Source organism: Melanotaenia boesemani, chromosome 12 (assembly GCF_017639745.1).
Source record: "Melanotaenia boesemani isolate fMelBoe1 chromosome 12, fMelBoe1.pri, whole genome shotgun sequence".
Classification (NCBI taxonomy): Eukaryota; Metazoa; Chordata; class Actinopteri; order Atheriniformes; family Melanotaeniidae; genus Melanotaenia; species Melanotaenia boesemani.
The window spans coordinates 27,377,920-27,483,961 of record NC_055693.1 but is presented as its reverse complement, the minus strand read 5'-3'; the positions used below and the strand labels follow the sequence as shown (position 1 = coordinate 27,483,961).

The following is a 106,042-nucleotide window of genomic DNA, read 5'->3' as shown; positions in this document are numbered from 1 at the left end:
GCCGGGATGACCCACAAGATGTACTGCAGCAGAACCACTGGGACACGGAACAGACCAGGGCTGGATCTCAGGAGAACGAGCAGACCAGGGCCAGGTCTCAGGAGGACGACCCGGACGGCGAGAAGACCAGGGCCGGGTCATGGAAGGAGGACCCAGAGGACGAGCAGACCTGGACCGGATCTCTGGAGGAGGACTCGGAGGACGAGCAGACCTGGACCGGATCTCTGGAGGAGGACCAGAGGGCTGCGCAGAGTGGAGCTGGATCTCTGGCGGACGGCCAGAGGGCTGCGCTGACAGCGTCCGACTCTACAGCGTCCGGCTCTACAGAGTCCGAAGCCACAGCAACGGTCGATTGCGGCTCTACAGCGTCCGACACCACAGCCATGGTCAGTGACTGTCCTGCAGCCTCTGTTTCTTCTTCTGTCGAGTTGTAGTCCATCTTTCTCTGAGATACAAAGAGGTGGTCAACTTCATATATCACTTTTTTGGAGAAGGTATTAAGAGTGTGAATACATTTGGTGTAAAGGTAGACTTGTGCTTAAATAATGTTCTTGGTATATCTTGCTGCATGTAGGAACAAGAGGCAGCTTGGTTGGAAATGTTGTGGACCAAATTTTCAACTGGAAGTTATGATGAAACTTAGATTACATTTTTTTATTCACAGGCTGAATTCTTGGGGCAATTGTGAGACCTTTAGAAGAACAGAGATAAGGCTGGTTGAAAGAGGAATATCTGAGGTATTATTTATGTCATCTTGATCTTGCTTCAGCTCCTGGTGTGCAGGAAGTGGCTTATCTCTAGAACAGGGGTAGCCAACGTCGGTCCTCGAGGGCCCCAATCCGGCAGGTTTTCCAGATTTCTGTGCTCCAACACACCTGACTTAAACTAACGAGTCATTGTGGAGATCCTTATAGGCTGTTGGATCCATTTAATTTGAGTCAGGTGTGCTGGAGCAGGGAAATGTGGAAAACCTGCCGGATTGGTGCCCTCGAAGAAAGACGTTGGCTACCCCTGCTCTAGAATGACCTGCCTCTGCTTCTTTTGGTCTTGCGCTTTGTTGTCCTTTTGAGCTGTTGTATGTTATGGGTCTGGTGCTTTAAAAAATGGATGAGGAGGGCTCCTCTTTCTCAGAATGATCTTCATCACTGTTAGAAGGAAACTGTTCTCCATTGAAACTGGGGTTTTAAGCTTTTTTTTCTTCTTCTTCTTTCTTTCATCAATCAATCAATCAATCAAACTTTATTTATAAAGCCCTTTTCATGCCAAAGGCAATACAAAGTGCTTTACAAGATAAAAATGACCCCCCCCCCCCTTCTGCCATCAGTGTGTGAATGTGTGTGTAAATGGGTGAATGTGATGTATGATGTAAAGCGCTTTGGGCATCATTTCGCACACTATATAAATGCGGACCATTTACCATTTTTGATTTCTTATTCTCTATTTCTGTCTTTTTGTATTTCCTTTCCCCCTTTCTATCAAGGAAATATGGACAACAAAGTCCGAGTAGGGACCAACTCCCCAAGAACTAAGGAAGAGGAGATGGGGAACTCGTGCCTGAACGGAAAGCCGAGCCAGGAGAAGATATAGACCTGTTCTCCCTTTGATTGTTATGGGGAACATGAGATTGCTTCCGTGTAAAGGCCCATTTATGCTCCCTTTCAAAGGTTGTCATATGTTGCCGTCCTCATACTTTCATGAGGAAGCGTTGCCATGGTTGTTAATTCAAATTCTCCACTAGTGGACAGTGCCAGTGTAACCTCGGGGTGGGTGTACAGCGATACATGTAGCACATAGGGGCTCCAATTATGAGGCCACAACGGTCAGTGTGGGTCAGACACATGCCATTTTATTAAACATAACTTAAACCTTAAAACACAGCGATGAAAGACAAGATGATAGACAGTAGAGCTCCGGCCGAGAACCCAGACACTCACCGCGGCGGGACTGGGGTTATACTACAAACAAAACATAAATCCAATTACTTCCAAACAAAAACACCATGCTATAAACTGCGTGCACCACAAACCAAATCACCATCTAAGTGAACTGCCAGTCCCAGACGACACCAGTGAGAGAAGCTTCTTGTCACAGCTTATGGCAGACCCACAATTAAAAATCATAAAACAGTACAATAAACACACAACAAAAAGTCCATCTCACCAGCTGGCCAAGGAATCAATGCTCATAGTAGAGCTTGCCGCTGGGTTTAAGTAGTCGCACTCTTCAGTCACACCTGCCATCAATCAGTCCCTCCTGATTGCTACCCAGCTCCGTGAATCCCTTCCGGCCGCTGCAGCCCTCTAGAGGCCAACTTCTACAATCTGCCCCCAGGAAATTAAATCGACGTCGATGCCTATGGAGCCCCTGGTCGAGGCATGCAGATTTCTGTGCTGTCCAGCTGTAGTCCTATGGGTGCGCCGCTGTGCTTGTTCTGCTTCCAGCCTCCTCCCGATATCAGGCGGTGATGTTATTAAGTTGCCCCGCTCCACCACATCGGGTACCAGTGCTTGGGAAAACTCGACAACAAATGGTGGTTGGGTATGAGGCCAGATCAGTCTCAATAGGAATGAACTCACGCCAGGTTTTTCACAAATGCACATGCTCTGGTTTGCATTTGTATTTCAGAATCGGAAATGCACACTTGCTGTTTCACAAATGCACATGCTCTGGTTTGCATTTGTATTTCAGAATCGGAAATGCACACTTGCTGTTTCACAAATGCACATGCTCTGGTTTGCATTTGTATTTCAGAATCGGAAATGCACACTTGCTGTTTCACAAATGCACATGCTCTGATTCACAAATATAATTTTGAGGCACACTTGTAAGATTATACGAATTGCTGAACGTGCATTTACGAACTGCTTCTCATTTGTGAACATCTCTGCATTCGTGAGAGCATTCTCTGCGGTGGATTTTGAGACTCCCCTGACGTCGCAGGGTAACGAATGTCACCATTGGTTGACTAATCTGTCAATCAAATTTCCGAGTGTGATTGACAGATTCATCAGTCAATCAGGTGTGTTTGCATTCAGCCAATCATACTGCTCCTTACATTTTCTCCATACTTTTAAACCTCATGATTTACAACGAGGGAATGTAAGATAAATGTGTTACTTACAGGTTGTGATTGTTGCTTCTCCTCCATGTCTGCCCGCTAGTTGGACTTGAACTACCATGCTCAAATAGCTCTGCGACAGGTTTAAAAGTATGGAGAAAATGTAAGGAGCAGTATGATTGGCTGAATGCAAACACACCTGATTGACTGATGAATCTGTCAATCACACTCGGAAATTTGATTGACAGATTAGTCAACCAATGGTGACATTCGTTACCCTGCGACGTCAGGGGAGTCTCAAAATCCACCTCAGAGAATTCTCTCACGAATGCAGAGATGTTCACAAATGAGAAGCAGTTCGTAAATGCACGTTCAGCAATTCGTATAATCTTACAAGTGTGCCTCAAAATTATATTTGTGAATCAGAGCATGTGCATTTGTGAAACAGCAAGTGTGCATTTCCGATTCTGAAATACAAATGCAAACCAGAGCATGTGCATTTGTGAAACAGCAAGTGTGCATTTCCGATTCTGAAATACAAATGCAAACCAGAGCATGTGCATTTGTGAAACAGCAAGTGTGCATTTCCGATTCTGAAATACAAATGCAAACCAGAGCATGTGCATTTGTGAAAAACCTGGCGTGAGTTCATTCCTATTGAGACTGATCTGGCCTCATAGTTGGGGGGTATCATCGTGGTCAACCACGAGCAAATCCTAGGGAGACCTAGGTCATCCACTAGTAAATCTGTGTCGTTACCTGCAGCTGGTCGCAACTCTGACCGATGTATCTGCTTCAGGGGCTCCTCTGTCTCTGCTGTAGTGATGGTGTACACCGGCCCTCAATCTCGCTGACACCACACCACTTTATACAGCACAGGGCTCCTGTGGTCCTGTATTTTGTGACGTCCTCTGTGGCTGTGGTCCCTACAGAAGACTAGTTGTCCCTGTTGCAAAATATCTGATTTGACCTTGCTGTTGTGCTGTTTCGCTCGTCGGTCAGCTGCTGCTTAGAGTCGCTGCCTTGCTCCCATATAGATGCAGGCTAGATTATCCTGGTGGTTGATGACCCACTCCTCCACTGTTCGAGACTCTGGCTGACCTGTGGCTCCCAACACACAGTCAATGGGGAACCGTGGCTCCTGTCCAAACATTAACATATGGGGTGAGTATCCTGTGGATTGGTGTTTTGTAGTATTATAAGCAAATAATACTTGCAGCAGGTGCACTGTCCACTGTTCTTTTTTCTCACGCAGCAGGGTACGTAACAGGTCATGGAGGGTTCTACTAAATTGTTCGCACTGGCCATTACCTTGAGGTCTATAGGGGTCGTCCTCGTCTTATTAATGTTGTACAGGTGGCACAACTCCTTTATGACTCTAGCCTCAAAGCATCGTCCTTGGTCAGAATGAATCTGACGAGGGACCCCAAAAATGCAGAACCAGTGTTTGACCAAAACCTCCGCCACTGTTACGGCCGTTTGGTTCCTGGTGGGGATGGCCTGCACGTATTTTGAGAATACGTCCGTCATAACCAAAACATTTTCCCGTCCATCAGCTGCGGGTTTTAAGACCGTAAAGTCTATGGCCAGGATCTCGTTGGGTTTAGCGGCCGTTAAGTGGCCCATGAAGCTCTTTGGATGAGTGTGAACGTCTTTGGCCAACATACTCCCTGCAGTACTTCTCAATTATATTGTTCATACCTGGCCAGTAACATCTCTTCCTGATGAGGTCTATTGTCCATTCCACCCCCTGGTGGCCATGGTTATCATGCAGACTGAGGAGGACTTCCCCTTGAAGTTGTTGTGGCAACAAAAGTTGGTTCCAAGGCGGTCTGCCCTCGGGCGACTCCACCTGTCGAAAGAGGACACCATTCTTTTCCACCACCCGGTCCCACTGCTTCAAACAGCTTCAGGAACATCGGGGATGCCTTCCTCCTCTCCTCCTTAGTTGGTTTCTGCCATCTGTCCCAGAAGAGGCGGAACTCCCGGATCAGCAGGTCCCCAGCCTGTAACATAGCAAGGTTAGCTCCAGCTTTGCCAGGGGACACCCACACAGCATGAGACACGCAGTCTTTAGGGGTCATTGCAGCGCATGCTGCCTTTGTATTGCACACCTCAACTCCTCCGAGAAGGCAGATGTAGGGGTAAGAGTTAACATGTGCTCCAGCTACATATTTTGCCTGGACAGAGCATCGGCATTTGCATTCGCCCTCCCTGGCTTATATTTGACCTTGAGGTCAAAACTTGCAGACTCTGACGCCCACCTCTGTTCGACCGCTCCCAGCTTGGCTGTTTGGAGATGACTCAAAAGGTTATTGTACATGTAAACCGTACACTTCTGTCTCACCAGGTATTCGCGGAACTTTTCTTCCATGGCCCATTTAAGGGCTAAAAATTCCAGTTTCATGGAACTATAGTTCTGCATGTTCTTTTAACTTTTCCTCAGACTGCAGCTAGCAAACGCAATCGGTCGGACTTTGCCCTCCCACTCCTGCGACAGAACTGCTCCCAACCCAGCATTACTAGTGTCTACCTCCAGAATAAATGGTTTATTAAAATCTGCATAGGCCAGCACCGGAGTTTTGGTCAGCTTCTTTTTGGGTGTCTGAAAGGCTGCCTGGCATGTCTCTGTCCATTGAAGTTTAACCGAATCCTTCACTCTATTATTTTTGCCAGTCAGTTCCCGAGACAAACCTCCGATAGTAACTAGCGAAGCCCAGGAACGATTTCAATTCCTTCACACTTTCTGGGCATTTCCACTGGGATCTTGTCTGGGTCGGTTGCTACCCCATTCTCAGACACCACATGACCCAGGTACTTAACTTGTTTCTTAGAAAAACAACATTTACTCAACTTGACCTTTAGGTTCTCTCTTTGTAACCCCTGTAACACCAGCTCCAGCCTTTGCAAATGTTGCTGTACCGAGGCTGAAAAAAACACCACATAATCCAAATACAACAGGAGGGACTGGAAGCTTTGATCCCCAAATATCCTCTCCATTAACCATTGAAAGGTGCTGGGCGCATTACACAGCCCAAAAGCTATTTGGTTGAACTTGAACAGGCCGAACGGTGTGCAAAAAGCCCTTTTATGCCTATCCGCTTCAGCTACCGGAACCTGATTGTATCCACTAGCCAGATCTAGCGTGGAGAACCATTTAGCACCTGCTAGTTCATCGAAGGATTCCTCTATTCTGGGTAATGAATAGGCGTCTCTCCGTGTTTTAGCATTAAGCTGCCTGTAGTCCACACACATCTGCCGGGAGCCATCCTTTTTCTGGACTAAAACCAGAGGCACAGCATAGGGACTGCAACTCTCTTATAATCTGGGCTTGTAACAGCTGCTTAATGTGGGCCTATTTCAAATTGAGATGGAGGAATATGCCAGTAACGTTGCCTAGTTGGGATATTATCAGTGAGGGGAATCTCGTGCTCGATGAGTGTTGTACATCCCAGATCTCTATCCCCCACCGAAAATACCTCCCTGTACTTTCCGAGCAACTCTCTCACTCTCAACTGCTCCTGATAGCTCAAATTACCCAGGTCAACTTATTCCAGGTCCAACCCCTAAAGGGGCTCCCAGAGGCTTGGGAACACATTACAGTCACCTTACCCTGAGCATCAAACCCCTCACTAAACACGATCGCCAGGCTATTACTCTCCAGCACCTGGACAGAATGCAGCAGACATAAAGTAGTGCGTGGCTGAACATAAGTTACTTCCTTATTTACATTTGTAACTGCCACATGCGCCAGCCCATCCTTCAGTTCAATCAGGGCTGTGGACACCAGAAGACCTGCAGACATATAACTAGAACTATTATCAGGTTCCAAGCGAGTTATATTGCTCACCTTTTGGGCCTGTGGCAGGAACCTTCACTGTGGTGCCTGCAGGAATCTGGACCAGGCTTTGCGCGTGCACTCGCAATTTACCCAGCCCCTCTTCACTCTGCTCGCTCTCTCCACTAAATGACACATTTGTAGTGCTTCTCTCCAACCGGGGTGGACTGGACGACCTGAGGAATGGGGAACATAGAAGGGCCATATTCACTGTCAGTATAGAGCCGACGTATAATGTTCATTCCCAATAGCCCAGGTACCACCTCCTTCTGCTTAAATAAGGATGTGGATCTGGGTGGGTCTTCCACAATCAGGACACCACAGTCATGAAGCATTCGACCTAAAACAGTAATTTCCACCTCTACATACCCCAAATATGGAATAGCGAGCCCATTCACAGCAGACAGACTGAGGCACCTGCAGTTGTTAATTTGCACACGCTCCACAAATTGGTCCCTCAGCGCAGTCTCTGAGTTGGGGATTGCATCTGGGTCTTTATCGAGAATAGCATCCATTAATGATATTAGGGCATGAGAAAATTGTCTCAGTGACTCCCCCTCTTGCTGCTACACTTTTTCCCCTCATACTCTTTTTAAAAAGATTCAAGATTCAAGATTCAAAGCGTTTATTGTCACATGCACAGTAAGGAAACAGGTTTCCCTGTACAGTGAAATTCTTACTTTGCCGTCCACACTGAATGCCATAAATATTCAAAGTATATAGAAAAAACTAGTTTAAGAAGAGCATGCGAAAGAGTAAACATAAATATAAACTATAGGTAAAATATAAGTAAATAAAGTCATCTATGTACATAATGTACAGCGTGCTACATAAACTGTGCAACATTCAGCACTGAATGAGTAATTGTGCAAAAAAAGAACTGTCATGAGGTAGACGGTATGATACATGTGCAAATACTGAATAATAATAATAAGGTGCATTGATAATGTAAACAGTCAGTATGTGTAAATGTACAGTCCATTGTTACAGACTCCAGTCTGCTGTTAACTGTTAAGGAGTCTGATGGCTGAGGGAAAGAAAGAGTTTCTGAGTCTGCTAGTCCTGCATTTCACACTCCTGTACCTCCGGCCTGAGGGGAGGAGAGTGAACAGTCCATGTTGAGGGTGGGTGGGGTCTTTGATGATGGAGGCAGCTCTCCTGAGGACTCTGCGATGGTAGATGCTCTGCAGAGAGGGAAGGGGAGTCCTGGTGATCTTAGATGCAGTCTTCACCACTCTCTGCAGGCGTTTGCTGTCCGTGACAGTAGAGCTGCCGTACCACACAGTGATGCAGCTGGTCAGCATTGACTCAACGAGGCAGCTGTAGAAGTTGCTGAGGATCTTCGGTGACATGCCGAACTTCCTCAGCCTCCTCAGGAAGTACAGCCACTGCTGAGCCTTCTTCACCAGCTGTGTGGTGTTAAGTGTCCAGGTGAGGTCCTCACTGATGTGGACCCCCAGATATTTGAAGCTGCTCACCCTCTCCACTTCCAGCCCGCGGATAAGCAGTGGATGATGAGGGTTCCTCTCCTTCCTCATGTCCACTATCGTCTCCTTGGTCTTGTCTGTGTTGAGGGTAAGATTGTTGTCCTCACACCACGTCACCAGAGAGGCCACCTCCCTCCTGTAGGCTGCTTCGTCCCCACCTGTGATGCGTCCTATCACAGCGGTGTCGTCTACAAACTTCAGGATGATGTTGTCCTTGAGGGAGGCTGCACAGTCGTGGGTGAACAGGGTGTAGAGGATGGGACTGAGAACACACCCCTGTGGTGTGCCAACGTTTGTGATGATACTGGCTGAGGTTCTGTTCCCTATCCTGATAGACTGAGGCCTGCCAGTCAGAAAGTCCAGAAGCCAGTCACAGAGGATGGGGTGTAGTCCGAGGGAGAACAGTTTGTGGGTGAGCTTGTGAGGGATGACCGTATTGAATGCAGAGCTGTAGTCAATAAAGATCATCCTGATGTAGGAGTCTTTATTCTCCAGGTGTGAGAGGGAGATGTGCAGTGCAGCGGCAATGGCATCTGAGGTGGACCTGTTGGGCCGGTAGGTGTACTGCAGGGGGTCCAGTGTGACCGGTAGGCAGTTTTGAATGTGGGTCAGCATCACTCTCTCGAAGCACTTCATAATGATTGGAGTGAGTGCTACTGGCCTGTAGTCATTCAGGCAGGTGGGGGGGCACTTCTTGGGAAGAGGGACAATGGTGGTGGTCTTGAAGCAGGAGGGAACAGTTCTCTGGGTAAGAGAGAGGTTGAATATGGAAGTGAGAATGTCTGTCAGCTCGTTGGCAGCTCAAGACCTACCTTTTTAGCTTAGCTTTTAGCTGAATTTTATTTGATCTTAATTTCATTAATTCTCTCTACCACTTGGTCCAGTTACGGGTAAGCTGGAGCCTATCCCAGCATTTTAACAGTTGAGAGGCAGGGTACACCCTGGACCGGTCACCAGTCCATCACAGGGCCAACACATAGGGGACAAACAACCTTTCACACTCGCACACACTCCTGGGGAGAAGAGTAATCAATTAACCTACCATGCATGTCTTTGGACGGTTCAAACCTCCCCACAGCTGAGTTTTGAACCAGCAACCTTCTAGCTGTGAGGCTGCTGTGCTAACCACCACACCACCGTGCAGCCCTTGATCTTAATTCAATTTACATAATAAATTATTTAATTTGATTTGATTTCTTTTTTTTTACCACATTATTTTATGCGTCTTACTTTTTTATTCATTTAGTTGGCTTTTAACTAAATTAATAAAACTGTTTTCCTCATTGGGGATCCTTTGCACCGGGAGCTAACCTGCTGGGTCTGAGGGTTGTTGCCACAGAGATCGCCCTTGACCGCCCTTGATTCTGGAGCATTATGAGCGGCAAATTAAGTTAAAAAAATCCATTGCAACTCTGGAGGAATTTATTTAAACACATCATTTTAAAAATGGATCCATGCAAACCATTTCTGTATTTAAAACCCAGAAATGCTTTGTATATGGCCTGAAGTAATTAATATATCATAGATAGGACCACAGATTTAAGGAATGGACCTTCTTAGATCTTTTAATAGACCACGCGGGTGGCTGGGGATCCTGCACTGCTGACCTACGGCTGTGGTGTGGACTCTGGCCTGGCCTTGTCTGGATGGTTGTGGTGGTGGGTATCTGTGGACATAGGTGGGCTGGCTTGGATCCCCAAGACATTGTTTCCTCACACCAGCGTCAAACGTCAAGCCATATTTAGATTTATTTATTTAAATTTATTATTTTGAATTTATATATATACACACACACACACACACACATGTGGACAAAATTGTTGGTACCCTTCGGTTAATGAAAGAAAAACTTACAATGGTCACAGAAATAACTTGAATCTGACAAAAGTAATAATATATAAAAATTCTATTAAATTTGACCAATGAAAGTCAGACATTGCTTTTTAACCATGCTTCAGCAGAATTATTTTTAAAAAATAAACTCATGAAACAGGCCTGGACAAAAATGATGGTACCCTTAACTTAATATTTTGTTGCACAATCTTTTGAGGCAATCACTGTAATCAAATGATTCCTGTAACTGTCAATGAGATTTCTGCACCTCTGAGCAGGTATTTTGGCCACTCCTCATAAGCAAACTGCTCCAGTTGTCTCAGGTTTGAAGGTTGCCTTTTCCACACAGCATGTTTCAGCTCCCGACACTGATGTTCTTTGAGCTTGAAGTTCACCTTTAATCTCTTTAGAAGTTTTTCTGGGCTCTTTTGTTACCATTCGTATTATCAGTCTCTTTGGTTTGTCATCAATTTTCCTCCAGCTGCCGCGTCCAGGGAGGTTGGCTACAGTCCCATGGATCTTAAATTTCTGAATAATATGTGCAGCTGTAGTCACAGGAACACCAAGCTGCTTGGAGATGGTCTTATAGCCTTTACCTTTAACATGCTTGTCTATAATTTTCTTTCTAATCTCCTGAGACAACTCTTTCCTTTGCTTCCTCTGGTCCATGTTGAGTGTGGTACACACACCATGTCACCAAACAGCACAGTGACTACCTGTAGCCCTATATATAGGCCCACTGACTGATTACAAGATTGTAGACACCTAAGAAATAATCATTTGAAATATGTCAGTCTGTAAGGAATGAATGTCTACATTATACAAGTTTCACTTTTTAAAATGGAATTATTGAAATATATCTACTTTTTCATGATATTCTAATTTAATGATGAGCACCTGTACGCTACTCAAAAAAAAGTTAGGCATATTCGACTTTTGTGTTTTAGAATGAACCTAAAACGAACTATAACCTGTACAAATAAACTTTTATATGATTTTTTTTAAGTCGAATACACATGTCCAACTGTTTAATGTTTATTTTATAACGTCATTCTCTAACAAAATAAAAAAAAGAAAAAAGTGTGCCTCAATGGCAGACTTAGATGTGCTTCCTATATGCAGATAAAGTAACCTTACATCTAAGGACTATACTTATTTCTCCTCCCCGCACACATCATTGTCAAGAATCCATTATTTCCTGATGTTTCAGATACATGAGCACTGGGTAAATAGATGTCATATAAGACAGCTGGATGTTTCAGATTATTGTCTTGTATCTGTGCCTGTAAAAGTAAAAACTAAACCTTAAGAAATGCTGTGGAGGTTTTAACTCAAGTATCCTAAACAAAAATGACTTAACACTTAACAAAATAAAAAATAGAATATCTAAAGTATAATGATAATGGAGAGGTCTCACCAACTGTGCTTTCAGATGGATGCGAGTCATTATGAGCGGCAAATTAAGTTAAAAAAAATCCATTGCAACTCTGGAGCAATTTATTTAAACAGATCATTTTAAAAATGGATCCATGCAAACCATTTCTGTATTTAAAACCCAGAAATGCTTTGTATATGGCCTGAAGTAATTAATATATCATAGATAGGACCACAGATTTAAGGAATGGACCTTCTTAGATCTTTTAATAGACCACACATTCATAAGTCAAGGTACAGTTTTATAAAGCATTTTTAAGATCAGAGATAAATTAGGTCAACAAACCCACTTCGGGACCACTTCAGAATAATAATGTTAGCTTCATAACATAAACTTGATTAATTTCATCAAGTCAAACGATCCTCAGTGTGCTGAGGAAAACACAGATAATCCTCTGCTCTGAGAGCAGTGACTGCGCTTTACAGAAAATGTGCCAAGTGTTCCCTAAAGTAAAACAAGAAAGCCTTTGAGGTTAAACAAGCACATTGCTGGGATGTTCAAGGAATTAAAGGTTTGATTCTTTTGCTGACAATAAATCTGAGGAGGTGATGTCCAGGTCTGATGATCAAACAAGGTGCTGCTTTTCATCCAGGGAAATTATGTTCTGCACACACACACTTCTAGTATCTTTAAGCTGAAAAGCAAGCCACACATACGTTTTGCAGGAAATATAATTCCTAAAAAAAGAATATTTATTTGAAACTTTATTGTTGTTGCTGTTATTGTATTGTTTTGCTAATCAGCACTTTGTGAAAGTTATGAGCAAAATGTGCTTGTTTAACATTTTATCCACTCTTTAATTAAATTTTCAATTAAATCTTAAATTATATTGGGAAAGACTAGATTCCCTTTTAAGTTCATAAATGGCCAATCTGCTCAAACATCATGAAACCTGTAATTAATGTAGGAGTCTGCAAATTTATAACATATAGTTCAAATATCATTTAACTTAGTGTAAAACTAATAAGTTTAAGAATCCTTTTCCGAACTTTGGTCAACTTGAAACCATAAATGAGAGGATTCATGATGGGAGGTATGACAAGAAATTCTATTGCAATAAAGTTTTGGAGGGATTGAGGAAATTCTTTGGAACTAAATCGTATTGTCATGATGTCAAAAAGGATGGTCACAGCAAAAGTTAATAAAGACATTAAATGTGGTACACATGTTTGCATGAACTTAGCTCTGTTTTCTATAGAATTAGCGCACGTTTTAATGAGATACACGTAGGACCAAATTATCAAAAAAACATGAAAAACATAAATGGTTATAGTGATGTTTGCAACTATCCCATTAATAATAGTTTGTGAGGGAAAGCAGGCAAGTGCCACAACACTCGAATTCACACAGAAAACTCTGGGAATAAATGAGTTGCACAACTTCAGTCTAGATGTCAGAAAACTATTTGTTCCTACAATACAGAAAGGTGTTAACCAAGAAAAACACAATAACTTAACAACCCTTTGCTTTGACATGACAGAGTTGTACTCCAGAGGGCGACAAATAGCCACATACCTGTCATATGCCATGACTGCAAGGATTGACAGATCACTGCAGGCAAAGGAATACATTACTTGTACCTGAATGAGGCATCCAGAGTAAGAGATGATATGAACAGGAGAGAGCAGATCCCACAGAAATTTGGGGTAGAAACCTGCTGTCCCATAAAGTCCATTCATGCAAAAAGCACACAACATAATGTACATTGGTTCATGGAGGCTGTTAACAAAAATGATAATCAGAATAAGAGACACGTTTACCAGGATAATTATGCAGTAACACAACAAACTGAGGAAAAAGAGAGCTGATCTGATGTGTCTTGTTTCATTCAAACCTGAAAGGAAAAAGACTGAAATTACAGAGGAATTATTCATTGCTTGCTTGGAGATGTTGGGCTTAAATTTTTTTTCTTTAGAAAATGAAGCTGCTCTATAACAGTGTCTGGTCTCTCCTCTCTTTTTTTATCCATTTTAGTCTAAAGAACCACCTGAGCTGAGATTTCAAACCAGCCAATCAACGTTCTTCCTGCCAGTTCAGCTCAGAGATTGGCTGGAAGCTCAATGCTTTGGAAAATTATTGTTGATGTCCTCTGTATGTTTGTTGTAATACATTGTGGTATATTCTGAAAATTAAACACTGGTAAATAAAATCTGAAGGTGCATGAAAAATATCAAATAATGCATTTTTTTTTGTTATCGTACCCTGGTGGTTCAAGCCAACACTAAACCATTCATCACATTGTCTTAGTTCAGTCACCTTAGTTTTATTTACCAATAGCACCCTCTTATGAAGCTTTTTTTTTATTCACAATTAAATAAATAAATATAATGAAATTAATAAATATTTGATTAAATAAACAGAAAGTGATTTAAGATTTCCATTTTTCAATTGTTTTTTTTACTTTTTAACTTGTCCTGTCCAGCATCATTGCAAGCAAAGTGATAATCTGGTTGCTGTATCGTGCTGAAAAAATTTGCTCTGCCAAGGGGAGGTCTATGGGTAAGGCTCCTCTTGATAATGTGATTAATTTATTTATTTACTTTGAATCACCAAATCTATGTAATCTTGCTGGACCTGACCGGAGGGGACAGAAAAAAATGGAAAATAGCAAAAAAATGCTAAAGGAAAAGAAGAAAGAAGACAAAAACATCACAGACAGAAGGAAATAACCCTTCAATCCACACCATCACCAGATAACAAACTGTTACACCTGTACATGAACACACCAGAAAATTTCCTACAACTTTTACAAAAACAAAAACAGAAACACACATATATACACACACACACACACACACACAAAAAACCAGAACTGCTAGTCATTAAGAGTTTTTAAATAATAACCAAATCAAAAAGACATATCATGAAAGTAGCATAACAGCGACCAGATACTAACTCACAGGAAAAAAAAAAAAAAAAAAAAAGAATTATCTTTTAGTATATAAACCCACTGGACAACTCAGTGACTGTGTCAGCATGCAGAGCATGAGGAATAAGTAGTGATCAGTGATGAAGAGTCGTGAGTGAGATCGTGCAAATGTGACCACGCCTCTACGGAGCTCAGAGGCAGACCAGGACCAGAGACCCGGGCCCTCAGCAGCAGCCCCGGAGCATTATTTTTCACCATTTTTCAATTTTTAAATTTTTTTAAGGACACTCCCGAACAGGAGCAGACTTAGCTTTTCAATCTGTTAATACTTCAAAGTAGGAGAGAGAAGATTTTGTTAGCGATAATTTATTTTAATTTTGAAAGTATCACATTAGAATTTAGATACAATAATATATTAAAATTATATAATCGCACTAATAAGTATAGATGTAGATCACAAAATTGTGTTGCACAGGCTGGAAAACTGGGTTGGACTTTCTGGAGCAGTCCTTAACTGGTTCAGGTCCTATTTAGAAGGCCGGAGTTATTTTGTTACGATCGGCAGCTTTGAATCTGTGCAAGTGGCCATGACTTGTGGAGTCCCCCAGGGGTCAGTCCTTGGACCTCTCCTGTTCAACTTGTATATGCTCCCTTTGGGTCAAATATTACAGAACTATAGCATTAGTTATCAAAGTTATGCAGATGATACCCAACTTTATGTGTCTCTGTCACCAGATGACTGCAGTCCAATAGACTTATTGTGTCAGTGTCTGGAACAAATAAACACCTGGATGAAAGAGAATTTTCTAAAATTAAATGAAGACAAAACTGAGATTATTCTGTTTGGTAGCAAAGAGAAGAGGGTCAGCATTGGCAAACACCTGGAGACTCGGGCTCTTAAAATCACCGACCAAGTTCGTAACCTTGGAGTGTTGATAGACTCAGACCTGACTTTCAGCAGCCACATCAAAGCTGTCACTAAAAAGCTTTTTACCAGCTCAGAAACATCAACAGAATTAAAAGTTTAGTCTCCCAGAAAGACCAAGAGAAACTCATCCATGCATTCATTTCCAGTAGGCTGGATTACTGTAATGGTCTTTTAACAGGACTTCCTAAAAAGAGCATTAAACATCTGCAGCTCATCCAAAATGTTGCTGCTAGAGTTTTGACCAGGACTAAGAGATCTGAACACATCACACCAGTTTTGAAATCTTTACACTGGCTTCCAGTCAGACACAGAATAGATTTTAAAACCCTTCTGATTGTTTACAAATCCCAGAATGGTTTAGGCCCAGAATACATCTGTGATATGTTCAGAGAATATAAACCTAGCAGAGCTCTTAGATCCAAAGACTCTGGTCAACTAGTCCAGACCAGAGTCCAGACTAAACATGGAGAAGCAGCATTTAGCTGTTATGCTGCAAACAAGTGGAACAAACTGCCAGTGGAGATTAAACTTTCCCCAAATGTAGACATTTTTAAATCCAGGTTAAAAACATTTCTTTTCTCATGAGCCTATGCATGAAATCTGCACAGAAACTTTTTAACTTATCTTGCTTTTAATCATTTTAATGTAATTTATTATTTTATTGTGATTATGTGTTGATGCCTTTAACTATTTCTAAATATCTGTAATGCCTTTGTTTTATGTAAAGCACTTTGAATTGTCCTGTACATGAAATGTGCTATACAAATAAACTGCCTTGCCTTGCCCTATAGAGAGTGAGAGATGGGCTGAAGTACGCTGCCTGACCAAACAAAAGGTTGCCACCTAAAAAAGGGCCAAACACTGGACCTCTTTGGACAAAGTTTGAACAAAGATCTTGTGTTGATGATGGTAGAGTCCGACTACTGCACAAAGCCTTCTGTAACAAAGACCAGCCTTCTCTAGCACATCCCAAAGATCCTTACTGGGTTTCAGGTCTGGATTCTGTGGTGAAAATATGTGAAAATGATGTTTCATGCTCCCTGAAACACTCTTTCACATTCTGAGCGTGATGAATCCTGGAACTGTCATCTTAGAAAATGCCATCAGGGAAGAAAAAAATCCATTGAGTGAATAGCCTGGTCATTCAGTATATTCAGGTAGTCAGCTGACCTCATTCTTTGGACACATAATGTTGGTGAACATAGACCTGACTGACTGGAGCAACCTCAAATCATAACACTCCCCTGTACAGTAGACACTTGGCAAGATTGCTACATTACTTCATCTGCCTCTCTTCTTACCCTGATGCTCCCATCACTCCAGAACAGAATTAATCTGGACTCATCAGACCACATGACATTTTTCCATTGTTCCAGAGTCCAATCTCTATACTCCCTAGCAAACTGAAGCCTTTTTCTTCAGTTAGCCTCACTGATTAGCTGTTCAGTCCCAATCCCTTGAGTTCCCTTTGCACTGTGTGTGTCGAAATGTTCTTACTGTCACTATTAAACATAGCCTTGAGTTCCAATGTTATTTTTCTTTAATTTGATTTCACCAAACTTTTGAGGGATCACTAATCACTGTTTTTTATTTATTTTTTTTATTTTATTTTTTATCACATTTCTTCCTGGAAGCCAACGGTTCCCCTCCTTCCAGTTTTTAATAATGTGTTGAACAGTCCTCTTCAGTTTTAGTTGTTTCTGCAATCTCCTTAGATGTTTTTTAAGTGTTTGAAAGTTTTTCTCATCCGTCTACGTCAAAATACATGTACAATCGACAGGCTCTGTCGGACATCTGCAAAAGCAAGATTTGCAATGTTTTGGACTACGAAACAACAGAGACGCCAAGGGAGCTCAGACTACTCTGTAAGCTAGCAACCACACCAGACTCGTCTGCTATTCCACCCCTGGAAAGCAGGCGTCAGAAGCGGTGTTCGAGGAAACAGAAGAGGGGTAAACGTGAAGGTATCTGGCCTGCTTTATCTAGATGATGGTGGATGAAGCTGCTGGTGAGTCTGGTGGTACGGGAATCCTACACCTCCTTCCATAGGGCAAGAGGTTAAACAGGTTGTGTGCAGGGTGACTTGCATCGCTCACAATTGTGATCGCTTTGTGGGTGAGGCGGGTGATGTATATGTTCTTCAGGGAGGGAAGTGGTGCATCAGTGATCCTTCCAGCTGTGTTCACTATGCGCTGCAGGGCTTTCCTGTTGTAGTCAGTGTAGCTCCTGCCCCACACAGTGATGCAACGGGAAAGGATGCTCTAAATGGTTTCTCTGTAGAATGTGGTCATGATAGGTAGTGGGGCTCTTGCCTACTTGTGTGTCCTCTTCATGCTGGTGGCAGACAGGCATAGAATCTGGTCGTGCGGAGAGGGTGGGGTTTTTTGTGGGCGTGTGTTGTTTTGTGCTTCAAAGCATGCAAAGAAGTTGTTCAGGTTGTTGAGCAGAGAGGTGTTGCTCTCGCAGCTCTGTGGTGCAGGCTTGTAGTCTGTGAAGGCCTGAATGCCCTGCCATAGGCTCTGTCTCTGCTGTCTTTGAAGTGGGAGGTTATCTTGTGTGTGTACTCCTGTTTTGCTTTCCTGATGCCCCGGGACAGGTTGGCTCTAGCTGTTCTCAGGCTAGATTCACTGAAAGTGCTGTCTCTGGCCCTCAGCAGACTGTGCACATCCCCCGTCAGCCATGGCTTCCGGTTAGCCTGTGTGATGATGCTCTTTGTGTAGGTCACATCATCGATACACTTGGTGATGTAGGCAGTCATAGTGTCTGTTCACTTCTCAATGTCTGTGTGGTTGTTGTAAGTGGCTGCCTGCTTAAACATTTCCCAGTCTGTTGTGTCAAAGCAGTCTTGAAGAACAGAGGAGGCCCCTCTCTGGCCACTCTTTATATGCTTCTGAACTGGTTTGGTGACTTTCACTCTCTGTCTGTAGGTTGGCATTAGCATAACAGTGAGGTGATCAGAGAGTCTGATGTGGGGGAGGATTTCATGAGTTTATTTTTTAAAATAATTCTGTTAAAGCATGGTTGAAAAGCAATGTCTGACTTTCATTGGTTAAATTTCATAGAATTTTCATTTATTATTACTCGTGTCAGATTCAACTTATTTCTGTGACCATTGTGAGTTTTTCTTTCATTAAACGAAAGTTACCAACAATTTTGTCCACATGTGTTCATGTTCATGCATGCAAGCATGTGAATATATATATTGTAGAATGAGGGTTGACTGCTCTGTCTATGCATGTGTGTGGATGTCTGTGTGATTACGTGTGAGAGAAATAACATGAATGTTTTGTTGTTGTTTTTTTAATTGCTATGCTACTTTGAGGTGTGACGTGTGAAGGTTTGTTTCATTTTAACATGCATACATTGTTTATATCATGTAAAGCACTTTGTGTTGCCTTTATAAATAAAATTGATTTGATTTGATTTTGCATGCTGACACAGTCACTGTGTTGGCCTGTGAGTTTATATATTAAAAGCTACTTTTGGTTCATTTTTGTGTGTATCTGTGTGGGTATGTGTGTGTGTCCGTGTTTCTGGTACATTGTAGTTTATTTTTTTGCCAATGATTGTGGACATTTTTTTTAGTTAGGATTAATTTTGCCATTAAAGATTCTATCTTCCCATGGTAAAGAATATTTAAAAAAAATCCTGGATCCAGGTGAAGATTCAGATCACCTCCAAAATCTAATCCCTCATTTCTCATTCCATTTTGGAGATTTTCTAAAAATTTAATCAAAATCCATCCACAACTTGTGGAGTTATGTTGCTGACAGACAGACCAATGCAGCTGAAACATTACCAGCACCTTGGCAGAGGTAATTAACAGAAGCAGAAGAAATAATGCAGAATAAGCTTCGGCTATACTGCAACAAATGAATGAGTAAGACTGAGATAGAGGAGGAATGATCAGCTCCTCTTACTACAGTAGGACCAAGTTAGGAGGAGACATCCTTGGCAAAATCCCGAGGCTGTATTTATCTTGAGCTGCAACTAGAAGATGGCCTGTTATTGTGTTTTATAATGTTTTGGACATCACTGCACTACATGCAGGGGTCCTCTACTGGTGCTACATCAATGCAAAAATGACCTGGCGTGCATTCATTATCGTTGACCTCTGCAAGCAGCTGCGCAGTGTACACATCCCAGACCCATCACCACCACTAAGTGGATTGAGCATGCCAATAATGCTGAGCCAGGGAAAGGGGGCAAACTGTGTTATCAAATGCAAGTGTGGAAAAAAAAAAAAAACCCACAAGAATATGCATGAAGTGCCAGCACTCAGCCTTAGTACAGTGTGTGTGCTGAATATGAGAAGTTTGTTACTGCAAGTGTGTTCCTTATTCCTTAGAATTATTTTGTGAACCCTTTGTATAACTATTTGTAACTCGTTTTAGTCTTTAATCCAATGTTCCAGTAAATATTTCGGATGTAAAATACTTATCTTTAAACAATCAATTCTTTTTAACCCCTTTGTGGCCGTTATTGGAATGTTAGCAGGTGGTGTGTTAATAAATTCCTGGGTCCAGACCGTGATCTATATCACCACCAAAATCTAATTACTTGTTCCTTATTCCGTTTGAGAGATTTTCTGAAAATTTCATTAAAACCTGTCCATTACTCTTTGACGCCACTTAGAACATAACCTCCACCTTGTCAGAGGTAACAATGTACACCACACCAAGGATGTGATCAATAACTGTCAAATCGTTTGAAATGAAAAATATAAAAATGGGTTTTACCTAATGGTGGTGGTGTTGCTGGATGGAGAGAGAGAGAGAGAGAGAGAGAGAGCGAGAGAGAGAGAGAGAGAGCGAGAGAGAGAGAGAGAGAGAGAGAGAGAGAGAGAGAGAGAGAGAGAGATTCCCATGGAACCTTTATGGCAGGGGTGTCAAACTCCGGTCTCGAGGGCCGGTATCCCTCAGGTTTTTATTGTTTCCCTGATCTAACACACCTGACTGAAATTAATGGGCTATTGTGAAGAAACAATGCTTATATACTTCCCTTTGTTACTTGACGCTAAGATACTGATGGCTTTTCTTTGTATACAATATGTAAAGTGTGTGGAAAGGAGGGGTTGGTAGATGCAGTTTGTGGCTACCTATACACAGTACATATAACATGTTTGTTTGTTTCTTTATTGTGATTAAAACAAACGAGGTCTAGTCAAACCTTCTACAAAGGAGATCTGAGTCATCTTGTTCACTCTCCTTGTTATTTGGACTTTTCCTTGCTACCCTGCTGCCTATGACATCTCTGCTTTGGTCCAGTGGTCTTTCTGCTTTATTTCTCTTCTTCCCAGCCAATCAGTCTGTTTCTTATATTTTTTAAATCTTACTCCTACTGCCCCTACATTGAGCCTGATACTGATCATCCTCAACTCCTACTTCTAAAGTTTCTCCAGATCAGGGGACCAAAGTCAGTCCTTAAGGGGCCACTGTCCTGCAGGTTTTCAATGTTTCGCTCTTCCAACACATCTTACTTAAATAAATTGATCCAACTGCTTATGAGATTTTGCACAATGACTTATTACTTTGAGACAGGTGTTTTGGATCAAGGAAACATTGAAAACCTGCAGGATTGTGGCCCTCAAAGACCAGAGCTGGACTCCTCTGCCCTAGTTGAAGCCTCATTAGAAGTCTGCTTCATGGGCCTTTCCTATCATTGGCTGGTTTGATGGTTCAGGGTCGGGTTTGATGGTTCTTGTCTCATTCTTCAGATCTTAATGGTCAAACTTTGTTTCATTTATGTATACAGCAAAAATTATTTTTATTACCTGAACATTAAATTTTAAAATGAATATTGTACAGAAATAGAAATGCATCAACCTTTCATCTGGTCTCTCTTTACTGAAATCACAGTTTGACTGTAATACGTTGATAGAGCAAAATAGTCCACAAAAATCCAACTAATATTTCTGTTTCTTAATGTAAAGGTTTTACAATGTACATAATTGGAAGGTTTTTGTAGGACTTGCACTACAAAGCACAATCAGTAGCGTAGAGAAGTAACTTTAGGTTCAGCTCTGTAAAAGCATCTCCTCCTCACCAAGTGATTCTCTTAGAAAATAAAAAATAAAAACAGTGAGTGAGTCTCTGAAAAATATGAGTAGAAAAGAATAATTAATTAAAACTGTGCCTGATTACGCAAAATCCTTTCTGTCGACTTTTACAGCGGCTACACGGTGGTGTGGTGGTTAGCACTGTCGCCTTACAGCAATAAGGTGCCTGGTTTGGGCCTCGGCTGGGGCCTTTCTTCATGGCACGTGCATGTTTTAGTGCAGGTGTGGGTGCTGTTTGTCTCTCTGTGTATTGGCCTTGCAATGGACTGCCAACCCCCTCAGGGTGTATCCTGCCTCTTACACACACACACACACACACACACACACACACAGACACATTGGAATAAGTGGGCACAATACACAATAGACAGATGGAGTAAGTGTGCATCATATCAAACTGGTGTTTAGATCCACATCCATCTTATAAAATGCTTTAAAGCAGTGGTGTCAAATTCCGGTCCTCGAAGTCTGCTTTCCTACAGGTTTTTGTTGTCTTCACAAAACATGAATAAAATCAAACAGATCCAACAGCTTGTTGTCAAGTTCTTCACAATTTCAGTCAGGTGAGTTGGAGCAGGGAAACAACAAAAAACCAGCAGGATTTCAGCCTTCGAGGGTAGGAGTTTGACGCCTGTGTCTTAAAGCTAGGCTTAATAAATTAATCACCAGACAATTAAAACCCTTGTAATCATATAATTTCTGAGTCTGGATGACAATAAATCAACTTCAGTGATGCCACTAGCTGCTTTTAATCAGTTCTGTTTATTCTTAATTCAGTACAAAGAGCAACTACACATCCATCCAACACAAGTAGACTAAAATTTTAGCACAATTTAAACGTACACAAGCAGCACATTAATTGATAGAATATACAATAGTGCAATCATCCAGTCTGGGTCATCGTGCTTTAATGATGTACCAGTGATATAAGATTAGATCTGTTTTTTTTCTTTTCTTTTTTGGCATTTATCTTTCCAGCATTGGCTGCAGCAGGTGTGTTGCTTTTCATCCTGCTAGGAATATATGATCATAATTAATCATCTCATGCCAACTCTGTTTGTTTCACATAAACACACACATATCCAGAGTCAGGCTGACTTACTGAGTTAATGATCTGTGTCATTGCATGGCTTAGCGAGATCTCTATTGTTAGAGTCAATTAAACCAGATCACCTAAAAATAGCTTGGATACGTTAAACAGGCCTCTGGTTAATTCATCTTCAGCTACATTTCTGAATTTGATTTAAAAAAAGTAAATGTTTACATTAATCATCCCTTTAAATTTGACACAAATAATAGTAAAGTGATAAAGGAAATGAGTGGTAATGATGAAAATATTCAAGCCTTGTATGACCATTTGTTAATAGCAACCGTACATGTTGTTCATGTTTTCCTTTCCTTCTTAAGTTAAGCTGCTTACATCTACTTCAAACAAGACAACATTCTCAACATGAGTTTTCTAATTTCTGGTAATTTTAAGCCATATACAAGCGGATTCAAGATTGGAGGAATCACAACAAACTCAAGTGAAAGAACGATGGCTAGAAATGGATTAAGTTTCTCGTTGTCAATTCTGCTGAGCACAATATCACAAAAACCAGTGATAGAGTAAGTGATAAAAGTCACAATGTGTGGCAAACAGTTTTGTATGACTTTTCTCTTGAACTCTGAGGAGTGTCTCCTGCAAACAAAGAAAATTCGTAAATATGTATACAGGACAAAAGCCAGGGACAGAAAGACTGTAGTTGTGGTGAAAAGCATGCCAACTAAATTATTGAGCTCAGTGGAGATGCATGACAATTTCACAACAGGCCAGTTGGCACAGAATACCTTTGGTATCCTATTGCCACACAGTGGAAGTCTCGAGGAAAGATAAATACAGGCTGCAGTAGTAAAAGCTGGATAAATCCATGCCAAGGCAAGCAGTTTAGAGATCATCCGGGGGTTCATCTTGCTGTGATAATGCAGAGGCTGACACACAGCCACATACCGATCATACGCCATTATGCTTAAAATGGTAAGCTCGTACGAGGCATAGGTATATATGACATAAATCTGAGTGAAACAGCCCGACCGTGAGATCAAATGAGTGCCTGACAGCAGATCTCTAAGAAATCTAAGGAAAAATCCTGCAGATCCATACAGAGAATTAAGACAGAGACACATGATCAAAATATACATGGGCTCATGTAGACTTTTCTCTTGTGCTATTACCACAATGATGAAAAGATTAGAAGAGATAATAAAAGCATAAACCAAGAAACACAAAACAAAGGTTGGGTAACAATAATAACCGATGTTAAAGAACATGGTGAGGTTAAAATAAGGAGGATTGGTGATGTTTTCCATTTACTGCACACACAATATCACACCGTCTAATGAGTATCCTGACAACAGTTAGGGTGCAGCAGCAGGTGACGGTTTCCCGGTGGGTCACAGGTTGGTTCTGATGTCAACTGGCAGTCTTAGTACGACAATAACATAGAAAACATTTTTAAAGGGATGAATAGCATTAAACACAAGAAACAGAGTGACAGTGTCAGTGGTGTGGTCTCACCATCAACTCTCATCATCTATGTGTGAACTGTGGTGTGGTAGGTAACCACTGAGGACTCACAGCGACAGCTGAAGGTGGATTTAACCATTCACACACTCTGACGCAACCACTGCTTTTGCTCCACTGAGGACCAGAAACCATTTTGCTTGCCAACATAATTGTGATATTTACTTGCACATGGATTTTAATGGCAAAGATGCTAAGAAGATATTGATTAAAAGTCCCTATTGCCTACATTCTGGCCCCAAATTATTTCACCAAAATAATTTCACCACTGCTTTACCTTGTAGGAGACATACACAAATCAACAATGAAAACCATCACCAATAGTCCTTCAAATTAGACTGTGTCTAACCAGTCCAATAGAGTCTATTAGTTCCTGTAAATAACCATCCAAACAAGGTAAAGTTCAAAGTTTGTGTCCATATGGAACATATCTAAGGATCTTCATAATCTTGGTAATTGGTCTGTCCAAGTAGCTGTTCCACTTTTGGTGCTCCTGAAGACAAGGAAGATCTTCCTTCATCCATCGTTTCCAAAACAGATTGGAGTCGTATTGAGCTTGTTTCCAACCACGACGAGTGCAGACATCATCCTTTTTAATTACTCCCGGTGACAACGATGGCTGCAACCTCTGCTTTTTGTTGTCCAGTTTGTCATCCACCTCAGATGCCCAACCTGAATTTGAGTTCATGTCTTTGGCTGCTTTCAACTCCTCCACCAAATCTTTGATGGCAAAGAGAGTCTGGTCTATGATGGTGCTGAAAATGCTGGTACATGCTAACTGGGCTCTTTAGTGTTTACTGTTATTTTTATTTAAAAAATTTTGCTGTTTATATTCTATTGTATTTAGCTTATATTCTATTTATATTTAGCCTATATTTCTATTTCTTTTTCATGTCTTATTTTATTTCACTTATTGCCCTCCTTTTTATGGCTCAAACCGGGACCTCAGTTCTAATTTCGTACCATAAACATGTAAATGTGAGCTGGTATGACAATAAAGTTCCTTGAATCCTTGTACCCTTTAAATGGATCCAAATAGAGTCTGATTCTCTGTCTTGGCTCCTGTTCTGCAGAACGGCTCGATGAACATGAGGCTCTGATCTGCAGTGAGCTGTGCGGAACCCACAGATGCCAGTTTGGTCATGTAGATGTCGAGGGTGTGTAGCTGCAATCTGATGGGCACCTCAGCGCTGCTCTGCAGGAGATGGAAACTCATGAGCCTCAGAAACTTGCTGACAGCACTGCTCTCCCAGTCTTTCCTCTCCAGCATTGCAAACGTCTGTCTAAACATGAAGAAAACCATCTGGAAGAATTTGTCCATTTGCAGCCTGTTGATGTCAGTTCACGCTCTCTTGAAAGTGTGCAGGAAGCTCTCCAGGTACAGCAGCTGTTCAATGATTCCATGGAAGCTGTGGATCAGTGTAGAGATCCGGTTTGACCATTTCACCTGGAGCTGGGGTTTGTCCTGCATCCATGAGCAGTAGAAAAGACCTCTCCACAACTTCAGCAGTTCATCAGCTGTGAATTCACCTGCCTCTGCCTCTGAACACACATCAATGTGCTTCCAAAGTTTCTTTATGGCCCTGGTCTGGACAGACTGCTTGTTGGTAGCTAATCTCAGACCAGCTGGACCTCCGGCTCCCGAACTGACTCCATCTCACCAACTTCATGTGGATTCTTTTTCTGCTTCCTCCTCCTCTTCCATTTCTTGTACTTGTCCTCTTTGGTTCTGACTGGAGGCTGAGTTGGGTTGGCTGGTTCTTTCTTGTTCACAGATGATCTGGATATTTGAAGATGGATCTCCGCTCCTAAATCTTGTGTAGAATCAGTGTATCCCTGGTCCAGGTTCTCCTGGTTTCCCTTGGCTTTCTGAGACAAAATCCATGAAGCTATTGTCTTCCTTTGTTGGACCAATTTGTTCTTTGTGTAAAGTTTCTGGGAAATCTACCTTTGACTGCTGTTCCCAAAGCACATCAACCTTCAACACTGAAATTGGATTCACTGTGATGTCTGGCTGCAAACGCTGATCACTGATCTGGCCTTCCCCTTGGAGTGGACCATTGACCATCCAGCCAAAAAGGGTCCTGACTGCGTAAGGGCCACCATTCACAGAACGAACCACCTCACATGGTTCTAATGCTTGAGGTACATTGATGCCAATCAAAAGATCCACATCCGCATTCACTCCCAACAAACTTATGTGTTTCAGGTGTGGCCAGTTTTGAATGTCTTTTTGTTTGTGGAATGTTCCCTCAATGAACAGGCATGCTCTACTGCGTGAAAATCACAAGTCACAAAAGTTATCTGAATCACAGAAGTTACCTCTTCTCCCGGACTATACTAAACTCAACCCTAGTCTTCTGTGCGTACTAGCGGTGGGTATTTATGTACCCAAATTAGAACCAGAACTACGGCAGCCCTTCCAAGAGCGATGCTTCAGCAGCTTGACACACGAACAAAAACGGACACAAAATAATCCCAAAATAAACAAACCAGTACAATCACCTTATGTGAAAGTACTGCTCAGCCTAACGGAAAAAAAATCAACCTATATTTACAAACAACCATAAATGTTTATCAAACACTGTGTAGAATATACAAAGTAAAATCGAAACGCCTGCGACAGCAAATGAAAAGAGTATCAGCAAATTGTGAATGAACGGGTTTTACGAGACTAAATGCTCATTCACATCTATCGCTTACAACCTTAAAACAAACTCAAACATTCTGAGTTGTACCAATAATACGATTACATCTACACTTTCAACAAGTAATACCTTCTGTCAACAAAATAATCTCCACTGACAGATAAGTTATTATTAACAAATAATTTTCTAACAATTAAATTTCTATTAACAATTATTGCGGCGCACCAACTTCAAATCTAACCAAACGCTGGCTAAGACTTGAGGATTTATATCCAAAACGCGACACGCTAAACCAGTTCACTTGTCATGATGCTTTATTGTTTCACATCCATGTCACAATCTCATGAAACAGCCACTTACTGATGTTCCAGATATGCAAGGATATATAAAACAGTGCATTTAGATGGTGTTAATGGTATATACAATGACAGTGACAATGATAATAACGATAATAATGATAATATGTAAAGTGTGTGGAAAGGCGGGGTTGGTAGATGCAGTTTGTGGCTACCTATACACAGTACATATAACATGTTTGTTTGTTTCTTTATTGTGATTAAAACAAACAAGGTCTAGTCAAAACTTCTATAAAGGAGATCTGATTCATCTTGTTCACTCTCCTTGTTATTTGGACTTTTCCTTTGCTACCCTGCTGCCTATGACATCTCTGCTTTGGTCCAGTGGTCTTTCTGCTTTATTTCTCTTCTTCCCAGCCAATCAGTCTGTTTCTTATATTTTTAAAATCTTACTTCTACTGTCCCTACACTTAGCATGATACTAATCCTCCTCAACTCCGACTTCTAAAGTTTCTCCAGATCAGGAGACCAAAGTCAGTCCTTAAGGGGCCACTGTCCTGCAGGTTTTCAATGTTTGGCTCTTCCAGCACATCTTACTTAAATAAATTGATCCAACTGCTTATGAGATTTTGCACAATGACTTATTACTTTGAGACAGGTGTTTTGGATCAGGGAAACATCGAAAACCTGCAGCATTGTGGCCCTCAAAGACCAGAGCTGGACTCCCCTGCCCTAGTTGAAGCCTCATTAGAAGTCTGCTTCATGGGCCTTTCCTATCATTCGCTGGTTTGATGGTTCAGGGTCGGGTTTGATGGTTCTTGTCTCATTCTTCAGATCTTAACTTTCAAACTTTTTTTCATTTATGTATACAGCAAAAGTTATTTTTATTACCTGAACATTACATTGTAAAATGAATATTGTACAGAAATAGAAATGCATCGACCTTTCATCTGGTCTCTCTTTACTGAAATCACAGTTTGACTGTAATACGTTGATAGAGCAAAATAGTCCACAAAAATCCAACTAATATTTCTGTTTCTTAATGTAAAGGTTTTACAATGTACATAATTGGAAGGTTTTTTTGTAGGACTTGCACTACAAAGCACAATCAGTAGCGTAGAGAAGTAACTTTAGGTTCAGCTCTGTAAAAGCATCTCCTCCTCACCAAGTGATTCTCTTAGAAAATAAAAAATAAAAAACAGTGAGTGAGTTTTTGAAAAATATGAGTAGAAAAGAATAATAATTAAAACTGTGCCTGAATATGCTAAATCCTTTCTGTTGACTTTTACAGCGGCTACACGGTGGTGTGGTGGTTAGCACTGTCGCCTTACAGCAATAAGGTGCCTGGTTTGGGCCTCGGCTGGGGCCTTTCTTTATGGCATGTGCATGTTGTATATGTTCTAGTGCAGGTGTAGGTGCTTTACAGGTCCGGCTCCTTCCCACATCTGAAAACATGTATGTTAGGTTAATTGCTCACTCTAAATTCTCCCTTGGAGTGAGTGTAAAGGCCCATTTATGCTTGACACAGACAACAGATACGCAGACTGACGAACCGTTTTGTCCGTCTTCTGCGTTGGTTACGTCCATAATTTGGTCCGTTTTCGTGGAGCTTAGCTATCCGTCGCTTGATGCAGAAGACGGAGAAATATCACTGGAAAATGCGGGGGCAGTGCTGAGCTAACACGCAACCAGCAAAATGAACAAACCAGAGCAAAAAGAGGAACAGGAAGAAGATGACACAGAACCGCCAAATAAAAAGCACCCAAAGAAGAAGAAGAAGTTGAGAGAAACTGCTTCTTCTTCATGGGTTTCTTTTTCTTCTTCTTTTGGTGTTTTTGGATGGCTGTAATCAACTTTATGGCAGTGCATTACCACCATCAACCAGGGCCAAAACACGGAAGTGAACGCTGAACTCTTATTATCTATGGAAATGTAAGAGATACATGGAAGTATGAGGGCGGCGACATATGAAGAAACTGTCCGTCTTCTGCTTTGAGGATAAATGGGCCTTAATTGTGAGTGACTGTTTGTCTCTTTGTGTGTTGGCCCTGCGATAGACTGGCAACCCCCTCAGGGTGTATCCTGCCTCTTACACACACACAAACATACACACACAACCCTGGATTGGAATAAGTGGGCATACACAATGGACAGATGGCGTTTTACAGAAAGTAAGTGTGCATCATATCAAACTCGTGTTTAGATCCACATCCATCTTATAAAATGCTTCACAATTTCAGTCAGGTGAGTTGGAGCAGGGAAACAACAAAAAACCAGCAGGATTTCAGCCTTCGAGGGTAGGAGTTAGACGCCTGTGCCTTAAAGCTAGGCTTAATAAATTAATCTCCAGACAATTAAAACCCCTGTAATCATATAATTTCTGAGTCTGGATGACAATAAATCAACTTCAGTGATGCCACTAGCTGCTTTTAATCATTTCTGTTTATTCTTAATTCAGTACAACGAGCAACTACACATCCATCCAACACAAGTAGACTAAAATTTTAGCACGATTCAAAAGTACACAAGCAACACATTAATTTATAGAATATACAATTGTGCAATCATCCAGTCTGGGTCATCGTGCTTTAATGATGTACCAGTGATATAAGATTTGATCTGTTTTTTTTCTTTTCTTTTTTGGCATTTATCTTTCCAGCATTGGCTGCAGCAGGTGTGTTGCTTTTTATCCTGCTAAAAATATATGATCATAATTAATCATCTGATGCCAACTCTGTTTGTTTAACATAAACACACACATATCCAGAGTCAGGCTGACTTACTGAGTTAATGATCTATGTCATTGCATGGCTTAGCGAGATCTCTATTGTTAGAGTCAGTTAAACCAGATCACCTAAAGATAGCTTGGATACGTTAAACAGGCCTCTGGTTAATTCATCTTCAGCTACATTTCTGAATTTGATTTAAAAAAGTAAATGTTTACAGTAATCATCCCTTTAAATTTGACACAAATAATGGTAAAGTGATAAAGGAAATGAGTGGTAATGATGAAAATACTCAATCCTTGTATGACCACTTGTTAATAGCAACCGTACATGTTGTTTATGTTTTCCTTTTCTTCTTAAGTTAAGCTGTTTACATCTACTTCAAACAAGACAACATTCTCAACATGAGTTTTCTAATTTCTGGTAATTTTAAGCCATATACAAGCGGATTCAAGATTGGAGGAATCACAACAAACTCAAGTGAAAGAACGATGGCTAGAAATGGATTAAGCTCCTCTAGGTCAATTCTGCTGAGTACAATATCACAAAAAACAGTGATAGAGTAAGTGATAAAAGTCACAATGTGTGGCAAACAGTTTTGTATGACTTTTCTCTTGAACTCTGAGGAGTGTCTCCTGCAAACAAAGAAAATTCGTAAATATGTATACAGGATAAAAACCAGGGGCAGAAAGACTGTAGTTGTGGTGACAAGCATGCCAACTAAATTATTGAGCTGAGTGGAGATGCATGACAATTTCACAACAGGCCAGTTGGCACAGAATACCTTTGGTATCTTATTGCCACACAGCGGAAGTCTCGAGGAAAGATAAATACAGGCTGCAAGAGTAAAAGCTGGATAAATCCATGCCAAGGCAAGCAGTTTAGAGATCATCCGGGGGTTCATCTTGCTGTGATAATGCAGAGGCTGACACACAGCGACATACCGATCATACGCCATTATGCTTAAAATGGTGAGCTCGTACGAGGCATAGGTATATATGACATAAATCTGAGTGAAACAGCCCGACCGTGAGATCAAATGAGTGCCTGACAGCAGATCTCTAAGAAATCTAAGGAAAAATCCTGCAGACCCATACAGAGAATTAAGAGAGAGACACATGATCAAAATATACATGGGCTCATGTAGACTTTTCTCTTGTGCTATTACCACAATGATGAAAAGATTAGAAGAGATAATAAAAGCATAAACCAAGAAACACAAAACAAAGGTTGGGTAACAATAATAACCGATGTTAAAGAACATGGTGAGGTTAAAATAAGGAGGATTGGTGATGTTTTCCATTTACTGCACACACAATATCACACCGTCTAATGAGTATCCTGACAACAGTTAGGGTGCAGCAGCAGGTGACGGTTTCCCGGTGGGTCACAGGTTGGTTCTGATGTCAACTGGCAGTCTTAGTACGACAATAACATAGAAAACATTTTTAAAGGGATGAATAGCATTAAACACAAGAAACAGAGTGTAAGTTGTGTGGTCTCACCATCAGCTCTCATCATCTATGTGTGAACTGTGGTGTGGTAGGTAACCACTGAGGACTCACAGCGACAGCTGAAGGTGGATTTAACCATTCACACACTCTGACGCAACCACTGCTTTTGCTCCACTGAGGACCAGAAACCATTTTGCTTGCCAACATAATTGTGATATTTACTTGCACATGGATTTTAATGGCAAAGATGCTAAGAAGATATTGATTAAAAGTCCCTATTGTCTACATTCTGGCCCCAAATTATTTCACCAAAATAATTTCACCACCGCCTTACCTTGTAGGAGACATACACAAACCAACAATGAAAATCATCACCAATAGTCCTTCAAATTAGACTGTGTCAAACCAGTCCAATAGAGTCTATTAGTTCCTGTAAATAACCATCCAAACAAGGTAAAGTTCAAAGTTCGTGTCCATTTGGAACATATCCAAGGATCTTCATAATCTTGGTAATTGGTCTGTCCAAGTAGCTGTTCCACTTTTGGTGCTCCTGAAGACAAGGAAGATCTTCCTTCATCCATCGTTTCCAAAACAGATTGGAGTCGTATTGAGCTTGTTTCCAACCACGACGAGTGCAGACATCATCCTTTTTAATTACTCCCGGTGACAACGATGGCTGCAACCTCTGCTTTTTGTTGTCCAGTTTGTCATCCACCTCAGATGCCCAACCTGAATTTGAGTTCATGTCTTTGGCTGCTTTCAACTCCTCCACCAAATCTTTGATGGCAAAGAGAGTCTGGTCTATGATGGTGCTGAAAATGCTGGTACATGCTAACTGGGCTCTTTAGTGTTTACTGTTATTTTATTTAAAAAATTTTGCTGTTTATATTCTATTGTATTTAGCTTATATTCTATTTATATTTAGCCTATATTTCTATTTTTTTTTTCATGTCTTATTTTATGTCACTTATTGCCCTCCTTTTTATGGCTCAAACCGGAACCTCAGTTCTAATTTCGTACCATAAACATGTAAATGTGAGCTGGTATGACAATAAAGTTCCTTGAATCCTTGTATCCTTGAAATGGATCCAAAAAGAGTCTGATTCTTTGTCTTGGCTCCTGTTTTGCAGAACGGCTCGATGAACATGAGGCTCTGATCTGCAGTGAGCTGTGCGGAACCCACAGATGCCAGTTTGGTCATGTAGATGTCGAGGGTGTGTAGCTGCAATCTGATGGGCACCTCAGCGCTGCTCTGCAGGAGATGGAAACTCATGAGCCTCAGAAACTTGCTGACAGCACTGCTCTCCCAGTCTTTCCTCTCCAGCATTGTAAATGTCTGTCTAAACATGAAGAAAACCAGCTGGAAGAATTTGTCCATTTGCAGCCTGTTGATGTCAGTTCACGCTCTCTTGAAAGTGTGCAGGAAGCTCTCCAGGTACAGCAGCTGTTCAATGATTCCATGGAAGCTGTGGATCAGTGTAGAGATCCGGTTTGACCATTTCACCTGGAGCTGGGGTTTGTCCTGCATCCATGAGCAGTAGAAAAGACCTCTCCACAACTTCAGCAGTTCATCAGCTGTGAATTCACCTGCCTCTGAACACACATCAATGTGCTTCCAAAGTTTCTTTATGGCCCTGGTCCGGACAGATTGCTTGTTGGTAGCTAATCTCAGACCAGCTGGACCTCCGGCTCCCGAACTGACTCCATCTCACCAACTTCATGTGGATTCTTTTTCTGCTTCCTCCTCCTCTTCCATTTCTTGTACTTGTCCTCTTTGGTTCTGACTGGAGGCTGAGTTGGGTCGGCTGGTTCTTTCTTGTTCACAGATGATCTGGATATTTGAAGATGGATCTCCGCTCCTAAATCTTGTGTAGACTCAGTGTATCCCTGGTCCAGGTTCTCCTGGTTTCCCTTGGCTTTCTCTGAGACAAAATCCATGAAGCTATTGTCCTCCTTTGTTGGACCAATTTGTTCTTTGTGTAAAGTTTCTGGGAAATCTACCTTTGACTGCTGTTCCCAAAGCACATCAACCTTCAACACTGAAATTGGATTCACTGTGATGTCTGGCTGCAAACGCTGATCACTGATCTGGCCTTCTCCTTGGAGTGGACCATTGACCATCCAGCCAAAAAGGGTCCTGACTGCGTAAGGGCCACCATTCACAGAACGAACCACCTCACATGGTTCTAATGCTTGAGGTACATTGATGCCAATCAAAAGATCCACATCCGCATTCACTCCCGACAAACTTATGTGTTTCAGGTGTGGCCAGTTTTGAATGTCTTTTGTTTGTGGAATGTTCCCTCGATGAACAGGCATGCTCTACTGCGTGAAAATCACAAGTCACAAAAGTTATCTGAATCCAGTCCAGCTACAAATCAGACAGCATGTAGCAACACACCTTCTTCTCTTGTCCCATGGTTCTAAGGAGGATTTCCATCTTCCTTCCTGTTAGATTAAGTCGGTTCATGAGTCGCTCTGTACAAAATGAAGCCGTACTCCCTGGATCCAAGAACGCATAGGTCACCACACTCTCCTGTCCTCTCTTAGACTTCACCTGGACGGGGAGAATAGAAAGTGCACACTCCTGCTGACCGGCCCCAGTTAAACCACTGGTCTGAACGGACCCTACAGCACTTTCTCTGGCCACCAATGTGGGGTGTTCCCCTCTACCTCTTCTCCCGGACTATACTAAACTCAACCCTAGTCTTCTGTGCGTACTAGCGGTGGGTATTTATGTACCCAAATTATAACCAGAACTACGGCAGCCCTTCCAAGAGCGATGCTTCAGCAGCTTAACACACGAACAAAAACGGACACAAAATAATCCCAAAATAAACAAACCAGTACAATCACCTTATGTGAAAGTACTGCTCAGCCTAACAGGGAAAAAAAATCAACCTATATTTACAAACAACCATAAATGTTTATCAAACACTGTGTAGAATATACAAAGTAAAATCGAAACGCCTGCGACAGCAAATGAAAAGAGTATCAGCAAATTGTGAATGAACGGGTTTTACGAGACTAAATGCTCATTCACATCTATCGCTTACAACCTTAAAACAAACTCAAACATTCTGAGTTGTACCAATAATACGATTACATCTGCACTTTCAACAAGTAATACCTTCTGTCAACAAAATAATCTCCACTGACAGATAAATTATTAACAAATAATTTTCTAACAATTAAATTTCTATTAACAATTATTGCGGCGCACCAACTTCAAATCTAACCAAACGCTGGCTAAGACTTGAGGATTTATATCCAAAACGCGACACGCTAAACCAGATCACTTGTCATGATGCTTTATTGTTTCACATCCATGTCACAATCTCATGAAACAGCCACTTACTGATGTTCCAGATATGCAAGGATATATAAAACAGTGCATTTAGATGGTGTTAATGGTATATACAATGACAGTGACAATGATAATAACGATAATAATGATAATATGTAAAGTGTGTGGAAAGGCGGGGTTGGTAGATGCAGTTTGTGGCTACCTATACACAGTACATATAACATGTTTGTTTGTTTCTTTATTGTGATTAAAACAAACAAGGTCTAGTCAAAACTTCTATTAAGGAGATCTGATTCATCTTGTTCATTCTCCTTGTTATTTGGACTTTTTCTTTGCTACCCTGCTGCCTATGACATCTCTGCTTTGGTCCAGTGGTCTTTCTGCTTTATTTCTCTTCTTCCCAGCCAATCAGTCTGTTTCTTATATTTTTAAAATCTTACTTCTACTGTCCCTACACTGAGCATGATACTAATCCTCCTCAACTCTGACTTCTAAAGTTTCTCCAGATCAGGAGACCAAAGTCAGTCCTTAAGGGGCCACTGTCCTGCAGGTTTTCAATGTTTGGCTCTTCCAGCACATCTTACTTAAATAAATTGATCCAACTGCTTATGAGATTTTGCACAATGACTTATTACTTTGAGACAGGTGTTTTGGATCAGGGAAACATCGAAAACCTGCAGGATTGTGGCCCTCAAAGACCAGAGCTGGACTCCCCTGCCCTAGTTGAAGCCTCATTAGAAGTCTGCTCCATGGGCCTTTCCTAGCATTCGCTGGTTTGATGGTTCAGGGTCGGGTTTGATGGTTCTTGTCTCATTCTTCAGATCTTAATGGTCAAACTTTGTTTCATTTATGTATACAGCAAAAATTATTTTTATTACCTGAACATTACATTGTAAAATGAATATTGTACAGAAATAGAAATGCATCGACCTTTCATCTGGTCTCTCTTTACTGAAATCACAGTTTGACTGTAATACGTTGATAGAGCAAAATAGTCCACAAAAATCCAACTAATATTTCTGTTTCTTAATGTAAAGGTTTTACAATGTACATAATTGGAAGGTTTTTTGTAGGACTTGCACTACAAAGCACAATCAGTAGCGTAGAGAAGTAACTTTAGGTTCAGCTCTGTAAAAGCATCTCCTCCTCACCAAGTGATTCTCTTAGAAAATAAAAAATAAAAAACAGTGAGTGAGTTTTTGAAAAATATGAGTAGAAAAGAATAATAATTAAAACTGTGCCTGAATATGCTAAATCCTTTCTGTCGACTTTTACAGCGGCTACACGGTGGTGTGGTGGTTAGCACTGTCGCCTTACAGCAATAAGGTGCCTGGTTTGGGCCTCGGCTGGGGCCTTTCTTTATGGCATGTGCATGTTGTATATGTTCTAGTGCAGGTGTAGGTGCTTTACAGGTCCGGCTCCTTCCCACATCTGAAAACATGTATGTTAGGTTAATTGCTCACTCTAAATTCTCCCTTGGAGTGAGTGTAAAGGCCCATTTATGCTTGACACAGACAACAGATACGCAGACTGACGAACCGTTTTGTCCGTCTTCTGCGTTGGTTACGTCCATAATTTGGTCCGTTTTCGTGGAGCTTAGCTATCCGTCGCTTGATGCAGAAGACGGAGAAATATCACTGGAAAATGCGGGGGCAGTGCTGAGCTAACACGCAACCAGCAAAATGAACAAACCAGAGCAAAAAGAGGAACAGGAAGAAGATGACACAGAACCGCCAAATAAAAAGCACCCAAAGAAGAAGAAGAAGTTGAGAGAAACTGCTTCTTCTTCATGGGTTTCTTTTTCTTCTTCTTTTGGTGTTTTTGGATGGCTGTAATCAACTTTATGGCAGTGCATTACCACAATCAACCAGGGCCAAAACACGGAAGTGAACGCTGAACTCTTATTATCCATGGAAATGTAAGAGATACATGGAAGTATGAGGGCGGCGACATATGAAGAAACTGTCCGTCTTCTGCTTTGAGGATAAATGGGCCTTAATTGTGAGTGACTGTTTGTCTCTTTGTGTGTTGGCCCTGCGATAGACTGGCAACCCCCTCAGGGTGTATCCTGCCTCTTACACACACACAAACATACACACACAACCCTGGATTGGAATAAGTGGGCATACACAATGGACAGATGGCGTTTTACAGAAAGTAAGTGTGCATCATATCAAACTTGTGTTTAGATCCACATCCATCTTATAAAATGCTTCACAATTTCAGTCAGGTGAGTTGGAGCAGGGAAACAACAAAAAACCAGCAGGATTTCAGCCTTCGAGGGTAGGAGTTAGACGCCTGTGCCTTAAAGCTAGGCTTAATAAATTAATCTCCAAACGATTAAAACCCTTGTAATCATATAATTTCTGAGTCTGGATGACAATAAATGAACTTCAGTGATGCCACTAGCTGCTTTTAATCATTTCTGTTTATTCTTAATTCAGTACAAAGAGCAACTACACATCCATCCAACACAAGTAGACTAAAATTTTAGCACGATTCAAAAGTACACAAGCAACACATTAATTTATAGAATATACAATAGTGCAATCATCCAGTCTGGGTCATCGTGCTTTAATGATGTACCAGTGATATAAGATTTGATCTGTTTTTTTTCTTTTCTTTTTTGGCATTTATCTTTCCAGCATTGGCTGCAGCAGGTGTGTTGCTTTTTATCCTGCTAGAAATATATGATCATAATTAATCATCTGATGCCAACTCTGTCTGTTTCACATAAACACACACATATCCAGAGTCAGGCTGACTTACTGAGTTAATGATCTGTGTCATTGCATGGCTTAGCGAGATCTCTATTGTTAGAGTCAATTAAACCAGATCATCTAAAGACAGCTTGGAAACATTAAACAGGCCTCTGGTTAATTCATCTTCAGCTACATTTCTGAATTTGATTTAAAAAAAGTAAATGTTTACATTAATCATCCCTTTAAATTTGACACAAATAATAGTAAAGTGATAAAGGAAATGAGTGGTAATGATGAAAATACTCAATCCTTGTATGACCACTTGTTAATAGCAACCGTACATGTTGTTTATGTTTTCCTTTTCTTCTTAAGTTAAGCTGTTTACATCTACTTCAAACAAGACAACATTCTCAACATGAGTTTTCTAATTTCTGGTAATTTTAAGCCATATACAAGCGGATTCAAGATTGGAGGAATCACAACAAACTCAAGTGAAAGAACGATGGCTAGAAATGGATTAAGCTCCTCTAGGTCAATTCTGCTGAGCACAATATCACAAAAAACAGTGATAGAGTAAGTGATAAAAGTCACAATGTGTGGCAAACAGTTTTGTATGACTTTTCTCTTGAACTCTGAGGAGTGTCTCCTGCAAACAAAGAAAATTCGTAAATATGTATACAGGATAAAAACCAGGGGCAGAAAGACTGTAGTTGTGGTGGCAAGCATGCCAACTAAATTATTGAGCTGAGTGGAGATGCATGACAATTTCACAACAGGCCAGTTGGCACAGAATACCTTTGGTATCTTATTGCCACACAGTGGAAGTCTCAAGGAAAGATAAATACAGGCTGCAGTAGGAAAAGCTGGATAAATCCATGCCAAGGCAAGCAGTTTAGAGATCATCCGGGGGTTCATCTTGCTGTGATAATGCAGAGGCTGACACACAGCCACATACCGATCATACGCCATTATGCTTAAAATGGTAAGCTCGTACGAGGCATAGGTATATATGACATAAATCTGAGTGAAACAGCCCGACCGTGAGATCAAATGAGTGCCTGACAGCAGATCTCTAAGAAATCTAAGGAAAAATCCTGCAGACCCATACAGAGAATTAAGAGAGAGACACATGATAAAAATATACATGGGCTCATGTAGACTTTTCTCTTGTGCTATTACCACAATGATGAAAAGATTAGAAGAGATAATAAAAGCATAAACCAAGAAACACAAAACAAAGATTGGGTAACAATAATAACCTATTTTAAAGAACATGGTGAGGTTAAAATAAGGAGGATTGGTGATGTTTTCCATTTACTGCACACACAATATCACACCGTCTAATGAGTATCCTGACAACAGTTAGGGTGCAGCAGCAGGTGACGGTTTCCCGGTGGGTCACAGGTTGGTTCTGATGTGAACTGGCAGTCTTAGTACGACAATAACATAGAAAACATTTTTAAAGGGATGAATAGCATTAAACACAAGAAACAGAGTGACAGTGTCAGTGGTGTGGTCTTACCATCAACTCTCATCATCTATGTGTGAACTGTGGTGTGGTAGGTAACCACTGAAGACTCACAGCGACAGCTGAAGGTGGATTTAACCATTCACACACTCTGATGCAACCACTGCTTTTGCTCCACTGAGGACTGGAAACCATTTTGCTTGCCAACATAATTGTGATATTTACTTGCACATGGATTTTAATGGCAAAGATGCTAAGATATTGATTAAAAGTCCCTCTTGATAGGTCATTGAGAACACGCTTTTAAAAACATGCACTAGACAGGAAAAACCAACAGGATCATTACACTTTTTACACTTTTTACACTTTTACTGGCTTAATAGAAATTTGGAGAAAAGATGTACTGCAAGACTGAGAAAGCTGTAGCTGTACAATTAGTTGACTATTTGGAAGCCTACCAGCTCCTCCACCCACAGCAGTTTGGTTTTAGACCCGGGTATTCGACTGAAATAGCGAACTGCTGTTTTGTTGAGAATGTGAAAAAATCCCTGGACAGGGGTCAGGTGATATGGGCAGTATTTTTAGAGCTCAAAAAAGCTTTCAAAACGGTCAGTCACAGCCAGCTTTTATCTTAAATGTCATCTTTCAACATCTCTCTTGAGGCAGTGGGTTGGTTTGCATCATATCTTCAGGATAGAAAACAGTGCGTTAAAGTGGCCCAGGAGACGTCTCCACTTTTAAATGTTCAAATGGGCATTCCACAGGGCTCCATACTGGGACCCTTGCTGTTTAGTCTCTTTATAAATGGCATACCCCTAATCTGCCCTGATGCCAGTTGCCAGCTTTACGCGGACGATGCAGTTTTTTTTTTTTGCACCTGCTAAGTCCCTGAAGCAGGCAGTGAACGTTCTGTCCTCCTGTATGGCTGAGGTGGGTGGGTGGCTTATTCAAAAGAACCAGCTGGTCCTGAATCTAACCAAGACAGTAGCAATGTGTTTTTCTATTAGAAAACAAAATGTGGAACACAGTTTCCAAATACATTTGCAAAACAAAAACATAAAATCTGTAACAGAATTTACATATCTTGGGTTGGTCCTTGACCCCCAACTGAAATTTGATAAACACATAATAAAATCTCAAAAACAATAAAAACCTATTTAAATTGTTTTAAAATAATCGGGCACTATATCCCAGACCAGGCCACCCTCCTTTACATGCATGCTTTGATATTCTCACATATATCATATTGCATGACAGCATGGGGCCAGGCCCCTCCCTCAGCCATAAAGTGCATTGGTCATTGTACAATCAAGCAATAAAACTTATGGACAGAAAGCCAATCCGCTACCACCACTGCAAAATTCTAGAAAAGTATAAATTGCTAAGCTTTGCAAGTTTTAGTCACTTGTGCTTTCTTAAGCTAATATTCAAATGTATCAATAATTTAGCACCAGAGCCACTTAGCTCATTTGTTCAGAGACAAAACAGCAGTAGAGTCACCAGAGTTTCCACCAACCAGAACTGTAAGCTCCCGCACTGCAGAACTTTGTTTGGTCAGTCTGCCTTTTCTTATAAAGTGCAAAGCTGTGGAATACATTACCAACTGAACTTAAGACAATATCTGAGTTTAAAACCTTTACCGGTAGGCTTAAATTTTGGCTTAAAAAAAAACAAAACTATACACACTTGTAAATAGTACTGTATGTGTGTGTAAATGAATGTGTTTAGGTTAGTTTTATATAGGTTTTGTAAGACATACATGTATTTTAATGTATTTTAATGTATTGTAATGTAGTGTAGAAAGGCCCAACCAGGGATAAGAGTTGAGAACTAGCTTTGGCTAAAAACTCTGCATGGCATCAGCTACAATATTTTGTGACTATGTACAAATGCAATGTCCCTGTCAAATAACTCAAATAAATAAATAAAAAAAACAAATGCCGAGTTAGCCTTCATTACAGGGTGGCAAAGTGTGAAAATCTGATGAAGTTTAATGGTGAGGTTTAAGCTTAAAAGTCTGACCTTTCTAGAAAGGTGCTAAACCTTTGTCCATAAAATGTATTTTGCTCCATTAAGAAGTGGCACCAACATCTGCATACAGTACAGGCTACTTTCATTCATGTTCTTACAATAAAAGTTATCACGTTGTAACATGATAAGGTCCCCTTTTTCTTTTTTTTTTTTTGGTTGACAGCTCCACTCCGTACTGGATGAAAGAGTTCATTCTGCATAAAAATACTAAAGCATGTGTAAACATTTTTTTTTATCCTTTTTTGAGAAACCACAGGAAAATGTACCATCATCCTTTTAAGTAATTATTATTTGAAATGTCATTTTTGCATTTAATTGCTGTTTCCTTGGGTTTTTGCTTCCTGTTTAGTCAGTGGTTTTTTTTTACACATAAAAACAAGATGGTTGTCTTTTTCTATGGATGGATGACTAACTGAATGTAAAACTGCTTGTGTTATGGGGGACACTGTTATTAATCATATTAATCAATTTCCCATACAGCGCTGGATAACAACTGAGGATCTGATCTCAGTATGGCACCCAATACAAGATTGAATACAATGTCAAGAAAAGTAATATATTACTGTACGCCCTAAAGATGATTAGAAATAAGTTTTCCTTGATATATGTAATTTGGTAAAATACCTTGGCCACTGTATTTCTGATGTTCTATTGGATGTCAGTGATATTCATCAACAATGTTGTCAACTGTATGCACAGGCAAACATGCACAAGAGAAAATTTTATATGTGTTTCCCAGATGTTAAAGCCTGCTGTTCAGAGCATATTGCACCCTGCTGTATAATGCTCTAATGTGGGTCAGTTATCATGTAAAGTCTATGTATAGACTCAGTGTAGCATACAATGATGCTCTGCGGCTGCTTCTACCTGTACCTAGATAGCACAGTGACAGCCAATTTTTAGTCAGTCTAAGGTCACCTACTTTAACGTAATCTTATGTACAGGTTTATGTGTCGATTGACATGTCAATGAATACCGTCAGTGTAGCTTTAACAAACCCTGAGATAAGTTACACAAGATACAAATCAAGAATGTGGAGACACTGACACATGAGCCTTCCTTCTATGCTGTGTAACACTGTATTCAGGCGTTAGGCTAACCTTCTTTATGTTTTTATGTATTGTTTGTTATGTTCTGTTTTTATATGGGCATCCCATTATTGTCTGGAATAAAGCGTTATTATTATTATTAATATTATTATTATTATTATTATTGCTGTTGCTGTTGTTGTTGTTATTATTATTATTATTATTATTATTATTATTATTATTATTATTATTATTATTATTATTATTATTTCTAAGCACTCTCAATGATTGTCAGCTTTGTTTTTGTTGATGCTGGAGGTGATTTTTTCTTTCCTTACAGGTGTAGAGGCTGGTTGTCTAATTTTCTGTTTTGATTGAATAGCTAATGCTGTTGCTTTCTATCTGGTGTATTTGTTCTGCCTAAGCTAGGAATCTGATATGCAAACAAAAAGAAGGTTATCTGTTCAAATTGTGAAAATATGTTTAAAGCATACTTTCTAGAAAAAGCATTTCTAAGTTCAGTTTTGTATTACACAAACCAGAACAATGCTGCAGCCTACTGGCCTTTTTGGGTATAGCTTGAGTTTGCCTTGTCAGTTTGTATGAGCTTTATTGAGAAAAGGAAAGTTAACAGTAACTACGGAGAGTCTCGTTGTACATTAATGCCTGTCAGCAGTGCTTTCACTTGCCGTTTGCTTTACTGTTGCAGTCGGTACGTATTGCCATGATGTTTAGTTTGTTAGATTTTATGATATATATGTATATACTCTCAGCTGTTTTGTAAAATAAGCACTTTGTTAGTTTATTCCGCTTGTGATTCAATATTAGCTTTAGCCACATGATGTTCAAACTAGCTTCCCTCTGGCGTTGTATTGTGTGTTATGCAAACCCTTGTTCAAATTATTCACAAGCAGTATTGCATCTTGGACTGTGGCAAATGTCTGCAGTCTTGGTTTGAGAAAAGACTTTAGCTGACTGTCGGTCATGCACGCTGTCCCCTGGCAGAACTTGACAAGCTGTTGGATTCATTTGATTTGAATCAGGTGTGTTGGAGCAGGGAATTATGGAAAACTAGCAGGACTGCGGTCCTCAAGGACCAGGGTTCCCCATCACTGAAAGGGAACTCCGGCTAGTTGCAAAAATAAACCTAGTTTGATAAACATTTGCTTCAACTACAAAAACATGATATTATGAATACTCCACTGTCTTCAGTTTTTAATAAGTTTGAACAATTATTTTATTCGTACATTTAGTAAGTTCTCTGTAATATGTATAAGGGTTGTAGCGGTGTCGGTGCTATGTAGCAGTATACTGGCTCAAGGTTTTCTGTTCGGTCTTTTCAGTGTGAAACCGAGCTCAATGACAAGGAAAACAATGATGAAGAAATCAATGAAAGCACACTTAAAGGTGAGGACGATCGGATGGCTAAAGATGACGGGATCGACCAAAATATCTGTTTGTTTAGAGGCTGCTGGCCAATAATACACACAGATGTTTTCTGCAAAGATTTCTGCTTTCTGTCAGCTTCGGTTCACGGTAAGCTTCGGGATTAAATGTTTTCTTATACAGATTACTGTAGTGCCTTACACATTATAAAATAATCAGACAAACAAGTTGATATTGTTTAAGCTTTTGGTTCAGGGTCGGTCTGATGGTTCAGGGTCGCTCTGATGGTTCAGGGTCGCTCTGATGGTTCAGGGTCGGTCTGATGGTTCAGGGTTGCTCTGATGGTTCAGGGTCGCTCTGATGGTTCAGGGTAGGTCTGATGGTTCAGGGTCACTCTGATGGTTCAGGGTCGGTCTGATGGTTCAGGGTCACTCTGATGGTTCAGGGTCGGTTTGATGGTTCAGGGTTGCTCTGATGGTTCAGGGTCACTCTGATGGTTCAGGGTCGGTCTGATGGTTCAGGGTCACTCTGATGGTTCAGGGTCGGTCTGATGGTTCAGGGTCGGTTTAATGGTTCAGGGTTGCTCTGATGGTTCAGGGTAGGTCTGATGGTTCAGGGTCACTCTGATGGTTCAGGGTCGGTCTGATGGTTCAGGGTCACTCTGATGGTTCAGGGTCGGTTTGATGGTTCAGGGTTGCTCTGATGGTTCAGGGTTGCTCTGATGGTTCAGGGTCACTCTGATGGTTCAGGGTCGGTCTGATGGTTCAGGGTCACTCTGATGGTTCAGGGTCGGTCTGATGGTTCAGGGTCACTCTGATGGTTCAGGGTTGCTCTGATGGTTCAGGGTCGGTCTGACGGTTCAGGGTAGGTCTGATGGTTCAGGGTTTCTCTGATGGTTCAGGGTCGCTCTGATGGTTAAGGGTCGGTCTGACGGTTCAGGGTAGGTCTGATGGTTCAGGGTTTCTCTGATGGTTCAGGGTCGCTCTGATGGTTAAGGGTCGGTCTGATGGTTCAGGGTCGCTCTGATGGTTCAGGGTAGGTCTGATGGTTCAGGGTAGGTCTGACGGTTCAGGGTCGGTCTGATGGTTCAGGGTAGGTCTGACGGTTCAGGGTCAGGTTTGATGGTTCAGAGGCTGACAGCAGGACATCCAACATCTCTGACGGTTCTCTCCATGTTTTTCGCCGCCAGCCTGAACTGCGTCCTGCGTCTTGTTGTTCTGCTGTTGGTTTCAGACTTCGTTTTTACCCACCAGCCCTGTTAGCACTATTTGCATCTGTTGTCAATAAATTGACCCAACGGAGGAGGGAAGTGTGGAAAACATAAACGTGGGTCTTTGGGAAGATGTGCTCTGTCCACAGATCTTATTCAGCTGTCCACTTCTTATCGGTCAGAAAACAGCGAAGATTCATGTTGGTGTTTTATTTATTTATTTTTTCCTTTTAACAGAAAAACTGAAACCAAGAGCTGCTCAGTACAGCATTGTTTATGTAGATCCACGGTTTAAGAAGAAAAACTAGCCACAAACAAGTATCATTTGCCTTCACCTCTATGTATTCTAGTCTTGAGAGCAACCCTTATACGTAATCTCCCAGAATGCATTGCGCAAGTAAAATAATGGCGACTTCCATAGTTCAGAAACGTAGTAAATACATACTATTTTTAAAGTAATTAGGAATTTTCACATGTCAGAAACAATTCATTTTAGTAGAACAGGTCAATAACTACATGTTAAGGCCAAATTGTGCTAATAGCCGGGGTTCCTTTTAAATCCACAAAACTTTATCCACCAAGATCCTTTTGGCAAAACAACTGTTCATCACAGGCCAAGGGAAAAAAAGACATGACTGGAAGGAAGGAAGGAAGGTAGAAAGGAAAGAAAGAAAGAAAGAAAGAAAGAAAGAAAGAAAGAAAGAAAGAAAGAAAGAAAGAAAGAAAGAAAGAAAATAAATGGATATAACTGGACAGTACTAAACTTGTTTGTGCTAGTGACCTGTCCAGGGTGTACCCTGAATCTTCCTTTATAGCATCTGGGATAGACTTCAGTTCCCCCACGACTATGCGGATATAGATAAAAGATGGATGGATGAATGGGTGGGTGGACGGATGAATGGATTGTTAAGTGGGATAAACTTTGTTAAAATGCCTTGTGATGACTTCTATTGTAAATTGTTGCTGTACAAATCAACTTGGAATAATCTCTCCTGCTGTCCTGTTTTCCTGCTCAAACTCAACGGTAACTACTACTACTAATAATAATAATTATCTAATATTACCCCATTTCCCCCTTGCTCTTGTTGTATCACAAGAACAGTAGAAGGATTTGTAAACCTATGCAACAGGTGACTAGCAAGCTATTCAGGAGTATTAAATCACTAATACAAATAATATGTTTATCGCAGCTCTGAGAATTTACAATGATAATTGAAGAAATCAGTACTTTGAGATACACTGATGAGTGTTTATGTACACACAGTACAGTTGTGTGCAATGAATATTATAATAATTTACATAGATCAGATTATATAAAGTATTCAATAGAGTAGTAAAACTTTTAAGGTGTTTGAAGTTTCAAACAAAAGTAATGCTCAATGGATCTTCTAAAAACAACAGGTCACACACACACACACAGAGATTATGGATGATTTCATGTAGTGACTTTCATGAATCCCTCCGAGCCTTTCAATGTCCGCCACTGCTACGACCGTCTGAGTGCACCCCCTCCATGACAGAGCTTTGGGACTCAGTGTCTCTGTGTACCAACCTAAGTTTTAACCATAGAAAAAAAAACAGTGTTTGTCTAATTAAACTCCACCTGATGTAATGCTTAATGTTTTCAAACTTAATTAAAACCCATGGGATGGCATGTTGGATAATGCTTCCTGTGGAAATGGTCAACAGGTCATTATCATCATTATCCCTAAAGAGCAATTAAACACACTCTTCTCCCCCAGGAGGCCCATCCTGAGTAACTAAAACAACATCTTTCCTTTTGACAAATGGTCAAGAAAAAACTTTTAAAAACATACAATGAACAACTAACCAGAGTGGTAGTTTCAAACATGTCCTTTCATTTTCAGTGATGTTAAGTTTTCAATGTAGTGAGCCCCCGGGATCCACAGATGGCGATTTGACTGGGCCCTTGGGAAATTGAGTGGGTTTATTTATTTCTATTTCTTATAATTCTTCTATTTTCTAAATTGTAGTGTTAAACTCCTTTGATGGTGGTATGGTATGACATGGTTATAAATAACGGACATATTTAATGTATGTATATGAAATTAAAGAAAAAAAATTCCAAATCTGAAAAGGTCACATACCAATAACAAATAAAACTGTAACTGATGTTTTCTTATTAATACAGATTAATCAAACCATATACCAATTCTGAATATCACTCTTCCTGTGTGTCAACGGTTCTCAAACTAACTAATAAGACCACGGGCATTGCCACGTTCAACAACAGGAAGTGAGGTCACCACACACGTACGTACTTTGGAATAAATCCGACATGGACATTTAAGTCACATTTCCTCTAGAACTGGTTTACACTTCGTCCTTTTATCAAAAGGTAAACAGTCTGATGCTATTTATGTGATTTACATGACGGCATGTTGTGTCCATGGCAGTGAGCACACACATATAGACACATGTGCGCACACACAGGTTATCAGTGGACAGCGTGCACATGTCGGATAACACGTTACCAGCTGAAAATCAGACAAAATTATGAGAGTTTTCTAAATTCTCTCAGGCAGGTGAAGATGAAAGCATCTTGTTCCAGTGAGGAGCAGCTGGAGTATTTCTCCTGGTTCGGTGTTATGCCGATTGCATCACGGTCGTCATGGGAACGCACGCAGCTGAACAAGCTGAATCTACGTCATTGTAGGAATTTCTGAGTCGTATCGCGGCTTAAAATGGATTCAGTATTCTTTGTAGGTTTTATTAACATCAACACGTTATCTGAGATCTGAACTTTAAGAATATTTAGAGCGACTCCACTGAATGAAACAGTGTCATCAGGACATTTAAAAAGTTTTACTTTTTTCTGTCCTGAGTGGTTTTTGTTTCATCACAGCATTTCTGGCTGTGAATCGGGAGAAGACTGTATTGTTATGGTATTTCAGAAATTCATGTAGGTGCCTCAGATCAGATTATTACAGTAATCTGATTACTGGTTTTGATTGTCAAGTAAATGCAGTTAGTGTTTTATAAAAACAGAGTACAGAACGAGTGTTCATCACTCCATCAGCTGTGTGTTGAGACGCATTTAAGGAGGAGTGATGCGAACGCAGAGAGGAGGGGGAAAGTTAAAATGATGAATATTACTTTCTGTCTTCAGCAATTGTCATGATGTCCTGCCACTCTTAGTTTTACTTTGTCAGAAAATACTAGAAGGTGACTCAGACTGTAACAGCAACTCACAGTGCTGTTGTTGTGGAGTAACATAAGTGCCAGACTATTTTTTACCATTATATGTTTAAAATGCAACTCTCTTGACTAGGGCTGCAACCAGTAGTCGACAATAAAGTCATTCTTCCTTTTGTCATTATGTTTGTTATTTTTACTCAAAAACACACAACTCGTACATCATGACCTTTTTATGGGTGTTTTTAGGCGGCGTTTACCTATTTGATTTGAATGTTTAAAGCCTTGGGGGACCCCCTGTGCTGTTTGAGGGACTCCACTGGGGGGTCCCAGACCCCAGGTTGGGATCCACTGCAATAGAGCAATAGATGTGGTGGAATGAGAGATTCTCATCATGGATGTCCAGTCAACAAATCTGCTGCAACTGTGTGATGTTATCATGCCAATGTGGACCAAAATCTCTGAGGTGTGTTTCCACCACCTTAATGAATCTATCACACCAAGAATTAAGGCAGCTATGAAGGAAAAAAAAAGCCGGTTCTAGCAAAATGTAGCTCAAATGAATCTCTGCATTTTAACACAAGTGTAAACACTTTTCATATCCACTTAAGCAATGGACTAGATATTTTCCATTAAAGGGTTAAGTAAGAGGCTCCGCCTCTTTCTCTCTGGACAACTCCACAACTGCAGCTTTGCAGTCTTAACAGATTTCCTGACATCACCTGACAGCAGCTTTTAACCAGTAAGAAACATTGGATTGATTCTACTTGCTCTGCTCTCCAAATTTAAAACGTTCTTGCATCTTTGCAGCTTTACTCATTTTGTTCCTAATTGTTTAGTTTACTCATCGTTTCTCTGTCTGTTGTGTACTCATTTACAGGAAGCTTAGGAAGTCGCATGCCAGCAAGAGAGCAGAGACAAACAAGTGGCTGAAAGAGAAGGAAGACGAACTTTGCTCTAGAAAGAAGGCTGCTTTGGAGGCGAGGTCGGAGAAGTCACAGCTGGCTGCAGATCAGAGAGAAAACAGTGAAAATAAACCTCAATGGCATTCCAGCTTTTTGAAGGGAAGGAACATGCGTCTGTCTACCAAAAGTATCGTTTCATGCCTCCAACTGAGCTCAAGGACATCATCATTCAGTACTTAGACAAAAAGGTATGCCCTGCCTGGAAATAATGTGAGTATACACATTTCTGAACATAAAAAACCCTCCGCAGGGCACTCTGTGGCTCCTACTAACAGCACTTTACGTGTACAGAAAGGCCCGCCACATGTGCTGGCGGTGGATCTGGGATGTGGAACAGGTCAGAATACTCGACTGCTGGCGCCACATTTCAAACAGGTAGTCGGTCTCGACATCAGCGAGTGTCAACTGGAGGAGGCCAGAGCTGTGCCGGGGTACCCTAACATCACATACAGGTTGGCAGATATTATTGCTTTTATATATACTGTATGTAGATGGAAACACAGGGGTAATTATTATATTTTTTAAATATGCTGGTTAATTATTATTAATTATTATTATTCTATTCTAATCTAATTGCACAACTACAGATTGCAAGACTAAAAAAATCACTTAAAATTATATTGATAAATTATTTATTTTACTCATTTTTTCAATGTATCTGAAACCTTTCACAAGCAACGACATTTCTGTGATCATTTTAGGCCTTTTTTTTCTTCTCTTTTTTATGAGAATATGAGCAATTTAAGTTTTCCATTATGGGACCATGAAATAAAAATCTTTAACAGTAAGTTAACTCAGGTTAATGTGAAAGCTGGCTCTGTACAAAGGTGATTAAAACCTTAGACCACAACATATATCCAGGGAGTCATCATAAAAGAATAAAACCGCTGTTTTCAGTAAAATAGCTAAAACTGTTATATAATTACTAGTTTAAAGACCTCAGAGTTGTGTTTTGCCATAACTTTAATTACAGATAATAGCTTGTAATGGATACTGTTTTTAGTTCTACTTCAACTGAGGCTGGAAAAGGTGATATTATACTGTCATCATTAGTGAACATTTGCATTGGTGGTATGAATCTGTCACTCAAAGTACCACATGGCATTATGATGTGATGTATGAAGATCGATACTGTTTTCTTTAAGATTTCACTACTTGTGAAAATCAGCCTTACTAGAGTGAATTAATGCATAATCTCCTACATACTGGATTTACACGAGCAATCTGTCTGTTGCATTTGCAGAAAGGGGACAGCAGAGGAGCTTCCCTTTGCAGATGGCTCTGTAGACTTGCTGGCAGCAGCTTCAGCTGCCCATTGGTTTGATCAGTCCAAGTTCTTGGCTGAAGCAAATCGGGTTTTGAAACCTGGAGGCTGCATAGCTCTGCTGGGCTTCACCATTAATAACACCAGCTTCAGCTACAAGGACTGTGGAAACAGACTCAATCTCATCTTTGAAGAGGTAGGTGTAGACTTATGTTGCCCAATGGTCATGTTAAAGCTTTTCAGTAGTGACAGCTGTTGATTAACTAATGCAGCAGAATGATTCCCAACACTGAGCTAACGTTAGGCTGGAAGTAATTGTAAGAAGCCTCAGTTTTAACTTTTGTCTACACAGATTAACTCAGAAACTGGTAAATGTTTATGATGTAAGGTAAAAAAGATAAGTACCCATTTGACTTTGTAAATGATTTACTAAAACCAACCTGTCTTCTGTAAGAGTCAAGTCGCCACCTCTGCATTTCAAAAATGTCAAACGGAGGAGGCTTAGTTCCACACAATTATGTCCTTAAACAAATCAAGCTACCATCACAGACTCAGCACCAGAGTGACTATTCCGGCTTGATGTGTGGCTCGAGGTGGACCTGTTTCGCCTCTGTTACTACATCCTAGGGCTGGACGGTAATTTGTTAACAATATATATCAATCAATAGACGTAGGCGTGTCATGATAACAAATTTTGCTGTGCGATACATTTTCTCAGAAATTATCGTGATAAACGATAATATTGTGGAAAGTGATAATGTTGTCATTTTGTGACCATTTTCAACTAATATAATGACAATGCCATAATAATGCAAGTACACCCTTTCGAAGATCAATAAACTTTCATTTCTAAAGAACATTTTACACTGAAACTGGAGGAAATTTTAAATAATAAAACAAAAACAATAAATAGAATGGACTCTCAGTCTCATTAACAATGAAGGAAAACCAACAATAATAAGTATGATGGATAATAAAGTCTGTTCTGTAAACAAAATTGCCTTTCAAAAAATATATTTTAAAAAACTATTAAACATGAGACTCAGACAGGGAAAACTGGCAAAACTGCCAGTTTGTATCATTGTATTAAAAAAATTATATATGTATATATTTATATATATATATATATATATATATATATATATATTAGTGCTGGGCAACGATTAAAATTTTTAATCGCGATTAATCGCATGACATGCTGCGATTAATCACATCGTTACGCGCGAAATGTCTGTTTCCTTTTAAAAATGTCCTACAGCTATAAAAAGAAAATGCAGTAAGATTTGGTTTACAAACACTACATCAGGGGTCTCCAACCTGAAACTCTGGAGCTGTAAGTGTCTCTCTGGACCTTCCACAATGCCTCTAAATACGTGGCTAAAAGCAGGATGAGAATCTCACAGCTTCTAGATGGTGATGAGAGAGAAATATTCACAATATGCACAATAACTTCCATCAATGCACCTTCAGTGTTTCATTATCCAGGTTTCTGGCCTATAATTTCTCTAAACTTTAATTTTCATCCTCTGCTACCGGGAGTTAAGGGGTTAACATCTCGTTCCGGGTGTAACGTCAGGTCTGTAGATGTAGCCTATAACTCTAAACATGTGTGGTATCCACAGAAAGTCCAGAATCTCAGCTACCAGCTCAGTAAAACCATTTCTACCACCAACAAACACAGTTAAGACAACAAATTATTTAAAGAGCAGCTACACAAAGTCCGAAAAATATGTAAACACAAATTATGTCTCCCCGTGTCCACCCCAAGGCATGAACACGAACAAACAACTCCTCTACTGAAAGCTCACATCTCACAGATTCCACAGCTGGAAGTTTCATCTCGCTATGACCAAGATTCATCGAACCAGAGGTAGAAGAAGACCCGATTTATGCTTCACGTTTGTAAAAGTCAGAAAGCGTATCTTACCTTTGCTGTCTTGCATAAATTAAAACCGCATTTATTAAAAAAAAAATAATAATAAAAAAGTTTCCTGTCCAAAAATTACGATGCTCTGTCCATCTGCATGTATTTTGACAAAGAGAAACATCGGTTCTTTTTTTTCTTTTTCCTGTTCCAGACAGAAAACATCTCTTTATTTTAATAAACCCGCTCTCTCCCGATCACGTCAGACGCACCGCTGCAGCAGGGAAGGGAGACATGGACGCCATGTTTCTGTCATCAAAGCCAGCGGCCAGAAAGAAAATAAATAAGTTAACGCGTGATTAAAAAAATTTACGGCGTTAATTAAGCGATTAACGCGTTAACGTGCCCAGAACTTGCATATATATATATATATATATATATATATATATATATATATACTGCGCATCTTTTGTAAAGCTGAAATAACTTCCCTCATTGATGCGTGTCAGACTGATCTATGAACAGTGAGTGAACCACGCTGCTGCGACGCCAAGCTGTGAAACGCAGGGACACCGGCCGGTAGTATATAGGCTTTATGGTAGTATATAGGCTGACTCTATTTGTGTAATGTACCTGCGCATTGCAGGGGTTATTACAGTAGACGGTAGAAGTGGGGGCTTTGTACTGACGTCGTATGCTGCATGTGTGTGTTCTGCCTACATGTGAGGAGCAGCGAAACAATAAATGAGGAAGCGCTCGCAGCTATTATTCTCCATTCGACTTACTTACATATTTCAGCATGAGAATCTGAGGTTTTAGCGCAAGAGCGTGAGAAGCTACTTAAATGCACAAGTCTCACGGCCAATGAGTGTTGGCAGCCCTGCAAAACAAATGCAGCATACCGGCTCGCACAGGTGCTTCACCACTTTCTGGTGCTGCAACATGCTGCTGTCAAGTATGACACTTTAGATATCACGCCGCAAGAAACCAGAGCGTTCAGTCGAAGTACTCCATAGTGAAATCTATTGTTATACACAGTCTATGGTAAAGTAACATAGGGGGGGGACTAATAAAAAAATAAAAATTATCGCAGCCAGCAAACTTATCGCGCTCATTTTTTCTTACCGTGCAATTAATTGACTTATTTGCTTATCACGACAGGCCTAAATAGACGTGTGGTGCGATAGACAAAAGAGTTTGATAAAAAGTTCAGTTCAATAGAAAAACATAGTATCTCTTCCTTTTTCATTACAGCCTATCATAAATGGTAAATGGTCTGTATTTATATAGTGCTTTTCTGTACCTGGAATGATCCCCAAAGTGCTTTACATCGTACATCGCATTCACCCATTCACTGATGGTGGAAGCTGCCATGCAAGGCGCTCAACCACGACCCACCAGGAGCAATTTGGGGTTCGGCGTCTTCCTCAGGGACACCTCGACATGAGCTCGACAGGCCGAGGATCGAACTGGCAACCCTCAGGCTACAAGACCACTCTACCCATTTGAATGGGTATCATTCCAGGTACAGAAAAGCGTTATATAAATACAAATCATTTATCATTTTACCATTTAAAAAAAGTGGTTGAATGAAGGGTTGAATACCGAAATACTGAAAACCGGGGGGTGCACTTTTTAAAAATTTATTTGATAATTATTAATATTGATCAATTTTTTTTTTTTCTTTTTTTTTTATCGATTCTTTTTTTTTCTATAGTGTCCTACCCTACTACCTTCCTTGCCAGCTCAGAATATATCAGTATAACAGAAGCAGCTACTACAAACCACCCACCCCCCCAAGCTGACACATGATATAAAGTGCAATGACAGTCACTCAGTCTCCGCTTGAAAAGGCATTGTGAAAAGGGCTACTGATTACTCCCTCTTTGGTTCCAGTAACGATATCACTATTGGTTGACTTTACACTGACTTTAAACTGATGTGTACATGGGGCTGGGCAATATACTGAGATTTTCAAATATATCGAGATTTTATCACATGCGATGTAGAATGATGGAATATTGTTTATATCGAGATAGCTTGTTTTGAGTTAAAACTATATTTTCTTTTTGCAATTTTGCACAACTGTATTTTTGTTATGGTAATTGAAAAGTATTTTTCTTTAATTTTGTTTTAAAAGTATTTAATTTAATATACAGCTACTTTATTTCAGTTAACTGTTTAATTGTACATGTGAACACCTCAGGTCAAGCAGTTTCAGCACAGTTAAGATTGTGTACATGTCACGAGGAGTAGAAATTGACTAAAGTTATGATTTTTATAAGGTTAATCCTACACTTTAATCCATTTAAGCCCTTAAAATGTGTATATTAAGGTTTCCAGCATGCTCCTGATCTGTCATGATCTTTATTTTAGCCTTATGTAAGTACAATATGTAGCTGTCCAGCAAGAGAGTTCCAACGCTAATGACAGATGCTGCTTTATACTACAGAATGTAAATGTCCATCCATTCACCAACACAGCAAAAATGTTGACAGTACATGCCACTTAGAGGACAGTCATTAATATGTTGCAAGCAAAAAGCTGTGCACTTTGGGCACCATGTCCTGTTTCTTTTAAACTCTACCCTGCAACCACTCTGAAGTGTTTCCAGCTTTGATAAGAATTTTCTTTATAGACAATGATGTGTTGTGCACATAAACTAAGAGCAAAGTTCACACCCAATTATTTCTACAGTCTCTGGTGGTCATGGCTTACCAAATGATTTTGGTAAACCATTAATCAGATTATTTTAAATAAGTTATATCAGAGAAGACGGCAGCTTTCCTGGATCCTGTTTAACATATTGCTTCTTCTTTTGTAGGATAGAGCTTTAATGTGCATTTATGCATGACAAAATTAACTATGTTCACAGACAGGGACTTCTGGATGTGTTTCAGAGCCCAGGAAGTGAATTTCAGGGTTCAATCATGCCTGTTTGCAAAACAGATTCTTTCGATGGAATGTAGCATAGTCAGTATCCAGGCACAGACTTCCCTGGCCGAAATTATGACTGAATGGAAAAAAAAGGATTGAGCTTATCTTCTCATCCAAATTTATGACCTAACAAGACTGTCTTATCCAGTAAAATACCAGCCTAGAGAAGCTAGTTTTTAGCCTCTCCATGCTAACATACGTGACAACAGATGATGCAATAGCTGCTTTAGATGCAGAAATTGATGCTGCATTTTTTTATTGACCTGTCAAAAGCATTTGATACTGTGGACCATGTCGTTTTAAAGCATAGGCTTATTTGCTTGGGATTGTCAGATCATGTAGTTTCCTGGCTCACAAATTTTTTGAGTGACAAGACTCAGTGTGTTAAATATGATGGTCTGTGTTCTGAATTTGGGAGTGTCCACAAGGGGGTGCCACAGGGTTTGATATTAGGACCTCTGTTGTTCATTATGTACATTAATGATTTGGGACAGAATGTGTCCGATGCTAATATGCATTTTTATGCAGACGACACAGTTATTTACTGTTTTGGCTCAAATCCTGCCAGAGCTGTTGAATCTCTGCAGAAAGCTTTCGATGTGGTCTACTACACATTTTTACAGCTAAAACTATAGGCTTCACATTTTACAGGCAAAGGTTGCCGCTTGGTCCTGACCCATCAGTGTGAACTGTATTCTCGAGTAGGTAGGCCTTCTTTGTCCACCAGGAGGTTGAGACACTGGTACACTTTTATCTACAAGGCCATGCTTGGACTATTGCCCTTATATATTTGTATTTTAATCACACAGAGAAATGTTGTTGATTTATATGGTTTGTGATCAAATAATCATTTGTTGTTCTCTGTATCATTTGCCTGTACTGAACTGTGAAGAAGTGCCTTTGTCTTCTCTGTCCCTTCCACATGAAACATGATACAAAAGGACTGGAAATTAACAGAACTTATTTCATTTAATGGCTTTCATTTTTAAGTAATTTTAATTGTTCATTTTAATTGTTAATTGCTGTAATTGATACTTTTTGCTGCCTCTTGGCCAGGACTCCCTTGAAAAAGAGGTTTTTCAAATCTCAGTGGGATTTTCCTGGTTAAATAAAGGTTAAAAACAACAACAAAAAAAAAATCACACCCAGGTAGAGGCAGTAGTCATGCTCTCTTTAGCCATCACCAGCTTAGTTACCAGTGAAATTCATCGTTGATCAGATACGAGTACAAGTACGAGTATGTAGCTATAGCCCGGTGCTCAGCCATCTTATTCACCCTTTTACCATATAATGTGATATATAAGATTTTATATATTAATTCACTTTCAGGTTAAACTGGTGCTGCAGCCGTACACAACTGGGCCAGTTGCATTGTCTGAGAGTAAGCTGGAAGATCTGTACTCTGCCATCCCCTATCCAGACAAAGAGAGGTAATTGTATCCTAGCAGTTTTGTTTAAATTTCATTTTTTCAGTTTTTTGTTCAATGTTTTATTCACATTTAATTGTATCAGTTATGCATTTGTATGCATTTTCACAACATCCAGGGGAGCTGATAATTCTGACCATAACTAAAGAAAACGTAACAAAAACTGTAGGAAAATGACTGTAGTGTTAAATAAATCAGTCAAATTTAATGTCATTTTTTTCTTTAAGAATCACAGTCCTTTATGTCTGCGTTCTTATTAATTTTGCTTTGTCTTTATTCTCCCCCTCCTCCATTATAAAATTGATCCAATAGGATTGAGAGTTTTCAAGAAAAATCGTTCACCACTGTGAGGAACCTGGTTGGTTTAATTTCGAGTTGGTCAATGTTCCAAACTTTTAAGATGAAAGACCCCCAGAGGGCTGAAGATCTGCTGGTCAACACTCAAAAGAGGTCTCCCACACAAGCACACATACACTATCATATACAGAATTAGACTATATAACTGTATAGCTCTGTCTCTTCAGTCCCAGGTTTTTTTTTTGTGAAATAAATGATCATCTTTCAGGTTCCTGGATGAGATGGGCGTCACTTCTCCAGACACTGAAATGGAGCAGCGGTGGGAATATTTCTGTGTCCTGGCATCAAAACCACAATAACTAATGCTTCATCACTGGATATACTGTCTGAATAAACAATTTTTCCCTCACTGTGTTTTTATATTCACTATATTTAACAAAATGTCTTGGGGAAAAAACGTGTTTTCTTGTGTGGTAAATGATCTGATGATTGATGGTGTAAATGGTTAGAAGTTACCTGGAAAACATAAGTAGAAAAATCATCTTATTTAATATGCATGTAACAGTTTTAAATGACTTATTGCTTCATAGATAATGGAAACTTTTACATTGTTGATTTGCTCTCCTTTACTCGGGGCTTTCCATTTGCTTTATATAGCAAGCCACTGTTTTTGTTCCATTAATCTTTTAAGGATGAAAACAGTGTTTGGTGCATTTCTGGTATTTTTCCATCCAGACAAACCAGCATCAATAAGTTTTATGTACAAAATCGGGATAAGAATGAGAGCAAAAAGAAACAAAACATAAAAGGAGGAAAATTTGAATAACATAAGATATTATCAATGTAAAAGACTTGTGAGTAAACCACTGAGATGTAATTATTGGCTTGCAGGAGATGAGATTTCCTCTGTTAAATTCATTTAAATAGAAGTGAAATGAGTAATCACTTTAATTATGGTATCAAATAGAAAAATATAACATTTAGTTTTTCCAGGATTTTCCATTTGTGCATTTGGCAGGTTAAGTAATATGGTCATAAATATTTCATTACAGATATTTATCTTACCCTCCTGGGTCTACTTTGAGTGCAATATAATGTAACAGAGCTCTGTTAAGTGCCTTTGACATGTGTTTTAATACCATGTATGGTAGATGTAATCAAACAATCCATATGAACACGGTTTAAATGTGTGTGTTGGTTCTGCAGCTTCCTCTGTAACTTGTCAGACAGAAATTTCATCCTCTGCATCTGAGCAAAATAAACAGTCATAAAGTCTCCAGGTTTTAATATAAACTGTTAGTGGAACGAGTCAGGATTAAACTCCTGAAAGGTTTGGGCTGATGAGGCAATAGATTAGTAATTCACTTGAGTCCTGCTTCTTAAAGAGGAATCTGCAAAATATCACTCAAAATATTTCTATAATTTTACTGTCAACCTCCAAATCTAAAAAATTAGATCAATGCAAAGTTTGTTTGAGCCCAAGCTTGACTGAGTGATGCTTTGATTTACATCTGAGAGTAGGAACACAAGCAAGAAATCAAACTGGAAGAGGACATCATAATTACTGTAAGTGGTAATCAGACTGCTTTGAATCCAGTGGACACATATGCCTGAAGCAGTGCTTTTTTTCAACCCCCCTACAATAGTCCTTTGTTTAATTACGAGATCAGGATTTTATCACACAATATCATCTTTATATAAGTGCACGCGGCTTATTCAGTGCTGAGTTGTGCCAAAGAGCTGGACAAATCTTTCTAACTCATTCCGATGAGTAGAAAAGTTAAGCTAAGTGCGGAAATGCTCCTGAAACTGCTGAGTCTCTGGCTTCCTCTTAAAAGCAGGTAAGGCGTCTGTGGATCAGACAGAGTTCGGTAGATTGTTCCACCACCGAGGAGCAACAGAGGTTTTAGAGATTTTGTTCTGCTTTGGGCCCTTTAAAGGCCCTTCATTATGAAACATGTCACGTTTCTGGAGTCCTCCCCGTCCTCAAGCCTTTTGTACATGTGTATGTTCTCTACTAGCAGAAGGGAATTTTCTGTGTGAAGGTTTGTGCCTCTTAACAGACGAAGAAAAGAGATTGCTTGCTTTTACCCCATAGATATTTTTTTTATACAGCCATGACTTGCCGCCTGTTTGAAGGCAAAGAGCACGCTGCTTCCTACTGGAAGTACAGAGTTGCTCCATCAGATCATCTCATACAACAAGTGCTGGACTTCCTGGAAAAGCATGTGAGTACAAGTAGCAGGTGGACGGGCTGCTCCTAAGTTATAGGTTGCAGAATACAACTGTTGGGTTGCTCATGGGATGTTGATAAGCTAACTTTCACAGCAACTTGTTGATCATTTTCTCAGCAAGGTGGGCCGTTTGAGCTCGCGGTGGATGTGGGTTGTGGCTCCGGGCAGGGTACGCAGCTCCTGGCCAAACACTTTGCTTCTGTGGTGGGAACAGATGTGAGTCCTGCTCAGATACAAGTGGCTTTGCAGCATGTTAAAGAGCCAAACATAACATATAGGTAAGCTAGTGCCAAATAGGAGGCAGAATTTATTTATTTATTGGTATAATAGGTATACCTTTTCTTGTAGCTGAAAACTTCTCTTATGAAGAGCTCACTTACAATCATGTCCACTTGTTAAACCCTGCTTAGCTGCTGGACTGAAACTTTTCTCAGCCATTGTTTTGTTTCACAAAACAATGGCTACATTGTTCCTGCTGAAGCGTCTGTGCTATCAGAAGTTTTCCATAAACATTCTGCATGTTGACAGTATTAAAGAGGTTAAAAGTTCAATCTTTCTTCTCTCTCTCCCCCCTCCTGTTTCATCCACAGGCAGTGTGTGGCCGAAGAGCTGCCGTTTGCTGACAGCTCAGTGGACCTGGTGACGGCCATGTCTGCCTTCCACTGGTTTGACAGGCCGCACTTTCTCCAGGAGGCTCACAGGGTCCTGAAGCCTTGCGGCTGCTTGGCTTTGCTCAACTACACAGTGGACATGGAGCTCAGCTACGGTGACTGCTGCTCACACCAGCTAAACCAAGTCTGCAAAGAGGTGCTTGCTGAATATTTACCCGAGAGACGCAGTAATGAGCTCAGTTGATCACAGACTATAACAGACTGTGTCAGGCTATCCTGTTAAGTGGTTATAGTTAGCTTTATGCAAACCCTCATGTGATCAGCTAAATTGTGCTGGGAATGAGTCATTTAAATATCTATACACCTTCAGTCACACTGACAGGCATCCTGCACAAGATGTAGATTTTGGTCTCAATGCAGGGAGTGCATCATTAAAAAGCAAAAATGAATTTTTACTTACTTAGACTTATTTTATTTAACCAGGCAACTTCTTAAGAATTTTTTATTTACAACAATGGCCTTGCAAGAAGACATGGGCTTATGAGGCAACTAGGTTAGAAGAGAAGGATATAAAAGCACCAAAGACCTGCAAATGGAATAAAAATGACCCTCCACCTTTTTACACACATAACCAAAGTAAGATGTTAAAAGGAAGAATTAACACAGTGATAATAAACATAAATCTACATAAAACAAGAGCCAATTAATTATATTTTTATACAATTTTAACTAATAACTATTAAAGAAATTTTCCACAAAATTGTCTGTAATTAATTGATGAAGGAAATCATGCACATCAGATGCTGAAATAATTTTATCCATAAACTGAAGGTAATGTCTGTGAGTTGCATCCTGACATCAGTTCATTTATACAGTATTACCATCTGGTGGACGTTTGAGGTAAAACATCTCTTCGCTGAGCTGTTTCATCTTTTCTAAGTTACTGTACAGACCTCTTTGTTCTGTGAAGTGGGAAAAACTTTTAACTACATTAGTTAAAGTGAGACGTCATTGAAGTCTTCCATAGGAACTAACTGAAGCTCCTCTAGGTATAAAATCTGCTTTATATCTGCATAGATGGTTAATGCAACTTACCATGTCATTAATGGAGCTATGTTTTGTGATCAATCTAATTAGTTTTATGCAGCTTTGCAGCCATACCGCAGTCTCCACCTGGGTGTAAGCTCTATTCATTTGTACCAGGAGGCATATGAAACTATTCCTTACCCTGACAAGGAATGGTGAGTGACAACTTTTTATTTTCTTTTTGAATAATAATTTATTTAACACATGGTCTGATTTATGGGTGTTTAGGGGTTTCTTCGTTCCAATGCTGAGATGGTAAATTTTTCATTACTACTGGTTCTGATGAGGTGAAGTTGTGAAACCTGTAACCAGGTCTGCAGCAGTACTGGAGCCTGCATGTGTAACCCTGACCCAAGCAAAGCAGTAAAGGAGAAAAGTTGTTAGACAATATTGGGTTAGTTGAGACTTTACCAGGATTTTCCTAAACTAGACGTACTCTGCTCTCTTTCTACAAGCTTACACAATTTACTGAGGTCTTAATGAAATCTCTGACATGCCTTGGGTAAAATAACACAGCAGCTCCTTTGTCTTCCGCTCTTTTACACCTCTCTTTCATTCATTTAATCATTTTGGGAGGGAGATATTGTATCAAGTTAAGCCATCAAAAAAAAAATTACAAAGAGTTCAAGAATACCAAAAAGATGTTTGGTGTGAATGTAAAAAATATATAAATAAGATGATGTTTGGAATTCCCTATGTTTTGAAGAGTCATTGAATGCACCAGAGAAACAGTTGAAGATGTGCAGATTAAACATAGCTGAATAATGCGCTGTTTGGGTTTGAGAGCTGCGTGTTATTTTTCATTTTGCATAAAGACATTACAGTGACGTCATGTGTTGCAGGCAGGAGTGTGTGTGGGACAGACGATGCATGCCTCTGTCCAGCTACATGGGTTTGGTGGAGTCTTTCTCCAGTTATCAGGCTCTGCTGAGAGAAGACTCGCAGAGAGCAGCCGCGCTCTCCCAGGACATCTGTCGAAGGTAATCTGGGCCTTTTATAAAACACAGTTTTTTTTTTACATGATATTTGAATTTACACAGAGAAGAAGTTTCCTGGTTTGAATCACAGCTGCAGTGGGCTGCACACTGCAGCCTGAAAATGCTGTTTTATAAAAATGACATCATGAATCTTTAAAAGCAGCGAGGAACGATGTCCGATGCACCGTACTTCCTGTGCTTCTCTCCCCAGGCTGATGTCTGTAATGAAAGTGACCTCTGCAGAGACAGAGGTGGTCGTGGCTGTCAAATATTTCTACCTCTTGGCCTGCAAACCTCAGGAAGCTCAGGAATGACTCCATTTTTATGAACAAAGTCATAGAAGACGACGCGGCTCATCCTGCTCTCCAGGATCTTATCATCGTTTCCCTGTGAGAATATGTGACAACTGAAGTTCAGGAAGAGTTTGATGTTTTGCCTGCTAATCCCACTCATGTTAAATCCTTAGACACTTCAATAAATGTTCATATTTACTTTCTTACAGAGAGTTATTCTGTAGAGTATAATGAAGTGATGTTATAGCTGTTTTCATGCTAAACTGAGCTGCTGAGCTAAATTTCTACAGTGCATAAATCTTACTTGACATTCCTCAGAATATCTACCACCATTAAACTTGCAAAGAAGAGCAGCAGAAACATAATGAGCTAGTGGATCTTTACAGAAGATATTCACACATTAATGTTTACTTTGGACATCTGGATGCAGCTTTTTTCTTTCCTTTTAAGTAGTGAACTTACTGATTTAAATATTTTAAGTCAAATCACAGATTTGGTGTACACAGAAAAACATGAGTCTGAGCTGAATGTGATCCAGTACAGTTTTATGTTGGCGCTTTAAAAAACACTGAGGATCAAAGTGCTATAATAAAAAAATATAATTAAAAACAGAAGTAGTGTAACACATGACATATAAAATTAGACATAAGCTCTATCTTGAGCATACTTGTATTTCACCAGGGGGCACATTAGCAAACTCCGATTCGCTAGAGTTGCTGAATTTGTATGGTGTAAACAAAACAATAAACATAAAGTTTGAAAGTCAGATTGGGGCAGTTATTCAACTTAAAATCATTGTCCATTTTTACCCCCAGGTTTGTGATGCGGAGGGACAAGGAGCAAAGTGGGACAAAAAAATCTGTCCTGGCATTTTGGCCCAGACTGGCCAATATTTAATCATGCAAACCACCAATGTTTGAATTTAATTCCTTGAAGCATGAGAAATTATGAGATGAAAACTTTTGCTGGAGAAAAGTGTAGAAACTGTTTCTGTGTCTGCTGCTGTCTTTCCTCTTCTGGAGATGATGAACAACTGAAGGCTGAATGAACTCAGATGAAATGAATGAATCGGGCACAGAGACCACAGCAACAAGAAGTTGGTGTTAGAATGAGAATGACCAGCCCAGTGTTAGTTGGGCTGCCAATCTCCTGAGTTTTATAGAGCAGTTAGACTAATAAATACACTGTTGGCCCAAACAAACATGTTTGCCCACCAAGAAAATGCTTGTATGGCCAATGACCAGTCCGTCCCTGCAGTGCCCTGAACAAAGACTTAGACTTCATTTATAAAAAAGAAAATGTGTTTTTAGAGTTTCTTCATCAATATTGACTGTCAAAACTTTAATCATCACATCTGGTGCGGTTGATAAGGTGATGCTGGATGAATTCTGCATTATGGTCTACAACAGGGGTAGCCAACGTTGGTCCTCGAGGGCACCAATCCGGCAGGTTTTCCAGATTTCCCTGCTCCAGCACACCTGACTCAAATTAAATGGATCCAACAGCCTATAAGGATCTTCACAATGACTCGTTAGTTTAAGTCAGGTGTGTTGGGGCACGGAAATCTGGAAAACCTGCTGGATTGGTGCCCTCGAGGACCAACGTTGGCTACCCCTGGTCTACAACATGGTAGAGATGATGCAGATGATGCTGCATTTACTGACCCTTGGACATCTAATGTGTACCCAAGGGAATGTCAGTTAACAAAATATTTGTCAGCATTGTTTCGTTCTGTTGATATAATACCATAAAAACAGGCACATTTCAGGCATAGTGGTTACTGATGTCTGTACTTACAGAGCATGTATCCAGTCATGTTGACTATTTAAGGCACTTTACACCAGTGATCCCCAACTCTGGTCCTCAAGGCCCACTAACGTGCAGGTATTAGATGTCTCTCTGCTGCAACTCACCTGATTCATGAGGCAACTTGGGGTTCAGTGTCTTGCCCAAAGACACTTCGGGAGGGAATCTGGAGAAGCCTGGAATCGATCCACCAACTTTATGGTTGTTGGACGACTGCTCTTCCTTCCGAGCTATAGCTGCCCCAAAATTAGTCAGTTTATAAGAATCTACACTTCTGGTCTTTGTTTATTAAATTTCTTATTATCTAAATAATCTATATTATATGTTGTTTTGCTTTTATTCATTCATTTTCTATACTTCTTAGTCCAATTAAAACTGTCACTTGTCACCCCATTCCTTAAAGGGTTAACCTAACATGCATGTCTTTGGACATCCTGAAGCTGGATTCTCTCAGGGTATTTGCTCTTATTTATTCATATTTATGTACTTATTTTCTATTATTTATTTACTGTGTATCTTTATTTAATAATTGTTATTAAATGATTAAATATTTAATTGGATGTTATTTTATTTTTGGTTTTTTCCTTTTTTGCTTTTTTTAATATTTATTTTGCTTTTATATAAAAGTGTGGATCATGTACATCTGACAGTTGGCAGCATAAGGGTAAATGGGAGATAAAGCTACATCTGAAAAGTGGTCTTCTTGACACTCGGAGAGATTGTTCTGGAACATACCACTAGAGGGAGGCATTTAATCACCGGTCCTATTGATTACTGATACACATGCACTACACACAGGTACACTACCTGAAGCTATGTGACCTAGAGGAACATCAAAATCCCATCCTGAGTTTGCTGTGAGGTAGAAAGTGGAACATGTGCAGTTACTCTGAACTACCTTCAGAGAGCAGAAAGGCTTTATGTAAGGTTTAATGTATGTTTTTCCACTGGATGGATTTTTTTAAATCTATTTAAAAAGGTACATATTACATATTATTGAACATCAGTAAAAAAAAAAACAAAAAAACTGCAAATGTGCACAGAGTTAGCCTAGCGGCTAATTTGCATCTGTTGTATCTTGGCTTGGGGCAAAAGGATGTGTTCACGCTACACATCTGATCTTTACTTCATGACATGGAAAATAAATCATTTTAACTGAGAGGAGCTAATAAGAGTTCATTAAATTGTTCTTAATAATAATGTTTTCGTCATTCTCAACAAAAATCACAAAATGACCCACAATGTCTCTTCAAATGGAAATAGACTGAACTTTTGAAAATGAATAAAGAAAATGTGACAATGATAAAAGTGGAGGTAATGGCTAAAGTTTTCTACTCAAGTAAAAAGAAAATGGTCCCAACTTGGAAATTAATTTTCAGTTAAAAATAACAAGCATAAATGTCCAAATCACCTGTGACCTCCAGATCCACCTGCCGAATGTGGTCTTTAATAGTTAAAATGCACTACAACAGAGTCTTTTATTAAAATAATGTTTTATTAAGAAATCAAGGTTATTTCCTGGTTAATAACACCTGTCAGACTCATGTGGAGGATTAATAGGATGCACCACTCTCTCGGTAGGTGAACCGCATCTTAAAAAGATGCAACAGCAGGTGGAAATTTTATTTACAAACCGTTAAAGGTATGTAATTTTGTTCTACAGTGTACCACTTTCCCCTTTACTCACAGCACCGCAAGGATGTGCATCTTCACGCGCTCATGGGACCAGACTGCAGACTGGCACATTCGCATATGAAGCCGTTTTTATATGATTTAATGCTCACCATGTGATTATTTATAATAAAGAAAACACTTAAAAATTAAGATAATTGGGCTTCATTGCACATCTTTATTATTATTTTTGTTTTCATTCTTCCTTTTGTCATTATGTTTGTTATTTTTACTCGTCCGTCTCACTTCAGTCTGTCTGTTTGCACACAACTCGTACGTCATGACCTTTTTATGGGTGTATTTTTGTGGCGTTTACCTATGCAAAGTAGTGCTGGTTGGCCCGTCCTTTCAATGTACTAGAGATTAGCATTCAGCAATCCATGAAGAAAGACATAAACAATTCTATGGTTTACGAACATGTTCATAAATCTCACAGAGGGTTTTTGTTAAAAAAAAAAAAAAAAATTCTCAAGTAAATCTTAAGAACAAAAAAGACATTGGTGAAAGAGGCCTAATGTGTGGACATAACTACAACGGCTTTGAATGTTTAAAGCCTTGGGGGACCCCCTGTGCTGTTTGAGGGACTCCACTGGGGGGTCCCAGACCCCAGGTTGGGATCCACTGCAATAGAGCAATAGATGTGGTGGAATGAGAGATTCTCATCATGGATGTCCAGTCAACAAATCTGCTGCAACTGTGTGATGTTATCATGCCAATGTGGACCAAAATCTCTGAGGTGTGTTTCCAGCACCTTAATGCAGGGCTATTCAATTCGGTCCTACGAGGGCGGCAATCCAGCAGGTGTTCCATGTATCCCTGCTTCAACACATCTGACTCAAATTAAATGGATCTAACAGCCAATCAAGTTCTGAACAATGACTAATTAATTTGAGTCAGGTGTGTTGAAGCAGTAAGAAACATTGGATTGATTCTACTTGCTCTGCTCTCCAAATTTGAAATGTCCTTGCAGTAAGAAAAATTCACAATGCAAATATAAAATAAAACGTTTTTTATTTATTTATTTATTTTTAATTAATTGACTGATTAATTGGTTATTTGTGCTTTTTTCTGCCAAATATCAGAATCTGCCTCAAAAAATCCATATCGGTCGGGCGTTACCCCCCTACTCCACCCCGTGCTAAAACCATGGGTGGTGTTATGCTTTTAAAGTGAGATTCTTACCTTAAATAATGTATTCTGGCGGAGGCCTGTCCTGCAACTGTGTGATGTTATCATGCCAATATGGACCAAAATCTCTAAGGAGTGTTTCCAACACTTTAATGCATCTATCACACCAAGAATAAAGGCAGTTCTGAAGGGAAAAAAAGCCCGTTCTAGGAAAATGTATCTCAAAAACTTTTAACAAAGGTGTAAACACGTTTCATATCCACTTAAGCAATGGACTAGATATTTTCCATTAAAGGGTTAAGTAAGAGGCTCCGCCTCTTTCTCTCTGGACAACTCCACAACTGCAGCTTTGCAGTCTTAACAGGTTTCCTGACATCACCTGACAGCAGCTTTTAACCAGTAAGAAACATTGGATTGATTCTACTTGCTCTGCCCTCCAAATTTAAAACGATCTTGCGTCTTTGCAGCTTTACTCATTTTGTTCCTAATTGTTTAGTTTACTCATCGTTTCTCTGTCTGTTGTGTACTCATTTACAGGAAGCTTAGGAAGTCGCATGCCAGCAAGAGAGCAGAGACAAACAAGTGGCTGAAAGAGAAGGAAGACGAACTTTGCTCTAGAAAGAAGGCTGCTTTGGAGGCGAGGTCGGAGAAGTCACAGCTGGCTGCAGATCAGAGAGAAAACAGTGAAAATAAACCTCAATGGCATTCCAGCTTTTTGAAGGGAAGGAACATGCGTCTGTCTACCAAAAGTATCGTTTCATGCCTCCAACTGAGCTCAAGGACATCATCATTCAGTACTTAGACAATAAGGTATGCCCTGCCTGGAAATAATGTGAGTATACACATTTCTGAACATAAAAAACCCTCCGCAGGGCACTCTGTGGCTCCTACTAACAGCACTTTACGTGTACAGAAAGGCCCGCCACATGTGCTGGCGGTGGATCTGGGATGTGGAACAGGTCTGAATACTCGACTGCTGGCGCCACATTTCAAACAGGTTGTAGGCCTCGACGTCAGCGAGTGTCAACTGGAGGAGGCCAGAGCTGTGCCGGGGTACCCTAACATCACATACAGGTTGGCAGATATTATTGCTTTTATATATACTGTATGTAGATGGAAACACAGGGGTAATTATTATATTTTTTAAATATGCTGGTTAATTATTATTAATTAATATTATTCTATTCTAATTGCACAACTACAGATTGCAAGACTAAAAAAATCACTTAAAATTATATTGATAAATTAATTATTTGACTCATTTTTTTCAATGTATCTGAAACCTTTCACAAGCAACGACATTTCTGTGATCATTTTAGGCCTTTTTTTTCTTCTCTTTTTTATGAGAATATGAGCAATTTAAGTTTTCCATTATGGGACCATGAAATAAAAATCTTTAACAGTAAGTTAACTCAGGTTAATGTGAAAGCTGGCTCTGTACAAAGGTGATTAAAACCTCAGACCACAACATATATCCAGGGAGTCATCATAAAAGAATAAAACCGCTGTTTTAAGTAAAAATAGCAAAAACAATTATATAATTACTATTTTAAAGACCTCAGAGTTGTGTTTTGCCATAACTTTAATTACAGATAATAGCTTGTAATGGATACTGTTTTTAGTTCTACTTCAACTGAGGCTGGAAAAGGTGATATTATACTGTCATCATTAGTGAACATTTGCATTGGTGGTATGAATCTGTCACTCAAAGTACCACATGACATTATGATGTGATGTATGACGATCAATACTGTTTTCTTTAGGATTTTTACAGATACTAACTACTTGTGAAAATCAGCCTTACTAGAGTGAATTAATGCATAATCTCCTACATGCTGGATTTACACGAGCAATCTGTCTGTTGCATTTGCAGAAAGGGGACAGCAGAGGAGCTTCCCTTTGCAGATGGCTCTGTAGACTTGCTGGCAGCAGCTTCAGCTGCCCATTGGTTTGATCAGTCCAAGTTCTTGGCTGAAGCAAATCGGGTTTTGAAACCTGGAGGCTGCATAGCTCTGCTGGGCTTCGCCATTAATAACACCAGCTTCAGCTACAAGGACTGTGGAAACAAACTCAGCCTCATCTTTGAAGAGGTAGGTGTAGACTTATGTTGCCCAATGGTCATGTTAAAGCTTTTCAGTAGTGACAGCTGTTGATTAACTAATGCAGCAGAATGATTCCCAACACTGAGCTAACATTAGGCTGGAAGTAATTGTAAGAAGCCTCAGTTTTAACTTTTGTCTACACAGATTAACTCAGAAACTGGTAAATGTTTATGATGTAAAGTAAATGAGATAAGTACCCATTTGACTTTGTAAATGATTTACTAAAACCAACCTGTCTTCTGTAAGAGTCAAGTCACCACCTCTGCATTTCAAACATATCAAACGGAGGAGGCTTAGTTCCACACAATTATGTCCTTAAACAAATCAAGCTACCATCACAGAATCAGCACCAGAGTGACTATTCCGGCTTGATGTGTGGCTATATATATATATATATATATATATATATATATATATATATATATATATATATATATATATATATATATATATAAATAATACTGCACATCTTTTGTAAAGCTGAAATAACTTCCCTCATTGATGCGTGTCAGGCTGATCTATGAACAGTGAGTGAACCACGCTGCTGCGACGCTACAGCCGGTAGTATATAGGCTTTATGGTAGTATATAGGCTGACTCTATTTGTGTAATGTGCCTGCGTGTTGCAGGGGTTATTACAGTAGATGGTAGAAGTGGGGGCTTTGTACTGACGTCGTATGCTGCATGTGTGTGTTCTGCCTACATGTGAGGAGCAGCGAAACAATAAATGAGGAAGCGCTCGCAGCTATTATTCTCCATTCGACTTATTTACATATTTCAGCATGAGAATCGGAGGTTTTAGCGCAAGAGCATGAGAAGCTGCTTAAATGCACAAGTCTCACGGCCAATGAGTGTTGGCAGCCCTGCAAAACAAATGCAGCATACTGTAATGGAAAATTTCATACACATGCACTTTGTATTGTTACAAAACCTTGTCTTGTGTTTTACTGAGGAAGGAGGATGACTTGTACCCAGATAAGAATTGAGTGAGCTTCATTTACCTCCCCTTCCAATCTTCTGGTAACATTCCTTTGAAACAGAGGACTAATGATTTACCTTGATGTGATCAGCTCATGCTGGCTCTATATAAACCAAACCCAAATGCATCTGTTCAGACTCGTGCAGCCAAAAACTTCTTTGACTGTGTGACTCTCATTGCTGATCAGCTGTTATTAAAAATACTTTGTTTGATTCTCACTTAGTGTGTGATCTTTGATAAATAAAATTCCACAACAATACCGGCTCGCACAGGTGCTTCACCACTGTCTGGTGCTGCAACATGCTGCTGTCAAGTATGAAACTTTAGAGATCATGCCGCAAGAAACTAGAGTGTTCAGTCGAAGTACTCCATAGTGAAACCTATTGTCATACACAGTCTATGGTAAAGTAACATGGGGGGGGACTAATAAAAATTATCGCGGCCAGCATACTTATCGCGCTCATTTTTTCTTACCGTGCAATTAATTGACTTATTGCTTATCACGACAGGCCTAAATAGACGTGTGGTGCGATAGACAAAAGAGTTTGATAAAAAGTTCAGTTCAATAGAAAAACATAGTATCTCTTCCTTTTTCATTACAGCCTGTCATAAATGGTAATGGTCTGTATTTATATAGTGCTTTTCTGTACCTGGAATGATCCCCAAAGTGCTTTACATTGTACATCGCATTCACCCATTCACTGATGGTGGAAGCTGCCATGCAAGGCGCTCAACCACGACCCATCAGGAGAAATTTGGGGTTCAGCGTCTTCCTCAGGGACACCTCGACATGAGCTCGACAGGCCGAGGATCGAACTGGCAACCCTCAGGCTACAAGACCACTCTACCCATTTGATTGGGTATCATTCCAGGTACAGAAAAGCGTTACATAAATACAAATCATTTATCATTTTACCATTTAAAGAAGTGGTTGAATGAAGGGTTGAATATGAATTCAGTGTTTGTGTTTTTAATAAAAGTAGGTCATTAAGCAACAACATAAAGCCAGGGGTGCACTTATTAAAAATTTTATTTGATAATTATTAATATTGATCAATTTTTTTCTTTTTTTTATCGATTTGTTTGTTTTCTATATTGTCCCACCCTACTACCTTCCTTGCCAGCTCAGCGGTATAACAGAAGCAGATCAACTACAAACCACCCACCCCCCCAAACTGACACACAATATAAAGTGCAATGACAGTCACTCAGTCTCTGCTTGAAAAGGCATTGTGAAAAGGGCTACTGATTACTCCGTCTTTGGTTCCAGTAACGATATCACTATTGGTTGACTTTATACTGACTTTAAACTGATGTGTACATGGGGCTGGGCAATATACTGAGATTTTCAAATATATCGAGACTTTATCACATGCGATGTAGAATGATGGAATATTGTTTATATTGAAATAGCTTGTTTTGAGTTAAAACTATATTTTCTTTTTACATTTTTGCACAGCTGTATTTTGTTAAGGTAATTAAAAAGTATTTTTCTTTTGTTTTAAAAGTATTTAATTTAATATACAGCTACTTTTTTTAAATTTTATTTACTGTTTAATTGTACATGTGAACACCTCAGGTCAAGCAGTTTCAGCACAGTTAAGTTTGTGTACATGTCACAAGGAGTAGGAATTGACTAAAGTTATGATTTTTATAAGGGTAATCCTACACTTTAATCCATTTAAAATGAAAATGTGTATACTAAGGTTTCCAGCATGCTCCTGATCTGTCATGATCTTTATTTTAGCCTTATGTAAGTACAGTAAGTAGTTGTCCAGCAAGAGAGTTCCAACGCTAATGTCAGATACTGCTTTATACTACAGAATGTAAATGTCCATCCATTCACCAACACAGCAAAAATGTTGACAGTACATGCCGCTTAGAGGACAGTCATTAATATGTTGCAAGCAAAAAGCTGTGCACTTTGGGCACCATGTCCTGTTTCTTTTAAACTCGACCCTGCAACCACTCTGAAGTGTTTCCAGCTTTGATAAGAATTTTCTTTATAGTCAATGATGTCTTGTGCACATAAACTAAGAGCAAAGTTCACACCCAATTATTTCTACAGTCTCTGGTGGTCATGGCTTACCAAATGATTTTGGTAAACCATTAATCAGATTATTTTAAATAAGTTATATCAGAGAAGACAGCAGCTTTCCTGGATCCTGTTTCACATATTGCTTCTTCTTTTGTAGGATAGGGCTTTAATGTGCATTTATGCATGACAAAATGAACTATGTTCACAGACAGGGATGTCTGGCTGTGTTTCAGAGTCCAGGAAGTGAAATTTAGGGCTCAATCATGCCTGTTTGCAAAACAGATTCTTTAGATGAAATGTAGCATAGTCAGTATCCACTGTCAAGGACAGGCACAGACTTCCCTGGCAGAAATTATGACTGAATGGAAAAAAGGGATTGAACTTATCTTCTCATCCAAATTTATGACCTAACAAGACTGTCTTATCCAGTAAAACACCAGCCTAGAAAAGCTAGTTTTTAGCCTCTCCATGCTAACATACGTGACAACAGATGATGCAATAGCTGCTTTAGATGCAGAAATTGATGCTGCATTTTTTTTATTGACCTGTCAAAAGCATTTGATACTGTGGACCATGCCATTTTAAAGCATAGGCTTATTTGCTTGGGATTGTCAGATCATGTAGTTTCCTGGCTCACAAATTATTTAAGTGACAAGACCCAGTGTGTTAAATATGATGGTCTGTGTTCTGAATTTGGGAGTGTCCACAAGGGGGTGCCACAGGGTTTGATATTAGGACCTCTGTTGTTCATTATGTACATTAATGATTTGGGACAGAATGTGTCCGATGCTAATATGCATTTTTATGCAGACGACACAGTTATTTACTGTTTTGGCTCAAATCCTGCCAGAGCTGTTGAATCTCTGCAGAAAGCTTTCGATGTGGTCTACTACACATTTTTACAGCTAAAACTATAGGCTTCACATTTTTCAGACAAAGGTTGCCGCTTGGCCCTGACCCATCAGTGTGAACTGTATTCTCGAGTAGGTAGGCTTTCTTTGTCCACCAGGAGGTTGAGACACTGGTACACTTTTATCTACAAGGCCATGTTTGGACCGCTATCCTTATATATTTGTATTTTAATCACACGGAGAAATGTTGTTGATTTGTATGGTTTGTGATCAAATAATCATTTGTTGTTCTCTGTATCATTTGCCTGTACTGAACTGTGAAGAAGTGCCTTTGTCTTCTCTGCCCCTTCCAAATGTAACATGATGCAAAAGGACTGGAAATTAACAGAACTTATTTCATTTAATGACTTTAAATACAGACTGAGAGCACTTGACACAGCCTCTTTAACTTGTAACTGACTTAAAAATGAATAAAAACATTTTAATTGTTCATTTTAATTGTTAATTGTTGTAATTGATACTTTTTGCTCCCTTGCAAAAGAGGTTTTTTAAATCTCAATGGGACTTTCCTGGTTAAATAAAGGTTAAAAACAACAACAACAAAAAAAAAAAAAAATCACACCCAGGTAGAGGCAGTAGTCATGCTCTCTTTAGCCATCACCAGCTTAGTTACCAGTGAAACTCATCGTTGATCAGATCGGTAGCTGGTTTTAGAATGGATACGAGTATGTAGCTATAGCCGGGTGCTCAGCCATCTTATTCACCCTTTTACCATATAAGGTGCATTTTTTTCATTTTATATATGAATTCACTTTCAGGTTAGACAGGTACTGAAGCCGTACACAACCAAGCCAGTTGCATTGTGTGAGAGTAAGCTGGAAGATCTGTACTCTGCCATCCCCTATCCAGACAAAGAGAGGTAATTGTATCCTAGCAGTTTTGTTTAAATTTCATTATATGAAACGTTTTTTGTTCAATGTTTTATTCACATTTAATTGTATCAGTTGTGCATTTATATGTATTTTCACAACATCCAGGGGAGCTGATAATTCAGACCATAACTAAAGAAAACGTAACAAAAACTGTAGGAAAATGACTGTAATGTTAAATAAATCAGTCAAATTTAATGTCAGCTTTTTTTTTAAGAATCACAGTTTTTTATGTCTGCTTTCTTATTAATTTTGCTTTGTCTTTCTTCTCCCCCTCGTCCATTTGAAATTGATCCAATAGGATTGAGAGTTTTCAAGAAAAATCGTTCACCACTGTGAGGAACCTGGTTGGTTTCATTTCGAGTTGGTCAATGTTCCAAACTTTTAAGATGAAAGACCCCCAGAGGGCTGAAGATCTGCTGGTCAACACTCAGAAGAGGTCTCCCACACAAGCACACATACACTATCACATACAGAATTAGACTATATAACTGTATAGCTCTGTCTCTTCAGTCCCAGGTTTTTTTTTTGTGAAATAAATGATCATCTTTCAGGTTCCTGGATGAGATGGGCGTCACTTCTCCAGACACTGAAATGGAGCAGCAGTGGGCATATTTCTGTGTCCTGGCATCAAAACCACAATAACTAATGCTTCATCACTGGATATACTGTCTGAATAAACTATTTTTCCCTCACAGTGTTTTTATATTCACTCTATTTAACAAAATGTCTTGGGGAAAAAAACGTGTGTTTTCTTGTGTGGTAAATGATCTGATGATTGATGGTGTAAATGGTTAGAAGTTACCTGGAAAACATAGCTAGAAAAATCATCTTATTTAATATGCATGTAACAGTTTTATAATATGCTTCATAGATAATGGAAACTTTTACATTGTTGATTTGCTCTCCTTTACTCGGGGCTTTCCATTTGCTTTATATAGCAAGCCACTGTTTTTGTTCCATTAATCTTTTAAGGATGAAAACAGTGTTTGGTGCATTTCTGGTATTTTTCCATCCAGACAAACCAGCATCAATAAGTTTTATGTACAAAATCGGGATAAGAATGAGAGCAAAAAGAAACACAAAAACATAAAAGGAGGAAAATTTGAATAACATAAGATATTATCAATGTAAAAGAGAAAAAGGATATGTAAAAAGACTTGTGAGTAAACCACTGAGATGTAATAATTGGCTTGCAGGAGATGAGATTTCCGCTGTCAAATTCATTTAAATAGAAGTGAAATGAGTAATCACTTTAATTATGGTCTCATAAAAAAACAAAATATCAAAAAGAAAAATATAACATTTAGTTTTTCCAGGATTTTCCATTTGTGCATTTGGCAGGTTAAGTAATATGGTCATAAATATTTCATTACAGATATTTATCTCACCCTCCTGGGTCTACTTTGAGTGCAATATAATGTAACAGAGCTCTGTTAAGTGCCTTTGACATGTGTTTTAATACCATGTATGGTAGATGTAATCAAACAATCCATATGAACACAGTTTAAATGTGTGTGTTGGTTCTGCAGCTTCCTCTGTGTAACTTGGCAGACAGAAATTTTATCCTCTGCATTCAATTGTAAATATATGTATCTGCTTTTTAGTACTTACCATATTTATATTTACTTTAAGTATTTTATTTCTATTTATTTCCTCCCTTGCCTTCATTTTTAACATTTTTGAATATTCTTTTTATTTGATGCAAACACCATAAAGAGTAGCACCCCCTAATCTCATTGTATGCTCTGGTTTACAATGACAATAAAGGCTTTCTGATTCTGATCTGAGCAAAATAAACAGTCAAAGTCTCCAGGTTTTAATATAAACTGTTAGTGGAACGAGTCAGGATTAAACTCCTGAAAGGTTTGGGCTGATGAGGCAATAGATTAGTAATTCACTTGAGTCCTGCTTCTTAAAGAGGAATCTGCAAAATATCACTCAAAATATTTCTATAATTTTACTGTCAACCTCCAAATCTAAAAAATTAGATCAATGCAAAGTTTGTTTGAGCCCAAGCTTGACTGAGTGACGCTTTGACTTACATCTGAGAGTAGGAACACAAGCAAGAAATCAAACTGGAAGAGGACATCATAATTAAGTGGTAATCAGACTGCTTTGAATCCAGTGGACACATATGCCTGAAGCAGTGCTTTTTTTCAACCCCCCTACAATAGTCCTTTGTTTAATTACGAGATCAGGATTTTATCACACAATATCATCTTTATGTAAGTGCACGCGGCTTATTCAGTGCTGAGTTGCGCCAAACAGCTGGACAAATTTTTCTAACTCATTCCGATGAGTAGAAAAGTTAAGCTAAGTGCGGAAATGCTCCTGAAACTGCTGAGTCTCTTTTTTGAAGAACCACATTTTTATTTCCGTATTTAGGTTTCAAAATAAAGAAAAACATAAACTCTTTATAAAAAGAGGATAAAAGACTTTTCTTCTAAGGGATGTAGATATTTGTGGAAAATTTTAAAAGTTGCCCAGCAATAATATATATATTTACATATACATAAAAATATACATATGCATATAAATATAAATATACATATACATATTCATATTCATTCATTCATTCATTCTCTGTACCGCTTGGTCCATTACGGGTCACGGGTAAGCTGGAGTCTATCCCAGCATTGACAGGTGAGAGGCAGGTACACCCTGGACAGGTCACCAGTCCATCGCAGGGCCAACACATAGGAGACAAACAACCATTCACACTCACTAATACATATATATACATTTACAAAAAAATTGTCCCCTCGCCCTCCGTTGGCGGTCTCTCATCCCTCCAAGCTCAGGTCCTCTACCAGAGGCCTGGGAGCTTGAGGATTCTGCGCAGTATCTTGGCTGTTCCTAGGACTGCTCTCTTCTGGACCGAGATGTCTGAGGTTTGTCCTGGGATCTGTGGTAGCCACTCTTCCAGTTCGGGGGTTACTGCCCCGAGTGCTTCGATGACCATAGGCATAGGCAATCGCTTGGTATTGTGATGTCAACCACAACGGCTTTCCTCTGCTGTTTGTCCATCACTACAGTGTCCAGCTGGTTTGCCATTACCATTTTGTCGGTCTGGATCTGGACGTCCTACAGGATCTTAGCTCGGTTATTCTCAACCACCTTCGGAGGTGTTTCCCACCTTGACCTCGGTCTGTACTCCACACAAATGTTCCTGTACACTATACCAGCCACTTGGTTATGACGCTCCTTGTAAGCTTTCCCTGCCAGCATCTTACACCCTGCAGTTATGAGCTGGATTGTCTCAGGAGCCTCTTTGCACAGTCTACATCTGGGCTTCTATTGCTCTGGTGCTCAAGGCCTGCTCCTGTGCAGCGATGGTCAGTGCCTCTGTGCTGTCTTTCAGTCCAGCCAGGTAGGATTTCTCGATATCAGCCACTTCAATTATGTGTCGGTGATACATCCCATGGAGGGGCTTTTCCACCCATGATGGTTCCTCCATCACCACATGATCTGTTTTCCACTGCCTGAGACCGAGCACTTTGTCCGCCGAGGCCATCTTCCTGATGTATTCCAGGATGTTGGATGTTTCATCCTGGATACTGGTTCTGACACTCACTAGTCCTCTGCCTCCTTCCTTGCTCTTAGTGTACAGTCTCAGGGTGCTGGATTTGGGGTGGAACCCTCCATGCATGGTCAGGAGCTTTCGTGTTTTCACATCTGTGATCTGAATCTCTTCCTTTGTCCAGCTTATTATTCCCGCAGGGTATCTGATGACCGGCAGGGCATAGCTGTTAATTGCCTGAACCTTGTTTTTGCCATTGAGATGACTCCTTAGGACTTGCCTTACTTGTTGGAGGTATTTGTCTGTGGCTGCTTTTCTTGTGTGGTACTTGTAGCTGTCCTCAATGTCTGCTATTCTACCGTCTGGGAGTGAGACCCCTTCAGACTAAACATGGAGAAGCAGCATTTAGCTGTTATGCTGCAAACAAGTGGAACAAACTGCCAGTGGAGATTAAACTTTCACCAAATGTAGACATTTTTAAATCCAGGTTAAAAACATTTCTTTTCTCATGCGCCTATGCATGAAATCTGCATGATAACTTTTTTTAACTTATCTTGCTTTTAATCATTTTAATGTAATTTATTATTTTATTGTCTTTCCCCACACGGAAATTTTATTTCTTGCATTTTATCTGTTTTTATTTCATTAATTGCATTTCTTTTAATCTTTAAATCTTTTTTTTTTCATTATTATTGCTTTCTGCACCCTGCTGAAATGTTTTATGTAAAGCACTTTGAATTGTCTTGTACATGAAATGTGCTATACAAATAAATTTGCCTTGCCTTGCCTTGCCTTCTGTATGGACTACCTTCCCTCTCTTTGTCACCATCCGCCCACACTTCTCAAGTCCGAATGACATTCCGATGTCATTGCTGTAGATCCTGGTTGTGTGGATCAGTGAGTCAATGTCTCGCTCGCTCTTGACGTACAGCTTGATGTCATCCATGTAGAGGAGGTGACTGATGGTGGAAGCATTCTTGAGTCGGTATCCATAGCCAGTCTTGGTGATTATTTGGCTAAGGGGGTTCAGACATATATATATATATATATATATATGTGTGTGTGTGTGTGTGTGTGTGTGTGTGTGTGTGTGTGTGTGTGTGTGTGTATACAGTGGTCTCTTGCTATAATGCGGTTCACTTTTTGTGGCCTTGCAGCTTCGCAGATATTTTTTGTGCAATTTTGCATACTTTTTTAAATTTTTTTTTTAGTGCATTGTGGTCTGTGTCTATAATACTAGACTTATTTTTCTATGAAGGTTTGAACTTTGAGGGGGCTCAAACAAGAGAGAAAAGTGTGAAAATGTTAATGCCTGTCTGTGTTTCTTAGTAATCAATTTTGTCCTGTTGCTTTGGTTGGCTACCGTGCTGCTATATCTATTTTACATGATTTTACCCTCATAATTTGACAACTGAGGCTGTCCTTTAAAAATAATGTCTGGATGATGACTGGGATTAAAAAGGTTCAATTTCTACATGCAAATTTACTGTACGTAAAAAAAAACAAGGTCCACAACTAGATTAAGGAACCTGTGTTAGTCTGGTTTTCATCTAAACCAACAACTGTTTGTCTGATCTTCTTCAGACCTGGTGTTTGAGTCGGTAAAGTTTTAATTTTATGGCTACAAGAAATTTTCTGATGTGCTCCTATGATAAAAATCCTCAGCAGAACTTTGGCTACATACAGGCAGAGACTGAATTGCAGCCGTTGCCAGGCAACAGCTAACAGGTCTTCATATCTAATGGAATCTTCTGAGGGGTGGAGACCAGTTTGGTGTTGTCTAGCAACAGCTATAGAATGTAGTTAGCTGAAGGGCGGAGCCTAAGTTTGCTTTGATGATTGTGACATCATTGTGCCTATAAAACCCCCAGCTTTTGTCATCAAGTCAGTACACTTTGAGAACGCATCTCAGTACACATCTCGTTACGCATCCCGATTCCAGTTTTTGGAGAAAGGAAATACAAATCAATTGTTTTGAAAATGGCAGTAGATGGAAAAGATCAAGTCCACAGTGGACAACCTGAGACGGTCATGAGACCTACTTCTCTGAAGTCGAACTGTGATGTTCACAAAAGACACCAGAGTAACACTCAGGCTAAACCGTTCAACGTTTCAAAGAAACGTAAGGACGTCAAGAAAGTTACATTTGGACTGATTGTGGGAAACAGTTCTATGGAGCCTGTCCGCAATCTACAATCGCAACCCATGGACAAAAAACATCAGGATAATCCTAAGGAAGTCCCTCAGCCACAAAAGTTGGTTAAAAAGCCATCAAATGTCCAGGACAAAGTTAAGGTGAGTTACGCTGGTGCATTGGTGAAAAATCTGCAGACAAAAACGTCTGAAGATCACAAAAACAGATCTGAGACAGTTTCACCTGCAGAGCCTCCCGTCAGAGAAGCTGAACAAGATTTAGCTGCGACGGGAACTGAAAGTGTTGCTCCAACACCTGTTGCAGACCAGTTTCCACAAGATGGAGAAACTTCTTCTGAGCAAGAAGCTGGATCTAAAATATTCTTTGCAATCCCTGCAGAACTGTATTATGAGAGACCAGTTGCAACAGGAGATCAACAAAAAAAGAAACGGCGCAAGAAAAAGAAGTACTCATCTACGGAGGTTAACTGGACAGCGATGTATGAAACGATACATGAAACCTATGAAGACTATATCGAGGGATTTCCTCTCAATGCAAAGTTGCCTAAAGGCCCATCAACCTTACAGGAGAAAGCTGATGTTGGCAAGGAATCTGAGAATCTTGAGAATCTCCAGAAAACATTCGGAGGCCCAGGATGTGAAATCCCAGCTGAACGTCTTGCAAACATAAACCAGCCCCGTCTTCAGGCTGAGAAACAAACAACTGAAGATACCAAAGAAAAGATTCAGAGAGATGGCACAGATGTTTGCAAGAAATCTGAAAACACTGAGAATCTCCAGAAAATAACATTTGGAGGCCCAGGATCAGAAATCCCCACTGAACTCCTTACAAGCACAGATCAGCCCAGCAACTGTGAGAAACACCTTAAAATCAAAGGAGAACATCAAGGAGATCAAAGGAAAAATAAAAAAGGTAAAGTCAGGAGACGTAAACCTTTGGAACCAATCTTTGAGGTGCCCTCTCCTCAGGCACCAAAATTTGATGAAACTTCAGTGAAATCTGGAAGCCTGAACCCCCCAACAACATTTGGAGGCCCAGGATGTGAAATCCCAGCTGAACTCACTGCAGAACCTTTGGTTCTAATAAAACCAACACAAGTTCAGCTTGAGGAAATCTCCAGTCATCCACCATCAGAGACTAAAGTCACTGATGCTCTGCCTGAAAGCCTAAATCAGTCCTGTCATCAGGCAGAGAGTCAAACACCTGAACATCCAACAGACAGGAGACAGGAAGACAACACAAACACACTTGCTCCGATGCCTGCAGATCCGTCTGTACAGACTACCAAACATCTGTCTTACTCTGGTGCTTTGCTGAAGAATCTGCAGACAAAAAGGTCTGAAGATCACAAAAACAGATCTGAGACAGTTTCATCTGCAGAGCCTCCCGTCAGAGAAGCTGAACAAGATTTAGCTGCGACGGTAACTGAAAGTGTTGTTCTAACACCTGTTGCAGACCAAGTTCCACAAGATGGAGAAACTCTTTCTGAGCAAGAAGCTGGATCTAAAATATTCTTTGCAGTCCCTGCAGAACTGTATTATGAGAGACCAGTTGCAACAGGAGATCAACAAAAAAAGAAACGGCGCAAGAAAAAGAAGTACTCATCTACGGAGGTTAACTGGACAGCGATGTATGAAACAATACATGAAACCTATGAAGACTACATTGAGGGATTTCCTCTCAATGCAAAGTTGTCTAAAGGCCCATCAACCTTACAGGAGAAAGGTGAGTCTAACTCTGGCGTTTTGTTGAACAGTGAGGAATTCCCTGCACTGCAGACAAATACATCTGAAAATCCCGAGAGTAAGAGAGACGACACCACAGCTGATGTTGGCAAGGAATCTGAGAACCCGGAGAATCTCCAGAAAATAACATTTGAAGCCCCTGGATCAGAAATTCCAACTGAGGTCATTGCAAACACAGACAAGTCCTGTAAACAGGCCGAGGAACATCATGAAATCAAAGATGCAGAATCCAGTCATCCACCATCAGAGACTAAAGTTGCTGATGTTCTGCCTGAAAAACCAAATCAGTCCTGTCATCAGGCAGAGAGTCAAACATCTGAACATCCAATAGAGAGGTCGGAGAATGAAACATCCGTTCCACAAGAAATAAAGTCTGTCATTGAGGAGCCAAGGGCAGCAGAACAGCAAAGTCAAAGAAACCGACGTAAAAAAAGCAAGAAAAGTAGACCTGAGATAGTCTGGGATCTACCATCGGAATCCATGGACAAAAGCCATGACGAAAATCTTGAGGAAGTCCCTCAGCTACCACAGCTGGTTAAAGATCCATCAAATGTCCAGGACAAAGATGAGTCTTACTCTGGTGCTGTGATGAACACTGAGGCAGAGAGTCAAACATCTCACATTGACAAGACTCAGAAAGAACTCAAGATTCCTGAAAACCTGGAGAATCCCCCAACAACATCTGGAGGCCCAGGATCCGAAATCTCAGCTGAACTCATTGCAGAACCTTTGGTTCTAATACAACCAACAACAGTTCAGCTTGAGGAAATCTCCAGTCATCCACCATCAGAGACTGAAGTTGTTGATGCTCTGCCTGAAAACCTAAATCAGTCCTGTCATCAGGCAGAGAGTCAAACACCTGAACATCCAACAGACAGGAGACAGGGAGACAACACAAAGGCTGAGCTGGAAAGTCTTCAGGCGGTTTCATGTGCACAGCCTCCAGTCAGAGAACTTGAAAAAGATTCATCTGTAATGGAAACCATCAGTGTTGTCAGTAAGTCTGTTGCAGACCAGGTTCCCCAACCTGGAGCAAGTCTTTCTGAGCAAGCACCTGTATCCAACACGCTTGCTCCTATCCCTGCAGAACAGTCTGTACAGACTACCACCAAACCAGCGTCGGAGAACCAAACACCCGTTCCACAAGAAATAAAGTCTGTCATCGAAGAGCCAAAGGCAGCTGAACAACAAAGTAAAAGAAAACGACGCAAGAGGGGTAAGAAGAATATCATTTTGGCGCCTGTCTGGAATCAACCGTTAGAACCCCTGGACAAAAACCATCAGGATAATCTTGAGGAAGTCCCTCAGCTACAGGCAGAGAGTCAAACATGTGAACATCACATAGACAAGAACCAGGAAGGCCTCAAGATTCCTGAAAACCTGGAGAATACCCAAATAATATCTGGAAACCCAGGATCAGAAATCCCTGTTGGCGTCCCTTCAGAATCTGTGGTTCTTTTACCACCAACAGAACCAGAGCCTGAGCCAATCCCTTCACTGCCAGCACCTCCAGCCGCAGATCCACATCCGATCCTCAAACTTCTGCTGGTCAACAAACCAACAAACAGCCAGTCTGTCAACACGAACCATGTTGATGAACAGAACATCCCTCACAGCTCCGGTCTGCTGATGATCCCAGAGCTCCAGTTCCATCAGACCTTGGCTGTAAAGGATGAAAAGATCGCAGAACTACAGAAACAACATGAGGAGTTGCGGAATCAGCTAACGAAACTGCAAAATCAGGTCAACAACAGTAACACCATGCAGTCATTAGCGTCTAAGCAGGTGCAGAAACTGGAGGCAGAACTCCAGGAGGAGAAAAAGAAAAGAGAATTCGCTGAGACTTCGGTATCTGAGCTGCAACGTGAAACGGACAAAGCCAAAACCGAACTGAGCCAGATTCACATTCAGCTCCAGGATCAACAACGGGAGACCAGTGATGAGAAAACAGCTCTCATGACTGAGCTGGAGAGGCTGAAACAACAAATGGAATCTCAGAAATCCGTGTCTGAGAAGGAGAAAGCCATCCTGTATGCTGAACGGAAGAAAGAACATCAGCAGCATGCAGACGTCTCCAGCAGAGTGGTCCAGCTGGAAGCAGCTCTCACTGCTGAGAAGACCAGAGCATCAAGAGCTGAGACCTGCTTGGCCCAGGAGGTAGAGGAGAATGCTAGAATAAAGTCTGCTCTGGTGAAAACCCAGCAGGAACTGGATGAGCAGAAACACCAATGGGAGCAGCACAAGAACCTTCTCCTGGTTGAGCGGGAAGAAATTAAAACCTCCACAGAAAGAGCCGCGATGGAGTCGGAGAAAGAAGTGGAAGACCAGGGGCAGCAGCAAGGTCAGAAGTCAGAGCTTCTAGAAGAATTATCCTCTCTGATGAAGTATCAAGACAAGAATGCACGAGAGGGAAAATGCTTCAGAGAGAGCTTACTGAAAAGAGTTCAGAACTTAGAAGCTCTGATGTTAATCAAAGAACAAGCCTAAAAGACGTCTGTGAGCCAGAAAAAACCTCTGTGCTGGACGCTAAAGAATTTCTGGCATGAAGACCTGCCCCTATTTTTTTATATTTATTTATTTATATATTTATTTATTTATATTTATTTATTTATATATATATTTTTTTATATTTATTTCTATATTTATTTTTTTATATTTATTTATATATTTATTTTTTTATATATTTATTTTTTATATTTATTTTTTTATATTTAAATATGCTTACTTTCTCCATCTATCCCTGTCCTTTCACCCCCACTGAACACGATTTGACTGAAAAGAAGTCACAAAGACATCTAAATTGATTTTCAGATTTCTGTTATTGTTTATACTTTCAGAAAATAAATACTTTATTGTACCTTTAGGGGTTAAATGGATTGTCACTGGGGCGGTACCCTCAAAGGTGCTGCTGTTCCCTTAACAGTGCAGTTTTTACCTTAAGACCAGACGGCCCCCAGAGGGACAGTATTGGTCTTTATGAAGTATAAACTGTGCTGTAGAGGGTTCAGCTTTACCTTTAAGGGTTCTACCCCAGTGATATTCCTTTGTACTCTTAATGGTATAATTAGGTATTCATTCCCTGAAAGTGTAGCTGTATAGTTCAACAGAAATTTTACAGCCACACAACGACAGAGATGATTGTAGCTGAGAAACAGCCACAGTCATCAAAAAAGAAAACAATTTTCAACCAAACTTCTGTGTCTCGTGCTCAGTGGGTCTTTCTCTTTACTCTTAACCCTTTAACCACACCTCTTTTTTCACTTTCCTCCTTTCCTATCCCCTCACAAAAAAAAAAAAAAAAAAAAAAAAAAAAAAAAAATTAAATAAAAAAAAAACAACCCAAAACAAAACTATGGTTTATGGTCAATCCTTTTGTTTTACTTCTGTGAATTTAAAACATGATATGAAATGTTGTGAAAAATGAAGGTTAGATATTTAAGTTCATTCGTCTTTTTACTATTAAAATGATTATTATATGACTGCTTATTAAAACTGCTTAAACAATAAAACAAAAACAAAACAAATAAACAAAAGACAAATAAACAAAAGACAAATAAAACAAACAAAACACCAAACAAAAACATAATCTGAGGCCTGTTCCAGAAAGCAGGTTCAACAAAATCTAATCAATCTTTAAGTCAGATCAGCTGATTTTAGCTACTGTACTTCAGTAGAATCTTTACCCAGAATCTGACATGTTTATGGATCACAATAAAAAATCACCATCAGTCGGGCTCCGATCCCTGGGGTCTGTTCCAGAAAGCAGCTTATGTAGAAACTCTGAGTGTTTCAACCTCAAATTTAAGGAAACTGGGTTTTATCCCTGAGTTTGTTACCATGGTAACTGACTCTATGAAGTAAACCTGCTCAAAATTCTCTGGTCATGCATATCCAACGTCACACACACTGAACGTTCAGTGACATCACAGCAGGTTTGCACTGCAGTACTATTTTTATTTATTTAGTTTTTATGTAAATGGGACCTTTCTTTATAACGTTGGCAACACAGAACAATCTGGAAACACAAAGGTGTGTGAAGTCATGAGACCCATGTCTCAAATCCCAATTTCATAAAATGATCTAGTGTAGAGGACTACTATTAGTTCCTCTGTCGGCCTCTTTGGATCCCAGCAGTACTGGTTAGGTAATGGTAACGTTACTGGTGGGTAACAAAAAGAGACCATAAGTATCAGAATTATTAGCTTCTGACATTTTGAAGCCTCTTGGGGTTTCATCCTGAACACAAAGGTGAGCCCACTGAGTACCTATGAAATAAATTACTGTCATAAATAAAAGTTTATTGTTTTTTTTTTACTATTTTTAACTCACCCCATGTGAAGTGGTAAGCAGAGTGTTCTGGTTTAAAAAGTCTCAAACTATAGTTAAGATAATTGATAAAACAAATAGGTCTCAGAAACTATATGACTTTAATATGATACATTAGGTGTTAAAGGGTTAAATCCTGCTTTCTGGTGTTGGTACATACCTGTATGTATGTGAGACCCAGTTCATCGGCAGGGGGCAGTTTATGGACTTGCTGATAGGTTTCAGTATAAGTATGTTATTTATCTAAAACGATACATTAGGTGTTAAAGGGTTAAATCCTGCTTTCTGGTGCTGCCAGTTTTGATTTGCAACATGGTGAAGTGATGGTAAACTTTATTATATGCAATATTAAAGGTTTGGTAAACATGCATGAGCTCACAGATACATGTCTCAGGTACGTATGTGAGACCCAGTTCCAGGGGCACTGCCAGGGATTTTGGGCCCCATAAAAGGAATTGAAGCAGTACCTGAAAATTTTGATACTATAATACATAAAATGAGCAATTTTAATGATATTTTGAACATCATACCTATATTTGTGAAATGAAAAACATGACAGCTAGGCTGCTTGGTAGGGGAAGCATTAAAAGTACACTGAAGTTAATTTAGATTCAGTTATTTGCTGCAAGACAGATGCTTTATATTCCAAAAACCATCTCTCTTTTTTAAAATACTTGAAAGGAATACTTAAAATGAGTACTTAAACAGAAATGCATTTACAATCTGTGGAGAAACAAATCAAATCTCAGCTAAAACACCATCAAAAACAAAATGGCCAATCGTTTTTTATGATTGATTGTATTGTGAACGTTATCGTTGAACATTATTACTGAACAAGAGGCAACAAAAAATTAATAAATAGAAATAAATAAATGAATAAATAAATAAAATCATAAGCACATGGTCAAATAAATTAGGTAGGCTCAGAAAAAAAAATAACGGGACCTCACATGGCTTATTTTATTATATGAAATGAATGTAATACGGTCACAAGCAAACCAGTGTGGAGATTTACAGCCAAACGATGGCTGGGAGCCGTCCTTAAAAATAAATAATCACATTTTAAAAGGTGGAACTTTGTGTAAGATATCAAGGAGTGGTACATGTACGCTGCTGAGTCAAGCGCTTGCAGTCCCATTCACAATCACTGGCCTTGCTCAGCCTTTTTCACCAAGAGCCCAAAGTGGAGCTTTCTCCCTGCAAGATCACTAACAGGTCCTTGAAGTCCAGCTTTATAGTATCTCCAAAGATGTAATGTCATTTGTGATAGCATCACAATCATTATTTCTGGTGGCCTCCCACTATTTTGTTTTACTTAAAGGTGCTTTCAGGGATTTCACCAAAAATGTTAAGGGAAATTAATTTGACTACCAATACTCCACATCATTTTTCTCTCTCCAGTTAGAGCTTTTTTCTTTTCTTTTTAAACTTCCCAATTTTTTGACCCATCTTGCCGTCTTAGCATCCACTCGCTGTCTGTCTGTAGCGCTGAGCTCCACAGATGATGGTGCAGGTGGACTGAACCATTTCAGGGAAAAATAGAGGGTGGGCGGGTGTTCAGAAATGTTTCCAAACAAAGAAACTTGTAATTGTAAGTTTATTATTGAGTATTAGATAGTCTTGCTAGTATTACAGTTGCATTAAGGGCCCTTCTGGGCTCCTGTCAATCATGGGCCCCTAGAATCCTTCTCCTTTACCCCCGCCACCTTTTCAGCACCCCAGCCGAGTTCATCAGCAGAAGGAAGTTTATGGACAGGCTGATTTTCTAGAGCAGATCATGAAGGTGAGCAAACATCTGATGATAACAACAGTTGGTTAGGCATCCCTTCATCTCTCCAGAAAACCAATAGCCACTTCTCTGCAGGTTTTCAGACAAAGCTTTCTTCACATCTGAAAGATGCTGCTTCAGGTTCTGGTCCAGTTCTGCAGGAGGCTTTGGGAAGCTGTCAGACACGACTCTTAAAATTAGGCGTATATTTTTAATGAAGAACCTCCATAGGATATTTGTTATTTTTGAAGAACCACATTTTTATTTCCGTATTTAGGTTTCAAAATAAAGAAAAACATAAACTCTTTATAAAAAGAGGATAAAAGACGTTTCTTCTAAGGGATGTAGATATTTGTGGAAAATTTTAAAAGTTGCCCAGCAATAATATATACATTTACATATACATAAAAATATACATATGCATATAAATATAAATATACATATACATATACATATTCATTCATTCATTCATTCATTCTCTGTACCGCTTGGTCCATTACGGGTCGCGGGTAAGCTGGAGTCTATCCCAGCATTGACAGGTGAGAGGCAGGTACACCCTGGACAGGTCACCAGTCCATCGCAGGGCCAACACATAGGAGACAAACAGCCATTCCCACTCACTAATACATATATATACATTTACAAAAAAATTGTCCCCTCGCCCTCCGTGGGCGGTCTCTCATCCATCCAAGCTCAGGTCCTCTACCAGAGGCCTGGGAGCTTGAGGATTCTGCGCAGTATCTTGGCTGTTCCTAGGACTGCTCTCTTCTGGACCGAGATGTCTGAGGTTTGTCCTGGGATCTGTGGTAGCTACTCTTCCAGTTCGGGGGTTACTGCCCCGAGTGCTCCGATGACCATAGGCATAGGCAATAGCTTGACATTGTGATGTCAACCACAACGGCTTTCCTCTGCTGTTTGTCCATCACTACAATGTCCAGCTGGTTTGCCATTACCATTTTGTCGGTCTGGATCTGGACGTCCTACAGGATCTTAGCTCGGTTATTCTCAACCACCTTCGGAGGTGTTTCCCACCTTGACCTCGGGGCTTCCAGTCTGTACTCCACACAAATGTTCCTGTACACTATACCAGTCACTTGGTTATGACACTCCTTGTAAGCTTTCCCTGCCTACATCTTACACCATGCAGTTATGTGCTGGATTGTCTCAGGAGCCTCTTTGCACAGTCTACATCTGGGCTTCTATTGCTCTGGTGCTCAAGGCCTGCTCCTGTGCAGCGATGGTCAGTGCCTCTGTGCTGTCTTTCAGTCCAGCCCTTTCTAGCCATTGGTAGGATTTCTCGATATCAGCCACTTCAGTTATGTGTCGGTGGTACATCCCATGGAGGGGCTTTTCCTCCCATGATGGTTCCTCCATCACCACGTGATCTGTTTTCCACTGCCTGAGACCGAGCACTTTGTCCGCTGAGGCCATCTTCCTGATGTATTCCAGGATGTTGGATGTTTCATCCTGGATAGTGGTTCTGACACTCACTAGTCCTCTGCAGGGGCGCTGCTAGTGATTTTGGGACCCATGAAAAGAAACTGAAGTGGGCCCCCCTCATCTGAATCACTTTCAACATCTTCAGCTTGATTTTCAATGTTCTCACTCTCTGCTGTCTCTCTGAGTCTTCCTACACTCTCTCATGGTGCATCCTCATCATCTGAATCTGTACCCTCTTCGATGTCTTCCTCCATTTCCACTCTCCTCTCTGACAAACTTGAAGATGATCCTGGACCTGGCTCTGTAGTGTACATGGCATACAAAATTATATAGTATCTCCAATGATGTAATGTAATTTGTAATAGCATCACAATCATTATTTCTGGTGGCCTCCCACTATTTTGTTTTAAAGGTGCTTTCCGTGATTTCACCAACAATGTGAAGGGAAATTGATTTGACTACCAATACTCCACGTCATTGTTTCTCTCATGTAGCAGCACATGAAGTCTAATTTATCTCCAGATCTGTAGACTCACAAGTGAAGCATTAGATTAGTGGGGAAACATATATGATCTATATGGTTGTTGCTAGTTAATCTTCTGATATCTAGAAAATGTAAATATTTCTCTGATTGGATTGAAAGCAGTCACCCAGTCTGCTGATCTAGAAATGTTTCTGTTCCTACTGCAAAGCAGGAGGATGAGTCCCAAACTACTGACCTGACCTAACATTACAGTGATAGCTGAGCATTTTCTAAACGATTCAAATCAGTCTAAAATAAATTAAAAAAATATATATATTATTATTAATTCTGAGCTATTTTTCTATTATACGTTTTTTTTTTCTTAACAATAATCAATTAATTCAACACTCAGCTGCCCACCTCCTTCCTCAGGGGCCACCTGGACATGTTCAGGTGGGGAGGGGTGGGGAGGGAATGTCTGGCAGCATCTGCTTCGGCTGCTCTCGTTTCTGTAAGGAACATGCGTGATTTTATTTTTTTATTTTTTCTACCAGAGCTGCTTGCTAATTGTTTGTCTGCATTAATTATTTGACTAAAATTGTGAAATGAATAAAATCCAGCGTTTTATTCAGAAATATGAGCCAATATGGGGAGCAAAGTGAGCTAGCTTATATTAACAAAGTTTAGAAGACACAACAAGTTAAAGTTCCACAACTTTCCATCAGACGAACTGACTGACCACCTCACCTCTGGAAGAACTGAGTGACGTACTGTCAACCCATCTGTTCTCTCTCCAGCCTCAGCTTTTTTTCTTTTCGTTTTAAGCTTCCTGACTTTTGAGGCATGCTGCCGTCTAAGCATCCACTAACTGTCTGTCTGTTAGAGATGTGACGTTCATGAACGAATCGATTCTTTTGAACGACTCTTTTAAATGAACGATGGGAACCGATTCACAGCTGTGAGCCGTTCATTTGTGAGCCATTCTTTTTATATACAAATGTTTGACACTGCCTTCATCAAATCAAATCAAATCAAACTTTATTTATTAAGCACTTTTCATGCCATAGGCAACACAAAGTTCTTTACATGATTAAAACATAAGAATAAAAACACTCGATGAAATCTTTCACAGTCACACGCACACACGTATACACACACACACACGCCAAGCCCAATTCCCCCCACCCACCCCCTTCCAGCTAAAAATGACTGAATGAATAAATAAATGAATAAATATGTAAATAAGAAGTCGTTTGAGTAAAATGAAAATAAAACAAATAACATGTGACATCATAGAAGTCTGATGTCCAACATGCTCCATTCATGTGAAGCGTTTATGGGCAGAGAGTTTTGTTTGGAAACAAATACTTTAAGTTCTATCCAAAACATTTACTAGAATTTGCACTGACTGCTCAGGTTTATCCTTTTTTATCTATATTTTTCCTATAATTATTTAATCTTGTATAGTAGATTTCATATAGGTACATATTTTGATTGTTTATCATATGTATATATGGTGAAATTTTGTAAGATATTGTGAGAACGAGCCAGTCTTTTGAATGGCTCTTTGAAAGGAACGGCTCCTCAAGATCCGGCTCCCTTCAAAGAGCCATAAATCCCATCTCTACTGTCTGTTGCGCTGCTGTCACTCATGGGCCCCATGAATCCTTCCCCTTTACACCCCCCCTTTTCGGTGCCCCAGGTCTCTGGCTTCCCCTTAAAAGCAGGTAAGAACTCTGTGGATCGGACAGAGTTCGGTAGATTGTTCCACCACCGAGGAGCAACGGAGGTTTTAGAGATTTTGTTCTGCTTTTGGTCCTTTAAAGGCCCCTCATTATGAAACATGTCACGTTTCTGTGGAGTCCTCCCCGTCCTCAAGCCCTTTGTATGTGTGTGTTATCTACTAGCAGAAGGGAATTTTCTGTGTGAAGGTTTGTGCCTCTTAACAGACGAAGAAAAGAGATGGCTTGCTTTTACCCCCTATATATATATATATATATATATATATTTATACAGCCATGATTTGCCGCCTGTTCGAAGGCAAAGAGCACGCTGCTTCCTACTGGAAGTACAGAGTCGCTCCATCAGATCATCTCATACAACAAGTGCTGGACTTCCTGGAAAAGCATGTGAGTACAAGTGGCAGGTGGACGGGCTGCTCCTAAGTTATAGGTTGCAGAATACAACTGTTGGGTTGCTCATGGGATGTTGATAAGCTAACTTTCACAGCAACTTGTTGATCATTTTCTCAGCAAGGTGGGCCGTTTGAGCTCGCGGTGGATGTGGGTTGTGGCTCCGGGCAGGGTACGCAGCTCCTGGCCAAACACTTTGCTTCTGTGGTGGGAACAGATGCGAGTCCTGCTCAGATACAAGTGGCTTTGCAGCATGTTAAAGAGCCAAACATAACATATAGGTAAGCTAGTGCCAAATAGGAGGCAGAATTTATATATTTATTGGTATAATAGGTATACCTTTTCTTGTAGCTGAAAACTTCTCTTATAAAGAGCTCACTTACAATCATGTCCACTTGTTAAACCCTGCTTACCTGCTGGACTGAAACTTTTCTCAGGAACTTTTCTCAGCCCATGTTTTGTTTCACAAATAAAGGGCTACATTGTTCCTGCTGAAGCGTCTGTGCTATCAGAAGTTTTCCATAAACATCCTGCTTGTTGACAGTATTAAAGAGGTTAAAAATTCAGTCTTTTTTCTCTCTCTCCCCCCTCCTGTTTCATCCACAGGCAGTGTGTGGCCGAAGAGCTGCCGTTTGCTGACAGCTCAGTGGACCTGGTGACGGCCATGTCTGCCTTCCACTGGTTTGACAGGCTGCACTTTCTCCAGGAGGCTCACAGGGTCCTGAAGCCTTGCGGCTGCTTGGCTTTGCTCAACTACACAGTGGACATGGAGCTCAGCTACGGTGACTGCTGCTCACACCAGCTAAACCAAGTCTGCAAAGAGGTGCTTGCTGAATATTTACCCGAGAGACGCAGTAATGAGCTCAGTTAATCACAGACTATAACAGACTGTGTCAGGCTATCCTGTTAAGTGGTTATAGTTAGCTTTATGCAAACCCTCATGTGATCAGCTAAATTGTGCTGGGAATGAGTCATTTAAATATCTATACACCTTCAGTCACACTGACAGGCATCCTGCACAAGATGTAGATTTTGGTCTCAATGCAGGGAGTGCATCATTAAAAAGCAAAAATGAATTTTTACTTACTTAGACTTGTTTTATTTAACCAGGCAACTTCTTAAGAATTTTTTATTTACAACAATGGCCTTCATTCATTTGATCATTTTGGGAGGGAGATATTGTATCAAGAAAAGCCATGAAGGAAAAAAAAAAAAAAAAATTACAAAGAGTTCAAGAATGCCAAAAAGATGTTGGGTGTGAATGTAAAATATATCTAAATCCAGTAAGATGATTGTGATGTTTGGAATTCCCTATGTTTTGAAGAGTCATTGAATGCACCAGAGAAACATTTGAAGATGTGCAGATTAAACATAGCTTAGCCACCACCTTATCGCCACCTTATTGTGGTGGAGGAGTTTGTGCGTCCTGACGATCCTAGCGGCTATGTTGTCGGGGGCTCATGCCCCTGATAGGGTCACCAGGCAAACAGGTGTCTAGGGGAGGGACCAGACAAAACGCGGCTCAGATCACCTAATGATGATAAAAAAAAACAAGGACCAAGGTTTCCCTTGCCCGGACGTGGTTCACCGGGGCCCCCCTCTGGAGCCTGGCCTTTGCCCATGGGGCCCGGTCGGGCTCAGCCCGAAAGGGAGACATGGGCCTCTCCTCCCGTGGGCTCACCACCTGCAGGAGGGGTGCATTGTGAGCTGGGCAGCTGCCAGAGGCGGGGACCCTGGCGGTCTGATCCTTGGCTGCAAAAGCTAGCTCTAGGGACGTGGAATATCACCTCTCTGGCGGGGAAGGAGCCTGAGCTGGTGCGCGAGGTTGAGCGGTTCCGGCTAGATATAGTTGGACTCACCTCAACGCACTGCTTGGGCTCTGGAACCACTGCCCTCGAGAGGGGCTGGACCCTCTTCCATTCTGGAATTGCTCCCTGTGAGAGGCGCCAAGGTGTGGGCATGCTCATTGCCCCCCAACTTTGCGCCTGTACGTTGGGGTTTACCCCGGTGGACGAAAGGGTAGCCTCCCTCCTCCTTCGGGTGGGGAGATGGGTCCTGACTGTTGTTTGTGCTTATGCACCAAATAGCAGTTCAGAGTACCTACCCTTTTTGAAGTCCTTGGGGGGGGGGCAACGCTCACGTGGGCAATGACAGCGAGACCTGGAGGGGCGTGATTGGAAGAAATGGCCCCCCGAATCTGAATCCGAGTGGTCCTTTGTTGTTGGACTTCTGTGCTCATCATGGACTGTCCATAACGAACACCTTGCTCAGTCATAAGAGTGTCCACATGTGCACTTGGCACCAGGACACTGTAGGCCACAGTTTGATGATTGACTTTGTAGTCATGTCTTCGGACTTGCGGCCGCATGTTCTGGACACTCGGGTGAAGAGAGGGGTGGAGCTGTCAACTGATCACCACCTGGTGGTGAGTTGGCTAAGATGGTGGGGGAGGATGCCGGTCAGGCCTGGTAGACCCAAGAGTGTTGTGAGGGTCTGCTAAGAACAGCTGGTGGAGTCCCCTGTCAGAAAGAGTTTCAACTCCCATCTCCGGCAGAGCTTCAACCATGTCCCGGGTGAGGCGGGGGACATTGAGTCCGAATGGGCTGTGTTCCATGCCTCTATTGTCGAGGCGGCCAGCCAAGCTGTGGCCATAAGGTCGTCGGTGCCTGTCGTGGCGATAACCCCCGAACTCGTTGGTGGACACCGACAGTAAGGGATGCCATCAAGCTGAAGAAGGAGTCCTATCGGGCCTTTTTGGCCTGTGGGACTCCAGAGGCAGCTGATGGGTATCGGCGAGCTAAGCGGAGCGCAGCTTCAGTGGTCGCTAAGGCAAAAGCTTGGGCATGGGAAGAGTTTGGAGAGGCCATGGAGAATGACTTCTGGGCGGCTTTGAGGAGATTCTGGTCCACCATCCGGCGGCTCAGGAGGGGAAAGTGGTGCTCCGTCAACACTGTGTACAGTGGGGATGGGGGCTGCTGACCTCAACTCCGGACGTTGTGAGGCGGTGGAGGGAATACTTCGAAGACCTCCTTAATCCCAACTAACACGTCTTCTGATAAGGAAGCAGAGTCTGGGGTAGCTGTGCTGGCTCTCCTTTCTCTGGGGCTGAGGTCGCTGAGGTGGTTAAAAAGCTCCTCGGTGGCAAGGCCCCAGAGGTGGATGAGGGCCGCCCAGAGTTCCTTAAGGCTCTGGATGCTGTAGGGCTGTCTTGGTTGACACGCCTCTGCAGCACCGCGTGGACATCAGGGACAGTCCCCCTGGACTGGCAGACTGGGGTGGTGGTCCCCATCTTCAAAAGGGGGACCGGAGGGTGTGCTCCAACTACAGGGGGATCACACTCCTCAGCCTCCCCGGTAAGGTCTATTCAGGGGTGCTTGAGAGGAGGGTCCGTCGGATAGTCGAACCTCGGATTGAGGAGGAGCAGTGTGGTTTTCGTCCCTGTCGTGGAACAGTGGACCAGCTCTACACCTTCTTTGGGTCTTTGAGGGGACATGGGAGTTTTCCCAACAAATCTACATGTGTTTTGTGGATTTGGAGAAGGCATTCGACCGTGTTCCCCCGGGGACTCCTGTGAGGGGTACTCCGGGAGTATGGAGTGCCAGACTCGCTTGTATGAGCTGTCCGGTCCCTGTACAACCGGTGTCAGAGCTTGGTCCGCATTGCCGGCAGTAAATCAGAATCGTTTCCAGTGCGGGTTGGACTCCACCAAGGCTGTCCTCTGTCACTGATTTTGTTTATAGCTTTTATAGACAGATCGAGAGGATCCGGTTCGGTGGCTTCAGCATTGGGTCTCTGCTCTTGCAGATGACGTGGTTCTGTTGGCTTCATCGGGCCGTGATCTTCAGCTCTCACTGGAGCGATTCGCAGCCGAGTGTGAAGCGGCTGGGATGAGAATCAGCATCTTGTGTCGGTGCGGCGTCTGCAGTGATGCAGACTCTGCATCGGTCTGTCGTGGTGAAGAGGGAGCTGAGCCAAAACCGGTTGATCTACGTTCCTACCCTCACCTATGATCATGAGCTGTGGGTAATGACCGAAAGAACAAGATCGCGAATACAAGCGGCCGGAATGAGTTTTCTCTGCAGGGTGGCCGGGCTCTCCCTTAAAGATAGTGTGAGAAGCTCGGTGATCCGGTAGGGGCTCAGAGTAGAGCCGCTGCTCCTCCACAGCGAGAGGAGCCAGATGCCTCGGGCATCACTTATCGTCCCATTCCTGGCGCTTAAAGGGTTAACCTAACATGCATGTCTTTGGACATCCTGAAGCTGGATTCTCTCAGGGTATTTGCTCTTATTTATTCATATTTATGTACTTATTTTCTATTATTTATTTACTGTGTATCTTTATTTAATAATTGTTATTAAATGCTTAAATATTTAATTGGATGTTATTTTATTTTTGTTTTTTTTTTTCCTTTTTTTAATATTTATTTTGCTTTTATATAAAAGTGTGGATCTCTCTTTGTCGGGGCATGTACATCTGACAGTTGGCAGCATAAGGATAAATGGGAGATAAAGCTACATCTGAAAAGTGGTCACTAAACATCTGCAGCTCATCCAAAACGCTGCTGCTAGAGTTTTAACCAGGACTAAGAGATTTGAACACATCACACCAGTTTTGAAATCTTTACACTGGCTTCCAGTCAGTCACAGAATAGATTTTAAAACCCTTCTGATCATTTACCAATACCAGAATGGTTTAGGCCCAGAATACATCTGTGATATGTTCAGAGAATATAAACCTAGCAGAGCTCTTAGATCCAAAGACTCTGGTCAACTAGTCCAGACCAGAGTCCAGACTAAACATGGAGAAGCAGCATTTAGCTGTTATGCTGCAAACAAGTGGAACAAACTGCCAGTGGAGATTAAACTTTCACCAAATGTAGACATTTTTAAATCCAGGTTAAAAAACATTTCTTTTCTCATGCGCCTATGCATGAAATCGGCACATTAACTTCTTTTTTTTTTAACTTATCTTGTTTTTAATCATTTTAATGTAATTTATTATTTTATTGTCTTTCCCCACACTGAAATTTTATTTCTTGCATTTTATCTGTTTTATTTCCTTTATTATTGCTTTCAGCACCCTGCTGAAATGTTTTATGTAAATCACTTTGAATTGTCTTGTACATGAAATGTGCTATACAAATAAACTTGCCTTGCCTTGCCTTGCCTTGCCTTGCCTTGCCTTGCCTTGCCTTGCCTTGCCTACACTCGGGGAGATTGTTCTGGAACATACCACTAGAGGGAGGCATTTAATCAGCAGTCCTATTGATTACTGATGCACATGCACTACACACAGGTACACTACCTGAAGCTGTGTGACCTAGAGGAACATCAAAATCCCATCCTGAGTTTGCTGTGAGGCAGAAAGTGGAACATGTGCAGCTACTCTGAACTACCTTCAGAGAGCAGAAAGGCTTTCTGTAAGGTTTAATGTATGTTTTTCCACTGGATGGATTTTTTTTTTATCTATTTGAAAAGGTACATATTACATATTAATGAACATAAGTTAGCCTAGCGGCTAATTTGCATTTGTTGTATCTTGGCTTGGGGCAAAAGGATGTGTTCACGCTACACATCTGATCTTTACTTCATGACATGGAAAATAATAAATCATTTTAACTGAGAGGAGCTAATAAGAGTTCATTAAATTGTTGTTAATAATAATGTTTTCGTCATTCTCAGCAAAAATCACAAAATGACCCACAATGTCTCTTCAAATGGAAATAGACTGAACTTTTGAAAATGAATAAAGAAAATGTGACAATGATAAAAGTGGAGGTAATGGCTAAAGATTTCTACTCAAGTAAAAAGAAAAATGGTCCCAACTTGGAAATTAATATTCAGTTAAAAATAACAAGCAATCCTTTAAATTTCAATGTGACGTTAAATCTATTTCGCATGAAAATATAATATAAAACAGCATATTAAAAGTTATATCTATTATCTGTGTGTCTATTTATTTATCATTATTAATAACTACTGTCATTATAAATTTAACAACAATATAATTTTAACCTTTTGAATCTTTCAGGTGCTGATGGACACACCATGTGTCTTTGATTAGCCTGTCCACACCTGGTCATCTTAAACTGACCAAGATGTTGAAAATAGAAAAAGTGAAAAAGCAATAGAGACATTTTGTATAAATGAATCAGAATAAGTCTTGTGAAATACATTAACTCTGAACTAACTAGCCACTTTCAGAAATGCAAAGAGTAAAATTTATAGATGTTTTTCTTTTAATTTTATGGTTAAAAAGGAAGAAAAAGAAGAAAAAAAAGGTTTATAATTAAAATATAAATACCTGAAAACTCTGAGGCACAGATGAATTTGACAAAAAAAAAGAAAAAAAGAAAAAAAAATACAAGGAAATACAAGTCACACTTTATTTTATTTTCTTTTTTACTGAATTTTAAATTTATTTAATAAGTTATTCTTAAATAATGTTCAGACCCTCATTTACAAGGCCTTGTCTTATTTGTAAAGATTAAAAATGAAGCAACAGATAGGCCAATCCTAATTCCTCCTCTTGTCCTAACACATCCGCTTCTTAGTCTTGAGGAATGATGGGGCCCTTTTTCTTTTGGAAATCAATGAGCAGAGATCATTTAGCCATCCAAATGGCCCCAATTGCCACAGCTGAAAGGATCAAAGACCACAATAATTCTGGAAAATGGGTAGGGCTAAGTATTTGGGTCAAGGGTGGATGGAGAGTTGTGACCAGACCGTAGCTTTGATCCCACTGCAGGCATGACTTGAGGTCATGTCTGATACTGATGCTGAAGGTGCTTCAAGCGGGCAATTAAATGTTATCAGCTTTCTTCAGTTTTCTGTCCTGAGAAGTTCAAAGTTCTTACTCCAAATTTCATCTACTTTCAAACCATCATGCGAAGCCTATAGATAAATAAAAAATAAAATAAATAAAAAAAAAAAAATCTGGATTTTCAACTATCAAATGAATCAATGTCCTTGTCTTTATTTTCTCTGTGTGTGATGTCATTATTCTTGGCACAAATGATAAAAATGTTCACATGTAATCTTTCTGTTATTGGTGTGAAAGTAACTTATTTTAAATAAAATCTAAGGTCGTCTGCATCAATCTTCAGTCTCATAAAACAAGACTATAATGGTAAATGTGAGACTTCCTCTCTGTTGAGTTGAGATTACAAACAACGTGCTATTATCTGTGATATTACTGCTAAAATCAATATCTGCCCATCCTGTGAAATGAGATCTGCTCCCTTCAGCCGTTGACAAAACACAGCAAACACTCGGCTCAAGCTGATTTATTCTCATTGATCTGTTTTTGAAATATGGCTTCCCACAAAAGAATCCAGTCAATAAAGCACTCCATCAGTGCTGCAGTTTCTTCATCTTTATGGACTGCCAGTTATAGATTTATGTGAGATGTACTGACACAAACCGTATCTTATGATATATGTTGTGTTTCCAGGTTTTTACATGGATAATAATCAGAAAATGATGCTGAAGATTTGAATAATTCAGGAGTAAAACGTGACCCAAACATCCAATGCAAACTGGACTGCTTCACAGCATTCATGTTTGAATATACAAATATGAGTCAGGACTGATTTGTATGCACATTTCCATTGGTTACAACACTCCTCCAACCATATTCAAATGAACAAAGAATACCAAGGTTCAAAGGAAGAATAAAAATCCTCAGGAGAAATTTATAAGTCCTAAGTGTTTGAAAGTGCGATTTGCAGCTAGAGATCATAGTAACCCGTACTGCTCAAAAACTAGAGAATTAGTTGGACTGACTTCAAACCTGGCAAGCTGTTCTGTCTAACAGTGAGGAGGTCTCATGTGTCTGCCGAACAGATGTTCCCATTGCCTGAGTGAAAGTGTGTGTTGCAACACTGTCTTGCTAAATCTAAGCCAAAACAAAAGGTTCTAAAGACTTTAGTTAAATGCATTCAGCATACAGCAGAGGTTCATCATACCCTGGTCAAAATTCAGAAAGGAAGCACTTCCACCACTTTCAGATGGTCTCATACTTCTTTCTTACAGATTAGTAAAACTGTAAATGTTTATGGTTGCAACAACACATGATGCAGAAGTAAAGGACATACAGTATGAAACAGGATTTGAATTCATTTGACTAATAAGTTAGTCATGTTGTTTAAGGGATGACAGTTTAAGGGAAGCTTCTTCCATTAAACTATGGTGACACAAGCCTCATATGTGGGTCATTGGGTCCAGCAGGGAGAGCAGAGCACTAAGAGCGACATTTTGTGTCTGCATGACTAAGACCAGAGCCACTGGGCTACTGTCACTGGTGCTGCAGTCACTGTCTGATCTGAACTGACATGCACACTGCTTTAATGCACAGTCGAAAGCAGAGATGTTCACAAGACTTTTTGCAAGTCAAAGACAAGTTTTAAGTCTTTTGGCTCAAGTCCAAGTCAAGTCGCAAGTCAGTTTCAGTGTCATGGAGTAATCTGCCATGTGACGCCTGCCGTGTGGTCTGCCCTGTCCCTCTCCTCCGGACAATTCCTTCGCTTTACTGAATTTGCAAAACCTGTAGATGAACATGAAAATTGATTTAGATTAGTGAAAACACTCTTAACATTACTGAAATTAATACTATTTGCTGATGATACTAATATATTTCAGAAAATGATTGTAGTGAAGTTATTCATATTGTAAAGAATTAAATCAATTAAAAATATGGATGTTAGTAATAAATCATTGCTGAATACAGAGAACACTAAGGTAATAATATTTGGTCATTATAAAAAGGAAGATTGTGAATATATAAAATTTGATAAATTATTGAAAATATAAAAGAAATTAAAGTCATGGGTGTGATACTAAATAATAAACTCAGCTGGAAGCACCACAACAGACTCATACAAAGTAGCAAAAACATGGCAATCATGAATAAAATAAAGCAGCTTTTAGATTACAATAATTTTAGATTTCTACTGCTCATTAGTTCTTCCATATTTCACCTTTTGTATAGAGATCTGGGGAAACAATTATAAAAATGCACTATACTCACTGTCAGTATTGCAATAAAATGCTGTCCGTATCATACATTCTCAGTTTTTATTATTATTATTATTATTATTATTATTATTATTATATGTATTATTATTTTTATTATTGAATACATATGCATAAGTATTTTTCATGATATAATTTTAAAATTATTAGTGATAATATTGATCCATAGATCTTTTGATAATATATAAGTTTATTATAAAATACATATGAGGCAGGTAGTGATGTGTGGCTTACAGGGATTGACTGAATATGTCTTATTCCGACTCCCTTTGGACAAAGACTTGTTTTCTTTTCCTTTTTGTATATTCCTTTGGTTTTGTTTTGCTGTTTTTTTTTCATTTGTCTTTTGTTCCACTAAAATTTTCAATCAAATCAATCAACATAACTCATCAAACAGTTTTTAATGTGTAAAGAAATTCTGATGTACTCAGTGAGTCCGCTCAGTCAGTCATGCTGTCAAAGCCGGCCTGTGTTATGTGATGTTGTATCAGTGGAATAACAGCACACAACACAGACAGCAGGCAGGAGATAGGACAAAAAAGAAATAAAAAAATAAAATAAATAAATAAAAATTATTCACGAGTCACAAATCGCAAGTCCGAGTTGGGTCTTTTGAGTGTGAGTCCCAGACTCAAGTCCCTATCTCTGGTCACAAGAACTGACAAAGAAAATTAAAGTTAATACCCTGAGTTTTAATAAAACACAATGATCAGGTAAACAATTTAATTGATTCATCCAAGTGCTTATTGGTGTTTAGCATCTGATCAAAGCAAGAAAAATGTATCTATAAAGCACACTGAAAAACAGGAATTGTTGGCCAGCGTGCTGCACAAGAGAAAACTCAAAAGCACACACATGTGAAAGGAGAAAAACAAACAGAAATAAAAGCACACACATTAAACAAACTCAACTATTGCTCATCAGGAAAGACTTTTAAAGATGTCCAGGTTAGAAGCAGCCCTGATATGAGGGGGGAGGTCGTTTCAGAGTTTGGGGGCAGCAACTGTTAAGGAGCAACCTTTCCCGTTGGCTCAACCCATACCTGGGAACCACCGAAAGTATTTAGCCAGAAGACCTCAAGGATCTATGTGGAGCGTAGTGGCACAAAAGATCTAAGTAAAGGGGGGCTAAACCATGAAGTGATTTAAAAACAGAGAATAAAATCGTTAAATCAATTCTCAACTTAATGGGGAGCCTGTGTAACGAAGCAAGGATTGAGATGATGTGCTCAAATTTATGTGCCTGTTAAAAGACAAGCAGATGAATTCTGGACCAGCTGGAGGCGATTAAGGTAAGACTGGTTTATACCTTTGAAAATAGAATTGCAATAATCTGAGCGAGAAAAAATACAAGCATGCGTGGCCCTCACAAAACAATTAAAATAAAATAAATGGCTTGATCTTGGTGAGAGAGTAAAGAAAGCCTTTTTTGACAACAGAATTAACTTATAAGTCAAACTTAAATTATTGTGAAAAATTACCCCAAGGTTTTTGACAAAGCATTTCAGATACTGGGCAATAAAGCCAAGATCAGTAGAGGAGTGGTCAGAGAAATCAGTTAGCAATGCCTCTGTTTAATCTTCATTTAGTTTTAAAAAAAAACCTGCTGATCACTGATATGAGTGAAGATAGTGTCATTAGCTTTCTGCTTTTGCTGTTCTGCAAGTAAAATGAATTTTTTAACAATTATAACTCAAAGATTAATGTTTTTCTTCATTGCAAATGATGAACAGCAATTCCGCAAAGTCACCACTTCAAAGTTTGTGCAGAGTCTGGCCTCAGGGTACTAATGAACTAAACATGACACCATTTTCCACTGAGGCATAGGAACGTCGAGCAAGTTGTGGTAAATAAAAATATTCACTTCCAGCTTAAAGCAAAAGGAGCATAAAAAATGAATCTCTAAGTTTAGCCAATGCCGTACTGAGTAGGATCTAATGCCCACATGGATAAATAGGAGGCATCTTTTGAGTTCTATCAAAAAGCTGCCTTTTTCTGCAACAAAGATCAGATGTAACCTGCAGCAATGGACAAAGTACACAACTTAATTGTTAGTATAGCGACTAAATATTACTCTGATATAAGTAAAGTTGCTCAGTATTAGAACAACAGTAGTTGCTCTGAAGTAGTTTAATTTCAATATGTATGAGTGCAGTAAAGATTACATGGTGTAAGTTGAGTGAAGCTATGTTTATTCTGAAAAAAGAAAACTTATACAACTTTGTTCATGTGCCAGATTTGCAGCTCCAAAATAAAAGGATCAATAACAGTACAACCAAAAATAGCTGAGAAGAAAAACATACTAGCCAAGGCCTCTCAAACAGCACATTTGAAACATTTTCTGTTAAGACTGTTTCTCCCCTTTGTTAAAAAGAAAAGATCTGTGTATTGGAAGCATCAGAGGAAACGTCTCAGTCTGCAGCTGCAGAAGAGCACGACAAGCTATGGGACCTTCAACACCCGAGGGGGTTTCTAATCACCATCAGCATAGATTTTTAATGATTTTAAAGTTGTTTAATTGCAATTTAATTCTTGTGTTTCCTTCAGGTGCAACCTCTCCAAAGCTGGAGATGTTGTGTGCCAGAAGAGGAGCAGACTGAAGCCTAATATTACTGAGGAAATACATTTTTTATAAATACAAATCTATGAAATTTCTCCAAGTTGTTTAAGCATTTGTCTCAGAATTCATTTTAATATAACTGTATGAAATCAGTAACACAATCACTATCCCTGATGCAGAAGCACCCCTTCCTTCATATGTTCCCGTTTACAAATACAGATGTAGCTGCAAGTAAAGACTGGCAAAAGATTTTTTTTAAATCTGAAGAGATTTTTTCATCTGTTCAAGACCCCACTCGAGGATAAAAAAATCAGTCATTTAACAGATTTTATCGTATTGTCTGTGGTGTGGTCCGATAATCTCATCAGAGAACAACACACACACACATAACGATGCTGTGCAGCAACCGATCTAGAATCGTGATCAAAGTGATCAAACAAAACAAAGAGGAAGAAACAAAGCAACAACTGGAAAATGAACAAGAAGAACCATGGCAACATCTGGAAAACAAACAAACACCACCCAGCATGGCAGAGGACATACATGATGAAGTAATGATGGTGGTCTTGTGACTATTGTTAACAGAAAAAACCAGAACTGAAAAAATCAGCAGACTGGAGCATGAACACTGACTTTATATCCTTCCTTGCTACCCAGTCAGCTCGCTCTCTGATTGGTTAAATTCCAGGTCACAATCCATAAAGTAACAACTCAGGAGTCGTCGAAGATATTTGGTCATAAATATTGAACATGTTCAATACTTCCAGTTGTAGGCCACAACCCATTTTGGAGCCGATTGTCAGGACAAATTCACGCTTAACACACCTTAGACCACATGATAATTTTAAAATAGGAATTAAATAGGCCTTGGTTGGGAAAGAGGAAAATAGGGACAAAAACAGTCCGATAATCTTTATGTGTGTACCCAGCTTAACTTAATCCTGCCATTGCAGATTGGTATACTTTAAATGGCACCATAATCTTTTTACCTAAATCAATATTACCAAACAGCCCCCTTTTATCATTTATATAAATGACAAAAGAAGATATTAACACATAGTAGAAAGTCTTTCCTTTATTGAACACTTAGTCAAAAATGAGACTGGGATGACAGATGTGCAGTGAGGAAACCTTAACGCTGTCCCTTTGATGCATCAGTCACCCACAGCCAGCAGATGGAGCTCTTTAACTGAGTCAAATGTTTCGACACAGTGAGACAATTTCAGGCAGTTGTGTCAAAGCTGACTCGATGTTTCACGAACCCTCGTTTTCACCATCCCTACCAAAAGCAGACGAGCAGCCTTGGAGTAAGAGCAGTTTATTGAGGACTGAAAAATGGATAAGCGGCAGGGCAGGCGAGCAGGCAGGAAACAGCTGGGAGACTGGAGCAGCGGGTCAGCAAGAGAAATTCACAGGAGTGAAAGCAACGATCTGGTGGAGGCTGGTGAGTAGGCCGGAGTAGATATACTGAGGCAGTAATGACATGATCATCGTCAGCTGTGTTGGAAACTTGCTGCCAGAAACCAGAAGCTCCACCTGCAAAAGGAGACACACGGACTCACCACTGCCATGATCAGCAGAGCCATGACAACCAGACCCCTCTGGTCATCTGGATCCAGTCTTTTATCACTTGCCAGTCTCAGAACCAGAGATGGAGAAGCTGCGTTCACCTTCTATGTCCCAAATGTCTGGAACAAACTCCCAGAAGGGCAAGGCAAGTTTATTTGCTTAGCACAATTCAGTGAAAGGGTGATTCAAAGTGCTGTACAGAATACAAGAAGCAACATTACAAACAAAAGAAAAAGGAAAAAAGAAAGAACATTGGTTAAAAACAGTATTAAAACATGATCAAGTTTAAAAATTAAAGCTTAAAAGAAACAGACGCAGATTTGTTTTTTTTTTTTTTAAATAAAAACTATTGAAATGCAGCAGAGAACAGGTGGGTTTTTAACATGGATTTAAATAAACTGAGTGTCTTATTTTTGATGTTCCAGTGTTTCTGTAAATCACTTTGGGTCACCCTGATGTTGAATTGTGCTATACAAATAAACTAGCCTTGCCTTACAAAGTTGCCCAAAGTACGCCAAGAAACATTCCTCACACCATTCCACTGCCAGCTTGAACCATTGATACAAGCTGGATGAATGTACTTTACTGACAATTTATAAAAGGTTTTAAACAGCTAAGTGCTACTTAAAAGATTAATTTGTAAAAATAAATATAAAAGTGTGGCATCATGTCAGCATTATAATGAATATCACTTTCAGCTAAATTTAGTAGTTTGTGTCTACAACTGAAAAGGTTTTAATCCAGCGGAGGATTTATACACAAAGGGATTTTAACTCAGTAAAAATTTCTGTTAATTCTGAGTATTAAGCATCAATAAGTGAGCCAACGGAGGACATCAGAGCAAAGCTTATGCTTCCCTGCACAACAACAAGGTGTGCAGTGAATAAGGTGTTAACTAGAAGAGAGATCCTCTGTAAAACAGAGGCTTTAAACAACAAAATTTAGTAGATCCATACATAAACAGAAAATGCAGCTCGGGTACTGTTAACCAAAACAACAGCTAAAAAAAGTGTGTAATTTTCCAAAAGCAAACTGAGCAGTGCAGCAAAATCTCAGCTATCATGGAGAGATAAAGATGAAAGAGGGCAGATATGTTTAATGCCTTCAAGACAACCCAAACATGGACTTGTATGCAACATGACAACAGGAGCCAAATCCTAATATTTCTGTATCTGGCATCCAGACAGCAGCTGTTTCTGCCTTTAAGTGAACCATTTCCAAGTTGCTGTTGGGCCCGTATTTCAAACATCAAAGCTGAAGAATGCTAATTTAACATTCAATTTCTTTAAAAGGCTTCTGAATAGAGCACCCAAATTCCTAATGAGGTTTTTTTTTGTCAGTTAATCCTAAACTCCCACCTAGGGCATATAAACAATAAAACCAAACTTTGTTTTAAACCCCTCTCTTGACTCTGCTGTTGATCTCTAAAACCCTAAATTAACAGATTAAATAAAATAAAATTAAATAATTGTGTTAAAGTTTAATTTTTAGAAAGCCACGTGCATGCACATATATATCTTATATTAATGCACAGCAGCATGGTTAAAAACAGGGTTAATGCCAAAATTCTGCTACTACTGCATGAAGCTGGTACAATCAGTAACACGTCGGGGATGGGCAGTTCAGATGGTTGATGGTAAACATTAAACAAACGATGCTACTGTCCGCAGTACTCAAAGAAATGGGATTCATCATTGATTTGTAAATTTAATATAATAAATTAATAGACATACAATGCTGAAAAATTAATGTTATTCATTTAATTGAAGAACTGTCAGGAAGACCAAGATGACAGCTTCCACATGACAAGTTATTGAGATATTTTATGTTGTGGTTTACCCTTAGTGTATCATTAATTTTCGATGAATTTGCTCCTTGAATATCCCTAACTTTTATGAGCATTGTACATCTGCATTAATGTTTTCTTCCTGAAAAGCCATTATTGCTATAGTTGTATGGAAAATAAAATAAAATATATCATGACAGGGGACAATTATTTTAGAGCTTCTCCTTAGTGTCTCAGGTGAATGTTTTCAGGGTAGCTCATACTTTTACTTACATTTTTGGTAGATCAACAGTACTGCATTTTGTGTACTACATGTAATTTAAGAACATGGTGTTTATTTTTTTATGTCTTCAGTATGTTCAGTTAACTTCCTTTGAATTTTTGACTTTATCTACTTTCCCCTTCTACTTGTGTGTCTTCCTCTCGGCAAGCCCCCACCTCTCATATTTGCACAATCTTTTTTTAAAAATATGTCTTTGATCCAGTCTTTGTTTATTTGACTTTCTCAGTGAAAAAATGCAGACGCACAGTTTGTCCTCATTTGACATTTACTAAATAACAAAACCAATGTGTGACGCATCGTGTGAAGTGGACTAAGTGAGCAC

General features: G+C 40.0%; 8 protein-coding genes, 2 long non-coding RNA genes and 2 pseudogenes across 14 annotated transcripts; 5 read left to right on the top strand and 7 right to left on the bottom strand.

The window, feature by feature from the left end:
• Nucleotides 1–12,595: 12,595 nt before the first annotated feature.
• Nucleotides 12,596–13,537, bottom strand: LOC121649858 (olfactory receptor 52D1-like). The gene has a single exon (XM_042000957.1). The coding sequence runs from the start codon at nt 13,523–13,525 to the stop codon at nt 12,596–12,598; it is 930 nt and encodes a 309-aa protein (XP_041856891.1). The 5' UTR covers nt 13,526–13,537.
• A 9,391-nt stretch (nt 13,538–22,928) lies between these two features.
• On the bottom strand, nt 22,929–23,855 carry LOC121649857 (olfactory receptor 6N1-like). The gene has a single exon (XM_042000956.1). It carries the CDS (start codon nt 23,853–23,855, stop codon nt 22,929–22,931), a length of 927 nt encoding a protein of 308 aa, XP_041856890.1.
• A 617-nt stretch (nt 23,856–24,472) lies between these two features.
• LOC121649856 lies at nt 24,473–26,137 on the bottom strand (annotated as a pseudogene).
• Nucleotides 26,138–30,115: 3,978 nt separating this feature from the next.
• Nucleotides 30,116–31,042, bottom strand: LOC121649855 (olfactory receptor 6N1-like). The gene has a single exon (XM_042000955.1). It carries the CDS (start codon nt 31,040–31,042, stop codon nt 30,116–30,118), a length of 927 nt encoding a protein of 308 aa, XP_041856889.1.
• A 611-nt stretch (nt 31,043–31,653) lies between these two features.
• Nucleotides 31,654–33,131, bottom strand: LOC121649854 (annotated as a pseudogene).
• Nucleotides 33,132–37,589: 4,458 nt separating this feature from the next.
• LOC121649853 (olfactory receptor 6N1-like) lies at nt 37,590–38,516 on the bottom strand. Its single transcript, XM_042000953.1, has one exon. It carries the CDS (start codon nt 38,514–38,516, stop codon nt 37,590–37,592), a length of 927 nt encoding a protein of 308 aa, XP_041856887.1.
• A 3,834-nt stretch (nt 38,517–42,350) lies between these two features.
• Nucleotides 42,351–56,644, top strand: LOC121649914 (putative methyltransferase DDB_G0268948). 3 transcript variants are annotated; one of them, XM_042001040.1, is made up of 7 exons: nt 42,351–42,441; nt 48,362–48,634; nt 48,738–48,898; nt 49,690–49,906; nt 55,841–55,941; nt 56,251–56,388; nt 56,504–56,644. In XM_042001040.1, exons 2-7 carry the CDS (start codon nt 48,524–48,526, stop codon nt 56,592–56,594), a joined length of 819 nt encoding a protein of 272 aa, XP_041856974.1. In that variant the 5' UTR covers nt 42,351–42,441; nt 48,362–48,523; the 3' UTR covers nt 56,595–56,644. The 3 variants fall into 3 exon arrangements, with proteins under 3 accessions (XP_041856974.1, XP_041856975.1, XP_041856973.1); XM_042001041.1 differs by lacking the exon at nt 42,351–42,441 and adding an exon at nt 48,205–48,223; XM_042001039.1 differs by lacking the exon at nt 42,351–42,441 and having other exon boundaries at nt 48,261–48,634.
• A 1,320-nt stretch (nt 56,645–57,964) lies between these two features.
• LOC121649913 (putative methyltransferase DDB_G0268948) lies at nt 57,965–62,497 on the top strand. Of its 2 annotated transcripts, none has more exons than XM_042001037.1 (7): nt 57,965–58,076; nt 58,351–58,463; nt 58,587–58,747; nt 59,060–59,276; nt 60,218–60,321; nt 61,009–61,146; nt 61,355–62,497. In XM_042001037.1, exons 2-7 carry the CDS (start codon nt 58,353–58,355, stop codon nt 61,455–61,457), a joined length of 834 nt encoding a protein of 277 aa, XP_041856971.1. In that variant the 5' UTR covers nt 57,965–58,076; nt 58,351–58,352; the 3' UTR covers nt 61,458–62,497. The 2 variants fall into 2 exon arrangements, with proteins under 2 accessions (XP_041856971.1, XP_041856970.1); XM_042001036.1 differs by having other exon boundaries at nt 57,965–58,280.
• Nucleotides 62,498–63,811: 1,314 nt separating this feature from the next.
• On the bottom strand, nt 63,812–86,016 carry LOC121649918. The gene is made up of 3 exons (XR_006012183.1): nt 86,004–86,016; nt 75,943–75,947; nt 63,812–63,979 (listed from the first exon to the last, which is right to left on the bottom strand). It is a non-coding gene; the product is annotated as an uncharacterized LOC121649918 (long non-coding RNA).
• LOC121649917 lies at nt 65,477–66,231 on the top strand. The gene is made up of 2 exons (XR_006012182.1): nt 65,477–65,649; nt 66,175–66,231. It is a non-coding gene; the product is annotated as an uncharacterized LOC121649917 (long non-coding RNA).
• Nucleotides 66,364–73,634, top strand: LOC121649915 (putative methyltransferase DDB_G0268948). 2 transcript variants are annotated; one of them, XM_042001042.1, is made up of 7 exons: nt 66,364–66,440; nt 66,579–66,851; nt 66,955–67,115; nt 67,915–68,131; nt 72,829–72,929; nt 73,241–73,378; nt 73,494–73,634. In XM_042001042.1, the coding sequence occupies exons 2-7, from the start codon at nt 66,741–66,743 to the stop codon at nt 73,582–73,584; spliced, it is 819 nt and encodes a 272-aa protein (XP_041856976.1). In that variant the 5' UTR covers nt 66,364–66,440; nt 66,579–66,740; the 3' UTR covers nt 73,585–73,634. The 2 variants fall into 2 exon arrangements, with proteins under 2 accessions (XP_041856976.1, XP_041856977.1); XM_042001043.1 differs by lacking the exon at nt 66,364–66,440 and having other exon boundaries at nt 66,495–66,851.
• A 4,045-nt stretch (nt 86,017–90,061) lies between the features above and the next one.
• LOC121649916 (putative methyltransferase DDB_G0268948) lies at nt 90,062–91,580 on the top strand. Its single transcript, XM_042001044.1, has 4 exons — nt 90,062–90,290; nt 90,376–90,488; nt 90,612–90,772; nt 91,098–91,580. The coding sequence occupies exons 1-4, from the start codon at nt 90,203–90,205 to the stop codon at nt 91,360–91,362; spliced, it is 627 nt and encodes a 208-aa protein (XP_041856978.1). The 5' UTR covers nt 90,062–90,202; the 3' UTR covers nt 91,363–91,580.
• The last annotated feature ends 14,462 nt before the right edge of the window (nt 91,581–106,042 follow it).

What these genes read in the sequence shown, in the direction of transcription:
- LOC121649858 (XM_042000957.1), bottom strand. Translation starts at nt 13,525, where the DNA reads ATGAATAATTCCTCTGTAATTTCAGTCTTTTTCCTTTCAGGTTTGAAT.
- LOC121649857 (XM_042000956.1), bottom strand. Translation starts at nt 23,855, where the DNA reads ATGGAAAACATCACCAATCCTCCTTATTTTAACCTCACCATGTTCTTT.
- LOC121649855 (XM_042000955.1), bottom strand. Translation starts at nt 31,042, where the DNA reads ATGGAAAACATCACCAATCCTCCTTATTTTAACCTCACCATGTTCTTT.
- LOC121649853 (XM_042000953.1), bottom strand. Translation starts at nt 38,516, where the DNA reads ATGGAAAACATCACCAATCCTCCTTATTTTAACCTCACCATGTTCTTT.
- LOC121649914 (XM_042001040.1), top strand. Translation starts at nt 48,524, where the DNA reads ATGGCATTCCAGCTTTTTGAAGGGAAGGAACATGCGTCTGTCTACCAA. An exon ending in TTCAGTACTTAGACAAAAAG is followed by an intron (nt 48,635 to 48,737) that starts GTATGCCCTGCC and finishes TTACGTGTACAG; the next exon opens with AAAGGCCCGCCACATGTGCT. An exon ending in CTGGTCAACACTCAAAAGAG is followed by an intron (nt 56,389 to 56,503) that starts GTCTCCCACACA and finishes ATCATCTTTCAG; the next exon opens with GTTCCTGGATGAGATGGGCG.
- LOC121649913 (XM_042001036.1), top strand. Translation starts at nt 58,193, where the DNA reads ATGTCACGTTTCTGGAGTCCTCCCCGTCCTCAAGCCTTTTGTACATGT. An exon ending in AGGGAATTTTCTGTGTGAAG is followed by an intron (nt 58,281 to 58,350) that starts GTTTGTGCCTCT and finishes TTTTTTATACAG; the next exon opens with CCATGACTTGCCGCCTGTTT. An exon ending in CCTTACCCTGACAAGGAATG is followed by an intron (nt 60,322 to 61,008) that starts GTGAGTGACAAC and finishes CATGTGTTGCAG; the next exon opens with GCAGGAGTGTGTGTGGGACA.
- LOC121649915 (XM_042001042.1), top strand. Translation starts at nt 66,741, where the DNA reads ATGGCATTCCAGCTTTTTGAAGGGAAGGAACATGCGTCTGTCTACCAA. An exon ending in CCCTATCCAGACAAAGAGAG is followed by an intron (nt 72,930 to 73,240) that starts GTAATTGTATCC and finishes TTGATCCAATAG; the next exon opens with GATTGAGAGTTTTCAAGAAA. An exon ending in CTGGTCAACACTCAGAAGAG is followed by an intron (nt 73,379 to 73,493) that starts GTCTCCCACACA and finishes ATCATCTTTCAG; the next exon opens with GTTCCTGGATGAGATGGGCG.
- LOC121649916 (XM_042001044.1), top strand. Translation starts at nt 90,203, where the DNA reads ATGTCACGTTTCTGTGGAGTCCTCCCCGTCCTCAAGCCCTTTGTATGT. An exon ending in TGGACTTCCTGGAAAAGCAT is followed by an intron (nt 90,489 to 90,611) that starts GTGAGTACAAGT and finishes TCATTTTCTCAG; the next exon opens with CAAGGTGGGCCGTTTGAGCT. An exon ending in GAGCCAAACATAACATATAG is followed by an intron (nt 90,773 to 91,097) that starts GTAAGCTAGTGC and finishes TTTCATCCACAG; the next exon opens with GCAGTGTGTGGCCGAAGAGC.